Source organism: Pogoniulus pusillus, chromosome 14 (genome assembly GCF_015220805.1).
Source record: "Pogoniulus pusillus isolate bPogPus1 chromosome 14, bPogPus1.pri, whole genome shotgun sequence".
NCBI classification, from domain to species: Eukaryota; Metazoa; Chordata; class Aves; order Piciformes; family Lybiidae; genus Pogoniulus; species Pogoniulus pusillus.
In genome coordinates this window covers 25,102,256-25,244,207 of record NC_087277.1, presented here as the reverse complement: position 1 = coordinate 25,244,207, position 141,952 = coordinate 25,102,256, and the positions used below count along the sequence as shown (strand labels likewise).

Below are 141,952 nucleotides of genomic sequence, written 5' to 3'. Positions count from 1 at the left end.
CAGTTAGGCCTCAAGCCTTTTTTGAATATTGAATGTTTCAAACATAAACATTTTCATCTAGAATATTTTTTACTTTATTTCCAATCTAAATGTAACTCATCTTAAAGAACAACAACAACAAAGCAACCAAACAAACAAACAAAAAAAAAACCCAAACAAGAAAACTTGCACAAGAATAAGATCATAAAATCAGAAGGGATGCAGGAAATGATGACATTAAAACATAGTATCTCAAACTAAGAAAAGAATAACTAGAACTGACCTTATTCCTATGGATTTTAACTGAGCTGTTAGAAACACAGCGATCCAGCCACACTCACAGTGAAAAAGCAGTCGTGAGGGCTTCAGAGACAGGTAGTTCATAGAGTCACAGAATGCTTTAGGTTGGAAGGGACCTCAAAGCTCAGCCAGTTCCAACCCCCCACCACAGGCAGGGTCACCTCCCACTAGAACAGGTTGCTCAAGGACTCATCCAACCTGGCCATTAACACCGCCAGGGAAGGAGCAGCCACAACCTCCCTGGGCAACCTGTGCCAGTGTCTCACCACCCTCACTGGAAAGAACTTCTTCCTAGCATCTAGTTTAAATCTCCCCTCTATCAGTTTAAACCCATTGCTCCTCATCCTGTCATGACAAGACCTTGTCAATAGTCCCTCCCCAGCACTCCTGTAGGCCCCCTTCAGATACTGGAAGGCCACTACAAGGTCTCCTCGAAGCCTTCTCTGCTCCGCTCACTGTCCTGGAGATACAGGCAGAGAAAGCTTTTAACATCTACCATGCACCCAAGTGTCATTATGTTTGTCCCTGGTGAGAGCTCACCTAATCAGGAGCAAGCCAAATGATCTCTTTTTTCAAGCTGCTGTAAATAAAGGGGTCAGTGAAAGGGACAGGATCCTCCTGAAGTATCTGCATCCCTCCTTAGCTTCGATCCAGGCTGTTGGGAGGTTTACAGGAACTCTGGTTCTCCTTGCACTCAACTCAAGGAGCTGGATGCTCATCCTGTCCTTACTCAGACATGATTTTGTTGCAGCTGCACAGTTAAAACCAGGGAGATAAGACGGGAAATAATTGAGGATACAACAGCTGCAGCCTCTGCCAGGGTACTCAGATTTCTGGTAGCTAAGTCCCAGGGAAGACATTTTTCAGTCACTTGAAGATAACTGCTACAAAAGTGATCCTCCCATGTAATCTATTTGGAAGTCAAATGTTAACCTTTTGTTTAGAGAAAAGAGCTCTTTCTGACTCACTTCTTGTGTTCCCACTGAGGGGACAGGAAAGGTGAAGCTGCCTGTGGGAAACTCACATGAGCACTGGGAATTAGCTGAAGCTCATCCTTCCAGGAGATCTCTTTAGAGAAGGTACCAGCCCAAACTAGGAAACCATCAGTTTTCTTTCCAGCACTGCCAAGTGCAGTCCTTATACCCAAAGAAACATTCAGAGTTATGCCACGAATTAGACTATGCTGACTCTTGTTAATCATAGAATCAACCAGGCTGGAAGAGACCTCCAAGATCAGCCAGTCCAACCTAGCACCCAGCCCTAGCCAGTCAACCAGACCATGGCACTAAGTGCCTCATCCAGGCTTTGCTTCAACACTTCCAGGCACGGTGACTCCACCACCTCCCTGGGCAGCCCATTCCAATGCCAATCACTCTCTCTGGCAACAACTTCCTCCTAACATCCAGCCTAGACCTCCCCTGGCACAACTTGAGACTGTGTCCCCTTCTTCTGTTGCAGGTTGCCTGGCAGAAGAGACCAACCCCCACCTGGCTGCAGCCTCCCTTCAGGTAGCTGTAGACAGCAATGAGCTCTGCCCTGAGCATCCTCTTCTGCAGGTTGCACACCCCCAGCTCCCTCAGCCTCTCCTCATAGGGTTTGTGCTCCAGGCCCCTCACCAGCTTTGTTACCCTTCTCTGGACACCTTCCAGCACCTCAACATCTCTCTTGAATTGAGGGGCCCAGAACTGGACACAGTACTCAAGGTGTGGCTTGACCAGTGCTGAGTACAGGGGCAGAATAACCTCCCTTGTCCTGCTGGCCACACTGTTCCTGATCCATGCCAGGATGCCATTGGCTCTCCTGGACACACTCCTGGCTCATGTTCCCCAGGTCCCTTTCTTCCTGGCTGCTCTCAGCCACTCTGTCCCCAGCCTGTAGTGCTGCTTGGGGTTATTGTGCCCAAAGTGCAGAACCCTGCCCTTGGCCTTGTTCAGTCTCATCCCATTGGCCTCTGCCCACCCATCCAGCCTGTCCAGGTCCCTCTGCAGGGCTCTCCTACCCTCCAACAGATCCACACCTGTGCCTAGCTTGGTGTCATCTGCAAACTTACTGATGATTGATTCAATCCTCTCATCCAGATCATCAATTAAAATGTTGAACAGGACTGTGCCCAGCACTGATCCTTGGGGCACACCACTAGTGCCAGCTGCCAACTGGACATAGCACAATGCAGCACCACTCTCTGGGCCCAGTTCTCCAGCCAGTTCTTGACCCATATCAGAGTGAATCTGCCCAGGCCATGAGCTGCCAGCTTGGCCAGGAGCTTGTTGTGGCAGACAGTGTCAAAGGCTTTGCTGAAGTCCAGGTAGAGTATGTCCACAGCCTTCCCCACATTCACCAGGATGGTAACCTGATCATAAAAGGAGATCAGGTTGGTCAGGCAGGACCTGCCCTTCCTAAACCCATGCTGGCTGGGCCTGATCCCTTGGCCATCCTGTAGGTGCTTTGTGATGGCACCCAAGATTACCTGTTCCATGACCTTGCTTGGCACTGAGGTCAGGCTAACAGGCCTGGAATTTCCTGGTTCCTCCTTCTGGCCCTCCTTGTGGATGGGTATCACATTGGCAGCTTCCAGTCTTTGGGGAGCTCTGCAGTGAGCCAGGACAGTTGATAAATGATGGAGATTGGCTAGGCCAGCTCAGCTGCCAGCTCTCTCAGCACCCTAGGATGGATCCCATCTGGTCCCATGGACTTGTGAGGATCCAAGTGGCTCAGCAGGTCCCTTACTGCTTCCTCATGGATTACAGGGGACTGTACTGGTCTCTGACTCCATCTGCCAGCTCAGGAGGCCAGCTGTCCTGGAAACAACCTGTCCCACTATTGAAGATTGAGGCAAAGAAGGTGTTAAGCACCTCTGCCTTTTCCTCATCCTTTGTCACTATATTCCCCTCTGCATCTACTAAGGACTGGAGCTTCTCCTTGTCCCTTCTCTTGCCATTAATATATTTACAGAAACATATTTTATTCTCCTTAACAGCAGTGGCAGCCTAAGTTCTAAATGGGCTTTTGCCTCTCTAATTTTTTTCCTACATGACCTAGAAACAGCCTTGAACTCTTCCTGGGATACCTCCCCTTTTTTCCAGAGGTGATACACCCTCTTTTTTCCCCTTAATGCCTTCAGCAGCTCCTTGCCCATCCAGCCTGGCTGTCTCCCTCATCAGCTCAGCTTCCCGCACGCTGGCACAGCCTGCTCCTGTGCCTGCAAGAGTTCTTCCTTGAAGTAGGTCCAACCTTCCTGGACCCCTTTGTTTCTAAGGGATGTTTCCCAAGGAACTTCCCAAGTTAGTTCCTAAAATAAGCTGAAGTCTGCCCTTAGTTTACCTTGATGGTCAGCCACAGATTGCAGCATATCCATTACTTTTAGGTCTTGCTAGCAGCCATTTGATGCTGGCAGCTAAGCTGAGCCTGGCTGTTGAGAGTTGTCAGCACTGAGCCAAGCCAAGTCTCCATTCTTTTTTTAAAGGCTTTTTCTGTGGTCACTAAGTGAAAGGAGAAAATTAATTCTGTTCCCTAATGATTCAGCCACTCTAGGTCTATTTTTTTTGTTGTTGTTGTAGTCTTGCCCTCCCCAGGGGATTTTTCCTTGCCCACCTAGGTAATCTCATTGATACACAAGGGAGTCCCACAGATCTAAATGAATGATGTTTCCAATGCCACAGTCAGATAAGAGGTATGAGCAGTCACAACTGTCACTCTCAGATGAATGTTGCAATTCCAACCTTACTACAGCTGTTCATGGAGGTGGACTGTAAGGGCAGGGTTAATCTTTCCCAGTGGAGGTGTCTACAGGGCAAATGCAGACTCCTCTAGACTCCTGTTATAATTAACATCAAGAGGCTGGTTGAAAGAAGTGATTGTTCCACTATAGCCAGCACTTGATGCAGCCTCACCTGAACTATGGTCTGCAACTTAAGAAAGATCAAAGTGGGGGGAACAAAGGTGAAAGAACTAGAGGACATGATTTGTGAGGAGTGGCTGAGGATATTAGGTTTGTTCTTCTCAGATGAGGAAACTAAAGGGTGGCCTTGTTGCTGTCTACAACTTCCTCATGAGAGGGAGCAGAGAAAGATAGAAGTGCTGATCCCTACTCACTGGTGGCCATTGATGGCATAGAGAAAAAATGTTTCAAGCTGCTGCAGAGGAAGTTCAGATTGGTATTGGCAAAATACTGAGAGCAGTAAAGCAGTGGGACAGGCTTCCCAGGGAATTAGTCCAGAGTCCTAACCTTGTTGGTGTTTGGACAACAATCTTAGATAAATGCTTGAACTTGTAAGTTACCCTGCGTAGAGTCAGGAGTTGGACTGGATAATCCTCATGAGTCTCTTCCAACTCAGGGTAGGATTAACCATACTTCAGCCTGAAGTGGTTAAAGTAGGTGAGGTGCTGATGCCTGCTGCACTGAAGCACCGCAGAGTCCTAAGTTACAAGTTAGAGAGCTCTTCCTAAAGAGTAACAGCTAGTGCAAGCATCTTTGCTGCTCAGGTCAGCCCTCCAGAGTCCCTGACTTTGGAGGCAACAAAAAAGCCTGCAGGGAGGAAGACTTTCCCTTAGTTGAGAAGGATCAAAGCCACAACTACTGAATAAATATCCCCAGTCAGTCCAAAGCTGTTTCTTAGGACACAGATTGGCTGAGCTGTTCAGTTCTGTCCATCGTGTCTGGCAAGAGTCCTTAGCCTATGCTTAGCCAATAAATGAAGCATTCTAGTAAGGTAATACCTTCAGACAATCTTCCTGAGGACTCAAACTCACCAGTCAATAGGGTTAAAGTGCTAGAAAGATTTTGGGAATGGCTCTGGTCTGGACTAAAGAGTGGTGCCCCAAGACAAGTCCCTGGCACCAGCTGGGGGAACGCACAGGTCACAGACACTGCCAGGGACGTAACTGCAAAAGCCTGGTCTTTTTGGATGATGAGCTGGGTAGTATGGGCATAGGCTACTCTGTGCTAGTAAGCCTCAAAGACAGAGTTTTTCTGGGCAGGTTTAATTAAGATAAAGTCTTAGCAGATGTTAGTTACTCATATGCTGATGATGTGACAGACAGCTGGTGTCTCCAGCCAAGTGTCCATGCCAAGCAACTGCCCAGATCTCTCCTTTCATGTTCTTTGCACATCAAAATGCAGATGCATGCATCTCCCCACACAAAATTCAAACCACTCCTGGCCTCCTTGGCCAGCTCTTGGACTGCTGTCTGTCCAAGAGCCCACTTTCCCCTTCTTCATGAGGCTACAACTGAAGAGCCTCATGAGTTTTACTTATGCCTTGATACTTTAAAGGAGTTTTCCGCTACCTCTTGATGAAGGTTTCAGGGTGGCTGTCTGCCTGGGCTGCCCTCTGCCTGTACTGAGAAGATCCCTGGAAGTCCTTTCTTCCTGCAGTCTCTCAGTTGTTCCTGGCTTAGCTGCTCTAGGTCTCATTTCAAGCTAGTCTTTTCCCAGCTACTGTTTCCCAGGCTTCCTGCAGCTTCAGCAGCTGTTCACTTCTTTTGGACTCTCTTCTTTGAGTGAGATTTGTCCTTATTACCAGTTGCCCTTTCCCACACCCACCTCCTCCCCCCCCCCCCCCGCCCCAACTATTCAAATACTATCCCTGCTCTCTTATCTCTTCCCAGCTCCTCCTGCAGGCACTTATCAAGCTCTGCTGTCTTCCCACATCCAGCTAGGAGAGTGCTGACTCTGTCTTTGCACCTCTCACCACCCTTTGAACACCAGTCTCCCTTCAGCAGTAGAGAATGAGCCCAGTGTAGTCTCACAGGGTTTTGCCTGAGATTACACACTTGTCCAGAGTGTTTTGATTTTACAGAGAAAGCCAGCTATGCAGGGCATGTGGAAAAATAATTGCTCTCTTCTGCATGTACATTTAAGCTTAAAATGCAAATTTGCTTGTCCAGAACCTCTCAGGTAAAATGTAATATTCTGCTGTGATAAACAACCTACTTTTTTTTTTTTTTGCCTAGCATTATTCCACATCCCACCACACAGCTGGGCTGCACTTATCTTCATTTTATTTCTTTTACTGCTTAAAAATGACAGTGTAATTAGAGCAGATTCTGTGAAACTGTTGTGTTGCATTTAGGTATTTCCAGTGATCTCAGTCACAAATCCATCGAACTTAGTTTTGGAGTGCTGCTAGAGAAGCAGAGAGGTGAAGACTCTCTCAGAAAGTTGGTTCAGAAAAATGAGAGCATGGCATTTGAGGGGGGATTTCTTGTGGATTTTATTTGAGGAATTTGTGCACCTATTTTAAGGAATTCTTTCAGATTTCCTCTGAAACAACAGTTTTTAACATGACATGCCTGGCTTTACTTCACTTTGATTTCTTTGATTTTAAATGTTTGGCTCTGTCAGAATTGGCCCAATTTTAGGCCATTTTTTGCTGTAATTAGATGTATCTAATAAATGGATCATCTTAATGATCCATGGTCTAGTTGATTGGATAGGGCTGGGGGATAGGTTGGACTGGATGATCTTGGAGGTCTCTTCCAACCTGGTTGATTCTATGATTCTATGATTCATGAGCAGATCTGCAAGCACAACGTCTCAGGTTTCAGAATACTCTCTTTCAATCCTCATCATCATAGAATCACTGTCCTTCAAAGACTGTCTCAGCTCCAGCCGGCCTGGGCACCTTACTGAGACATCACATTGTAAAATCATTTTCTAAGTAGAAACCTCAAGAAAATTTGCACTGCAGATTTTGAATCCTTACCTGTCTCACGTATTTTGTGTGAGGATTAATCTGTCCATGCCTGAGAAGAAGTCTGTGATTCCTCACCAGGATCTACTGCGGTTTGCTGTCCTGGGTTTAGCTAGGAGGGACTATATTGCTGTGTTTGTAAATTGCTGCTCAGCTATTACTGTAATTCCTGTTGTTCATTCATTCTTTGCATTGCTCTATTAAAATCCCCTTACTACAACCTGTGACGAGTTCCCAGATTCTTCTATTTTGCTCCAGGTTTCTCCTTTCTATCCTACTAGGGGTGGGGAGTATTAAGGGGAGCAATTGTGTGAGTGGCAGTGTGGAGCTTGGCTGTGGCTGGGCCTGAACCCATAGCATTTGCTACACAAGCTAAGCTTCTTCTCACAAGTAGGTCTAGTGGTCCTCCTGAAACATCAAGTGTTGCAAAAAGCATGCTCTCGGGTTGTCCAGGGCACAAATGTAATAGCAACAGCTCCAACCAGCTGTTTTTATGTCTTTTCCCCCTGATGTTGCTTGAATGGGCTGCCCAGGGAGGTGGTGGAGTCACCGTCCCTGGAGGTGTTGAAGAAAAGCCTGGATGGGGCACTTAGTGCCATGGTCTGGTTGATTGGATAGGGCTGGGTGATAGGTTGGACTGGCTGAGCTTGGAGGTCTCTTCCTACCTGGTTGATTCTATGATATGGCTAGACTGTGCAAGTGCTCTCCTGGATCAGACCTAGTAACTGAAGTAAAGTTGCTCTAGCTCAGTATTTTTCTTGCCTCAGTATATGAAAGTGTTTTTCTAGGTAAGAGTGGAATGTCAGGATGATCATGTATAAAAAGCCTCTTCTCTGGAGAGAAGGTTAAAAAAAAGGAAGATACAGATTAATGCCAGCCTCATCTGTCTGTTGCCTTGCTCTACAGCCTCAGGGGTTAGGCTTCAAAAGTATGTTGAAGACACTGCGTGTTCTAGCTAAGATTTGTTGGACCTGGAGTGGCAAATACTTTCCTCTCTGCACAAAGGCTGTGAGTGCAACAACGTGCTTGGAAATTTGAGTTTTGTCTCCCTTGGGAAAACAGAGCCACCACAGCAAACAGCAGCTTCACATTTCTATCAAGTAGGTATCTCTTTGCTCCAGCCTGGCAGATGGGAGAACTGCTCCAGAAACAAGGTTAACACTCTCAAGGTGGAAGTATAGGAGCCAGTAGCATGGTTCTGCAGTCATTATTGTCATAAAGGCAGCAAACAGGAACACGCTCTGTTAGACCATACAAAGCAGTTTGATGTGATTGCACTATTCCAGCCCCACTGTTAATGCATTGAGGTTCTGACAGCACTGCAGCTTTCTCCATTTCCTCTCACCTAGGTGAAGGGTTATCACAGTATCACAGTATCATCAGGACTGGAAGAGACCTCACAGATCAAGTCCAACCCTTTACCACAGAGCTCAAGGCCAGACCATGGCACCAAGTGCCACGTCCAATCCTGCCTTGAACAGCTCCAGGGACGGCGACTCCACCACCTCCCCGGGCAGCCCATTCCAGTGCCCAATGACTCTCTCAGGGAAGAACTTTCTCCTCACCTCAAGCCTAAATTTCCCCTGGCGCAGCCTGAGGCTGTGTCCTCTTGTTCTGGTGCTGGCCACCTGAGAGAAGAGAGCAACCTCCTCCTGGCCACAACCACCCCTCAGGTAGTTGTAGACAGCAATAAGGTCACCCCTGAGCCTCCTCTTCTCCAGGCTAACCAACCCCAGCTCCCTCAGCCTCTCCTCGTAGGGCTGTGCTCAAGGCCTCTCCCCAGCCTCGTCGCCCTTCTCTGGACACGCTCAAGCATCTCAATGTCCCTCCTAAACTGGGGGGCCCAGAACTGAACACAGCACTCAAGGTGTGGTCTAACCAGTGCAGAGTACAGGGGCAGAATGACCTCCCTGCTTATGATCAGGTACAGGCTAGAATAAAACCACTTTAAAAGTCTGTCAGTTTGTTTCTCATATAGTGCTGCTAATGCTGCTAATATATCTGAAAGTTGTCCTGAGTTCATAGGGAAACTAGTCATATTGAAATGATTAAAGCAAGCCAGAGGGAGAATTATCTGAGAAATCCACAGTATTTTATGGATGAGCTGGCACATGCAGTAGTTACCATATCGTAACTCATCCAAGTCTTATCTGCTATCTTAAGGGATGATAATAGCATATCTGGAAAACATCTGCACTGGAAAAGGACAGATAAACTATTCTGCTTGAAATTTGTAGGTATAGGATTACTCTGTGTCAGCCATGCATGTCATATGTGGTATGAAGTGCCCTCAGTGGTAAAAGGAGTACAGGTTTCATTTCTAAATGCCCCAGACTAGACCCTGACATCCTTTCTCAGGACGAGTGCCCCAATGTAGTCTCCTGGAAAAAGGGGGACACATTTTCTACTCTGCAGGAGTTCAGGTTGCTCTATGAATCATTCTCATCAGGGTTACAGTAATTTTCCTGCAAGCTACTAAAAAAAAAAAGTTCTTTTTATTGAAAAAAACTTTCATTCATGAAGAGATTTGGATTAAGAAAAGGAGAGAAAAGCTCAAAGAAGGTGTTCCTTTTGCAGATGGAAATGAAATCACTTCGTTTACCAAGGCCATTTATATAGCTGCTCTCTTCCTTTTCAACTGCTATGCATGTTTTGGCTGGCATGATTACAGTATATTCCTAATCCCTAGAACAGTTTTTTTCCCATCAGAACCAGCAGCAGCTGCAGCTTGACCATGTTTATCAACATATCCACCTGTGTTTTTGTCAGGGACCGCCAGTGATGCCTTAACTCCTCCTGCTCTTTTCACTGTGGAGGTGTTTTTAATGTCCTTCCACAGAACTGCATTTTGAGAGCTGGGTTATTTCCCACTTGATGCAGTATTCTACTAAATTGCCATTTGCTTTGATTGAGGAAAAAAAAAATCAGAATGCTTAGACCTATAACAATACCACAACAAATGTGGTGCCCAGGCCTCAGCTGGAGCATCAGCAGAACTTTTCTCTGCTACCGTGGACACTTGTTTTTGTAAGCTGCTGAAATACTGAACCCAGCAGCATGTCTGGCTCAGGATGCAGATAAAGTAATGGGGAAAAAATTAGCTTTGTAGGCATCTTGAATGCTTGTGATAATTCTGTTTCATCAGTAGTTATACTTTGTCATTAGAGAGTGTGAACATTTTCATTTTCACCAACAGAGTGATCTTTAGCCAAGGAATTAGCTAATAGAACAGCTGGGGCACTTTGAACTGAGCTGTGAACTTAGTTTTTCACACTGCAGACAACTTTGCCTTGGTTTAGCTTTCTTTTCTTTTCTTTTCTTTTCTTTTCTTTTCTTTTCTTTTCTTTTCTTTTCTTTTCTTTTCTTTTCTTTTCTTTTCTTTTCTTTTCTTTTCTTTTCTTTTCTTTTCTTTTCTTTTCTTTTCTTTTCTTTTCTTCTCTTTTCTTCTCTTTTCTTCTCTTTTCTTCTCTTTTCTTCTCTTTTCTTCTCTTCTCTTTTCTTCTCTTCTCTTTTCTTCTCTTTTCTTCTCTTCTCTTTTCTTCTCTCTTTTCTTTTCTCTTCTCTCTTTTCTTTTTCCTTTCCTTTCCTTTCCTTTCCTTTCCTTTCCTTTCCTTTCCTTTCCTTTCCTTTCCTTTCCTTTCCTTTCCTTTCCTTTCCTTTCCTTTCCTTTCCTTTCCTTTCCTTTCCTTTCCTTTCCTTTCCTTTCCTTTCCTTTCCTTTCCTTTCCTTCTCTCTTCTCTCTTCTCTCTTCTCTCTTCTCTCTTCTCTCTTCTCTCTTCTCTCTTCTCTCTTCTCTCTTCTCTCTTCTCTCTTCTCTCTTTTCTCTTCTCTTTTCTTAATAATGTTTTTTACCACTCCCTGTCCTTATCAGGTATTCTTATATTAACTAAACTAAGGAACGTTAAGTGGAGATAAAGACCTGGCTGGCAGCTGTGATGCTAATGTTAAACTCAAGTTCCAGTTTATTTTGTTCACCAAATAAGGGTTTTCATGACTATCCCACATGCCTCTCGGTGCTATTTTTCATCTCTTTACAAAGATTTGTTCTTAGATAGAAAAGGATGAGGTCTAAACTAGAAATGTGAGAATAGTTGCATATATTATGTTGTTAGTTCCAGATGAGGAATCTAGCAGCACTTAACAGAAGACTAAGCAGAGTTTAATGGTAGTTTATGGGCCCTGTGCCTTAGCAGAGTCGTGTACTGTTTACAACTGTTTCCAAGACGTGCAGGTGCGTTGTGAGAAAACCAGCACCGCTGAAGTAATGCTATAGACACTTAGTTGCAAGCGTTTCAGCCACATAGCAAGAAATTAACAATGCTGCATTTGTTTTCTTTTTTAGCATTTCTCCTATTTCTTCCTCTCATTCTAAAGGAATGCATTCTAATCTAAGGACACATTCTCATACAGTCGTTAATCCTGCTGCTCCGAAACGTTTCACATGAAAACTCAAAATCGGGCGGCTTCATGCGTTCCAACCGGGCTTTTGTACAGCAGGGTCATCCTTGAACTTGTCATCTGCTGGGGTATTGAATTCCAGATTTCACTCAATTACACGAGCTGAAGAATGTGGCAAGCTGCCATTGCTTTCCCCACTTTGAACAAATGTCGTTGCGTCTAACTGTTTCGTTTCAGGAATCCCTCAATTCTAAGTGACCCTTAACAGGAAGCTCTGCAGCTTTAAGAAGGTCACCTATGGAGGGGATGCAAATGGTACTTACTGCCCACATTCTCTTCAGACTAAATGACTTATTTGTTAGTGTTTTTTAATCCAGGAGTTTAGCAAGCATGATTAATTAATGCTTACTTCAGAGCTATATGTAGAGTGGGGCTTTCCCCCTTCACATTGAGAAGGGCAACAAAGCTGGTGAGGGGCCTGGAACACAAATCCTATGAGGAGAGGTTGAGGGAGCTGGGCCTGTTTAGCTTGGAGAAGAGGAGGCTCAGGGGTGATCTTATTACTGTCTACAACTACCTGAAGGGGCATTGTAGCCAGGTGGGGGGTGGCCTCTTCTCCCAGGCAACCAGCAATAGAACAAGGGGACACAGTCTCAAGTTGTGCCAGGGTAGGTATAGGCTGGATATTAGGAAGAAGTTCTTCACAGAGAGAGTGATTGGCATTGGAATGGGCTGCCCAGGGAGGTGGTGGAGTCACCGTCCCTGGGGGTCTTCAAGAAAAGACTGGATGAGGCACTTAGTGCTATGGTCTAGTTGATTGGTTAGGGCTGGGTGATAGGTTGGGCTGGATGATCTTGGAGGTCTCTTCCAAACTGTTTGATTCTATGATTCTATGAAAAGGTTACAGTTAATATCTGCTCTTTATTTTTCACATCCACTTTGAGGAGTGTTGGGTGCTGTTGAACTTAGGTAACAGCTCTGCTTCCTGCAGCATCGCTAACGCATCCTCAGACAAAACACTAGATGGTGGAAAAGTCAGGTGCAGAACAGGAAGTGCTACAGGTGCCCAAGCACATTAGTATTTGCTCTTGACATTGTTTAATGATGGGTTTGGGTGGGGTTATATATATATATATATAAATTAAATAGTGATGATCATGGATTATGACTGCAGAATGACAGCCTGGCTCTTCGTGTTTCTCTCACAAATTCTCACTGCTGTTTTCATGCAGTTGGCAGTGTTCAGGATGCCACAGCGGAGCTGTATCGCTGGGTGGGGTTACATAATCCAGATGTAGCTTCTAGGCAATATGCTGCTGGCTTGTATTGAGCTTTGCATCACCCCAGATCCCAAGGTCCTTTTCCTCAGGGCTGCTCTCAGCCATTCACCACCCAGGCCTGGAGTGCTCGGGATTGCACTGACACAGGTGCAGGACCTTACACTTGGCCTTGTTGAATGTCATGAGGTTGGCCCAATACTTCTCCAGCCTGTCCAGGTGCCTCTGGATGGATCCCTACCCTCTAGCAAGTCGACTGTGCCACACAGCTTGGTGCCATCTGCAAACTTGCTGAGTGTGCACTTGATTCCTCTGCCCATGTTGCTGACAAAGATGTTAAACAGCACTGGTCCCAGCACTGACCCCTGAGGGACATGACTTGTCACTGCTCTCCAGGTGGACATTGTGCCCTTGATGACCACTCTCTGCTTGCGATCATCCAGCCAATTCCTTACCCAGCAGTGCTCCACCCATCAAGTCCGTGTTTTTCCAGTTTGGTGACCAAGATGTCATGTGGGACTGAGTAAAATGTCTTGCTCAGATCCAGGTAGATGATGTGAGTTGCCTTTCCCTTGTCCAGTCTTGCTGTGACTAGAGCGGGCTGTCTGGAGCCTCACCCAGCCTGGCCTTAAACACCTCCAGGGGTGTTCAGTGCTTTTAGCTGTTTACACCACCTCAAATGTACTGAAGCTCAGATGCACTGATGCTAAACATCAACCAAACAATTCCTGTTTTGCCAGAGAATGAAGTAGTTTTGGAGTGAAAACATCTCTTACTAGTGAATCTGGAAGCTAATGGTGCTGAAGTGACAGGTCACATATAATTAGGCTTTCTACCACACAGCACCAGTGACAAAACTTACACTGTACACATTTATGTCTATAGTCACTCTGTTATTGACATAGAAGAAATTCCCATGGAAGAGTTAACAACCTGCATTAACCTTGAAAAGGCTGTTTGTGTTTGACAGAACAGTGGGAGCTGTCTTAGGAACAGTCTGAGATAAAGATGCCTATATTTATAGCAGAAGAGCCTACTCCTTTCTTTTGCCAAGTTATCATTCCCTGAGCTGCTAGCACTTTTTTTTATCAATAGCTCCAGTTTGCTGGATGGTAACTCAGCAGATACCTCTAACTGACTCAGCAGATACCTCTAACTGACAGATCCTAGGTCTAACTATCTTAAACCTTCTGCTCTTCGTTGTCCTATAAGTTGTTGGTGTTCCAAGTCTTTCCTACTGGATCTACACCTACTGTGCAGGTTTTTATGCTAGTTGATGAACTTGTTCAGTAGCATTGTCATTTTGCTCTTCACAAGCATCCATTAAAGAGGCAAGGCGTGCCTCCAGCTTTGCAAGATTACCTTGATGGCTCTCTTTAATAGGTCTAAAAAGGTTCCTGTATGTTGCATACAGGTTACCTTTAGTAGCACAGGCTCATCCTTGCCAAGAACTCTGGTATTAATAGAACAGTAGTTTTTGTTTAGTAAAATGTAGGTAAATCCAGATGCAATGTATTTTCCAACTGCTGGCTTGGAGAAATCTGCTATGAAAGGAAGAAAGAAAAGTATCTTTTTTGGTGCTGGTTTGCTTCTGATAATTACTTGTTAACATAATTCAAATGGTAAAGTAAGGAAAGGTAAAGGGCAAAGTGGTAACCTGACCTGTCACCTGCTATGAACAGTGAACCATCAAAATGAAGAAAGAAAGGCTGTAGAGAGTAGAAAGAGCTCTCCAGTGCCAGTATCACTGGTTTAAGGGCTGATATTCTATTGCTAGAGATTCACAGACAACCTACAGAGCTCAGTCACCTGGGGCTTATCTCCTGTAAGTCTGACCATCATTACCTGAAAGATGAATGGCTTCTTCTAAAAACAAAGCTTGCCCCTGAATATAGGAATGAAAGACAGAAAACCCTCTCTAAGAGGTTCACCATTTCAGTTGTGAATACCACAATCAGTCAAGTCTGAGAAACTGCTGTTCCTGATGTGTATCTCCACACATCCAGTTTCATTTTCAGGAATTATTCCTTGCTAGATAATAGATGTTTTTTAAGGCCATGTATGTAAATGTGGCCATGATAACAAAATGAAAAAGGAAAACAGATGACAAAATAACTTGCAAAATAATTCAGCTTCAGCCATCAAGAAACATCTGCAAAAAGAATACTTTAGGATCATGACAGGAAGCAGCCTGGGAGACTCTGGAACATTTTAGCTACTTAAACTTTAAAGTATCATTAGAGTAATGAAGTGTTTTCTAACGTGGGAACACTTTGGAAGTACTGGGAAAAGAACAAAATTCCTGGTTTAATATTTTGTAGCACATGGAAACAAGCAGTCAGAAAGTGGGAAGACTGGTGTTAAAATGTCATAGCTGAATTCTTAGCCTAACACTTTAAGCTCTGTTTTTAAATAGAGACCTACCTATATACATCGAGACAGCATGCCAGAAAACCCATGGCTATTGCACTTAAAGGTCAGAGTTGAAATTATGTCACATCATACATCTCAGATTCAGGAATAACCCAATAGTGGCAGAATGTGGCTGCTTGCAATGTCACCAGCCTAAAACCTAGGTGCATTATATGCCCACCAATTTAGACAGCTGGGAAAGTGGATATTATCCTCAGATACACAATATTCTGCATGTAGGAACAGAGCAAAGCCAGAGTGATGCCATCCCTTACAAAAGAAGGAGCATCTATTCCACCACGGCTCACACTTGGCAGAGTATAACCACTGTGGAGGTAAGGTACTGCAAGGTGCTGGCCTGTCTGGTATTCAGGAGGCTGCCTGAGTACCTTCCACAGAAGTTTTTTTCCCCCTAGAGAAAATGAGGCATAGTTTCACCAGACAACCTAAGGTGAGGCTGCTGTGACTGCAGCCTGCATGTACTGTGTGCCCCTTGCAGCCTTCTCTCAACACAGCCAGTGATGGAGTCTTTGCCTCTGGGCAGCTCTGGGCAGTGACTTCCAGCCTGCTGACCACGAGGCTATCTCACCAGCTGTGTGCTCCTGTGGGAGAGCCCTCACTGCCTTCGCCAGTGGTTCCTAGGGAAGCCACCCTCCTCCCTCTGCTCTGCTGGAGCCCAGCCAAAGCCAGCCAGTGTGCTGGAGTGTTCAAATACAATAAAGAGCTGTGGTGGTGTTATCTCTCCTCATCTCTTCCGTTTTGCTCTGGTAGGCTTCCCTCTCAGAGCGAAACACAAGCAGGAGACTAACACAGGCTTTCCTCTTGCCTGGCGTTTGTCTGCTATTCCAGTTCATTTACTCCGAGAAACCAACTGCATTTTAATCTGCAGCTGTAATTCTGGTCCTCGTAGGTCAACGGCACATCTCCAGGTATCATTCAAAAAAAAATTATAGAATTAGTTAAAAAGACTTCCTTCTCCTTTGTTTTAATTAAAAGAAATCCTGGTCTCCTCCTCCTCAAGCCTCTCCACCCGGGCTGATTGACAAAACGAGCAAAATCCATGTTCTCACACCGGCGGGTATCTATTACATGAGAACTTTCTTCTGGCGCCAGGAGGTATTTAGAGAGTTTGCCCGGCTATTCCACAGGGAATTCCTGCTGAAAGTTGGGGATACCTGAGTAAAACTCGCTGCTGGCCAGGGAAAGCAGCAGTCCTCACGGTTGCAGTTTCTCCGTTCCAGGGACAATCTCCATGGCACTATTGCATTGGGGAGAAGGAGTAAACCGGGGGGAGTGATTTCTCTTCTCGTGGAAGATGTCACCTCCTTGCACTGCGGGGGGAGAGTCCCTCTGGGGCAGTTAGCGTCTCGAAGGACAGCGCCGTGGGCTGTGTTTTTGCTTTGCCTGTGGAATGCATGTTCTCGTGGCGCTCAGGAACACGACCCCTCCCCACAGCCCCGATGGTGTGACCAGTCCCCAGCCTCCCCCACGCTCCGCCGCCCCCCACTCGTGCCCAGGGGGTAACCAGGCAAAACACATTCTAGTAAATACTTGGGGTGGGGGGGTTGTGTGTTTGTTTGTTTTGTCAGTTTGTTTTTTTTTTCCTTCCAAGGGCTTCCAAGGCTGGGGTCGGAGTGGCTGGAGAGCAGCCAGATAGAGAGGGATCTGGGGTTGCTGATTGATACCCACCTGAACATGAGCCAGCAGTGTGCCCAGGTGGCCAAGAGAGCCAGTGGCATCCTGGCCTGCATCAGGAATGGTGTGGTCAGCAGGAGCAGGGAGGTCATTCTGCCCCTGTACTCTGCACTGGTTAGACCTCACCTTGAGTGCTGTGTTCAGTTCTGGGCCCCCCAGTTTAGGAAGGACATTGAGATGCTTGAGTGTGTCCAGAGAAGGGCGACAAGGCTGGGGAGAGGCCTTGAGCACAGCCCTACGAGGAGAGGCTGAGAGAGCTGGGATTGATTGGCCTGGAGGAGGCTCAGGGGTGACCTTATTGCTGTCTACAACTACCTGAGGGGTGGTTGTGGCCAGGAGGAGGTTGCTCTCTTCTCTCAGGTGGCCAGCACCAGAACGAGAGGACACAGCCTCAAGCCACATCAGGGGAAATTTAGGCTTGAGGTGAGGAGAAAGTTCTTCCCTGAGAGAGTCATTGGACACTGGAATGGGCTGCCCGGGGAGGTGGTGGAGTCGCCGTCCCTGGAGCTGTTCAAGGCAGGATTGGACGTGGCACTTGGTGCCATGGTCTGGCCTTGAGAATTGTGGTAAGGGGTTGGACTTGATGATCTCTGAGGTCTTTTCCAACCTTGTTGATACTGTGATACTGTGATACTGTGATTTATCCCCCGTTTGCTTTAACTGGCATGGCTTGAGCCTTGACCCACTGAGCAGTGTTCAGTTTTCTTACATGGTGGAAGTCACTCTTGAGAGGCTGCTCCAAGATACACACAGCCTCATTGTCAGTAACTAGTCACAATGGCGGTTCCTGCATTCACCTGTGATGCTTTCAGGATCCTCCCCAGCCCCGGAGGGTCTGGACTGGCTCACACAGAGTGTTTGCAGGTAGGTGGCTATCACGGGACCAAAACACAGGCACCATGATGTTGTCACCTTACAAAACAACAGTGGGAAAGGGCATCCTTCAGTGGTGTCTTGACCTCTGCCAGACTTCTGGCTGGGGACAGGGAACCCGTGGCGCAGGCAAAAGGCACTCCTAGAACAAGTGAGTTTAGCTGGGGGGGGAAGGAGTGCTGGGGGTATTAGAGACACTCCACACTCTTTCTTTCACTAGTTGACTTTACCAGGGAGACTGAGCTGTACAGGGACCTATTATCTCTAGGTGGCACTTGACAAGGGTTATCCATCCACCTGCTTCTCCTATCAAAGCAGCAATGCCAAGCATTCCTTCATGGTTGCAGCCTTGCACAACTTCCATGCAGTCCCTCTGTGCATGTGTGTGTGTTAGAGATGCTTGTGGAGGGATCCAGATTGAGACCTCTGCTAGACAGATGCTGCCATCCTCCCCTCCAGACATGTCTTTTTCATCACTGTGAGAAAACGACTACAAATGTCCTTGCTGCACCAGTGTCTTTCCATGGAAGTGCACATTAGGTTAGAGCGAAGTGACTTGGTAACACTGTTGAGTTCCAGGAAAGGACAAATGCCAAAGGAAAGCCTTTTTGAAGGCACTTTATCGAGAACAGATCATCTCCCTCCTCCACCCTTCTTTGCCATTGCCAACAGCTCAAAGGATGAATGCAGACGACACAGGGCTTTCAGCAATCCTCCCTTCTGTTCTTGGACATAATCTGTGTTTCACAGACCCAGCTTCTGGAAATTTGTTTCTCTTCTTGGTTTTGCTATCATCTACCTGAAACTTTAGGAAGACACTGAAAGGGCTATACCCTCTCTACCCCACCCCAGATACATGTTGGGCAATTAGTGCCACCCCGTGTTGCTGGAGGCTGCAACTTGCCTGGCCTTGAGTGCAGCATGGATCTGCTGCAAGGAAAAGAAATAAATTTTGAGGTTACACAGTCTTCTTTGCTTGGGTTTTGTTAGTTAAATTTATTTACCCAAATATCTTCTGGAAAAGTGCTGAAGAAAGTTGCTGCATCCCAGTGCACCTCCCCAAGTCAGGGATCTTCCCTCAACAGAGAACAGCTGCTTTTTGTGGCCTCGGGAGCAACAACGGTGGCAGAGGCAGCGGTCCCAAGAAATGCCCTCTCTCCAGCTCCTTACCATGCAGGAGTTGTGCTGCTCCTCTCCCTCCACCAGCATGCTGGACTCTGCAGACCCAGGCTGCCAGAGGTGGGCCCTGAAATGAGGGAAGAAGCTGGCCTTGAAGTGCAGGAAGAGGCTGTAGTTTTACCTTTTAACGAAGAAAAAGGAAAGAGGCTTCACCTGGTAGTGTGAGTAAAATGCAGCCCTGATGTACAAGGGACATTTTCCCTACTTAGCACCCAGCGAACATAAAAGATCCAAGCTCTGCCAAATAGAAGCAAGATGTAGCACCCTGGCCCACATCAAAGACTTTTATCCTGAAAATGATATCTTCACCAGGGTCACAGAAATTAGAATTCTGATGGATGTGAGAGGAGTCAGGTCTGTTCAGTTCCACTGAGTGCAAAACCAAACAGCTGAGGTTCACTCAATTTACTCCATTACGATTCTCACTTCTTTTACTAACCAAGAAGCAGGCAAAGACAATCTGAGGATTTGGGTATTCCCCTTGTCCCCAGTCCTTTGATCAAATGAGACAGAGTCTCCATTGTGCATCACCTTTAACCCACAGAGACAGAAGTAGGCACCAAAGATGAGATTTTCCATCGTGGCTTTTAAGATTGGGTACCATTTTCTATCTTTAAAGAAATTCAGCCTTTTCTCCTATTAATCTTTACCAGGGAAAGCCTTCAGCCCACACCTGTATAAACAACCCAGACAGAGGGAAAAGTAAACCTAGATCTCTTCCCCTGAAGTGTCTGTACATATGTGTGTGTATATGTATATGTGTGTATGTATATATATACACATATATGTCTATGAATATGGATGTGGATAATGTAGGCTAAGTGGGGAGACAGAGCAACACCATAGTCCAGCATGCTTCTCTTTCAGCACACACTGTGTGGGACCCAGACAGAAACCATCATAGTGTCAAACCAAGTTCAAGAGATCCAGTTGCAAGACTGGCTGCCTGTTTTGGTAGTTTGAAAAATGTCAAGTTTCACTTGAGAAGGTTGCAGCTAAAGCAGGCTCTGGTGTGGTTCAAGCCCCAGCGAGTGAAGCTGAGGTTCATCCAGCATGAAGTGGTCCTCAGGAAGACCACAGGGTTGCAAAGAGCTGTGCAAAAAAAGTGGCCAGAAAACTCATGAGGCAGGAGCTGGGAAGGTTCCACTTGGCCAGGAAGGAAATGGAAGGGAAAAACCGGGAGCAAAAATCACAGGACAAGATCTTTCCACCTGTGGTAGTAATTTGATTCTTTTCAGCGAACTCATTTCTTTATGCTGGTTAGCTGCATCCTGGGCAAGGCCGTGTGGGCCAGGAGGGTGAAAAATGCTAGTTATTAATCTTGGAAAGAAGTGGGGTTTTTTGGGACGTGGGAAATATACAAGTTGCCGCTTGTTCCGTGGGGTTTTTGAATGACTTATCCCCCTGCTGAATTTGTACATCCGCGTTTCCAGCGGCCGCTGGATCCCCAGCTCTCCCGTGGGCGCCGCACTAGCTGCAGTACTCGGGAATTCGCCCCGGGAGCACACGGACACCCGGAGACATCCCCACACGGCCCGGGCTTGGCTCCGCGCAGCGCCGCGGGCCAGCGGGCAGCGCGGGAGGCGCCGCCCCCGGCGTGGGGCTCAGCCGACACCCCCCCGTCGACGGTTCACTCGGCGGACACCGCTATATAGCCGAGGGGCGCTGCCCCCTCCCCGCCCCACACGGCCTCTCGGCGGCGGGCCGCTCCGTCCGCCCCCTCCTGCCTGCCCCGCTGCCTGCCTCCCCCGCGGGGCCATGTCCACGAGTTCCAGCAGCGACGTGGAGGAGCTGCCCGCGATGGCCCTGCGGGCGCTGCAGCTGCGATACCCACCGCCGGCCAAGCGCCGGGCCCGCGGCGAGCTCTACCCGCCGGGGGACGACTCCTCGGCGGCGGAGGAGGAGGAGGAGGAGGAAGAAGAAGAGGAGGAGGAAGAGGGAGTGGGCTGCTACGCGGCAGGGGCGGTGGGCAGCGGCTGCAAGAGGAAGCGGGCGCAAGGCGGCGGTCCCGGAGGCAAGAAAGCGGCTCCGGGACCGCGAGGGTCGCCGCCCGAGGGCAAGCAGTCGCAGCGTAACGCGGCCAACGCGCGGGAGCGGGCGCGGATGCGGGTGCTGAGCAAGGCGTTCTCCCGGCTGAAGACCAGCCTGCCCTGGGTGCCCCCCGACACCAAGCTCTCCAAGCTGGACACGCTGCGCCTGGCCTCCAGCTACATCGCGCACCTGCGGCAGCTGCTGCAGGAGGACCGCTACGAGACCGGCTACGCGCATCCCGTCAGCCTGGTACGGCGCGCTGCGGCGCGGGGGTGCGCCCGCGGGGGCAGTGGGGAGCCCCCGAGGCACGGCGCAGGGCAGCCCCGACGGCTCGGCCCCACGGGCGGGACCGGCAGCGCCCAAGCCGTTCCTGCCCTCGGGGGATGCACGAGGCGGCCCCGACCGCGTCCCAGGCCCCTGGTACCCCCTGCCCTGAGGGCGAGCCGAGTTGGGCCCGCGGTGCTGGCCGCCGTGCCTGCTCCGGGGAGCCCGGTACCCCCTAGGCATGCATTCCCCGGGCTTTGGGCCAGCTTAAAAGAGCGAAACAGGAGTCGTTTGCTCTACGGACCGGCGCAAGCGAGCCCTCGTTAGCTCAGCGGCACCAAACTAAATGCCCCATGCATGCCACGGGGGTGAAAGTCGCTTGCGTGTGATCACAGAGTGATCGCTCCTTTAGTCGTTGATGTGCTTTTCCTTTATAAAACGATGCAAACGGTTGCACAGCGTGAGAAAGGTTACATTCTTAAAGAGAACAAATCGCTGCTGGCCGTTGCAGGGCGTTCAGTTACAAGGGGAAAAGTAACGCAAAGATTTGTTCGAAGAACGCTGCTCTCCTGTGCTTCCCAGGGAGCCTCAAACGTGCTGACATGTTTGCAGCTGAACCAGAGCTAGGCAGCTATCAGTAATAAAGTGCCGGTTTCGTAGCAGGAGAAACTTTCTTTTTAATATGTAATACCTATTTTTGCTTACAGACGTGGCCATTTGTGGTTTCAGGAAGACCTGACTCTGACACCAAAGAAGTTTCTACTGCCAGCAGATTATGTGGAACTACTGCATAGTCAAAGCAAACTGCCTTTTTTGTTGTTGTTGTTGTTGTTGTTGTTTCCATTTTTGTTTGTTTTTAATGGGCTGGATATTTTTAAGAGCTGTAATTTATTGATTTAAGATCAGAAGATGGGGACAACCCTGATCTCTAACAGTGTTCTATATCTGTGTGCCCTGTCATTCTTGCCCCTTAGAGTTCTGAGGGAAGTATATTTAAAGCCATAAGAAAAAGAGATGGTGGAAATTAGTTTTTATGAACTGACTGCAGCAGCTGAAGTCTGAGATTTGGAAAGGCCTTTCTTTGGCTTCACCATTTGTATCACTGCTTGAGTACCTGTCCTGAGGTTTTTTTAACTAATGGAAGTGGAATATAATGGTATAGAATTAACAGCATGGACCAAAATACAACTCTACAGACTAACCCCAAACAGTGTTATATGAATTCTAAAGCAAAGCAGTATTTTAGAGTAGCTCTGAAACTGAGATAGATTTATAATATATTCTGGTGGCTTTTGTATTCACAGGTCTGGTTTACTGCAGCTATGCAAAAAGTTCTATCAGACTTCGTTTGTTTGGTTTGGGTTGGGTTATTTTGGTCTCTTTAACCATAGTTTTCTTAAAAAACATGTGAGTGGCTACAAATCTGCATTTAGGCTACCAGCCACTGGAATTGAACTAATTGCTTTGGTCTTGTGTTGAAGTGTCACACGTAAGAATGTTGCACTGTCCCTAGAATTGTGACAAGAGTTTCCATGCCTTAATCTGGAAGCCAGTTCTGCTTAGCAAAAGGCCAAAGTCAGGGAGCCTGTGTTGCAAAGAATGAGTTTGTATGATGCTGCAAAATAACAAGAATTTACAGTGGTTTAGACATTTTTTTTCCTGTGTTGTCATGCTTATCTTTGAAAAGTTTACCCTCCATTGACTCCTAGGGATGCTTCTTCACTGATTCTAATGCTGTAATAAAAGAGAATGCCATCAAATAAGTTGCAAATGTAAATAACTCTATTTTTGTATAAATTACATTAAAAGCTTGGTTACAGTGACTTACTGGTGCTGTGATAGTGTGTGGCTGCATCATTGTTGGAATGTCTGTGTAATGCACATTCTGAAATCTGCTTCTGTAAACACTGTTATCTTCCTCATCTCTTAAGAGCAGATACATCTCTACCAAAAGTCAGATAAGAACACTTTCACCCCTCAGAATCATGTGACATACAGTACTATATCAGGGGGAAAAGCAAATTCTAGCCACTGTCACAATCTTTTCTGTGTATCAGGAAAATAAATGTAGACTAGGAAATGAATGTCAGGAATTTGCTGTGCTTAACAATTAAGCATGAAAAGATAATGCAATAGCTCCTTTGGCAGTTCGCTGTTTCCATGTGCAGTCTGTTTTGCTTTTATTTGTACTTAGGCAATGGGAAAATCCTCTTGAGTTTTCCTTATTGGGAGTAGACTTTTCCTGTTTTAAGAGTAAAACTCCCAAGATAAGATTTTCTTTTTCTCTAAATGTGGCCAGCAGGTCGAGGGAGGTGATTTCTCCCCCTCTACTCCACTCTGCTGAGACCTCACCTGGAGTACAGTTCTGGAGCCCCCAGTACAAGAAGGATGTGGATGTGCTGGAGCGTGTCCAGAGAAGGGCCACAGGGATGATCAGAGGGATCACCTCTGCTGTGAGGACAGGCTGAAAGAGTTGGGGTTATTCAGTCTGGAGAAGAGGAGGCTCCCAGGTGACCTTATTGTGGCCTTCCAGTATCTGAAGGGGGCCTACAAAAAGGCTGGGGAGAGACTTTTTAGGTTATCAGGGAGTGACAGGACCAGGGGGAATGGAGCAAAGCTGGAGGTGGGGAAGTTCAGAGTGGAGGTGAGGAGGAAGTTGTTGAGCATGAGAGTGATGAGAGCCTGGAATGGGTTGCCCAGGGAGGTGGTTGAGGCCCCATCCCTGGAGGTGTTTAAGGCCAGGCTGGATGGGGCTCTGGGCAGCCTGATGTAGGGTAGAGTGTCCCTGGGCATGGCAGGGGGGTTGGAACTGGCTGATCCTTGTGGTCCCTTCCAACCCTGACTGATTCTGTGATTCTATTCTGTGATTCTATGAAAATACTTTATCAGTGTTTAGCTCTCAGAAAGAGAGAAGACTGATGTGCTTCAATGATGAAAAAAAAAACCCTCTCCTTCAGAAACACCAGGGAGGCATGGAGAACTTTAAAAACCAGTACAGAAAGGTCCACATGAAATTATGGGGATAAAAAAAGTTCAGGGTAAATTCTCAAGTGTGAAATATATACTATAGGTTAAAATTTGGGGCTGACAGGTCTGACATGATGAAAACAATAGCACTGCTTCCACCTATGCACATACTAGATGGTCTCAAATATTTTTTTCCTTATGGATACATGATCTATAAAAATACTTCCTTCATACAATAATGAATGCCCTTACTGTACTTGTTAATATAACAGACACATCCATGTGATGATGGTGCTTCAATAGGCTATCACTAATTTCACAACAGAAGCACATAATGGCCACAGGTGACATTTCAGGGTAAAATCTGGGGACGAAATGACAGCTTTTAGAGAGCAAATGTTGTATATGCCTCAATTCTTTGTTTCAAATGCTTCTATCCAGAGAGAGTTGTATTAGTCCATACTTAACTTGTCATAATAAGGCAATTAGTTATGTCTGGATTTCTCTAACAACAATGATTTTATTCCTTGGGTTTACAAATGCTATTTTTAAAAAGGAAATGAGTCTGTCTTCTTCTCTCTTCGAGGCAATTGAACAAGCTCTCTGAGGGTTTGTCCTGAGGTGAAGGCTGATGTCTTTGCCAGGGATGTACCAGGTAGGTCATACATTCTGCCATTCCTAACCTATAGAGACACACCAATAACACAGGCATGCAGTTTTGAATCGTATTTTTCAACTCATGACACTGACATTCAGATCAGTGCTTTATATGAATGAGGTGACCAAAGCATTTTAAATCACTATTTTTAAGCATTAACAGATTCCATAGGGAGATAATGTGGTTTGGTTTTTCAATTAGTATTAGGTTTTTATTAGTAAGTTTTGGATGATCTAATAGAGTATATTGATTTCATTTCTACTGTCTATTTTGTTTAACTGGGCATGAGTTACAGAGCAGGATGAAGGGAAGGCTTAAAAACTACCTTACATTTCTACAAGTCCACAAGCACAGCAGCTAAATACATTTTTATTAGATTTGGCAAGTATACACTTGACTATTTCCTTATTACATTAATGACATCTTTGCTCCTGGGCACAAGGTACAAGGCAAACCTATCTTGATCCCATAAAAGTATACAAATCTTGCTAAAGCTGTTTTACAAACAAAAACCATCTGCAACCTATATTCAGCTAAGACCTGTTTCATGTGAAATCTTAAAAGGCAGAATACCTGCATGGACTTTCCTGCCTGGCAGTACAGATATAGACAGATCCATTGAATGTTTTAGGTTGGAAGGGACCTTAAAGATCATGTAGCTTATAGAATCATAGAATCAACTAGGTTGGAAGAGACCTCCAAGATCATCCAGTCCAACCTAGCACCCAGTCCTATCCAATCAACCAGACCATGGCACTAAGTGCCCCCTCCAGGCTTTTTTTGAACACCTCCAGGGACAGTGACTCCACCACCTTCCTGGGCAGCCCATTCCAATGCCAATCACTCTCTCTGTGAAGAACTTCCTCCTAACATCCAGCCTAGACCTCCCCCAGCACAACTTGAGACTGTGTCCCCTTGTTCTATTGCTGGTTGCCTGGGATCTTCAACCTCTCTGGCTATAGGCAGGGACACCTTCCACTAGACCAGGTTGTTCAAGGCCTCATCCACCCTGGCATTGAAACACCTCCAGGGAGGGGGAATACATGACCTCCCTGGGCAACCTATTCAGTGTCCCACCACCCTCATTGGAAAGCATTTTTCCCTAATATCCAGTCTGGGTCTGATCCCAGAATATTTTTTTTTTTTATTTTAGATTCATAAATGTTGTGTAGAACTCTGTTTTGCCCTTGTGTTATGTGGGACTTAAACAGAAGAGATCGTTAGGCAGAAAGCTCACATCTCCATCATGAGATGTGTTTGCTTACAGAAGGAAAATACCTCTCGCACTGAAAATGTTAACAATGCTGATCTGAGCAAAAGAAACATAGCTTGCATAGAAGTAATACCTAAGCATTAGGTATTTCTTTCCCATTAGTGACTTTATATGTGTATTGTTTAAAGAATTCTCAGAAATACTCTGGGTTCTGGACAAAATGCAAGGTTCTTGGTTAAATAAAGCTGACTATGGAAGAAGTAAGGTTGCCACAGGGGCGAAAGAGGGGACTGAAGAAATTAATCTTAAGATCTCAGAAGCTATCTGAACATTACTCTGTCTCTCTTCATTGGCTCTGTAAGGATTCTAAGGTGACCAGCTGTGTGGTTCAGTTAAAAATCTAATGGTTTAGCTAACTAGGGATAAAGCCATGTTTAAATGATTGAATTTTGTATGAGTTGGTAAGATAAAAAGAAGAATTGGAGCTTAGAGCTACCCAGCACTACAAGCTTATAGTAACCTTCTATTATTAGCAAGTAATAATGACATTATTTCTAATACATTGCACACATGAACAGAAAGCTGTTCATTCTACTGGAGAAGAGTTACTTCGCCGTGGAGAGCTAATTCTGTATCACGGTGAATTTGCTTTGGGTCTGGCAGAGCAGATTCTCACCAAGGTTAAAGGCAGCTATAGAATCACAGAACATAGAAGTGTTCCTAAGAACTGACTTCCACCACTGAGCTCCATCATACTCCACTCCTGCTGAAAGGTGTGCACAGATGTTATCTGCAGTACACAGAGGAGGGATGCTGAGCTGCCCTCCAAATCCTAAATATCACCATTTCAATATACTCTGACAAGATTGGGATCGTTGCCACATTGCACAGAAACTTCTGTCCTTACAGTGCAGGCTGCTTAGATACAGGTGCTAAGAAGAAGCAGGTCTCAGTTTCTTCCTTAGCTTTGAAATATTTCTAAGTGGAAATTAGTGAAAAATAACTTTAAAAGTGCCTTGTTTGGAAAGCAGCACTTGAGAATCTCACTAGAGTTAAAATTTCTAGGAAGGGAACCCAGCTGAAAAGATTTATATAGGATCTATCTGATAAGACAGGCAAAAGTGAGAAAAACCTGTGGTTGTGTAGGGCAGAAGAATCACTTCTGTAATGTTGAGGTGCTGCCAGTCTGATAGGCTCTGGAGTGGTGACACTCAGAAGAACTGTAATTAACCCTGAGGGTATGATTGGAATTCAGCAAGTAAAGGAAATCACCCAATCTGCTCATGCTCATTAAATGGTTAATAATTCATATTTCCCAGGATTTGAAAGAATTAAAAATGTGGCAAATGCTCTGACAACAGAGCAGGCAGAGCTGTGAGTCAGCATATACACAGACACAACTCCAACCCAAGAAAATAGGCTGCTCAACATCTACGAGGCTCATGTAGCAAGTACAGCATGCATGAAGGGGAGGTCTTACAAGAATCTTTATAGGAACAAGCATGGGATAAATGAATGCTAATCCTAAAAAGAAATTGATTGCTTTTTAATTCCAAGTTGCTATGATGGCAGAAGCAACATCACTAGCCCTGTAAACCTGACAGCCAAGAAGTAAGTGTAGGCATGAATGTTTATGAAAGTCAAGATCATGGCAGCATGAGAACTATTGGTTTGCAGCTGACACCAAGCTGGGTGGTCAATCTAGAGGGCAGGAAGGCTCTGCAGAGGGACCTGGACAGGCTGGACAGATGGCCTGAGGCCAACAGTATGAGATTCAACAAGGCAAAGTACCAGGTCCTACACTTGGGCCACAACAACCTCATGCAATGTTACAGGCTTAGGGAAGACTGGCTGGAAAGCTGCCTGGTGGAGACAGACCTGAAAGTGTTGATTGACAGCTCTCTAACCATGAGCCAGCAGTCTGCTCAGGTGGTCAAGAAAGCCAACAGCATCCTGGCTTATATCAAGAGCAGTGTGATCAGCAGGTCTAGGGATGTGATCTAGGCTAGATACAGCCCTGATGTGAATGGAACATCTATGCAGATAAACGCACTTGGGCTTTTTGCCCTCTCTCACTGTAAGATTCCCCCAAAGCTGTACATACTGTGTCATCTAAGAACATCCTTACTTTGTAAGAAGAAAGTAGTTCCCATAAATGGACACCCCTGAAACTGCCAAAACTCTCACCACTTTGACCATGTCACATTTTTAACAGATGTCAAAGGCTTTGCTTGAGAGTCTCCACTCCACACTCCCTGGTCAGCTACTCATTCTAGGTTGAAACACAGTGTTTGCACACTCACTTCATGATTAATGCCTTAGCCTACACTAAACTTGCCCCGTAGTGATGGCAGAATCAAAAGAAAAGTAACCTCAAGGAGCATTATTGAGCACTGCAGCTTCAGTGTCTATGCTGATGTTGTTGTTGGATGGTTTCTGGTTTCAGCGTGGGCCACAGGCCATTCTTCCAAGCAATGCCAAAACATAGTTTTCAAGTCACCAATGGATGGGGATCATCCTCAACATACAGTCTGCACGAAGTCACCTTGTTATGGAGACTGGGAGTGCACAGGCATAAGCAGGATAGACACGCATTTGTCCAGGACAGTTGACCTTAAACCCAGAGGACAATCTTGGTAGTCAAGAACAGCAAGGCCTTCATGCTGCTTAGTGGTTTACACATAAACTCTGTGTATCAACTGAAGTCTCAAGTTCACAGAAGAACCTTCTGTGATTCATATTTCAGATTAGTCTTTAAGCTCTTCTAGGCAGAGAATATGTTTCCCTTGATCTTTGTGCATTGAGCACAAAGATGCCTTATATTTGATTACTATGTTAAATAACACCAGGAGCAAAATGAATGAAAACATTGACATTGCTCTGTCGATCTTATTTCTGGCATTGAATAGGGAAGTGATTTAAGATTCGTTTCCTGTCCCCTTGTAATATATGTTTCATCATTGCAAACCAATGGAAAGCCTGGCAGTGAAGAAGGCAGATCAGTTTTTCAGAGCACAGTTAAAACACTAGAAACATCATTATGCATGAGGCATCAAAGCAATGTAACAAAACCCATTTTCCTCTTTCAGGTTTTCAGTGCCTATATCAAGTAAAAAATACAAAATAAACCCTGGGGTTTTTTAACTTCTCAGATACACCTTTATACTGTTACTATTGTAAAGCCACAGGATTTCTTTCCTTCAGCATTTGAAAATGAATAATCAAGCTATGAGTTACAAGGGGTTCTTGTAATTGGCTGCTTTGCATACCTACAGACCCAAAAAGCCACCAGTTTCTGGATTTCTTCTATCCCACAAAGGATCCCCAGTGTGTCTATCACCCTGAACAACCATGCAGACTGGGGAATGGGGAGAAAGCCCCAGCTGCATTCTGCATCCCGAACGAGAACAAAAGCATTCCCTGAACTCCACCGAGCCTGTCCTCTGCCAGCTCTGCTCTTGTACCACCTCTTCCAAGGTGACTGCTGGTGAAGAAGTGGCAGCTGGATGGGAGAGGCGAACGAGAGAACGCAGTGCAGGTGGAAAAGGCAGCAGATCGCTGTCACGAAGCGGCTGCGGACGCCGCCAAAACGGTTAGCACAGGTCGCGCCACTTACTGCTGGACGCGGGCGCCACCGTGTGGCCACCGCCGCGATGTGCGGGTGAGCCGAAGCAGGAGCCGTGCTGGGAAGGACGACGAGAGGGCGCCCAGAGCATCTCCGCGGCGGCCCTGCCTTCTGCGAGCGGCCGGTGGAGTAGGACCCGCAGCACAGTTACGTAGCAAGGCGAGAGACAACAGCAGCGCACGGAGCTGGCAGCTTCCCTGCCCTGTGATTTTCGGTTTGGAGCACGAATAGAGCATACGAAGCTTAGTGGCTAAGGCAAAGGAGAGAGACAAAGGTCTGTGGGAGCTGTAACCAAACACTTGTAGTTTTGAAGGTGGACCTCTTCTGAGCGTGAATACAGCACACTGTGAAGGACAGTGGCTTATTAGCTAAAGTAGAGGTGGGAGCACCAAATTCCTTAGGGATATTAATGACATATTAATGTCAAGGGACTGTAAGTGTAAGGATGGACAACGGAATTCAGTGCTGGCATTTGTCCTGGTGGAGCCGCAGGTAGATAGTCAGAGAAAAGGTGGTGATTCCTCCCTTGTGGTTGAATTAGCAAGGCAAAAGCACCAAGAAACACACTGGGGAATTGACTCAATGTTCACTGGATTCCAGAAACATGTTGTAAGTGTAGGAACGATGGAAATAACTAAATCAGTAGTAGGGAAGTGTGAAATATGCCCACGAAACCACCCTCCAAATCTTAAAAGACCCCACCCCCTATGGGACACATCAGGCAAGGAAATTCAACAGGAGAGTATTGGCAGGTGGATTTTACTGAGCTACCTTGAAGGGAAGGGTGTAAATTCCTTTGCTGTTTTGGGGTGGCCAGAGGCTTTTCCTACTCACACCAATAAAGCTCGGGAAGTAAGTGAAATCTGTTGTGAAAGGGATGATACCTACCCTGCAGTCCCTCTAGGATTGGCATCAGACAGAGGACCTCATTTTATTGCTGAAATGGTACAGGAAATGTGTAGATTGCTAAGTGTTACATGGGATTTACATGCCTCGAGGAGTCCCCAATCTAGCAGAAAGGTGGAGAGAATTAATTGTATTTCAAAACAACAAATAAGTAAAATCTGTCACAAAGCTGGCCAAAGGCTTTGCCATTAGCTCTTCTGAGAGCTTCAACCTAAGTCTAAGCTAAAGCTTAGCCCATATGAAATTTTATATGGGAGACTTTATATGGGAGGCCTTATCAGGCAACAGTGGTGCCTGTGTCAGGGGAGGGAAGCTTGTGAGAGCAGGCTGAGGTCCCACGGACAGAGGTCCAATGGAATTGAAACAGCATCTTACTGAACTGTGTAAAACTCTACATGAGCCTAGAAAATACGTGCTGTCAACTACATCCCTGGGGTTAGATCACAGAGTTCATCCTTTTGAACCTGGGGATTGGGTGTGCATTAGAACATAGAATCAGGAACCCCTTCAGATAAAATGGAAAGGTCCATATCAAGTTCTGTTAACACAGGAACCCCTTCAACTAAAATGGAAAGATCCATATCGAGTTTTATTAACACAGGAACCCCTTCAACTAAAATGAAAAGGACCATATCAAGTTTTATTAACACAGGAACCCCTTCAACTAAAATGGAAAGATCCATATCGAGTTTTATTAACACAGGAACCCCTTCAACTAAAATGAAAAGGACCATATCAAGTTCTGTTAACACAGGAACCCCTTCAACTAAAATGAAAAGGACCATATCAAGTTCTATTAGCAACTTAACACTTCTTTGAAGGTAGCTAGACTTCCTACATGGATACATTACACGAGAATGAAGAAGACCCTGACAGGTCAGTGGGAGATGACTATGGAAGGACCCTTGAAGATGAAGATCAGACAGACTTTTTCATTTGTAGCTGGGATCTTATTATTGCACATTAGGATATGCTTTGCATTCAGAGCCCTGAATTGCTTTGTACTAGATTTCATGTAGGTTGTTCTTGCTCTTCATAAACTTTCAAGCCATTTTCTGTTCTAAAGCTTTCATAACCTCATTTGACAGCACTGGGCACCCAGACCTGTGTACAACTCCACACATGTTGGCTTTCCACCCATCTTTTTCTGGTTGGAACCTCAGCAAGCTGGCTCTGGTTTGGGTTAGTGGAAGGTTATGCTGTCTGTTCCCCTAAGTTTCCTAACTCCAAACGAACAAAACCCCTTTGTTCTTGACGCACCTCAATTCGTGTGCTCAGTATCTCTGCCCACACAGTCATGGGTATACCTCCAATATCTCTGCTGTGCAGGGCCTTTGATTTTTGGCGTCTCATGAAGCTGCTGAATTTTCAAGTGCCAGGTGTCCTCCTGTGCCAGTCAGACTGACAAGTGGCCACTCAGAAAGTTTGAAAATGAGCACCCAAGGAGTTACCTTCATCTCACATGCCTCTCTGCAGAAGAGAGATCCGCACTGATTTCATTCGTGTGCTCTTGGCACAGGTCTCCAGAGATTGGGTATTCATACACATTGTAAACTAAGTTGGAAATAGGACCCACTTCACCTGCTGAGAGAAGGGACACATACAAGGGACACATCACCTCATGTGATGCTGCCATCACTAGCTGGGGCACTGCTGGAGGATGCAGAGACCTGGGCTCTGAGCCCCTTCATCTCTTGGTGTTCCTCACTAAGGACATCAGTGGGTTCTGCTCATGCCTGTTAGAAATTTCTACCACAATAAAGCTGTTTTCTGGGCAGCCAAGGATTAGCAGAGGCAGAGGGTTGTGGGTCAGGGAGGGAAAAAGGGAGATGCCTCCTGACTCTGATTGTGGCTGCAGACACAGGCAGAACCTAACCATGGGCCTCCTAAAAACCATGTGGGATCATTTACTCTGTGTGAAGCAGGCAACAGAAGGATCTCCTAGGTCAAAATAGCTGTAAGAGATGTGCCAGAATATGAATGGAGCAGGGGAGAGCAGCAGGGCCTCAACATGCGTCCCAGCTTCTCTCTCACACACAGGCTGGACTTTCCAAGCTTCCAGCCCCTTCTGCCCCTCTTCAGGAGCCCTCACTTTTGGAGGCTCCCTGCTCACCTGAGTGCTAAGAATTAAGTGCGGGAAGCTCCTCTGGCGCTGAAGCAGGAGCTGGCCCCGGTGCTGGATCCTGCCTCCTAAAAACCATGCAAGATCTCGTACTCTGTGTGAAGCAGGCAACACAGGGATCACCTAGGTCAAAATAGCTGGGAGGCTGGCACAGCTGTAAGAGATGTGCCAGAATATGAATGGCGCAGGAGAGAGCAGCAGGGCCTCAACATGCTTCCCAGCTTCTCTCTCACACACAGGCTGCACTTCCCAAACTTGCGACCCCTCTCCCCCTTTCTAGTTGCCCTCGCTTTTGGAGGTCCCCTGCTCACCTGAGTGCTAAGAATTACGTGCGGAAAGCTCCCGTGGCGCGGAAGCAGGCGCCGGCCGCGGTGCTGGAGCCGGCCGCTGCTGGCCTCTCCGCGGAGCAGGCTCGCCCCGGTCCGCTGCTGGCCGTTACAGCCGGAGCCATGTTCAAACGGAGCAGCTGCAAGGGGCGCAGGGGCAGCCTGTGAAGGAACTGCTCTTGCAGCTTGCCCCCATTTCCCACCTGGGTGGCTCCTCACTCCACCGGCTGCTCCAAACATGCATTTCCTCTTCCGCACCACTCACGCCATCAGGGAGGTCTCTCTCTGTGCTTCGGGCTGCAATTGCACCGAGTTGGACTTCCCTGGTCCTCTGAGCGTGTTTTGGCTGGCGGAGAGCCCAAGTCTTTTGTCCTCGCTGGAGGCAGGTCCATGCAAGCAACCCGGTCCTTGGACACTGTGTACAAAGTCTGTTTCCCGGCAGGTGGAGCAGAGCCTCCTAGACCTCTCGCATAGGCTCTCGTGTTCTTCCCCACCCCAACAGAACTCCCCCTGGGCAGGGTTGAGGGCAGGGGTGCCCCTACAGGAGACTACTACAGGCGGGAAGTGGAAAAGCCTTTGGCTTGAGGCCTCAGTCTGCTACCACATCTGGGATGTATCTGGGGCTTGTGGCACTCGTACTGACTGCTGCGGAACTATTATCAACATTCCTTTATTATTTACTGGTAATAGGATAAGAAAAGAGGTCCATGATGCAGTGTCACTCTGCAGCCCTCCCGACAGCTCCAGACGGTTTAGGCTGGCAGAGAGCCCAAGTCTTTTGTCCTCGCTGGAGGCAGGTCCATGCAAGCAATCCGGTCCTTGGATACTGTGTGCAAAGTGTTTCCCGGCAGGTGGAGCAGAGCCTCCTACACCTCTCGCACAGGCTCCACGACGGACGCTGCAGTTCGTCAGGCGGCTGCTGCGGCTGCTGCCCTTAGGCAGGCCTTAGGTGCACAGGCCTGCGCCGTCCTCCCTCGGTGGGGGGCTTGGGGCTCGCTGGAGGGACCGGCTGTCTGGAAACCCGTGGGCGCGTCAAGGGAAGAGTGTCCTCAGAGGCACAGCTCTGCTTGCCACCTCCGAGTGGGGGCAGCCTCACAGCTTGCCTTCGGACAGCTCTCATCTCCGGGGACAGTGCGGGCGCAGCATGGCAGATCAGATCTAACACAGTGTCAGAGATCTGACTTGCCGTGGTCCTGGCAGCCAGAGCGCTTGCTAAGGCTGTCGCCTTCGCCTTCATTTCTCTCTCTGGCGCGCCAGTATCACGGGGTGCGTCTCTGGCACCCCAAGTCGGCTGTGCATGCTGCTGCTGAACTTGGGAGATGGTCTCCTTGGCAAGTGCACGACTCAGCCGCCGCATGTCAGCAGTGCTTTCCTCTGGGGACGGTGTCTGGGATGGGCACAGCTGCCTCTTGCTGAGGTTGTCCCTGGGAAGCCCCAGAATTTCCAAATAGTCGCTTCCTGGGGCTCCTCCAAACCGAGAAGGAGCCTCACGTTGCACACGGGAGGTCTGGGAGGAATCTGCTCTCCGCCCTGACCTCTCCCTCTCTGATTTTCCCACTTGGGGGAGTCCTCCAGCCGGTGGCTGCTCCAAAGCTGATTTTGCTCCTCTGTCTCGCTCCAGCACCACCTTGGTCTTTGTGCTCTTGGCTGGAGGTGGGCAAGCTGGCTTCCGTGGATGCGGTAGGCAAGGAGTGCCCACCACTGCCGGCAGTTTGACAGCATCCTTCCCTTTGTCCGCTTCTTGACCGAGCCTTTCCTGAAGTGACACAAGTTGGAGCTCACAGTTAGCTAGACATGTGCTTGTGCCCCTGTGTGCCGAGACCCACCAGAACACCTCTCACCTCTTGCTTCTTTCCTCCCCAGACACCCCTCTGCTCCCCACCCACCCACCACGGTGCAGCAAAAGTCAAGCCCCAGTGCTTTGCACCATGCTGCTGACACCTGTCAGTGTCTTTGGACTCTCACTGTTGCCTACCTCTTCCCTCCTGGACACCTTCTCTGCCTCCAGCTTGTGAGTGGTCAGATACTGCCGGTACTGATTGAACTCTGTCAGAGTGCAAGTCACCTAGGGAGAGAGGAGGGGAGAAATCAGCCAAGTGCTGCCAAGCCAGCTGTGCAGGCTGCCTTCCCCGGGACAGCACGACCCCAGAGGCAGGGAAGCTGCTGTTCCGCACACACTCCCTGCCTCCCCCGCTCTGTGCAGGGCACCTCGCTTGCAAGCTTCCAAACCTACCTTGCCGTTGCTGGTGACATGTCCCAGGGTTTTCAGCCTCTCCATGTTGTCTTTGCGGCTGTGGTAGTCCCGCAGATATGGGTCGTGCAGGCTGTTGTACTCGGTGGGCAGCAGGCGACAGTAGGGATCGCCCAAGTCGAAATAGCCAGAGGGCCGGTGGAGCTGTAAGAGATGTGCCAGAGCATGAATGGGGCAGCAGAGTGCAGCAGGGCCTGAACGTGCTGCCCAGCTTCTCTCTCGCACACAGGCTGCACTTCCCAAGCCTCCCAAGTAGGGACTAATCCCAGCATACTTCCCAGCCGGAGAAAAGAGCTCTCTGCTTCAGAGACTGCCCGGGGGTGCCGAGCTGTCCCTGTGGAACGGTCAAGGCAGTTTGGGTGGAAGGAGCTGATACCAACACAAGATCTTCTCCCACCCAGCTCTGGACAGCCAGGGGCACTGCTGTGGGCAAGTCCTCCTCTCTCTTGGCACCACGGAGCCAGGAGCTTGCCTGGGCTCCCCAGGCCTGTCTGACTGAAGAGCAGCAGCTGCTGCTGCTCGAGAGCAGGTGTCCACAAGGACCTTCTCTATAGGGTGGGGATGATGGGGACCCTGTAAAAGAAGAGAGCATTTCTACCCCTTTCCTAATTCCTTTACCTTTTCCCCCAGCTTTGTCCTGACAAAGACAGGCTTGGAGTTGGGTGGCACAGAGATCTTGACCCCGAGGGGGAGGTCCAGGAACTCCTTTGGGTCCATCAGCCTACTTGCTCCTTTCCCCAAGGGCTGTCTTCTGTAGCCAGCCTAGGAAGAAAGAGATGCTCAGGTGTCAGCTCAGTAAGCCTGCTGCTGTGTGCTGGTTCCAAGGAAGGGCAGGCACGTCCCACGTGGCCAAGCCTTCTCCATAGGCCTGCTGCTCACCTCTCTCCTCTCTCCTGGCGTGCTCATCGCTGCAGCTTCCTTCCGGACACCAGCAGTGAGATGCTTCTCCAAGGCTCCTTAGAAGAGCTCTTCTCCAAGTGCAACCGTGTGCTGACTCCTCTTGCTCCAGAGGCACTCAGCTGTGGTCACTGCAGTGGTCTCCCAGCCAGTGCCTTTTATAGAGCAGTCGCCCATTGTTGCGTCATCGTGCTGCCACGCCCCTGCACTGTGACATCACTGCCTTGCCGTGACGCCACTTGTGCAGGTGTCCATTCCCCCCTGCTTCTTGGGTCACCTCCCTCTGCTAGGGGGGTCTGCAGAGCCTGCTGCCACACATCTAACTCCCCTTCATATGCCCTTATAGTCCTTAGTCTTTCTGCTTCGCCCTTCAGTTCAACCTCTAGGCTAAGCAGAGCATTGATGTGCTCACACCTAACGCAGGCGCTGGCTCTGCCACCCTCAAGTGCCTGCCTCCAGCACTCACTGCAGCCAGCTGCCTGGGCGCCTGCATGCCTGCGTGTGGGCTCGGTTTGGGAGGACAGCACCTCCAGGCCGCTGCGCTCGTCTGCTGAGGGCCGGGAATACACCGCCCGAATGCCTCTTGGCTGTCCCTGTGCCACTCGTGACGCTCTGGCACGCTGTGGGGCATGCTGGCAAGCAGCAGTGCGCAGGCTCCGCACAGTTCCCTCAACTGCCAGGCCGGCAGCGCAGGGGCAGCATCCCAGCGCGCTGCTGGGCAGCACCCATTGTCCGGCGGTGCCGTATGTCAGGTACCATCTCTCCAGCAGTGCTCGGTGCTGCCGCCCAGTGGTTCTGTCTCGGTACTGCAGCCCTGCACTTCATGCCTCTTCGCTGTCCCTTCTTTCCCGTGCTCTGCCTGTCCTGCAGCCAATTACTGCTTTTTGTCTCTCTCCATATATCTGCCTTTCTACCCGATTTTTAGAATGTCTTTTCATCTGACCTTCACAGTTCTGTCTCTCTGCTTCTCTCTCTGTCGCTCCATGTCCCTGTTTTTAAATTCTTCTTTCTCTGGCCTCTCTTCTTGATATATTTTTTGTTTCATAGATTCCTCTGTTCCAGTCCCATGTCTTTATGTTTTCATTTCTTTACTCTCTGTCCCATTGCCCATTTTGCTCTTTACATGTCTGTTGTGCTGGACACAGAGAGCTCCAAGGCAGATCGGAGTTCAGTGAAAGCTGAGCTTGTGGGCATGCTGATGCCACCTCTGTGGGCTAGAAAATGCTATGCAGAAACTTTGATAGCAAAAATATTGTTGTGAAACAGCCCTGCAGACAGCAAGATCAGTGAAGAAAGAGGAGGAGCAGCTCCAGGCACGGGAGCAGACTGTGGTGAAGAGCACAGTGGCACAGGTTGTCCTCCTGCAGCATGCTGAGGATTACACACCAGAGCAGATAGATGCATTCTTAGGAAGCTGGGACCCCAGGGAGAGACCGCACTGCAGGAGGCTCCTGTCAACACTTTCGACCTCGATGCCAGGATCAAAAAACTTCTTAGACAAGAAGCAGCATTTCCATTTATTTAGCACTAAAGGCATCCTGGCTGGATCACTCCTGAAAGTCCAAGGGCCCTGAGGTGAAGTTTTTTGCAGTTTTTTATACAGGAGCACTCACAGTCACACCTACCTAATACAGTTATTCCCCCTACGTATTACATACTCAGGGAGTATGACTCATCCTGCATATGTGATGGATCTTCTGTGAGAGAATTGTATCGATTATTTATAAATTCAATACTTTTAAGACCATTTCAACATGTAGCAGTGCTACAATCATCTCCACCTTCTATTCAGTAGGAGACTTTATTCATATAATCATAGAATCATAGAATCAACCAGGTTGGAAGAGACCTCCAAGATCATCCAGTCCAACCTATCACACCACCCTATCCAATCAACTAGACCATGGCACTAAGTGCCTCATCCAGGCTTTTCTTGAAGACCTCCAGGTCTTGTGAGCGAAAGGGGCCTTAGACCTATCCAGACAGGTGTGCCTGTGTTTGGTCATCCACACCTGTCTGGATAGGTCTAAGGCCCCTTTCGCTCACAAGGCTATTCTCATACACTTAAGATCATATAGACTTGTTCTTATTTCTCCCTATCCTAATCTATGTGATTTTTATTGACAGTACATTACACTGATTAGCCCAAGCTGAGTCTGCTTTGCCAGTGACTATAACTGGTGAGTGATCTCTTCGTCCTTATCTCAGCCTGCAATCTTTTTGTTGTATCTTTCACATTTTGCCAAGGAGGGTGAGCGATAGAGCACCTCGGTGGGTATTCAGCAGTAAGCCAAGGTCAAGCCACCACAGTTTCCTTTCCTCAAGCTTGCTGTCTTCTTGCTTGCATTTGTTGTGTCCCATTGCTTTGGATTTTTTTTCTAATTCTCCATCCCTATTTTTAAAATCACTGCACGTGTTTCTTGTACCCCATCACTCTTCACATTTCATTTCCATGACTTCCTCTGGGCAGCTCTGTGTACCTAGTTTTTAAATCTCATCTCAGATTCTGATATCCTGGCACTTCCAACATTTCCTAATTCACCATCCAGCTCCTTGTCACTAATTATTCTTTCCCCTTTTTGCTGCATCCTGCCACTTTTTAGATTTTCTTTCTACAACTCTATCTCCTTGTCCCTATTTGTTAGTTCTTGCCTATGTGTCTTTTTTGCTACCACTTTAAAATTTTCTTCCATGCCCCTTGTCTTGTCTGTCTTCCCATCCTGCTTGTCCCTTCCATGTCTCTCCTCTGCTCTGGACCTCTCTCATTTATTCCTCCATATCTATCCCTGGGTTTTTTTGTTTGTTTCATATGACTACTCTCCTCTCTGCACCATTGTCCTGTTACCCATTCCCCTCTCATTCATAGCAGCCTATTTTCTGGCTTGCAGTCCCCCATCTCTTCCCTATGCCGCTGTGTCATTCCTGTTTTTTCTCTTCCCTTTGCTCCCTCTGTCCTGCTGCATTTGGGCACTGAGCTTTGGAGCCAAACCACCACCAGTCGTTCTTCTGTGCATTAATGAATATTTATTTTCTTCTATCTCTGTGTCTTTGCAGCTGCTGCATGCAGAGCTGGTGGCTGTAGGAATGTGCAGGAGTGATGTGCTGTGGGTTTTGATGTGCTGTGGGTTTTGATGTGCTGTAGGTTTTGATGTGCTGTGGCTTAAGCACTCCACATGTAGCCAGTAAGGCCAAGGATGAGCTGGCCCAGTGGAAATGGCTCTAGCTTTCAAAGGGGATGCCTGGGCACATCCTCCCAAGGAAGCTGATTAGTTCCTGCAGCAAGTATCCCTGTGAGCCCTCTCTGACAGAGCAGATGCCAGCATCTGGTGCTGGGAGCTGTGGCAGGTACAGCCACCCTGATAAACACAGAAAGACTGACAGACACCAGACAAAGGGCCAAGGCTTGCTGGGAACTGGTAAAGATCTGCTTGACATTGCACAGACATTGATTGGCACCTCCAGGCCCAGAAGATCCAACCTTGCTTGAATGACTCAGCCCTTCACCAGATTAAGAAATTGACCACAGTGCACCCTCAGCAGGCTATAAATGAAGTCCTGCTAGGGAGACATTGGAGAGAGTTGGTTCCCATGCACAAGCAGCCTGGCAGTCAGATCCTCTCCCCTTAGACTGGGACCTTGCCTAAGTAGTCCTCACCCTCCATGTTGATGAGTGTACATGAGTACCCATAGGAAGGTTTTTCCTTTCTGAGTGCACATTTTGGATTCTCTCTCTCCAAATGCTTTAACTGTTTGTGTGGCAACATATTTCCAACTGACATCTGAATCTGGAATTTTACTGTGCTGGTAGGAGTACAGAGTAATTGCTATCAAGAGTTTTCAGGTGGCTGTTGCTGTTCTGTGGGCTTAGGGTCTCCATAGACTATGTGCATGAGTCTCCATGTCTTCAGGAAGCCCCAGGGCTGAGGAGCATGGTGATATCTTCCACTGTGTTCTGCTGAGTGGGCAAGAGTCAGGCAGCTGGTACCATGGAATAGGAATGGGCAGACACAGAGAGAGAAGTGTTAGGGTGGTGAAGGTTTCCTGCCTGTGATGAGTTGAATGTTCTCTCATGTGTGGCCTGGTTCATCTCTGCTGTCCTGCCTGGGCATTTTTAACTCCTCTGCCTTGTACCATTTTGCTTTTTAAGTTTCTTTCTGTGTCTACTTTTTATCAAGCTGTACCTATTTTATAGTTCTTTCTGGGCTGCCACATACTTTGTTGCTTTTTAAGGCATAGAATCATACAATGGTTTGGGTTGGAAGAGACCCTAAAGATCATCTAGTTCCCCAACTCCCCACCATGGTCTGGGACACCTTCCACTACACCACGTTGCTTAGGGTCCTGTCCAGCCTCACCCAGAACACAACAAGGGAAGGGACATCCACGACTTCCCTGGGCAACCTGTTGCAGTGTCTCACCATCCTCACTGCAAAGAATGTCTTCCTAATCTCCAGGCTAAATCTCCCCTCTTCCAGCTCAAAGCCATTGTCCCTTGTCCTGTTACTACAAGCCCTTGTGAAAAAGTCCCTCCCCAGCCTTCATGTAGGCCGCTTCAGGTACTGGAGGGCCAATATAAGGTCTCCCCACAGCCTTCTCTTCTCCAGGCTGAACAGTTCCAGCTCTGGCATAGAGAGTTTTTTCCACTTTTGAGCATTGGGTTACATTTCCCCTTTTCCAGACTTCACCAGACTGCCATGAGTGTTCAAGTATGATGGACAGCAGTTTGGCAACTTCATCTGCCAGTGCCCTCAGCACCTTCAGGTGGATCTTGCGGACTTGTGCACCTTCCACATCTTAAGATGGTCTTGAACCTGATTTTTGCTTACAGTGGGTGGATGTTCCTTTTCTCAATCCCTACCCCAGCCTGCTGGAGCTTGGGTGGTGCAGCTAGAGACTTGCTGGTGGAGCCTGAGGCAAAGCAGTTATTGAGTACCTCAACCTTCTCCATATCCCTCTACACCAGGTCTCCATTTTCCTTCCAGAGAGGCCTCACATCTTCCCTAGCTTTCTTTGGATCACTGAAGAAATTCTTGCTCCTCTTTCTGTTGCCAGTCAAATTTAACTCAGTCTGAGCTTTTGCTGTCCTAACCTGATCCCTGGCTGCTCGGACAACTTCTTTGTAATCAGTCCTTCCACATGGCCCATTCTTGCTTTCCCTCCCTACAGACTCTCTTTTTGTGCCCAAGCATTTGGAAATGGATGATCTTTCATGTCCCTTCCAAGCCAAACCATTCTATGATTACTAAGCTGAAGATTATATTCTCCAAGCAGAACAGCCTCTCTGAATGTTGTTACATCATGCACATCTGTAAGTTGGATTTTTTGCCCCCCCATGGGTCTGAGGGTGCCCTGAGAAGGGCTGGGTAGGGGGTCACTTTCTCTGATCTGTTTTTTGGGGCTCCTCCACCTGCCTCCATGCTCTTGAGCTCCTCTGTGTATGTGGAGACAAAACTTTAATCACCTAACACACTGTAAAAGAAAGTAAATATCACCATTGAAATTAGGCCAGTGTTGCACTCTGAGGTCTGCAGTGCTGATCTATAGGCAACCAGCAATAGAACAAGAGGACACAGTCTCAAGTTGTGCCAGGGTAGGTATAGGCTGGATGTTAGGAGGAAGTTCTTCACAGAGAGAGTGATTTCCCATTGGAATGGGCTGCCCAGGGAGGTGGTGGAGGCACCGTCCCTGGGGGTCTTCAAGAAAAGACTGGATGGGGCACCTAGTGCCATGGTCTAGTTGATTGGATAGGGCTGGGTGATAGGTTGGACTGGATGATCTTGGAGGTCTCTTTCAACCTGGTGATTCTATGATTCTAAGAGAAGAGGTTCAAGGCAGAGAGCAAACAGGTATGGAGAGTCAAAGCAGACACTGGCACAGTTCAAAAGCTTAGCGTACCCACTATAGGAACAAATACAATGAATTTCCAGAGAGAACTCAGGATCAGAGCTTTTATCTTTCATCTAGGAGACAAAGATTAAAATATTTACATTAACGAGATAACCTCCCTCTCTCACTTTCTCCTTTCCTCTACCACTACAGACAACCTTTGGGTCTATACCCAGGCAGCTGAAGCAGCTCTTACGTTTCAGACCTCCCTGTCATGAGAAACATCAGCAGTTCCAACTGGAGTCTACTCCAACACCTTGCTGAGGCAGCATTGGCTACCAAGTCACTAGAGCAGGTGCAGCAACTTGGAAACATCCATACTCAACATCCGTGGTGTTTTTCTGGAGGTCCTCCAGCAGGACTTGTGTCCAGAGAAGGGCAACAAGGCTGGGGAGAGGCCTTGAGCACAGCCCTACGAGGAGAGGCTGAGGGAGCTGGGATTGGTTAGCCTGGAGAAGAGGAGGCTCAGGGGTGACCTTACTGCTGTCTACAACTACCTGAGGGGTGGTTGTGGCCAGGAGGAGGTTGCTCTCTTCTCTCAGGTGGTCAGCGCCAGAATGAGAGGACACAGCCTCAGGCTGCGCCAGGGGAAATTTAGGCTGGAGGTGAGGAGAAAGTTCTTCCCTGAGAGAGTCATTGGACACTGGAATGGGCTGCCCGGGGAGGTGGTGGAGTCGCCGTCCCTGGAGCTGTTCAAGGCAGGATTGGACGTGGCACTTGGTGCCATGGTCTGGCCTTGAGCTCTGTGGTAAAGGGCTGGACTTGATGATCTGTGAGGTCTCTTCCAACCCTGATGATACTGTGATACTGTGATACTGTGACCCAATGATGATTTGGTGACATGGATCTGAACCAGAATGCATCATGCTATTTATGCAGCAACATAGCCATGGTTGTCCTGCACACAGGATGTGTTCGTTGGGTGAGGGAAGACTACAACTGCAGCTCTCTGAAAGGAGGTTGGAGTGAGGTGGAGGGTTAGTCTCTTCTTCCTAGTAACAAGTGAGAAGATGAGGTAAAATGGCCTTAAGTTGCATGAGGGGAGGTGTAGGGTGGGTATGAGACAAAACTTCTTCACTGGAAGGGTTCTCAAACAGGCTCCCCAGGGAGCTGGTCGGATCAGCATCCCTAGAGGTGTTTAAAAGAGGCAGAGATATGGTGCTAAGGGATGTGGTTCAGCACCAGAGTTGATAAGAAATAGATAGTGATTGAACTCAACAAACTTCAAGGTCTTTTCCAACCAAAATGACTCTATGCTTCATTCTATGTTCCCAGCCTCCTTTATGAGTCTGTCCGTTACCCAGGGCATGCACAGCGCTCTCTAACAGCAACAAAAATAGACGCGCTGCCTCTTGGGGGCTCTTAAAACATCAAGGTCGCCCATGATAAGGGAGAAGGATGTCCTGGTGACCTTGAGCGCTGTGCCTTTGCTCTGCTTCTCCCTGCCAGGCACAAAGCAGGAGCCGCTGGCAAACAAACCTCCCTTCCGGGAGAGGCTCTCCCCTGGCGCCGGCCTCGCAGCGCTGCGGCAGTCTGCGCTCCTGTTTCTTGCCGTTTCGGCCGGTACTCCCGGGCAGGGCGGGCAGGCCCCGGTGCCCGACACTAGGAAGGCGGCTCTTGCTGGCCGAGCGGCTTGCAGCACCGGCCCTTGCCGCCGCGCTCGCCGCAGCCCGCGGACGAGACTCCCGAGAGGCGAAAACGGTTGGAGCGGAGCGGAGCGGCCCGGCCCGGCCCATCCTACTGCTGTGCCCGGGGAGGGACCCCCGACCAACCACCGCGCCGCCGGGACCCCTGCCGGCCCTCACAGCCTCCCAGGCAGTGCGGTGAGTGTCGTACCCTAGGAGTGCCTGCTCCTTGAGGGAGAATGGAGCAGCGAGGCCCGGCGGGGCTCGGGGGGCGGCTCAGCGTTGCGACCGGCTCCCCTGTTCGCGGCGGGAGCGGAGTGCGGCGGCCCAGGGAGGGGGCGGGGAGGATGACTTCATGCCGGCGGAGCGCCGTGAATCTTGGAGCAGCTGTTGCCGTTGCCGCCGCCGGGATGTGGGGGTGAAGTGACAGAGGGAGCTGCCGCCGGTTGAGGGAGGGACAGTACCGTGCACTCCGCTCCGCCCAGCCCAGGGCCCTGGGGCCGCTAGGAGCAGCCGCTGCGGAAGGGAGAAAGATGCGCTGAGCCGGTCGCTGGAAAGGTGAGCGGGCGCGGGCGTAGAGCCTTGCGGTGCTGCCCGGCCCGGGGGGCTGCGACGCTGCTGCTGCGGGCCGCCCGCCCCGCTTCGCCCAGCTGCGGACGTGGGGAAAGCCAGGCTGGTGGCCCGGGAAGGAGCCGCCGTGCCTGCGAGCGGGCAGGCAGCGTCTGGAGCTTGTGTTTTAGGGATGCCGCTTCCCTTCCTTCCCTTCCTCCTCCCGTGGTTTCCTCCGAAAGCAGAAACGCAGCTCTCTCCCAAGCGCCGCGGTGTTGCGTTTTATCTCCCATTGCCAGGATGTGCGCTGGCTCCGTGCCCGCTCTCCGCTCGGCAGCCCGGACGCCTTTTCTCTAGTCAGGATTTGCTGTCTTGGAATGGGGGCATTTTGTCTTTGGCTTGGCACGGAGGGGTGTGGAGTCCTGCGACAGGTGCAGGGCTCGGCGCCGGGTCCCTGCGGCCCGATGCGCGTTCCTTAAGTGACAGGGAAGACATCTTAGGGCAGAAGGTTTCAGGAGAGCAGAAGCAAAAACCGATGTCGCGTTTACATCCCTGGATTTTGAAGGCGCTGCGCTGGAAACTAAAGGGAGTGCAGAAGTTGAAGAGCCAACCCTTGCACCAAAATGGATTCTGTTGACTTTTGGGGGGACTTATTTCTGTGGTTGTTTTTGTTTGTTTGTTTGCTTGTTTTCCCTTTATGACATTTTTTATAACTTAGCACAAGGTTTGGGACAACCAAAATAGCAAAATTTGGAAGCCTTTGTTTGCTAAGTGGAAGAATTAGTGAGATGCTTCTCCTTCATATCTGCTGTGGAAGTGGAAAAGCGAATACCTGCGGTGTCGTTGCTTGTCCGCTGGCATTGCATGTGGGTTGTGGTATGTACATGGGTCATAACATCAGATAAATGGTCTTTTGGAATTGGGAAGAAGGGGGAAATCTTGAGTTTGTTCTTCTTTGCTCTCAAACCAGGTTGGTTTAAGGCAGGCATGTCAACACGGGAGGCTAGAGTCGTCATAAAGGGGGCGATCATTAGGATGAGCACTGTCTTTGGTGTTGCTTGATGACTCTTGGTGGTTTGGTTTGGAAGCAGAAATGCTTGTGCCTCTGGGAGGAAACTGATGGGATGTTAAGCTGTTCTTAATGAAAAAAAAAGAAGGAAGATACTGGAGCTGAAAGTTACTTTTTTTCAATGTCTACTTTTATGTTCATCTTAAAGGACTTGGTTATCTTTCCGTGCTTGCAGTCATGATATCCTCAGTTGTGGTCAGAGCCTCTGGTCATGGTGCTAGAGTGATAGAAATAATACTTGGGGAGTAAATGGGCAGTTATTTGATCTGTTGTCAGTATTTCTGAGAAGATGTTTTAAGTACCTCAGTACTGCTGCTGGGTATGGAGGAGGTGACTAATGGCTACAGAGACAAACCTGTAGAGAATACAGCTGAGGCTTCACAAGGCTGAAACAGTGTGACTGGTCAGTTGCAGTGTCAGAAACCAGTTCAGCAGACAAATGTTTGCTCTGAATAACAGACATTGACTATAAGCACAATTATCATAGAATCATAGAATTGTCAAGGCTGGAAAGGACCTCAAGGATCATCTAGATGCATTTCAAGCTAGAGAAAAATTGTCATTCCATCAGACCCACATCTTTCTCTACTAAACATTTAGTTCATAACCATAAAACCCTTAGGATTCTGAGTTATGACAACATTGCTGGTTTTTACTTTCTACAAGCAAGCGTGGCTGGCTGTCTCAGCAGTTGCCATGTTGTACTTGCTGATTTCTAGTCTTAGTTATCTTTGGCTGGAAAAAGAAGTTGTTTATCAGATACTTCTCATTATTTTGCCCATTCTATATAAAGTAAATTTCTTCAACGAAGACAGCATCAAATAACTCTCCCATTCCATAGTTGCAAATACAGGGTGGTAGAGTACTTGCTAATGTTGACACAACCTTAGCACAGTGAGTGTAGCTGTTTGTGCTTCCTGGCAAACCTAAATAATGTGTCAAAAGGCTGTTATTTAACATGTGTATAAAATATGGTGTTGGCAGGGATGAAAGAGTAGTTGACCAGGAGCCATACATTGTCATAATGTGAATTCACATCATAGAAGCAAATGTGCTTCTGCTTTGTTTGAAACTGAAAACTTGGATTGCTTTTGATGTTTGTCTTGTGCGTACCCCAAAGACAGATGGCCAATGTAAGGGAGCACGTGTCCATGGGAAAAAAACTTACATCCTAATTATCAGTCTGAATTGTTCAGTTGTATAATGGATGTAAAGCTAATCTACTTCTTAAAGAGTTCTCTCACAGAACTTTTCCTCCTTCCATACCCTTGCCAAGCAAAGAAAAGCATCTCTGTTAATGTTAATCTGGGGCAACAGCCCCACTGAGTGGAAGAACATCCTAGTTGGTTGGCTGGGTGATGGCAGAGAGACAAGGTAGCAGCTGAGATTTAGCTGCCTTTTCCTCAGAGGGTCTGCTATTTTGGAACTCTTCATCTGGGTTAGCTCTTCGAATTTGTAAGAGCTTAATTATCTTTGAGATTTCTAGGGCGCAGTCAGCCTTTGAAGCAGCAGGTTCATTTGACCAAACTGATGTGTGGGGGCCCGTTGGGTATGTCTGCATAAGGCATATTTATCTAGCAGAACAAACTGGAAAACCCAGTAACCTTAAATGCACTTGAAGTTGCAGACATTTGATTTCACTTGAGATCCTTTCCAAGGGCTAAAATGAAGCAGTTCAGTTAAAACATTTTATGGTTTTGTGTGCAAATGTTTAAAGCTGATGTTTCCAAATGATTTTTGAGAGGGCTGAAATGACTACATCCCAGAGCAAACGTGATTTTTAAGTTATCTTGTTCCTAGATTTTTGAATTGAATTCTTTAAAGGAAGGCTTGACCAGGGTGTAAGTGGACAGGTATGACACAGTGTGCTTAAAATTGTGTTCTTCAGTGTGTGGGAGCAATCAAGAGAGGTTTTTATAGCGGTAATACCATCTCCTGTCTGAAGAACAAATACATTGTCACTTTCCAAATGCATGCCCTTTATGTTTCTCACCATTGATTGGTGAGAAGAAATTTCTGTTTGAGAAATAAAGAGCAAGCATAAACTTTAGCTTCCTCTCCTGAAATGGGTTTTGTGTTGGACTCTTTAGTTGCTGTCAGTAGAAGATGTTTTTGTGAGCAGCCGTCCAACTGGAAATGCAGCGATTGTTAAGGAGAACTAAGAGTTTTATCCATTTATATGAGAACAAGGAGGCATTAAATATAGTTTTATCTTGAATTCAACCTAATCGAGTGAGTCAGCACTTCAGAACCTGGGTATCAAGCCCCTGAGTTTAGTATCTAAAATATGGAGACAGATCTGCAGAGTTTATGCATGCTTCTTGCAAAAACAAACTGATGTAAGGCTTCTTCCTGAAGGGAGCTGCATGTGACAGCAACACAAGCATTAATCCATTTGCATGTATTAGTTTTGTGATGCATTGAGAGACTAGTTGTGAGAAAGCCTGCATATTGTGTACCTATGACTCTATAAAACAGCATTATAAAAGGAAAGAATCTGATTGTACAAGAACTGTATGATTACACCGTGTCCCCATCTTTAAATATAGACATATCAGAGGAGAAAGTAACACAAAATGTACTCTCTTGCAAGAAAGTTGGTGCAAAAGTCCCAGCCAAATGCCAGATCAAATAACTTCACTTTTTTCCCCTTTAACTCCTATGGTAGAATCAATAAGATTAACATACTGAAGATAAGCTGCATTTCTGTGGTGGTAAAATGATTCCAGGATATCTGCCTTTCTTCTTTGGGTAAACCGAGTATAAAGCAAGAGCATTGCAGGAGAGCTGCAGTGAAAGAATGTCCATGTCAGTCAGGGTGTAGTTCTCTCTGGTAGGATTCATTTTGTCTTGTCCTGTATTGAAATTAATTTTAAAACTGCCAAAAGTGCTCTTCTTTGGCTTTATAGACTCAGGGGCAATTTAGCCTGCCCTGCATTCAGGAGTCCCTTAAAGCAACTGGCTGATCTCTGCACAGGTTTGCATCCCTTCTGCTCTAACGCTCCAGTAATGCATCAGATACAGTAGACACATAGGTCTAACTCCAGCATACTTTGGCTACCTTTCTTCTTGTGTCTTTGTTCTAGCAACTATTCCAAAGGTAGATCAAAGTTATCTTGGCAGCTGTTAGCTTGCCTGTAAAATGTGCTGCAGCTTTAATGAGATCATATACATCTTAATATATCTATATAATTATATATTATATAATATATATATTTGCTAGCTCTTCACTCATTTGCTTTCTACCTCCTACAGAATTTTCACTTACACATATGGTAGGCACAGAACTGTAGTGAAACAATCTCACCACCTGTTGTTTTAAAATAGCACAGAGGCATATTAATGGTCCTTCCATGATGCTGTTTATAGTACATGTTAAACCTCACTTAAAATACTGTGGATCAGATTGGTAAGGGATATTACTACTTCAGCAGCCTTAAATTGGTTCCTATCCAGCATCTCAGCTTGTAGATTGTTAGCAGGTAGGAAAGAGGTGGACTTCACAGGAGAGTCAGACTTCATTCTCAACTTTACTTGCTAAGGATTCCCGGAGCTCTGCCTTACAGTTCTGGTCTGTAACTCTCTAGATTCGTCTTTGAGATTTTTTTTTTTCATGTTTCTAGCCTAGTCAAAGTAGAAATTAAAAATATATTTCTGCTTTGGAATCATCTATCCAGAATTGAACCAAGGTAATTTTTTGATGTTAAGTGACAGTCCCCTATCATTCTTGCTTCGCTGAGATGTCAATTTAAAAGGGCAATCAGGACAGAATCATTTTGGTTGGAAGACCCTTTTTAAAGAGATAATCTAGTCCAAGCATTAAATAATGTTAGACTGCCAGTTTCAAACTTCACAAAGTGCTTGTTTGAGTCACAGAAGGTTCGTGACATCTGCATGCTGCTGCTGTGTTACCAGAAAACATGATACGTTGGAAAAAAAGGAGCAAAAGATGTCTCTTATGGAAGTTTAGCAAAAGCTCTTTGAAACTCTTAGAGTAAGTGTCTCTCTGTTTTGTGTGTGGTTCTGTGCCTGTAATGAAATCCATATGGAGACTTTTTGTTCCTCTGGTGCGTGACAGATGGCACTGATTGGTTTGCTTTAGTATAGCTACTAAACTGAAAAGTAGTTGTTAACACTAGAACAGTGACTGTCGGATGCCTGTGCAAACTCATCCATAGAATCCTAGAATGGTTTGGGTTGGAAGAGGCCTTAAAGATTGTCTAGTTCCAAGTCCATGCCTCCTACTAGACCAGGTTGCTCAAAGCCCCACCCAGCCTGACCTTGAGCACTTCCATGCTTGAGGCCTCTACAACTTCTTTGAGCAACCTGATCTAGTATCTCGCCACCCTCATGGTGAAAATCTGTTGTGGAGACTTAGCCTGTAAGAATATGAATCTGCTATTAAAATATGCCTGCTGGCACTATGCCAGTAAAGGATGCTTAGAGAATCCAGGTATGAATTAAGTGCAGAAATCACCCTTTGATACAGTGTTTGGTGCTCAGCATTGATCAGGAGTTCTGTCAGTATATTTGCACTGCTGAGTTTCATCTCAGAGGACATCATGTCTTCCCTGGGAGTGTTTGTTTCGTCTGATTTACATTTTCAGCCTCCTCAGTGTCCTTTGGCAGTTACATGATTCAGTGCATGAGGAGTGTAAGAAGTCTCATTGTTTATCTGAAAAAGTGTTGCCCAACGATTTAGTTAGAGGCACTTTTAACTGTCACATTGTGAGACGTGTTAAACAACCCTTTCCTTTTCATTTTCACACCAGTCGTGATACCACATCATCTTTTGCCTCAGGGATGGTCATCTGGGTCAGTTTGCTCTGTCTGCACATACAGACTCTCTTCCACCTCTGATTCCTTCTTTGTCATTTTTCTGTATCCTTCCTGCAACCAGCAACAGAACAAGGTGACACAGTCTCAAGTTGTGCCGGAGGAGGTCTAGACTGGATGTTAGGAGGAAGTTCTTCCCAGAGAGAGTGATTTGCCATTGGAATGGGCTGCCCAGGGAGGTGGTGGAGTCACCATTCCTGGAGGTGTTCAAGAAAAGCCTGGCTGAGGCACTTAGTGCCATGGTCTAGATGATTGGACAGGGCTAGGTGATAGGTTGGCCTGGATGATCTTGGAGGTCTCTTCCAACCTGGTTGATTCTGTGATTCTATTCTATGATTCTATGATTTCTTTCTGATATGCAACGGTCAGAGCTTAGGAGCTCTGTTTAGTAAATGATGATTTCTGTTCCATTCCTTTCTCAGTTTTTTTACTCTTCATATGTTGTTTTCAAGTTCATTGCAGGTTTCATTTGGAGTGACCTCTTGTGTTACTGTTAGGTTATTTTTTCATTGTAGTATAGGTACAATAATAAGTTTATAACTGGAAAGTACTAATGCCATTAGTAGGAGACATAAAAAAATGAGAGCTGGGTATAAAAAATGTGTATTTTAAATGTCAGAGAGAACAAACTGTAGTGTATAGCCTTACAGAGCAAGAGAGATTCAATCCCAACTCCTCTGTTTTGTGTTCTCTTGTTTTTAAATAGTGGGATGATAGCAGCTTTAGTGATTTGGGCTAACGTTTGTGTGCTCAGACAGGCAAGCAGAAAATGAAAGAGAATGGGATTCATTAATTCATGTAAGAATTGGAGCATGTGAAGAACTATCAGGCTCTAAAAGGCAGGCATGATGTGAAAGACTTTATTTAAAAGAAGAAAAAGCAAACTAAAAATAGACTGCTGCATTTTAAGGAACTGTTATTTGTAAGGTCTCAGGGAATCAAAGCATGATAAGAGATGTGAATGGAGTCTGCATAAAGCTGTATGTCTTGTATGGCTTATCAAAATCGATTGTAGCATGCCCTAAAAGCCCAAGGAAGCCACAGCTTTTTGGTGGTGAGATAAGTCCATTTTATCATCTCTTCTTTAACATACAGACTACTAATATTTGCCTGCAGTTCTTAACCAAGCACCAAAAGCTTCTCCATGAAGAGTATTTTTTCTGAGCAGGGAGTCCTTTGGGTTGTCCTGGATAGCTAGCAGATTGCTGAGCACTTTGGGTCTTTTTTAATGAGTTTATGTGCCTGCAGGGAGTTCAGGTGTTGATCTATTGAATGGCAGCACTAATATTATGAAGGTAGTAAGGAGCTGTATAATGCCTCAGTTATTAACTCAGAGAGACAGCGTGCAAAAAATAATACCATCATTGCTACAGGTACTTTCGGAGTGTAACTGTTGTATCTGTGCTTAATGTGGTGCTGCTGGGGACTGTTACTGTGGCCAAGGATTTCGGTGCTTTTTTAGGCTTGTGTTCACTTGTACTTCCAAAGGAGTCCAAAACTTGGTCTGGAATTTGTCATGGTTTAAGTACTCTGCACTGGTTAGACCACACCTTGAGTACTGTGTCCAGTTCTGGGCCCCCCAGTTTAGGAGGGACACTGAGATGCTTGAGCGTGTCCAGAGAAGGGCAACAAGGCTGGGGAGAGACCTTGAGCACAGCCCTACGAGGAGAGGCTGAGGGAGCTGGGATTGGTTAGCCTGGAGAAGAGGAGGCTCAGGGGTGACCTTATTGCTGTCTACAACTACCTGAGGGGTGGTTGTGGCCAGGAGGAGGTTGCTCTCTTCTCTCAGGTGGCCAGCACCAGAACGAGAGGACACAGCCTCAGGCTGCGCCAGGGGAAATTTAGGCTGGAGGTGAGGAGAAAGTTCTTCACTGAGAGAGTCATTGGACACTGGAATGGGCTGCCCGGGGAGGTGGTGGAGTCGCCGTCCCTGGAGCTGTTCAAGGCAGGACTGGACGTGGCACTTGGTGCCATGGTCTGGCCTTGAGCTCTGTGGTAAAGGGTTGGACTTGATGATCTGTGAGGTCTCTTCCAACCCTGATAATACTGTGATACTGTGATACTGTGATTTCCCAGGAAGTAATTTCAGTGTTGTTTAGAAAACAAATTATCCTATTAGAAGCCTTTTAGTGTATCTGACTTTCCTTTGATGTGGTTGCTGTTGAGGCAGGTCTGATTTTCAGCTAATTGCTCTGGCTTTTCTCTGCTGAAACTGCTGGAAGCTTTCTATGAATGCTGTGAGATCTGTCTTTCAGCTGATGTTCATTCTGTGACACCCTTCCTGAGCACTTACATAATCCTATCTGCCATATGTTCTGTGTCAACTTCCTATCCCCCTTGCTGTCTTATACCTGCTCTGCTCGGAGCAGTATCTCCAGTCAAGTGTTCTAAATGACCACTATTCTCTGAACACATCCAAAGCCCTTGTCAGGGAATGCAGATAGACAGAAATAATTTGCAGTGTCATGCCTTTCATAGTAGCAGTTGTAGAGGCTTTCAGTAGTTTTACTCTCTGTGTGTGTCAATTTTGCATTAAGGTGGGATGTGAAAATCCAAGAGAAGTCTTAGAATGAGGAAATAGCGAGGCAGTGATTGCCCCCTGTAGTCAGCACTGGTGAAGCCACACCTTGAGGCCTTCACTACAAGAACGACATTGAGGTGCTGAAGCAGTTTCAGAGAAGGGCAGCAAAGTTGGTGAAGGGTCTGGAGAACAGGGCTGGTGAGGAGCAGCTGAGGAAACTGGAGAAGAGGAGGCTGAGGGGAGACATCACTACAATTCCCTAATTCCCTGAAAGGTTGTAGAGAGGCAGATGTTGGTCTCTTCTCCCTAGTAACAAGAGAAAGTGGCCTTAAGTTGTGCTAGGAGGGTTTAGGTTGGCTATTAGAAGAAATTTCTTCACTAAAAGGGTTCTCAAAGACTGGAGCATGCTCCCCAGGGAGGTGGTTGATATTCCATCCCTGGAGACATTGAAAAGAGGTGAGATGAGGTGCTGAGGGACATGATTTAGCACCAGCCTTGGTAGACTTATGTAATAGTTGTACTCAGTGATCTTGGAGGTCTCCTATGACTCTTTGTAGTAGTAATTTATTAAACTAATTGACTTCTCATAACAGTGGCCAGAACACAAAGCTTAGCTTTTCTTCAAGGAAAGTTCTTAGAGATGTCAGTGTAAGTAAGGACATAGATGTGGACAGGTTGGAAAGACTAACAGAAATGGGTAGGTCTTAGCAGAAGCATAAGAGAGTGTGAGATCTAGTGAGGGTGCTTCTGGAGAAGTTAAAAGCGTTTTGTTGTACATGCATGCTAATATTGACATGTCAGTTTTGCTCCACTGGGTGAGTTTTTCCCTCTTCCTCTCAGCTTTATAGGATTAGTGAGTGTGAGGCCAATGTGAGGGAGGAAGCTACCTTTATTTTTAGGTATTAGTAACAGCAAAGCTTGAGTAACCAAAAGTAAAGGTAGCTGTGATCTCTGAAGTTTTCCTCTCCTTTTTCTCCTCTGCATTTGGGTGGGAGTCAGTCAGGCATTTCTATCTTTCAGTTTGGGCATAAAGACTTCTCACAGACTGAGGAACAAAGGCTTCTGTGTTGCATTCTTAGTTTTGTTTTGTTTTTCTTTTAGCTTCCTACTTTTCTTTCCAACCAGGCAGCTGATTTAAAGCTGAAATCTTATAGCTGATGTGGAGGCTGTTTATATTCAACCCAGCTGATGTATCGTAAATGAAAATGCATTCAGCAGGATTAAATAGCAGAGAGTGAATTTACTCCATGGAGGAGCAGCTTTTGAAAGGTAAAAGCAAGATACATAAAGAGGCATTAATTGTGGGAAGTTACTGTGTAAAACGGTAACCAGAAGAGTCTTCAAATCCTTTCAGCTACTGAAACAATTGAAGCATAGGTCTTCAGTCTACAAGTGGTCAAGTCATTTGCTACAGTTTGAAGCCATTACTCCTCATCCTGTCACTCAGTGCCCTTGTAAAAAGTCCCTTTTCAGCTCTCCTCTAGCCCCCTTCAAATACTGGAAGGTTGCTGTGACATCCCCACAGCCTTCTGTTCTCCAGGCCTGTCATCACAGGAGGGGTGCTCCAATGTTGGTTGCCCTCCTCTGGAGCCATTCCAACAGTTCCATGTCCTTCTTGTCTTGGGGAATCCAGAACTGGACGCAGTAACCCAGGTGGGGTCTCGTCAGGACAGAGTCTGTATTTACAGACATCTTGGAGGGCTTCTGATAAATCTTAATGAAAACACATCTCTGATTTATGTAGGCATTGGCTTGGTTTCACCTGGGAAATCTGCACACAGTTGTGTGTGACAGGAACCAGGTACTCCTGAAGGATCCTTTGTCATCCTCTGAAAATCCTTTTGTCTCTGAACATGAGAGGAATAAACCAAGTCTAGACTAAACTCTAAAATACAAAGCCAAGGGCTTCACCATCTGCACATGGAACATCCACAGCACACCTGCCTGGGTTGTGCACAAGTACATGTCCTTTCCATGGAAACTGGAATGATGATGCAGAGAATGGGAACGCTCAGGTCTTATCCTGACATTTAACTGTGACAAGCCTGCAGAGTACTTGTAGAACACTCGCCTGTAATGTAACTGGGATCTCTTGTTGGTCCCAGTTTCTGGCATGGTTTTTTTTCCTTTTCAACAGGCAGGCTTGCTTTTTATCAGTTGATTTATTTATTGATAGAGTTTAATCTCAAAATCATAGAAGATGTTACTTGCACTAAGCAAACCTGCAGCCCTTCTATTTGCTGGAGCAACTCCAACATGATCTATCAGGCAGCATTGCTTTAGCCTTCTGGTGAAAGTACCTGGTTTTGCCATGTAATTCCTGCTTCCACAGTTTTTGGAAGAGGATGTTCTTGGTGCTTTCTCATCTCTGTGAAGCAGAAGGCAAAACACATACTTACACATGTGAGTGTCAACATGCAAATGTTCTACTGGGTGCTTTAGGGAGCTAAATTTACTTGCCTCTTTCAAGGGCTAGGGCTGGACTGACCATGAGATGAATGACAGATACTCTTTTTTAACCCCTTTCCTACCCATGAGGGCAAAAGGAAGGGAATAAGGGAGAGAGACTTGTGGATTGGAAAACTAAACCAGCTTTAATAAATAAAGTAATTAGGTGTATATGAGTAAATACAAAATGTATATCAAACCCAGCCCCCTGTGGCTGTCATGTTACCACTGATGCTGTGGCAGATGTTGGCCTCAGAGGCAGGTGGGAAAGTGATTTAGGAGCTGGTTTCTGGAACTGGATTCAGGAATGTTCAGATTGGGATCAAAGGCAGGATGGACAGAGTCCTCCTCAGACTCCAGCCAAGAAGAGACTTCTGTGATCCCTCAGCTTTATACCAAGTATGGTGTCCATTGGATCCTTGTTCATCAGAACTGTCTGCCCGTCCTCACAGGTGCAGCCTTGTACTCTGCACCCCAACATGGCACACAAGATTCAGCTATGACCTTGGTCTGCAGCCCACTCTCAGTGCTAATTCACTGTCATGTACTCACTGCTAGCAGCAGCCACCCTCTGTGCAAACTGGCCCTGAGCTGCACAAAGTGTTGACATGGAACAGAGACTGGGCTGGAAAGGAACAGCACTGACCAGAAACAGTTTTGGTCTAACTCAAACATGGCATCAGAGGTCTAACTCAAACATGGCATCAGAGGAAGAATTCAAGCCAGCAGCCACTGATAGTTAATGAAGAACAGATCTTGTCAAAGCCCCTGATGTGCTGGCTTTGGATACTTTGGAGGTCACAAGTCTGGCTAAAAGAAGTAGGCTTAACAGTGAAAACTGAAGTTAATGCTATTTCATGTCTACCAACTTGGTCACCTCTCATGTGTTACCTGCCAGGTTTGCAAGTTAGTTCCAGATGCCAGGTAATGTGGTGGTAAGTAGTGATAGCAGAACACATGATGTGTTGTGTTCATGCTTATGTTTTACCTGCTGGAACTTCTCTGTACCAGTAACATAGATTTGATAAATCTCTTCCCAAAATGTTTGTGGTGATGTTTAGATCAGTACTGGCCTAGATTGTTAAGAAGCTGCTTCTGGGTTCACTGTGAAAAGATGGAGTAGTTACAAGAGTCTAACCTGCTCAGAAACTGTGTGATGACAGCTGCAGAAATTACCTTCCATGCTCCCCATCTCTTAGTATTAGAGTGGCCGTTCCAAGAATTTGCTGCACCCTCTCTAGTATCATCCCTGGAGGTGGCACTTTGGGACGTAGTTTAATGGCCATAGAATCAACCAGGTTGGAAGAGACCTCCAAGATCATCCAGTCCAACCTATCCCCCAGCCCTATCCAGTCAACTAGGCCATGGTGGTTGACAGTTGGACTTGATGTTAGAGGTCTTTTCCAACCCGGTTAATTCTGTGATTCTCTGAAACCATGTCCATGATTTTATGGAAGTACCACTGGGTGTCTGTCTGGTGATGCCTATCTGGTTGTTCTGTTCTTGCTCACTCTGCAGTGGTCTGCAGCAGTGTTTGCAGACTAGAGTGGATGATCTTTAACAACCTTTCCCACCTAAACCATTCCATGATTCTGTGATTTGTGGCTGTGCCATTGCCCTTTTTTTTCTCCCTAACCTCCCCTCACACCAAGAAGGAAAAGCAAGGGGAAGTTGCTTCCTACAGTAGACAGAGAATTCAGAAGTGCTTTGGAAAGCAATATCTGGAGAGCTATGTGGTTTTATACAGCTTCTAGATTTTACTAGTGGAAAAAATGGTTTCAAATGGATAACTTACCCTGGCATACAAACATTCAGTCTTTCCCTTAAAATAAAGCTTTGAAACCGAAGACAGGCAAATTGGGTTTCCTTGCTCCAAAGGGTTTGTAGGCAGCATGTTGTTTAAATGGAGTAAATCTGTCCACAGTGCACTAAAACACTCCTTCATAAAGCTCACTGAGCATATTTGTTAGATGGATTCAAAGCATAAGAAAGATTGAAGAGCTCTCCCAGGCAGTCTTAAAAGACTGGTGTAACTAGAACTGTTTTGTTGTTGTTAATACATAATGCAGCTGCCTCTATCTGTTGCAGATTTATGTATTAAATCCCCCTGAATGATCACTTTCTTGCTGGAAAACTATGAAGCTTTTGAAACACTGAAACTGGGCATTTCTGTTTCTTTCCATATGACTCATCACTTTGTTTGCCTCGTTTTAAATGTTTTACACTTCATTAATTCCTTGTGATTACATTGTGTGTCTTTGTTCTTTCTACATTGTAGTGGACAATGGGAACTTTGTGCTATTTATCTTTCTGCATTTTGAAGTTTGGTACAGACTATTCTCCAGTGCAGCTCCTTGTTTTGTCTACAACAGGGTAAGATTCTTCCAGGCATCAGCATGTTAGGGCCCTCACTACAAGGGAGACTTTGAGGTGCTGGAGCTTGTCCAAAGAAGGGCAATAAAGCTGGCGAAGGGTCTTGTGAGAAGCAGCTGAGGGACCTGGGGTTGTTCAGTCTGCAGGAAAAGGAGGCTGAAAGGAGACTTCTCTCTCTATAACTCTCTGAGAGGAGATTGTAGCAAGGCAGGGGGTCAGTCTTTTCTCCCTACGAACAAATGATAGGACAAGAAAAAATGGCCTTAAGTTGCACCAGGGGAGGTTTAAGTTGGATATTAAAAGAAACTTCTTCACCAATAGGTTCTCAAAGACTAGAACAAGCTCCCCAGGGAAGTGGTTGAGCACCTAATTTTATGGTAGAGCTAGAGAATGCTTGAACTTGACCTTAAAAGTCTTTTCCAACCAGAATTCTTCTGTGGCTCTGTGTTGCCTAAAAACCAAGAGAGGGGCTTACGGTCACATTATCTTCCCTATTTCTCTTGTAGTATCACAAAGGCCTGACTGCTGTGAGTAACAGAAGACTGCCAGCTGTGCCATATGCACATTAGCTAGTAGCATGAAGAGAACCTCTTGTGTATGTTGCAGTCAGAGAATGCTGACTGTGTCTTTCAAATTAATTATTAAAAAGGGCATGAGGAACACAACATGAATAAACCTGGGGGCAAAAAAGGTCACCAGTTACTGAGATCTTTTCAGGCGTCTCTGAGATGCAGCTTTTAAAAACACAAACCGAAAAGATTCAACACCCTAGCACTGAAATGATTTGTTTTTCAGAGTTGTGGCCAGAACTCCACAGGAGAGTTGCTTTTGTAGAATCTTTTGTCCCCAGCCTCTAGCAGTTCCAGCTCGCTCTGTTCTTGTACCCATTCCCTTTCTTAATGTTTTCTCCCAAAGCACAGAGGTGAAGGTCAGCTCTGTGCTCTCGACCATATGTCCGAGTGATTGCTTAGTCCATTGCTTTTCCTTCCCAGCTTCTTTTATACATCCATAGTTTATAGCAGATTTACTCAAAAGGTTTTAACTGTTCATAACTGCAATATGCTGGTAAAGAAACCTCACTGGAAAAATGTGTTATGATGTTGGCTTTTCCAGATGCTGCCAACAGATGGAATTTCTTACTACTTTTTACCACTTCAAAATCTGATTTTGCCATATGATCTGATTTCAATGCTTTCTTGTCCTGGGCATTCATAGAAAAGTTTGGGTTGGAAGGGACTGTAAAGATCATCTAGTTAAAATCCCCCTACCAGGGGCAAGGACACTTCCTACTGATCCGTGTTACTCAAGACCCCATCCATTCTAGCTTTGAACAGTTCAGGCTTGGAGCCACCAGAGCTGCTCCGCGCAGCCTGTGTCATTGCCTTACCACCCTCAAAGGGAAGAATGTCTTCCCAATGTCTGATCTCAGTTATGCTTTTCTCAGTTTGAAGCCATTACCCCTCATCCTGTCACTCCATGCCTTTGTAAGAAGTCCCTCCTCGGCTCTCCTGTAGCCTCCGTCAAGTACTAAAAGGCTGCTCTGTGGTCTCCCTCAAGGCTTCTCTTCTCCAGGCTGGGCAACCTCAACTCACTCTTCACAGGAGAGGTGCTCCAGACATTGGATCGTCTTTGTGGCTCCTCTGGACCTGCTCTAACAGTTTTCATACTTCTTGTGTTGGGATCTCCAGAGCTGGTTACAAGAATCCAGGTGAAGTCTGAGCAGAGCAGAGCAGAGGGGGAGAATTCCCTCCCTTGAACTGCTGGCCATGCTGCTTGTGATGCAGCTGCCTTCTGGGCTGCTTTTCTCTATCCATTCTCTGTCCAGCCTGTATTTGTGCTGGGGATTCCCCTGAATCATGTCCAGGACCTTGTGCTTGCCTTTGTTGAACTTCATGAGCTGGCATTGGCCCACCTGTCAATCTTTCTGCTGTGTGCTGGTTTCTAATGGAGATCATCATTCTGCCTCCTGTAATGTGCTGCCCAGTTTGTAGATAAGATGTAGATGGATGACTTTGTTGGATAGAATATGTACTGTATTCACAGGGAAATCCATAGCATTGTTTCAGCTGTCATCAAGCACAAGGCCAAAGAATGTGTTCTTGCAAATTTTGATGTTAACTATGCAAATCTTCATCTTCTCTTGAGAAATGAAATGTTTTTGACTGTCTGGGTAGAATCTGATGAGAATTCACCAGTGAAAAGTCTTTGGTAAAGTTAATTAAAGCTAGTATCCTGAGAATGTGCTACATTCATTTTATATCAGGTTATACTTCTGCAACTAATTAATCAAATCTTAATGGTTATTCTACATGTAGCATGGCTTTGGGCTTTAAAAAACACCAAGGAGCAGGTTCCTAATTGAATGTTGGTATCTGGGAAGGGGAGGAGTAGACATTATTCCCCTTTTCCAAAGGGCAAGTAGGCTGAAGTTTGAGCCAGGGGAGAAGGAGGTAAAGGACAGCTTGTCCTTCAGGACAAGAAATGGCAGCAGAAGGCAAACAGCAAAGTAATTAACAGGTCTTTCTCCAGAAGAGAATGTGTCCTTTAGTGCCTAATTACTTGGACTACTTTGAAACATGCCTCTTGCTCTCACAGTTGGATCTGTCAGTGCAGGGTTCGTACAGGCAGTCTACTTAAATTTTAGGCCTGTGAGCAGTTATCTAGGTAGTGCCTGCCTGAGATCACAAGCAGAGAGGACAGATTGCCTGGTGGAGTTACAACTCTCAGCCTTTATGCATCAGTGGTGTACATTAATACTTTGCAAATGAACAGCTTTGGCCTGCAGTGTTTTGAGTTGTACTAGGATACAGTGGAGTATTAACTTCAGTCTAAACCTGGTCTGTTATCTTCCAGCAAGTGGAGAGCTAAAATTTGACTTTATAGAAGTCTATGCAGATAGAATCATAGCATCAACCAGGTTGGAAGAGACCTCCAAGATCATCCAGTCCAACCTATCCCCCAGCCCTAGCCAGTCAACTAGACCATGGCACTAAGTGCCTCATCCAGTCCCTTCTTGAACACCTCCAGGGACGGTGACTCCACCACCTCCCCGGGTAGCCCATTCCAATGGGATGTGTCATTTAAAAGAAGAAAATACTTGCTTGTATTAGAGGAACAGGGAAGTTTAGAGTAGGCCAAACTGGTATCAAGCAATCAAAGAATAATAGAACTATTCTGATTGGAAAGGACCTTTAGGGACATTGAGTCCAACCGTTGAGTCCAGCGTCTTGCCAAGACTCAGTTGTGTGTTTACCTTGAGGGCTGTATTTCACCTATGACCTGGTGACAGTGGCAACTTTAACCTCACTGATCATGGATTAAATAATGTCAACCAGTACCCTTGGCTTTTACAGTGCTTTTAACGAGACTGGGCTCTTGAGCCAGGAAAATATCTGGGAACTACACCTGCCTTTTAGGAGACTGAATTCATGAATGCACTCTTTCTTATTTTACTTAACATCTAAAAGCATCTAGAACTGCTGGGCAGACTTTTTCTGTGTGTATATTATCTATCTCTCACCAAAGAGCATATAGGATTTGGTAACCAGGACTCTGTGACCCTAAACTCACTAAGAAGGAGGCTGGGCTGCTGAGTGCAATCAGGGTATAGACTTACCACCTCCAGTTTAGTGAGGGCTACCAAAACCGTTATGAAGCTGGAGCTTGTGATATATGAGCAAGGACTGAAGGAACTGGGTTTGTTGTGCCAGGAGGTGTTATGGAGATGACACAGACTTTCCTTGGAAGTGTACGACAAAAGGGTAGGTGGCAGTGGTCACAAGTTGCAAGGAGAGAAATTTGAACTCTGCAAGAATGATTTAACACTGGCACAGGTCATCCAAAGTGCCTGGGGAACTTCCAGGCTTGAACATACTTAAAATTCACCTGGAGTCCCTGAGCAGACAGACTGAAGGTGGAAGTAAGCCTAGCTTTGAGCTTGGTTGTTGGACTCAATGGTCTCCAGATGGCACTTCCAGCAAAAGTTTTTCTGTGAGGCAAAGAAATCTGTTGATTTCCAGGGTGTGTACATGCAGACCTATCAGTCCTGACTCGGGATCTGATTTTTAAGTTAATCTCTTCACTGTGGAGATAGGGAAGAAGAGATTTTCATTGCACATCTTCCATGTAATAGCCTCACGTCAAGGAAGGAGGAGACCTGTACTCTAGTCTGTCCTTGGCCCCAAGGAACCCGAACCTATGTCCAAACAGAGCACAGAACCACCAGTATGTTGAAACTGATTTGTTGTGTAGAAGCACAGTGGCTTTCCTTCAGGTCCTGTGTCTTTTTGCAGACAAGAGGATGCCTTGCTGTAATGGTATTTGTATACTGAAAACTGGGAAGTCTCCACTTCGTAGATTGTGCTCTTGAGGTTCTTTTTGTTGTTTTCAACTGTAAAATATGTCACTGGTTCTGGAAGACCTTCTAGCTGTCAGTGTTACGCACAAGACAAGCTTAGTGCATATTTGACATTAATAAAGTGATCAAAGATCATGCAAAAGCCAGAATTTCAGTTAAATCTGCCCCCCAGAAAATGTCCAAAGGCAGCAGAACAACAGTGGAGTGCCAAGGCAATAGAGTTCTCAGACTTCTACATGAGGAACAGAGCTATGGCAAGCTGGTGTTCTGAACCTGTGAGATAGGACCACAGTGTTCCTGGTGAAAAGATTGCTTCTGTTTCCCTTGTGCTGCCACATGAAGTGAAATTCTCACTAAGATAATAAGATGCAAACCAAATAATAATTCTATATTTAGGTGTTAATGAGTGTGTCATTGTTTAATGTACCTTACTCTGGTGCAGAAAAACACAGATATGTGACAGCAGGCACTGCAAACTAAACTTACCCTTCTATCAAATCCACCCACATAGAAGATACTCAAGAAAAGCTCCATCACATGCTGAGGTCTGTGAAATCCAAAGCAACTCTGGGAAGTAAATTAATTTAAATTAATACTTTTGTATCATTCAAACCATACAGAGGTGGGACAGGAAACAACACAAGTCAAGCAAAGAGTGGAGAAGTTCATGACTTGGAGGTTTTTCTTCTTGTTGTTTTTTTTGTTGATGATTTTTATGAATGTTGCCAGCACTGTTCTAGAAGACCTCGTAGCCTCCTCTCTAAGAGTGTTTTCCCTTTAAACAACTTCCAAAGTCTTTGTCCACAAGCTTGTTTAGGAAACCTAGTAAAAAAATGCATCTTTTGCATGGAGAAAACACCTTCTCCTCCCTTCTCCGTTTCCTATGAGAAACAGAAAGTATACTTTCTGGAATCAGAAAGTTGGAAGTGTCCTCAAAGACCATCTAGTTCCTACCTCCCTGCCATGGGCAAGGAAACTTTCCACTACATCAGGTTGCTCAACCTGCCTTTGAACAGTTCCAAACTTGGAATCTCTTTCTCAGGAGACTTTCAAAACTCATTTGGGTGTGTGCCTGCCCTGGGTGAACCTGCTTTGACAGGGGGAGCTGGACTAGATGAGCTCTAGAGATCTTTTCCAGTCCAAACCATTCTGTGGTTGTGAGTTGTAGAGAGTGAGAAGGTCTCCTCTCAGCCTCCTTTTCTCCATTTCCCTCTGCCATTCATGCACCTCATCAGCTTTTTGTTTCTAAGAAGGAACATTTTTCTTACCTATTACCAGACACAGTTCTGTTTCTGGAGTGCACATGTCCTGTTATTGCTTTATTGTGCCCATGATTAACAGGAAGAATGCAGAAGAAAGTAGCTCATCTGATTCTGAACAGGGCAAAAATTGACTGAGTCAGGAGGCTTAGCTCTGAAATAATTCATGGTTATGGTTGTAACATCTGAAAGACAAAACACTGCAACTTTCTGCAGTCACATTAGAACTCAGGGAGATATTTGAATGAAGCCTTAATCCAGGCTTAATCAATTTGCCTTTGACAGTGTGATCATCATCTGTATTGAATCATGTTAGAGGTGGTGCTTTGTTTTGTTCAGCTGACATGGGTGGGGTGGTTTGCGTGGTGGTCTCTTGTTTTTCTTCAAGTTATTGTTTGACTGGAAAGCTGACTGAAAATAGGTGAAAAGAACTTGGCTGGAAAAGAAGCATTCGTCCAGCATTGTGTGTGATGGGTGGGAGAGGTGTGGCTGTGTTTTCCCTGGGTCTGAGGAGGTTTGGGTTGTTTGCTTTTTAAAAATGAACCCTTTTTCTGCTTCCCTGCTTCAGAGGAATATGGCATAGGCCTCTTTCTGTCTTCCTGACTTTGTCAGGAGGATTGCATAGCTCTTCATTTCAGAGAATAAATCTGATGAGGAATGGCTGAGGGAGCAGGAGATGGTTAGTTGAAGGAAGAGGAAACCTCATGGCTGTCTACAGCTACCTGAAAGGATGTTGTGGAAAGGCTCTTGCTGGTCTCTTCTCACAGGTAATTACAGTATCACAGTATCACCAAGGTTGGAAGAGACCTCGTAGATCATCAAGTCCAACCTGTTAACCACAGAGCTCAAGGCTAGACCATGGCACCACGTCCTGCCTTGAACAGCTCCAGGGACAGCGACTCCACCACCTCCCCGGGCAGCCCATTCCAGTGTCCAATGACTCTCTCAGGGAAGAACTTTCTCCTCACCTCAAGCCTAAATTTTCCCTGGCGTAGCTTGGGGGGACAAGAGGGAATGGCCTCAAGCTGTGACTGGGTAGATTTAGACTGGATATTAGTGGGGGGGAGGGAATCACAACAGGAGTGGTCAGGCATTGGAATGGGCTGCCCAGGGAGGTGGTGTTTAAAAGTCGTTTGGATGCAGTGCCTGGGGATATGGTTTAGGGTGCACCTTGTAGAGTAGGGTAGTCAGCTGGACGTAGTGATCCTGAAGGTCTTTTCCAACCTAAATGTTTCTGTGATTTTAATCCTGCCTTCAAATAAAATCTCCTTTCAAGTGCCAGACCTGGAACATCTGCACACCTTTACAGACTCTCTCTGCAGTTGGGTTGTATGTTTTCTAAGACAATGAAACACCCTTCCACCTTTTTTTGGAGGGGAGGGAAGAAAAATGGAGTAGCTTCATTTTTTTTTTTTACTTTGTTGAACTTCCAGGCTTTGGTAGTCTCTTAAATGGTATACCAAGATATGTTAAACAGGAGAATCATTTACTTTTAAATAGCTTTAATGGACCTAAAACTCATCATGTTATGTAATGTAATGGAGTTTTGGGCAAGTAGCCAAATTCACAGATGAAGTTTGCCTCATTTGGTATACAAGTCAAATGGCTATGAGAGTTATAGAGATTGCCCTGAAACCATCTTGTCACATGTTGATCACTGCTGGATGCAGATGTGTCATTCCAGTAGTGACATCAAACAGAATAGCTCTGGAAAGGAGGGGATGCTTGTCAAGGCATGAATTCAGCAAGTGCTTTAGACAGAAGTGGAGTCAGTATAGCATGAATCTTCAGCCAAAGGTCAGCTTTGGGGGAATAGTTTCTTTCAGTCAGCCCTTCAGTGTTTTATATGTTTCAGCTGTTAAAAAAGTTTAAATAATATAATGGCATATTTAAATTCTTCATTGTTTTAACACGTGGTTAATCCCTGTAGGAGGATGAGGAAGAAGAGTGGCAAAGTGTAGCAATGTGAAAATTCAGAATGAGAATTTTCAGAGAATCAGAAAGTCACACTTCAAAGATACTCCGTGGCAAAAGAGTTAACAAGCAAATTGCTGAGGGAAATCAACACCCACAGGTCTTTTTTCTCCTGGACAGTTTTCAGCTACTCTACCTCAACCCTGGGGCATTGCAGGGGGTTATTGTGACCCCAGTGCAGGACCCAGAGTTGGCCTTGTTGAATCTCACCCAGCTGGCCTTGGCCCGTTGATAGAGCCTGTCCAGGTCTCTCACACACACAGTATCACACACAGTATCACCAAGGTTGGAAGAGACCTCACAGATCATCAAGTCCAACCCTTTACCACAGAGCTCAAGGCCAGACCATGGCACCAAGTGCCACGTCCAATCCTGCCTTGAACAGCTCCAGGGACGGCGACTCCACCACCTCCCCGGGCAGCCCATTCCAGTGCCCAATGACTCTCTCAGTGAAGAACTTTCTCCTCACCTCCAGCCTAAATCTCCCCTGGCATAGCTTGAGGCTGTGTCCTCTCGTTCTGGTGCTGGCCACCTGAGAGAAGAGAGCAACCTCCTCCTGGCCACAACCACCCCTCAGGTAGTTGTAGACAGCAATAAGGTCTCCCCTGAGCCTCCTCCAGGCTAACCAATCCCAGCTCCCTCAGCCTCTCCTCGTAGGGCTGTGCTCAAGGCCTCTCCCCAGCCTCGTCGCCCTTCTCTGGACACGCTCAAGCATCTCAATGTCCCTTCTAAACTGGGGGCCCAGAACTGAACACAGCACTTAAGGTGTGGTCTACCCAGTGCAGAGTACAGGGGCAGAATGACCTCCCTGCTCCTGCTGACCACACCATTCCTGATGCAGGCCAGGATGCCACTGGCTCTCTTGGCCACCTGGGCACACTGCTGGCTCATGTTCAGGCAGGTATCAATCAGCACCCCCAGATCCCTTTCTGTTTGGCTGCTCTCCAGCCACTGCGACCCTGCCTGAAAGTCTCTCTGCAGAGCCTTACTACCCTCAAGCAGATCAACAGCTTGATGGTCCTGGACCATCTCATTTAAGCTATTCTTACTCTGGAAGGTTGGACTACATGGTTCTTGAGGTTACTTCCAATCTAGTGTCCTATGAAGCTATAAAACATTCCCTCCCAACTTAGGGCATAGTTAAGATCTCTCTCCTCTAAGTGTTACTCCACTGAAATTGTGCTGAAAAGCTTTTTTCAAAGAGAAGATGCAACTTGTCTTTCAATTTCTAGTTCAACTCTGATTTTACTGGAATCTAGGCTGAAAACAAACAAGGAATACATTCTTTTATGCAAACATCAGTCCTGCTTGTTTGAAAATAAGGGCAGTGTTTCTCTCCGGTCATGAGGAGCAACAACAGAAGATTGTGTTCAAGGGAAGGCTCCAAAAGATTTTTGGTGGTTGGGATGGCAGATCTCAGCGACGTTGCACTGAAAGTTTACGTTTACAACCTGAAGGTTGCTAATGAAGGAAATGGTCAGTGAAGCTTTTAACGAAGTGTAAATAGCCATGTTAGAAAATGTGGGCATTAATTGCTTAGGCATAGAAAAACCTCTTTGTCTTTCCCAGCTCTCTCTTCCCTTTGTGTTTTTTACAGTATGGGTGAATTTCTGGCTCAGCTGAAATCAGGTTTTTCATCAACTTCAGGTCTTGAGGTTTGCACTCGACCTTCAAATTTCATAGTGGTGTGCTACATTTCAGCATCACATTTTCAGAAGTGCTAAGAGGCTTGGCTTTGCCAGTTTGTCTCACTACTTATCCCAAGACACTTTGGGGGAAATGGTTCATTATTACTGATTTCTAGAGCATGATGTCCTTTGTAGCATCTCTCTATTTGTCACCTGAAACTGAAAATACATACTGTGTTCTTTCACCCCAACTTGACTTGTTACTTGCACATGAGCAAGTATCTTCTTTTACCTGTTGTTGTTTACTTTTTAAACGAGCTAATCAGTGCTTACAGTAGTACCCACAGACAAACATGTCACCACTTACAGTGTGCTTTCGTCTTTGGCAATTCCTGCTCTTCTGAGAGGCATTAATTCTACTGAATAAAGTGGTGTGATCTCGAAAGCACTCGTTTCTGTAGTGAATGCTTTCTTGGGACTAGCATATTGGCTTGCAAAGCTGCCGTGTAACTCCTCCTCTGGCTTTCTTGGTACAGAAACCTGAAAATGTCAAGGCACATCTCCTGTTTGAGGTATTTAAAATAAGAAAGAAAAGATTCCTTGTCCTTTCTCATGTAAAACAAGGCCTTCTGGTTTGGGGAAAGCCACATTGCTTCTGGTGTGTTAATAAATGTCACTGCTACAGTGATTTCTGAGGACACTGAGATTTTCTTGGTAAAGACTGGTGAGAACAGTGCCTTATGTCAATAGCCTGAGAGATAAGAGTTGCTACAGCTTTTGCTTGGAAAGAGACTGCTTCCTATCAGCTGTGAGATACCAGAGATGTGGAATGGATGAGATCATTGTATGCCTGGGATTTCCCGGTCTGAAGAGAAAGAAAGAGACAGAAGGGCAGTCTCAGCAATTAGTGAAGTTTAAGGCAGGCCTTGGAAAGCAAAGTTAAGTGCTTCTCAAAGGCTTTATATCCGCTTAGGGTCTTGTCATGAATGTGAATGGTACTGGTGGGTACACTGGGTACTGGGGGGTATGTGTTGGCAGTGAAGTGTCAGCCCCATGCTGGACACAGCAGGTTCCAGGTGGCTCAAACTACCTAGCCATGGGTAGCTGGGCTTAAATGATCTCCAGAGGTGACTTCCAACCCCTACCATTCTGTGATTCTGAGTTGCAGAGAGTGAGAAGGTCTCTCCTCAGCCTTGTTTTCCCCAAACTAAACCTAGAGGGCAGAGGGGCTCAGAGGCAAGCAGGTGTCACCTCTTGGGGCAAAGAAACGTATTTGAGAGAAAGGAAAGAAGTCCCTCGCACAGACAGAGGAGGAACAAAGAGAGAGAGACACACAAAGGTTGAAGGAGGAGGAGGGAGAAGTGATGCTCCAGGTACAAGAGCAGAGATTCCCCTGCAATCTGTGCAGGAGAGCAGAGTGGAGCAAATATTTGTCTGCCAGCATGTGCCACACTGACTCTGCCTGATGTTTCCTGAGAGAACTGCAGCCTGGGGACAACTCTCGCTGGAGCCTGTAAGAAATGCTCACAGGAAAGGCTAACATAGGAGCAGGGTAAGAGCGTGAAGAGGAAGAAGCAGTTCTGAACTGACCTGACTGCACCCTCCCAAGTGCTTGGTCCAGCACTTGGCCTTGGTGTACCTCAAACAACTGGCCTTGACCTACCTATCCAGTCTGTCCAAGTCCCTCTGTATACCCTCCCTACCCTTAAGCAGATAACCTCCCCTGCATTCATGCTGCAGGCAGACGCCTCCTTTCTTCACCCATAGTGCACCACCAGGTATGGAATAAAGGGATTCTCTACTTTGCACAGCCTCTGAAGGGTCAGGTCAGCTAGTCAAGTCAGATATGAAAGCACTTGTGTAGTTCCATGCCTTCTCAGGAGCTTTGTTCAGTTGTAAGGGTTTCCATAAGTGCTTCTGGTTTTGCTCATAGCTGTGTGTTTGTGCTTATATTCAGAACACAGGGCATGTACTTTATTTTGGTTCTATGCATGTGGGAAGAACTGCACCTCCAGATTCCTCATGGGCTCTTCTAGTATGTCTTAATACTCAATAACTGCTGTGTAAAGGGAGAGCTGCAAGCTGGAATGAAGAACCTCAGCTGCAGAAGATGTGTTAGTTTGGTTGGAGAGCTTTTCTTGGCATGACTACAAATTGTCTGTCTGTTTTTTATTATTTTTGATAGTAGTCTTAAAGACCTTGAGTGGTTTGTTATGGTTGGCTGAAATCAGTGAGCTCTGAGAGTGTCAAGGTAACTCTGCTCTGTCTATATGCTTCCCTCTTGCACATTCTCCACTCATATCTTTTCCTTTTTGGACCTTTTTTCAGGTGAGAAACCAAGACATTAGTGGGATAAGAATTAGGTATTTGAGCTTTATTTTAGCTTGAAGTTGAGAACACAAGCAATATCTGATCCTCACATTCAAAGCACTGATTGTAAGTAGATGTGGTCTGCAGAGCTTGTATCTTCCCCCATTTGCTGTTGGGCATCATATTTAGGAGAGAATCATAGAATCTTTTAAGGTGGAAAAGACCTTTAAGATAATTGAGCGCAACCATTATCTAACTAACTGTGAAGTCTGGTACTAAACCACATCTTTCAGCACCTCATCTCTGCCTCTTTGAAATACCTTTGGGATGTGGATTCAACCATCTCCCCGGGGAGCCTGTTCCAGTAGTTGAGAACCCTTTCAGTGAAGACTGTTTCATAAACTATCCAACTGAGACCTCCCCTGGTGCAGCTTGGAGCCATTTCCTCTCACCCTGTCACATCTCACTAGGGAGAAGAATCAGTGTGTGGATTTTTGTCTAGAAATGCATCTTAAACCCACATGTTACGGGCAGATTATGGATTGCAGCACAATTGTTAATCTGCTATTAGTATATGTAAGCCACGGTTTCAGTCCTGTCTGGTACCAGCACATGGAAACTGTACTGGTTGTTAAGGACAACTCCCTACAGCGTGGATTTTTCAGTCTCGTGTGTTCAAAGTGATCCTAGATCACAAGGGATTATTCAGGGAGAAGGTGGTTGTTTGGTTTGATTTTTTTTTTGTCTCTGCTTAATTAGATTGTTTTTTAGTATGGATATACAAAATAGGTCAGTAAGGTTCTTAGCCTTCAAATTTATCACAGCAAATGTGAGGACTTTTCCTTGTGTCTTCTTATGTCAGAAATTGACTTGTCTTTTAAATACCCATAGATACTGCAAAGCATAAAATGCAGACCTAACATTCCAAAAGGATTTTCTTCAGTATAAAAGATCTCCTTATTAATTCTTTCCTCTCCTCTAGCTAACAGTAGATCGTTTTCAGAATCCTTCTAAGTACTGCTGCAGGACCAGGGAAGTGACTGGCTGCTTGTACTCAGCACCAGTGAGACCACACTTTGAGGACTGGGTTCAGTTTTGGAGCCTTGTCTACAAGAAGGACATTGAGGTGCTGGCAGATAAGGGCAATAACGCTGGTGAAGGGTCTGGAGAACAGGTCTTGTGATGAGTGGCTGAGGGAACTGAGGTTGTTCAGTCTGGTGAAAAGAAGGCTGTGGTGACCTTCTCACTCTCTACTTTTCCCTGAAAGGAGGTTGGAGTAGGGTGGGTGATGGTTTCTTCTCCCTAACAACAAGTGGCAGGATCAGAAGAAATGGCCTGAAGTTGCACCACAGGAGGTTTTCATTGGGTGTGAGAAAAGTCTTCACTGAAATGGTTCTCAATCACTGGAACAGGCTCCCCGGGGAGGTGTTCAAATCCCCATCCTTGGGAGTGTTTAAAACATGTGGAGATGTGGTGCTGGCAGACATGATTTAGCTTCAGACTTGGTACAATTAGGGAACGGTCATACTTGATAATCTTGGAGGTCTTTTCCTGCCAAAACAATCCTATCATTCTGATTCAGGTCTTGGATCTCTTTGCTTTCAAACCAGTATTGATACCGATTTGTGTCTGAGCTGTAGTTTTTATGTGATTTAAAACTATAGATCCTTGAAATGCCTCACTCTGGGAGAGTCATACTGACTAAACCTTGCTGAATCATATTCTTGGATAGCTTGGCTACAATGCTTGTATGTAGCTATGCAGGTGGATATGGAAGATTATTCCTTTATACCACCTCTCATACCTTCTGCTTTTAATAAGCTTGTTCTTTTCACTGCCACAGTATATTCTGTTGTAGCAGTGGTCATCTTGCAATGAATATTAAATGCAGCTGTATTCCCCCTTTTTCCTTTAGAAGGCTTCAGATAGACTTGCCTCTGCAAGGACCTTAGTTTAAACCTTGTTGGTATTTCCCCTGGTTCTGGGAAACATCCTTCTTGCTGCCTGATAGACAGCTCTTCATAGTGAGAACTGCTGCTGAGCATGCAGGGAAGGAAAAGGAAGGACAAAGAAGAGATAATGAAGTAAAATATTTCCATTCACTAGAATGCCTTCTGCACTCTTAGACCTCCTTCCTTGACTCTGCAGCCTGGTATAGAGTAAAGGCATTTGGCCCTTTGGAGTTGATTGATGCCTTAACAAGATGCCTGTGTTGATATTGCTCTACATATCATTGCAGCAATTAGTTAACTGAAGATTTCCAGATAAGCCATCAAGAGGAAAACCAACACACATTAGAAATCTGTAAGAAGGAAAATGCTGTTAGAGGCTGGAAAGATTGAATGGTTTATGGGACAGTTTCTCAAGGCCTGCTCAGAGTTTCCCTCAAAAAGCAAATGCAGCCTCAGTTCATCTGTAATGTGATTTTAAACGTGGAACTTCAGCTTAGAATTCTGAAATCAGTGCATTTGATGATGAATGGCAACATGGAGTGTTTGCATACGTGTTCCTTAGGCTGAGCTGACTGCATTTATGCTAGACTTTGCATAGAGATGTGTCTCTTCCTGACTGGTGTCATACTCTCCATTAAATAGAGCTCTTTTCCCCTTGAAATAAAGTAAGACAAAGAACAATTAAGATTTGACTTGTTCTCCTTTATAAACATATGGCTTTTAAATACGTGGAGCACATCTGGCAACCATCTAGCAGTAACAGATCTCTACCTCCCTGTGCTAATGCAGAAGGCACATCCCTGTGAATTTTGAAGCAGTAACGTTGTGGGGGTTTTGTCAACCTTAGGTGGCTACCAAAACTTGCCTTGTGACCACCGTCTAACACTGTGGCAATAATATCAGCAGGCCATTCTCTAAAGACCAGCAAAATATTCCAGCTGGAAAGGAGTCTAAAAAAAGGCACATTTGGGACAATTATTTCAGGAAGCCCTAAGTAGGCTACACTGTTGCATAGCAACAGAGCCAGGCAGCACTTAGACTCTCAAGTAGTCCGTGTGCACATGGGAACAGAACACAGAACTGGTAAAAAGCTTGAAAGGTGGAAGGCTCAGACTAAGAGAAACCAAGGTGAAATGAGATGCAATATTAAATAGGAATGAATTGAGGTAGAATAAACCAAATTGCTTTTTACATTTCAATGTAAATTAAATGCTGTCAGCCAAATCACATGCCTTGGGTTTTTTTTTTTCTTTTGTAGCTTCTAGATAAGAATTAAAAGAAGCAGAATATCTGGTGGCTGGGATAGCTAATTAAAATGTAAAATAGATGTGAAATGCCTGCCTCAGGAGAAAGAAATGGTATGGAAAAGTGGATTTATTACTGACGAGACAAAATGTCAACCAAATATACCACAAATAAGATAGTGATTAATGTTGTGGCACAAAGAGGTTCAAATACTTCTTAAGAAGCTTCTTATCTCCTGTTCACATGTCTCCAGGCTAGCCCAGGGGTATTTATCTTTGCAAAGTCTGACACCTGGGGTGTCTCTGGGTGTATTCTTGGCAAACTCCAGTCTTGCCAGCGAGATGCGAGATCTTAACAGGGTCATAGAATCATTTAGGCTGGAATAGACCTCTAAGATGATTCAGTCCAACTGTGCTCTAACTCTACCAAAGCTGGTGCTAAACCGTGTTAGTCAGCACCACATCTCTGCCTCTTTTCAACACCTGCAGGAGTCAGGATTCAAGCACCTTCCTGGGGAGCCTATTCCAGTGGCTGAGAACCGTTTCAGTGAAGAAGTTTATTCTAATGTCCATCTTAGACCTCTCCTAGCACAGCTTAAGGCCACTTTCTTTTGTTACTAGGTAGAAGAGACCAACATGCACCTCCTTTTTGGGAGTTGTAGAGAGCAAGAAAGTCTCCCCTCAGCCTCCTTTTCTCCAGACTAAACAACCCCAGTCCCTCAGCTGCTCCTCACCAGATGTCTTCTCCAGACCCTTCATCAGCTTTGTCACTCTTCTCTGGATTCAACTCCAGCACCTCAAGGTCTTGTAGTCAGGGCCCCAAAACTGAAAGCCAGCATTTGAGGTGTGGCTTCACTGCTGCTGTGTACATGAGGACAATCACTGCCCTGGTCCTGCTGGTCACACTAGTGCTGATCCAGGCCAGAATGCTGTTGGCCTTCTTGGCTACCTGGGCACAGTGCTAGCTAAGAAAGAGGTTCACAAGGTTGTGTGTCATACTGCAGCAGCTTTAGTTTTGCTGGAGGTGGAATAAGCTCCCTCCTGCCTTGTTGGGGGGGAGTGTTCAAGGCCAGGCTGGATGAGGACTTAAGCAGCTGAGTCTAGATGAGAAGTGTCCCTGCCCATGGTGGGGAGGTTGGAGAAGATGAGCTCTGAGGTTCCTTGAGGAACCTTTAGGGTTTTTAGCAGTAGCAAGCAATTGTTACCTAAATAATTGTTTCCCTTCTCCTCAGCTTCTTATTCCTAACTATATGAGAATTGCCATGGAGGAAAATACCTGGAGGTAACATTTGCCTTTGTCAGTCCATTTATGGAAAAGCAAGCACCAGAAAGCAGTTTAATGCAGTATGTTGAGTGCAGTGCAAGATCAGTTACAAGAAGGAGGTCAGGAAGAAGAGCAGTGCCATAGAATCACTTAGGTTGGAGGGAACCTTAGACATCATCTAAAGACATATTGTAAAAGAGAAAGGCTGAGCAGTGATGGATCAGCCTCTGATGGGATCAGGAAAGGAGCAGTAAGTCCTGCAGAAGCCATGGGATGTGGAGCACAACTGAGAGAAGCCATTTAGAGAAGTCTCACTGCACCCAGCACTGCCTGTCCTGCCCAACAGGCCCTGCAAAGCCAGCGGGGCTGTGAGGCCCTTCCTGGGCTAGGCTCTGAGGTGTTATGTTTAGCCAGCAGAAGCCTCAACTTCAGCAGTTATTTTACAAACTAGCCCCAAAAGTGCTGTTGTCCTGATCAAGCCTAGTCCTGCCTAACCGGGGGGCCACCAGGCCCCCCGGCCTTTGATGCCGTCCACCACTCACCCAGTGCACACCATGGGCACTCACCAGTGATGATGGGAGGAGGATCCCTCTGCCCAGTTGGGCAAGCTTGGGGCTGCTGCCTTTCCTGGGGCTCATTATAAAGGGGAGTGGGCAGGGAGGGCAAAGTGGTCACACCTGGGCTGGGAGGAGACTCCAAGAGCACCCAGGTGCTCTGGGTTTGGGTGGAGGGAAGGGGGAATGCAGTGTGGGGTGGGAAAGGGGCAGATAGGGTGGAAGAGGGGAGGTGGTGCTGAAAGGATGGAGATGGAGCGGTAAAGGTTGGAGATGAAAAGAGGAAGATGGGAGAACAGAAGAAGATGGAGAGGAGAGGACAGGAAGGAGATGGAAAGGAAAGGAAGGGGATGGAGAGGAAAGCAGAGAGATGGGGGAGAAAGGAGATTAAAAACAAAATAGAAGTGTCCTGTAGTGTTTGCATTGAAACTGGCCTGGCCATGGCCAGCCCTCTCTCATTTCTGCTTGGAGTAGTAACCAGACATCTTCCTCGTCTCACTATATTGGCTGAAGAAAAGCAAATCACACCTAAAAGCCAAAAATGAGGAAATAAAGAGGAAAACTGAGAAATCAAAATGAAAAGTAAAAACAAATACAAAGTATAAAAAGCGTGAGGTGTTTCAGCAAGGTCTCCATGGGATGTGTATGACCTGAGCTAGATTCTGTGGTCCTCTTCTGGCAGGGAGCTTGGACTAGATGATCTATGAAGGTCCCTTCCAACCCCTACCATCCTGTGATCCTGTAATTGATTAAAAGCAAATGTAAGAACTGATATTTAATATTTGGTAGCATACAGTTGTGGACAGTAAGGTAAATCCTTTTCTTCCAGTACTGCTTTTGCTGCTGCCCAAGAAGAAACAGCAGTGAGCTGAGGCTCTTCTGTTCTGTATGCTGCAACACATATTTTCATGATGAGTCATGACTGCATGATTTTAAAAGGTAGTCACATGCAGACAGTTGAGCTATTCCAGTACAAACTGCTGAAAGGAGAGGTAATACTACCAATGTTGCCTTGCTCTAGTAGCTTCCAGCGCCCTAAAGATTGGAAGGAAGTGTCTGGGAGGGGGACAGTTGTTTTTTAAGTATTAGGGGAGAATGGATGTGTGAATAGCTAAACTATGAAGCGTTTAGATCTCTGGAATACTTGGTGCCTAGGCTACAGATTGTACTGACTGAAGAGTCACAGCAAATGGATCTGGAAGAAACCACACAAAGGTGCTGGTGCACGCTGCGGGCCACGCAGGATAATGTATAGCCTAAGTTTGGAATGCTGTCACAATCCTCTTGTCTAGAGGCTTTTTGGGGCCCATTATAATGGCCCCATTTTTAATCTGTTTTGCTGCACTAACTGCAGGCTTTCCTTTGGAATGCTTTTGTTACCCACAGACTACTGCAGATGCTGTAAACATATCAATCAGGGTGTCAGAATGCAGAGCATCACATAATGCAAACTTCAGTTAACCTCGGGAGTGAGAGCAGCGTAACACGAAGGATAACTCTATTAAACCAAATGTTTTGCAGTGAGATTGGAGGAAAGGTTGTGTGCTGAAACCACCTCCTGCATTGCAGTTTCAGAGGAAGATGGGTATTGTAATGATGGGAGTATTGCCTAGAAACAAAGGATGCACCGTGACTGCATTAGATCTTGGTTCAGCAGTAAGGGATGGAAATACTCTGTTCCAAGCATGGAAAATTAAAATATTTAAGATGGAATCCTCCAGGAGGAGGAAATAGATACCTGCTTTTTTAGTAAGTAGGCTCCACAATGTTAAAAGCATTCTTTTTAGTGGCTAGCAATTACAGAGATGCTGTACAAAAAATGAATTAAAAAGTACCCTTAAGCACCTGAGCAGGTTATCGGTTTGAAGCCGTTGCTCCTCATCCTGTCACTCCATGCTTTTGTCAAAGGTTCCTCTCCAGCTCTCCTGGAGCCCCTTTCAAATACTAAAAAAGCTGCTCTGTAGTCTCCCTCGAGGCTTCTGTTCTCCAGACTGGATAACCCCAACTCTCTAAGCCTGTCTTCGCAGGAGAGGTGCTCCAGCCATTAGATCATCTTTGTGGCCCTCCTCTGGATCTGCTCTAACAGTTTCATGTCCTTCTTGTGTTGGAGTCTCCAGAGCTGGACACAAGACTCCAGGTGAGGTCTGAGCAGAGCAGAGGAAGAGAATTCCCTCCCTTGAACTGCTGGTCACACTGCTTTTGCTGCAGCCCAGGACACAGTTTGCTTTCTGGGTTGTGAGAACACATTGCTGGCTCACCTTGAGCTTCTCATCAACCAGCACCCCAAGTCCCTTTCCTCAGCTCTGCTTTTTATCCATTCTCTGCCTAGCCTGTATTTATACTCATGATTGCCCCAACTCATGTGCTAGGGCCTTGCCCTTGACTTTGTTGAACTCCACAAAGCTGCCATTGGTTTACCTCTCCAGCCTGTCTGGGTCTCTCTGAATGGATCCCTTCCCTCCAGTGAGTCAACCGCTTCACACAGCTTGGTGTGGGTCAGCAGACTTGCCGAGGGAGCCCCAGTCCCACTGTCCCTGTTAACAACAAAGATGTTAAGCAGCTCTGGTGCCAGTATCAACCCCTGAGGAGCACCACTAGGAATGAGGAATTGCAGCAGCTAGAAGAAATTCCTTAGGGATCTTTAGCCATTCAAGTCTATAGATCAGCTGAGTATTTGAGCTCTTAAAGCTGAATAAAGGTTGCCTTGCACCGTGGAGCTATTTCCTAAACACAGCAGGTTCCCATTTAACTGGGAAAGTGTACAGTGAAGTACTTTGTGCTGTCTGTGTATCTTTTTTGGTTTAATGTTGGGGTTTTTTTCTTATGAGAGTGAGATGGAGTTCTTTTTCACTAGTAAAGTAATAGCTAGTAAAATGTCTGTCTGCAGGGGAAATTTGTATTGAAGGGAATAGGTGGATGTGGGTAGACATTTTATATATGCTCAAGTAAATTCAGTGCACTGAAAGGTCATCTAGATTAGGATTCGTGTCACCTAATTTAATGCATAATAAAGATCTCTGCTCACCTTCTATGATGAGAGTAATTGCTCCAAACTGGAAGAAGCCAGATATACATTAGATATTATGAAGAGATTTTTCCCCGTGAGAGCGATGAGGCACTAGAACAGGTTGCCCAGGCTCAAGCCTGGAAGTGTTCCAAGCTAGCATGGATAGGATCTTGAACAACTGGTCTAGTAGGAGGTGTCCATGACAGGGCGGGGGGGAAGCAGATTATCTTTAAGGACCCTTCCAACCCAATCCATTCAGTGATTCCATGGTTGCAGAGGTGGGAATCAAGGTTGCTGTGGGATAGAGCTTTCTCCTCAGTGGAAAGAGTCCTGTCTCTAAGCTAAGGCTAGATTTGGAACCAGAATTTATTTGAAAGGCATAATTATACACCTTCTTTCAAACAGACATGCCATTGAATGACAGTTCTCTTTTAGTTTTACCTTCCCTTATGAAAGCTGAACATAGATAATTATATTTAAATAACCAGCTGATCATGTTGGAACATTTAGCAGCCAAAGCCTGGGAGAATTTCATTTTAAAACCCCTTCTCCAATGCCATCAGTGAGATGATCTGGAGAAAGAGGGGGAGTAAACACTGAAGGATCATACCTCTCAGTCTTACACTGCAGGTTTGCCAAGGAAATGGCAACTCTTCTGTGCTAGCCACCAATGTAAGCCAAGGCCCACAGGCAAGTGGCCATTCTTACCTTGTTATGCTCTTAAAATCATAATAAACACCAATTAGTGAAGGTGCTTGTGATTCTTTTAGGTAGCTAGGCTCTTTAGACAGGCCAAATTCAACCACACTAGGTACTTGTAGTTCATGCTGGTGTGTCACACAGTTTCTGTACTTCCAAACTCTTGAGAGCACCAGCACTGTGTAAGACTCTGTTTCACTGAATGACTGCGGAGTGCAGTCAGATTGGGATTTTGTTTGTGAAGCCATCACTGACTTCAGGGCATTTTGATTAAAGCTGAAGTATATAGAAGAAGGAAAAGAGTTGCAGAAATGTTGACAGCTCCCTTCAAAATTTTGTGGGGTAAGATTTGTTATATAGAGCATGGAGATGCAAAATTGAACACAGACATTGGATTGTGGAGATCAAGGAGTATTCTGGGAACTTTCTGCAAACAAAAATACTGATTCTTTCTGTAGCTGTTAAATTACAGAAACACAGAATCGCTTTGGTTGGAAAAGATCTTTAAGATCATTGAGTCCAACCATTCTCTAACTCCACCAAGTCCCCAGAAGCACATCTCTTCCTCTTTTAAACACCTCCAGGGATGGGGAGTCAGCCACCTCCATTGGCAGCCTGTTCCAGTGGTTGAGGACCCTTTCAGTGAAGAAATTTCTTCTTAAACTCAACCTAAACCTTCCCTGGTGCAACTCAGAATCATAGAATCAACCAGGTTGGAAGAGACCTCCAAGATCAGCCAGTCCAACCTATCATCCAGCCCTACCCAGTCAACTAGACCGGGCAGTAAGTGCCTCATCCAGGCTTTTCTTGAACACCTCCAGGGACAGCAACTCCACCACCTCCCTGGGCAGCCCATTCCAATGCCAATCACTCTCTCTGCCAACAACTTCCTCCTAACATCCAGCCTAGACCTCCCCCGGCACAACTTGAGACTGTGTCCCCTTGTTCTGTTGCTGGTTGCCTGGCAGAAGAGACCAACCCCCAGCTGGCTATAGCCTCCCTTCAGGTAGTAGTAGCTGGCAATGAGGTCTGCCCTGAGCCTCCTCTTCTCCAGGCTGCACACCCCCAGCTCCCTCAGCCTCTCCTCACAGGGTTTGTGTTCCAGACCTCTCACCGGCTTTGTCGCCCTTTCCTCTCATCCTGCCACTTGTTACTAGGGAGAAGAGACCAACACCCACCTCCCTCCAACGTCTCTTCAGGGAGTTTTAGAGAGGAGGGAGATCTCCCCTCACCCTCCTTTTCTCTCCTTTTCTATGTACTGTACTTTTTACCCTTCCCTTCCTGTATTCTCTGGACACTAATTCTACCCCTTAAAAATACTTATCCATTACATTTCTTCATTTGCACAGCATCTAGAAACTGTGTCTGCCTTTTGCAGGTGTAGCAGCATGCTTTATCCAGAGTGTTCATTAATAAGAGAGATGCCTTCTTTTGCTGGCCAAAATCCAAGATAGCAGCTATGCCTATTCTACTTTCCTCATCCTCCCTAATTCTTTTAAGTGCTTTCAACTAATTTTCAGCATAACCTTCTTTGTGAGGAAGGAGCTGGGAGAGGAAAGAGGCAGGAGGTCATAGACTCTTTTTCTATTGGAAAATACCTTTTAACATCATCCACATTTGTATAAGTTTTGTGAAACTAAGAAGCTGAGGAAAGGAAAGGAAAGATACCATGGGAAGTCCTCAGGGCTGTACTGCTAATTCCACCTCATTATCAGGAAGAGTGACTTTACACTGGGGGAAAAACTTCAGATGTGCAAGAAAAGCCTGGATGAGGCACTTGGTGCCATGGTCTAGTTGACTGGATAGGGCTGGGGGATAGGTTGGACTGAATGATCTTGGAGGTCTCTTCCAACCTGCTTGATTCTATGATTCTATGATGAAGTGGTATCTTGCCAGTTACCAAGGAGTCCAGTCCTGTGACAGCAGAGTTGAGTAGCTGTCGTGCTCACAAAGCTGCTTTCCTTGGTTTGCTGCTTCAGTTGGCAGAAGCAGGGAGGTTTACAGCCTTCTTGTTTCAGTTAAATACCATCCAGTAGAGTAATAACAAAATCAATTAGTAGAACTAGAGGGACCATGACCACAGTCCTTAACACAGGAATATTTGTTAATGCAATTAGTTAGGAATTTTAAAATAGGTTTCACAACATTATCAGCAAATTCCCTTCCTTCCACAGAGACTGAAGGGGGGAAAAAGGGAGGCTTGGAGTGAGTGGTAATTCCTCAATGACCACTTCAGTGAATAAGCACAGGTTGCTGGGCACTGAGCCATTCACTGGAAGGGGAGCTCTTGAGTGATGTCAGTGGAGTTCCATCTTTATGCAGTAATGTCTCAAGATAATGCCAGTAGCAAGCAGAGTGGTGCCTGACATTTAGGAGAAGGTGCAGGCAGAAAAACTTGGAAGTGTTAATGAATTTATGTTCGGTAACGTTGCTTTGTTTTGTTTTAAATCAGAATGTTGTCAGTAATGCCATATTGAGCCTATAGAAAGAGAACATTTAAAGTTCTCTCCAAGCACTTTTTCCTATGGGTTTGTAGCTTGTTGCATAAGTTTAAATTAAATAAGCCTGAGATTTCCACTGGCCCTGTCCCATGTTTTGTGGAATGTTTCAAGAACAGTCTTGCAGAAGAGTGTTCTGTGCACTGCAGTTTCTACAGTCCAGGGAATTCCTCATGGAGTACAGCACTGCTCGTTGATTACTTTTAGGGCTTGCACTTTATTCTCTCCAGGCCAGTTGCAATAGCTGGCATGGAGAAAAGTTACTCATGTAAGTGTCACTTAAGATCTGCTAACCTCCTGATCTTGCTGGGTGATGCTCTTCAGTGAGCAAGTCACACACCTGAAAATGTGTGCTGTTTCCTTATCATGACTGTCCTCATTGTTGCCCTCCAGCTTTGCTTCAGTACTACATGGTTGATATATTTGGCATTGTGCTGGCTGCACTGTGGGCAGGGAACAAATGGTAGTTTTCTTATTTGCTTCAGTATTCTTTCAGGGCTTCAAGAAGAGGGCATTTGACAGGCAGAAATGCACACAATCTCATGCTCATGAGGCACTGCACTGTTCTGTGTGTCAGGCAGGCTTTCAGTCAATGCCAGCCAACTTTCCACTCCTTGAGTGTTTGTTGTTAGGTTTTGTGGGTTGGTTTTGTTTGTTGCATGAACTTCAGTATTTTTTAAAGCAGTTTCTGTTTCGTGATGGTTGTTCATAGGAGTAAATTTATCCTCCCAGCCATTCAGTGTTTGGCATGGGACACCAAAGCTTGATAGCAATGAACTTCTTTTAAGTCAGTCTGTCTTGGCAATGATACTCAGTGTATTTAGAGTGAATAAAAGATGGCATAGACCCCTTTCCTCAGCTTCTCAGACACATCAGATGTATGGCCTCAAACAGCTGACTGAAGCTGGGGAGGACCAGAACAATGATGAAGAATGGACAGAATGTGTGAAGGTATTTGGAGCTGAGGGTGGGGAAAGCTCTGCTATTGTCTTTTCTGTATCTGTTTTTAAATGAAGTATTTGTAACAACAATGAGAATTGTTTATTCATAGAGAGAAAGCTAAAATCCTTTGCTGCTGTTTGTGCTTGTGATGGACTTCCTCAGTGTTCAACAGCTGCCATAGAAACTGTGCACCCTATGCTAATACATAGTTTCAGCTACTTCAGTCCTAACAGACAAAGCTTCTCATTGTATTCCCTTATGGAATCATGGAATCATTGAATTGTTAAGGCTGGAAACAGCCTTTAAGGTTCACCAACTTCAACTGCAATACAGCACTGCCAGCTCACCACTAAGCCGTGACCCTCAGCACTACACTTAGGTGGCTTTTCAATACCTCCAGAGTTGGGTGTTCAACCACTTCCATGGAGAGCCTCTTCCAAGGCTTGACAACCCTTTCAGTGAAGAAATGTTTCCTACTGTCCAAACTAAACCTTCCCTGGTACAGCTTGAGGCTATTCCTCTTGTCCTGTGACTTGTTACTAGGGAGAAGAAACTCGCCACTACCACACTACAGCCTCCTTTTTGGGAGCTGGAGAGAGTGAGAAGGTCTCCCCTCAGCCTCCTTTTCTCCAGACTAAACACCCCCAGTTCCCTCAGATGCTCCTCACCAGACCTGTTCCCCAGTCCTTTCACCAGCTTCGTTGTCCTCTGGATCTACTTCAGCACCTCAGCGTCTTTCTTGTAGTGAGGACCCCAAAACTGAACCCAGTGCTCAAGGTGCGGCCTCACTGCTGCTGAGTACAGGGGAACAATCACTGCCTTGGTCCTGTTGGTCACACTGTTGCTGATCCAGGCCAGGATGCTGGTGGCCTTGTTGGCCTCCAGGTCTTTTTCTGCAGGGCAGCTTTCAGCCACTCTGCCACAAGCCTGGAGCATTCATGGGGTGGTTGTGACCCAGGCGCAGGACCCAACCACGTCCTTTCTCTGCAGTGTGCAAAGCCACAGAAACACTGCTTGGAAATGAAGGAAGCATACAGCTGTGGGTGTGCAGGGTTTGGGTGCTGCTTCCCCAGTGATCTTTTCTTTTTGAGTACTGCTTGAGGAGAAGGCTCCAATCCCTTTACTACCTCCAGACTTAAAATGTGAGGGAAGCTACATTTGAAGTGTGGTAGGAAACCGTAGGTGAGTACAAATGGAACTACAGTAAAAGCAATGTGACCAGCAAGATATTAGACCTCTCCCTTCCCCTTATTTGATTGTAATTCTATAAACTAAGAGAAGAAAATTAAAGTCTCAAAGTGTTATCTCTGGAGCAGATAGAGCAGATACAAACTTTCCCCTTGCTGAGGTCGAGATAGGAGTTTCTTCATGTGTTTGTCAGATCTTACATTAATGCATGCCCCACTGTGCCATAAAACATGAGAAATAATGGTTTTCTAGTGAAAACGAGTTCTGGATGTATGTCTAGGTTTCAGAGGTCTGCTTGCTAACCTCTGCATTATCATTGAGCAATGCTGTTTGCTCTGTTAGGATGTCTCCACTCATTTCAGTGACTTTATGGGAATGCATTGCTTCCCTGCAACTGCTACAGCGAAATTGCACAACCACAGCATAGTAGGGGTCAGAAGGGACCTCTGGAGATCATCTGGTACAAGGCCAGATCGATTAACAGTTGAGTCTGAAGCGTTCTCTATGCAATGCAGAAACTAACTCACCATTAGAAAGGAAACTTCCCAGACCATAGCTGTGCCTGAGCAGAGTGTTCCTCAAGCAGAAACATTACCAGTTTGTACTTTCTCACTCCTTACACTCTGCTTTTTGTGCAGAAAAGAACTTTGTTCCACCCCCTACCTAACTCCTACTTCCCAGCTAATATTAAAAGCAGAGACAGCTCTGTAAAGAAATTATGTTGCTGAGGTCATTGCTGTTATAAAGTACTCACTAGCACTTTGTGAAGTATGCAAAATGGAGTTGTTTAAAATACTTTTGGACACAGATTGCACACAATCCACACACCTTTTTTTGCTTTCTAGGCTATTTCTTCTTATTTCCCCGGATTTTGAGACTGAGGCATAGTAGAATCATAGAAGCGTAAAATCATTTTGGTTGAAAAAGACCTTTAAGATCAAGTCCAACCGTTACCTAGCTCTACCAAGGCTTGTGCTTTGAAACACCTCCATGGGGAGGCTGTTTCAGTGGTTGAGAACCCTTTCAATAAAGACATTTCTTCTAATATCCAGCTTAAACCTCTTGTGGTACAACTTGAGGCCATTTCCTCTCATCCTATCACATATTGCTAGGGAGAAGAGACCTCAGCTCACTACAGCCTCCTTTTAGGGAATTGTCAAGAGCAAAAGAGATCTCCTCTCAGCCTCCCTTTCTTCAGTCTCAACAACCCCAGTCTCCTCAGCTGCTCCTCACCTGACCTCTTCTCCTGACCCTTCAGCAGCTTTGTTGTCCTGCCCTGGACCAGCTCCAGCACTTCAGTGTCTTGTTGCTTGTCTGCTTTTGTTGCCTACTGATTACCCAATCTACTCCACAATGAGAACCCTCTAATTCAATGCCTATTCCTGTTTTTCTGGTGGTCTGAGCAACACTCTTTGTTTTTCCTCCCATCCAGGTACTGCTATGTGGATATTTGTTAGCAATGACTGATGTGGAATCTACATATGCAGACTTCATTGCCTCAGGAAGAACGGGTAGAAGAAATGCTTTACATGACATACTTGTGTCCTCTCCGGGTGGGAATTCCAGTGAACTGGCCTTAAAGTTATCAGAACTTGATATAAACAAAGCAGGTGAGTGACATTTTTGACCTTTTATTGCATTTATTTAAAACTAAAAGGAAAAGTAGTGCACAAAACATGGTTTACTCACAGGCATCGTTGCCTTGTGCCTGAGCAAGAAAAAGAGGGTTTTTTTCTGGTCAGCAGGGGTTGTCTGCAATAAGAAGCCCAGATGTCATAACTAGGAAGGGTGGTTATTTGGAAATGGAACATATGAATGAAAAATGAAAAGTCATTCTGCATGAAGTGCCTTGTGGCTGGGTCCATAGCAGCTTAAACTTCTAGAAAATTAGGTATAAGGAAGGAAGGGAGGAAGTCTTTATTAAGACCCAGCTTTTCATAGTATCCTTTAAAGAAGCTGGCTGGTTTGAAGCCTGCAGGAGAAGCCATCAACACTGGTCAGGCCACACCATGAGTACTGTGTCCAGTTCTGGGCTCCTCAATTCAAGAGAGATGTTGAGGTGCTGGAACATGTCCAGAGAAGGGCAACAAAGCTGGTGAGGGGCCTGGAGCACAAACCCTGTGAGGAGAGGCTGAGGGAGCTGGGGGTGTGCAGCCTGGAAAGGAGGAGGCTCAGGGCAGACCTCATTGCTGGCTACAGCTACCTGAAGGGAGGCTGTAGCCAGGTGGGGGTTGGTCTCTTCTGCCAGGCAACCAGCAACAGAACAAGGAGGGACAGTCTCAAGTTGTGCCAGGGGAAGTATAGGCTGGATGTTAGGAGGAAGTTGTTGGCAGAGAGAGTGATTGGCATTGGAATGGGCTGCCCAGGGAGGTGGTGGAGTCACCATCCCTTGAGGTGTTCAAGCAAAGCCTGTCTGAGGCACTTAGTGCCATGGTCTAGTTGACTGGCTAGGGCTGGGTGCTAGGTCGGACTGGATGATCTTGGAGGTCTCTTCCAGCCTGGTTGATTCTATGATTCTATGTGTCTGTTTAGAAAGATCATTGTGGAGCTCAATTTTGTTTTCAGCTGCAGGAGGACAGAACAATAGCAGTGCATTGTTGTTTGTCTTACCTGGATCTTTGTTTCTGGGTACATTGTCCCCTCTCTCTGCTAATACTTTGTCTTTTAAGGTGATTAACACAGTTCCACATCTCACTTTACCTCTAATCTTACCAAAATCTTTAGCTGATTGTAGCTGATACCTACAGGCTGGGGGAGGAGTGGATGGAGATTTGCCTGACAGAAAGGGACCTGGGGGTGTTGGTGGCCAGCAGTGTGCTCAAGTGGCCGAGAAGGCAAACAGCATCCTGACTTCTATCAGCAATAGTGTGACCAGCAGGAGTAGGGAGGCGATCGTGCCCCTGTACTCAGCACTCATGAGACCACACCTCGAGTACTGTGTCCAGTTTTGGTCACCACAGTGTAGGAGGGACACTGAAGTGCTGGAGTGGGTACAGAGAAGGGTGACAAGGCTGGGGAGAGGTGTGGCAAACATGACCTATGAGGAGCGGCTGAGGGAGCTGGGGGTGTTTAGTCTGGAGACGAGGAGGCTGAGATGGGACCTTATTGCCCTCTACAACTACCTAAAAGGAGGCTGTAGTGAGGCTGGAGCTGGTCTCTTCTCCTAAATTACTAATGACAGGACAAGAGGAAATGGCCTCAAGTTGTGTCAGGGGAGGTTTAGGTTGGATGTTGGGAGGAAGTTCTTTCCTGAGCGGGTGGTCAGGCACTGGAACAGGCTGCCCAGGGAGGTGGTGGAGTCGCATCCCTGGAGGTGTTTAAAAGCAGAGTGGATGTGGTGCTTGAGACTATGGTCTGGTGATGAAGGATGCTGGGATGAAGGTTGGACTGGCTGATCCTGGTGGTCCTTTCCAACCATAGCGATTCACAGTGATGAGATGTTGTGCTGAGGGATCTGGTTTGGTCAGGGACTTGTCAGTGTGAAACTAATGTTTGGACTCGATGAGCTTGAAGGGCTTTTCCAGTCTAAATTCTGTGATTCTCTGATTGTGCACCTTCACTTGAGAGGACAGTGTATGTTGAAGGGCTTACTTGAAATAGAGCTGGTAATAGGGCTGGGCAATTATTTTCATGTTACATGGGTGAGAGTTCATGAATGGACCTTACAGGTTTTTGAAAGCTCTTTTCAAACTTAGGAGAGGTTTTACACTTGTTTTAGCATCAGCAGGGGAAAACAAACACAACCAAGAATAAACTGTCAATAAATAGCTGCCCTCTTTGTGTGTGTGTTTTGCTGAGACAGCAGCAAGAGTTCTGAAACACAGCCTCATCACTGGGCAATCAGATGTGGGCAGTCTGACATTTGGGTGTTTGCAGTGCTGCTTGAAGGCAAAAATTCTTTTTCTTGGCTTTTGGGCTAATGTACATTCTAAGCCATTCCTTCTGCACCTATCAGTTGGAGATCTGTATCTTCTAGAGAGAGACTGGGAGCTCCTGGAGAGTCCAATGGAGGGCCACAAAGACCCTGAAGAGACTGGGGCTTTTCCCTGATGAGGAGAGGCAGAAAGACCTGGGGCTGTTTAGCCTGGAGAAGAACAGAGTGAGAGAGCATCTGATCAATGCTCAGCAATAGCTAAAGGGCAGGGAACAAGGGGATAGGGTCAGACTGTCTTCAGTGGTGACCAGTAACAGGACAAGAGGCAGTGAGCACAATCTTGAAAGCAGGAGGTTTCACTTAAACACAAGGAAAAACATTTCTGTGAGAGTGCTAGAGCCCTGGGGCAGGCTGCACAGAGAGGTTGTGGAGTCTCCTTCTCTGGAGACTTTCCAAACCTGCCTGGACGCATTCCTGTGCAACCTGATCTAGGTGACCCTGCTTTAGCAGGGGGGAGGTTGGACTAGATGATCTCTAGATGTCTCTCTCCTGACCCCCACCGTTCTGTGATTGCAGCTGGGCAGAGCTTTTAAATTTCTTCCTGCTGAAAAGGCAAAGAAAACCTGTATTAGTATGCGTGTAGGTGTGTCTATTTATTGTAATGTGATGAGACATGTAAGATGTTGGAAAAATACCAAGTAGGTGGCATTTGAAATGCATACCAACCTTCCTTCTCACTTACATTCTCTTCAGCCCCATAGAATCACAGAATCAACCAGGTTGGAAGAGACCTCCAAGATCATCCAGTCCAACCTAGCACCCAGCCCTGTCCAGTCATCTGGACCATGGCACTAAGTGCCTCATCCAGGCTTTTCTGGAACACCTCCAGGGATAGTGACTCCACCACCTCCCTGGGCAGCCCATTCCAATGGCAAGGTTCAAAGCTGATTTTGGTCTTGTCCATTTAGGAAAAGTTAAACAATCCCAATGTTTAAGTCAAGCTGTTGGAATGATTGCAAGGCAGAGCTGTCATCTTCTGCCAGCTCTAGGAAGAATTTGGCTTTATGCCTGTGATGTGTGTTGGGATGTGCTTTTTATGTGTAGTCAGCTCTGTAGTGATGAGAGTGGTTTCAATAACTGTTAGCATAATTTTCAATACACGATTCAGGAGTCTATTCAGTGTTTCTTGGGACCTTCTTTTGCAATTTGGGTGCCTTAATCTTTGCAGAAAATTGTAGAGAGTTGCTTATAAAATTTCCTTAGGTAGTAGCTATGCTGCACACTCCTTCAGGAGGCTATGCATTTGGGACTAGATGCAAGGACAATATACTTAGATTTTGTATTATTAGTACACCTAGGTGATGGATAAAAGCCTCCAAACCAGAAATACTTGAATATGCATTGTACTGTCATTCCTCTGAGTATTAGTGTGTTATCTCAAACTAAAGAGAGGCTAAAAAGCACTTTGCATCCCAAATTCCAGTTCAGAATTGTTTCCATTTAGCTGATATCTGGGGCTAAACTCCAGCAGTTGCTCTATCACCCACTGACCTCTCCCCAGCAGAGAAGAGGAATCAGGAAAAGGAGGGAAGACCCACAGGTTGAAAAGAAAACTGATTTAATGCAATAGCCAAACAGGTCCCAGCATCAGTACAAAGTGTATAAAGTTACACTCAGCCCAGCAAAGATCCAGCAGTCAGAACTAACAGGAAGGTGGCCCTCAGGAGCAGGAAAAGGAGCAGGGTTGGGAGAAGCTAAAGCAGGAAACTAGCAGAAGGTTTCCTTCTCTTCAGCAAACTTCCTCCTTTACCCTGAGTGTGATGCTCATGGTGTGGGACACACTTGTAGCCAGCTGGAGTCAGCTGTCTTGGCCTGGCATTCCAGCCCAGCAATACCAAGACAAAAATATAGTAGTGCTTAGGGGTTGCAGGTATGCATCACACCTGGCAAGACTAAATCAAAAACATGTTTTGGGGGTTATGTCTTAGTTCTTTCAAGGTGTATGTCACAGTAGACACCGAGTTTCATTTCTTTCTGATCTAAATTGATTTAGTATGAGGTGTCCCTGCCCGTGGCAGGAAGGTTAGAACTGGATGCTCTTTGAGGTCCCTTTCAACCTTGACAGTTCTGTGATCCTGTGATTTGATTCTTACTACAGCTACATGCAGCAAAGTGCAAGAACATTTGCTTTCAACTGCAGAAAGTAATGGCAGAGAGGGCTAATGCCAAAGGGGGGGAAAAAAGAGGTTATTATAAAACTAACTTAAATGAATATGCCCAAGCACACTGACTACCTTCACTTGGAAAAGCCTGAAGGTGCATTTCTTGTAAAGAACAAGAACAGCTTTGAAAGCATCAGAGTCATAGAATCAACCAGTTTGGAAGAGACCTCCAAGATCATCCAGTCCAACCTGGTACCCAGCCCTATCCAGTAAACTAGACCATGGCACTAAGTGCCTCAGACAGGCTTTTCTTGAACACCTCCAGGGACAGCAACTCCACCACCTCCCTGGGCAGCCCATTCCAATGCCAATCACTCTCTCTGCCAACAACTTCCTCCTAACATCCAGCCTAGACCTCCCCCGGCACAACTTGAGACTGTGTCCCCTTGTTCTACTGCTGGTTGCCTGGCAGAAGAGAACAACCCCACCTGGCTACAGCCTCCCTTCAGGTAGTTGTAGACAGCAATGTGGTCACCCCTGAGCCTCCTCCTTTCCAGGCTAAACACCCCCAGCTCCCTCAGCCTCTCCTCATAGGGTTTGTGTTCCAGGCCTTTCACCAGCTTTGTTGCCCTTCTCTGGACACATTCCAGCATCTCAACATCTCTCTTGAATTGAGGAGCCCAGAACTAGACACAGTACTCAAGGTGTGGCCTGACCAGTGCTGAGTACAGGGGAAGAATAACCTCCCTTGTCCTACTGGCCACACTGTTCCTGATGCAGGCCAGGATGCCATTGGCTCTCTTGGCCACCTGGGCACACTGCTGCCTCATCTTCAGCTACTATCTATCAGTACCCCCAGGTCCCTTTCCTCCTGGCTGCTTTCCAGCCACATCATTTCCATCATGTGCTATTTGACCCCTGCAGTGATTGCTGGTTATCTCCTCATTGATAAGCCAACAACAGATAATGAGGAGCTTACTAAATAATTGTGTGCAATACCTGAAATTCCTGTGCAATACTCTCCCTTCAAAATAGCTCTTCCAGTCTTCTTTGTGGTAAGCTAACAACCTGTTAACATCTATGCAATGGACTTAGAGAACTTCAAAATGCAGGTTGCACGTAGAATCATAGACCAGAATCATAGAATCATTTTGGTAGGAAAAGACCTTTAAGCTCATCAAGTCAAAGTACTACCTAACTTGACCAAGTCTGGTGTTAAACCATGTCCCTCACCACATCTGTGTCCCTAGGAATGGAGTTTCAACTATCTCCATGGGGAGCTTGCTCCAGTGCTTGAGAACCTTTTCAGTGAAGAAGTTGCTTCTCACATCCAACCTAAACCAACCAACTTGAGGCCATTTCCTTTCACTTGTTACTAGGGAGAAAAGACCATCACCCACCTGGCTCCAACCTCATTTCAGGGAGCTATAGAGAGACAGAAGGGTCTCCCCTCGGTCTCTAGACTTAACTCTGTAGCAGTGCACTTTATCTAACTTTAGTAAAAGCCACACCATGTATATTTGATAAGTAGAAAACTGCAACAAATCTTGAGACAGAAGGCAAAAGAAAGCATTACAGGGCAAAGAGTGTATAGCTCACCTGCTCAGCTCTCTCTGAAAATAATCAATGCCATTCCAAGAAACTTTACATTCACACCAAGGGCAAGGTCCTGCCCCTGAATTGGGGTAATCCCAAACACAAATACAGGCTGGGCAGAGAGTGGGTTTCTATCCAACAGTGCTGAGGAGAAGGACTTGGGGATCCTGGTTGATGAGAAGCTCAACATGAGCCATCAATGTGTGCTTGCAGCCCAGAAAGCCAACCATGTCCTGGGCTGTATCAAAAGAATTGTAGGCAGTAGATGGAGAAAGAGGATTCTGCCCCTCTGCTTTGGTGAGACCGTGCCTGGAGCTGCCTGTCCAGCTCTGGAGCTCCCAACACAAGAAGGATATGGAACTGTTAAGAGTGGGTTCACAGTAGGGCCACATTCTCCTGCTTGTGGAAGAGTGTCTGGAAGGCTTCCCAGCAGAGAAAGACCTGGGAGTGTTGACTGCCATGGTTTAGCACCAGACTTGCTAGAGTTATAGTGTTGGATTCTGAGATCTTAAAGGTCTTTTCCAACCAGAATGATTCCATGATTCTACTGCCTCTACTGCCTCTGCTTTGACCTCTTTGCAGTTTAATTCATGGATTTTTCTTCTTTTAACTACTGTGTCAAGCCAGTTCAATACAAGTTACTTAGCATCTTTGCAAGACACAAGAGACAATGGTGTATTAACATTACTCCTCACCTAACATTATTCATTATTGGCCCAATATTCAGGAACTTGTGTCTTATATGCTCTTAGCTTCCAGCTGCCTCAACCTGTTAAGCCTGTAGTTATGAGGTGAAGTACAATACTTTGCACATAGGTAATAACAGACCATTGTCAAGGCACTCCTCAGCTATCTTTAGCCAGGCTTCGAGGTGCCTGCTCACTGTGCTTTCTGTTCCTCAGGTGGTTCTGTGGTTTGCAGTGTGACAGCTGGAATGAGTGCCCGCCGGGCATGGTACTGAGAAGGGACAACACAACAAACAGCTTTAACAACCTGCTGCTTTTATTGACATTGCCTCTCACAGATTGCACTGAGTTGGAAGGGACTCTCGGAGGTCATCATGTCCCGCCTCCCTGCAGTAAACAGGGACACCTCCAGCTAGATCAGGGTGCCCAGGGACACATCAAGTCTGATCTTGAATGTCTCCAGGCATGGGACTTTAACCACATCCCTGGGCAACCTGTTTCAGTATTTTACCACTCTCATTGTGAAGAACTTTCTTCTTATGTCCAGTCTGCTCTCCCCTGCTTCAGTTTCAAACCACAGTCACTCTTCCTTGGTATAATGAGGGTTTTTTCTCTTATTGTCACAATATCACAGTGAATCAAGTCCTGTGAATGAATTTCATAGTGAAAATTTCATTTTGATGAAATTCTTAACTCTTTAGCTGCTTTCAGCCTGAAATGAAAGTGATAGTGGGGACTGCAGCCAGAGGTGCAGTTCTGAAGGTGTCTCTTGAGATGCAAATACGACTGCCTTAGTAGTAAAAGGTTTTGTATTTAATGCACTGTTTCAGTTTCAATTTCGTTTTGCTTTGTTTTTGAGACTGGTACTGGAACAGCTGGGGTTGTGGGAGAAAGGTCTTTGCTTTAAGGTGGATCACTTGTCCTTTTCTTTGTTGTAGAAGGAGAAGGAGATGCCCAGAGAAATCCAAGTGAGCAAACAGGGGAGGCCCAAGGGGAGGCAGCAAAGCAAGAAAGCTGACATCCAACTTTGACTGACTGGAGCAGCTGCTGGATGTTTTCAGACTACAAGAGCATGCTGGAATAAATTTGTTTCCATGAGCAAGCTGGTGGAAAAGAAAGTGCATGTGTCTTCATTGCTGGAACCCACTCAACACAACACTAAAAATGGGGGTACAAGCTGTGGCAGAAGACAGAATTTTCTCTACCTCTGTCATTAGCAATGGTTGAATGTGTTACTGGTTTCTTGGGATAGTGTCATCAGATGGATCCCTTCGTAATGACTACTTGATGGGAACACTTTTAAGAAGTAGAGCAGGTAAATCTTGTAGCAAATGGCCTTTGTAACGTCAGAGGATCTAATTGTGTATCTTAAGCGAAGGCTTGTGTGATCCTCAGAGCTTAAAATTCTCTGGCCAGAGTGTTCACCCATTAAAGGACTGTAAAGAAAGCACCATTTTTAGAACTCTCTCTCTCTGTTTTACAGCCCTGTTCTTTACAATGGGTTTTGTACCGTGCGACTTAGATGCTCCACACTGCCCCTTCTCGACTGCTGACGAAGGACATTTCTGTTACTGTGAATTTTTCTACCACGCGTTTTGAAAGGGCTGGGGTTTGGTTTTGTTTCTTTTGCATAATGTGGTGATGTGCACATGAGAGATTTACAAAGCCAACTGCTCGATTCCACTCTGCTTAACCTAAACCACTTGGCAGCATTTGGTACTAGATGAGCCTCCAAAGCGAGTTGTTAATGTGAATACTTGAGCGTGTTTCGTGTCCTTGGTACGTTTTTGCCACTTGCCTGTAGTTAGTTGCATATCAGAGACTCAGATTGAATCTTTTGCGTTCTTATTCCCCCTTTTTTTTCTAATTTTACTCCCAATTTCTTAATCTTTCTCTGAAGTATTTTTTAGAGACGTTACTCCAGGTATTTTATTGCTATGGTAGTTTCAAGAATACATTTATAGCCTTGTTTAGGTTACAATTCAAGCTGATTCCGTGGTGCTAGAGGTTTTCCTGGTTCACGTTGTTCAAGGTGGGCCTTGTTTACACATGAGGAAAGTAACTGGCACAGATCATTGCCAATTACATGTTCTGGTAGAAGTCTTTTTGTTTGCAGGGTAGTCCAACCCGTGGATCTGCCAGGGGGACTATGCTTTCTGTTCCTTGCCTTTGCCTCAGTGGATCAGGCTGTTGAGTTTGCACAGCTAGTAGCCTGTTACTGATGCATCAGATACGTCTGAGTGCTCAAAGCTGCTACAGCAGCCTTTTGGCTCAGAGGGGGAAAGGGAAGGGGGCGACTTGGTATCTAGCACCCAAAAGACTGGACTTCTTGCTTCTCAGCTGTTCCAACATGACACTTCAAACTGGACCTCCACTGACATACCAGGATAGTTTGTCCATCCAGGGGATCACCTAAAGTACCTACGACTTAAAAACCTATTCTGCAGTAGCTGTGCTGATTGATTTTCTTCCCCTGATGCTGTCCCAACAGATAAGGCCAGATGTGGTGCTAAGGGACGTGGCTTAGCACTAGACTTGGTAGTTAGATAATAGTTGGACTTTAATGATCTTAAAGGTCTTCTCCAACCAAAATAATTCTGCGATTCTCTGATTCTCTGAGGCTGAATGCTGCAGAACAGCACAGCCACCCCTCGGTGTGACTACGGTGAGTGATGAGAGGGACTGACGAGTAAACCATGGCAATCACATCAACACCAATCACTGAGTCAGATTTGTTTTCTTTTATTAACAGGAGGTGATGTCACTTTATATATAGTATATATATATATATTATATCTATTTTTGTGTTGTTGTTGGTTTCAGGTGTTCTGCACTTTTTAATGTTTGTAAACTTTTACTAATATGAATAGTGTGATTGCTTCCTGAATATACTAATCATCAGTTACCAAATCACCTTTGTGGCCACAGCTGTTTGTTTCTACCATGATGTATCATAGTACTTGTCACCTGAAATTCTTTTGTGAGATGTGTGGAGAAAAAAAAAACAAACCAAACCCAAACCAACAAAACCAACAACCCACAACACTTCGAATCAGTATTATGAGCTCGTTTATTAGTGTTAAAAGAAACAGACCAAGCCAGCAGTGTGCTTGTGGCTCATTAGTGTAATATTAACTCTCACCTTTTCTGGTTTGGAAGCTGAATGCCTTGCTGTCTTATTAGCTGTCGAATGCCCTGTCTTCTTGGTAACACAAGTAGTTCATTTGCTTTGAAAACCTTCTTACCCTTCAACTAATTATTTATCCCTTTGTGTCACTTGGTGTTCCTTTCAGAGTTAACACATAATGATTATTGATTTCTTGTTATTCTTTTTTAATCATTTCCCCCATTTTGCTCTTGCATCCAAGTTCTTCAAGCTGAATTGGTTGCCCTTTTATCATGGTCTAGCTACTGTCAACCTAGCACAAACACCAGAAGGAAATGAGATTCCAGGGGGTTTTTTATAGTGTTATTTTATTGACAGTCCATGAGACATCATCAATATAATGTTGCAGACAAGGGCAATAGTGGAATAAGTAATAATAATAGTGCATTAAAGAGTTGACTTCACTTATTTTCCTTCAGTGTTCTTATTTGGCTACACTTTCCTTCTTAACTCTTCTGTGTTGTGAAATAAAATGAATTTCATCCTTTCCTCTCTATTTGGTACCTGTTTCTTCAATTCCTCCTCTGGTTTTGTTTTGATTTACAAAACAATTGTGGAGACCTTTGCTGGTTTTTGAAATGCACCTGGGTTGTTTTTCCCTTTTCTAACTGTGTTTGGAAGTAAGCTTGCCACTCTGGCTTCTGTTCCCTGTGTTTTGAAGTAAGCTTGCCACTCTGGCTTCTGTTCCCTGTGTTTTGAAGTAAGCTTGCCACTCTGGCTTCTGATCCAGCCTTGTCTTTCTTACGCCAGGTAAAACATTAAAATGTTTGTTTAACAACTAAGACCTCTCCATAAGCTCTGCCATAAGAACTGCCAGCTTAATAGAACGCTCCTTAATGATTTGGTTTGGTGGGAATACTGTGGGGGGGGGGTTGTTTTACTGCCTCTTTTTAGTTGTATGTTTTGAGTGCTTCCTTCACCCTGACATCACCTCAAAAGACAACCTCTGTGCTCATGTTCTTGCTGCCTGTAATAAAATTGATGGCTGTTTGCAAGCTGCCTGCTTGCAGGGTTTGGCTGCTCCATCCACCTGAAACAGAAAGAATGCAGAACTAGAATTAAGACAGAGATACTGGCATTTCTTTCTCCTCTTTATTTCTGTTTGTGTTGTCCGTGTGCTTCAGAAAGCTTTGATGAAAAGACAGCAGCAAACAAACACACACCATGATTTCCTCAAATGGCCAGTTAAAGCCAGAACATCACCATGACCTTCATCTCAGAAGTCACCCAAAGACATTTAAAAAGGTGAGTGTACCTGCTGCTCATCCCTGCTGTTTCCCTTGCCATGGTTTCTTCCCACAACTTCAAAGTGTATCCCTCTATGAGTGACAAGACCTGAGGAGTCATAGTTCCTGCAAATGAAGCATGTTATCTGGTGTCCAGAAGGAGATGAGCAGCTGCTGAAGTGGTTCAGCTGGAACTGCTGCAGTGTGAAAACTTTCCTCAGCTAAGCAATTTCTCCTCAATACAGACCACATGCACCTTACCATAACACACATTAACTGCAAGATGCATGTGAAGGCAGAAACACTCACTCTGAATGCACAGGCACTGGAAAAGCACCGCTACTGCATGTTGCCCATGCAGCTCTCTGCAGGTAGAGCTGCAACAGACTGCACCTTAATTTGGTTGGTATAAGATTTTCAAGAGATCTCATGGAATCACAGGTCAGGGCTGATCAGATTTGATCAACTATTTCTTCTATCTGATGTTTCAAATTCAGTCAGATTTGCTGTTCATGCTAATGTGTGCTTCTGCATACCTGTGTAGTAATAAGGAGGGCCCTGGTTTAGGCAGTGACATGTAACAGGGTGTCTAGTAGTCATGCGTGAGGTCCTGTGGGTCACTGTGGATCTATACAGATGTTACACCTACACTGACACTGAAACTGTGCTACATATTCAGATATCACAGACCAAATGGGAGGACACAGCACAAAAAAATGCTGTGTGATACTTGGCTTTCTGTGGCATACACTCATCTCTGGATACACAAGTGCCAAGAGGGCACAAATCAGTGACTCAGCAAGAGATCTTAGTTTCCACAGCACCATCTTTGATCCTGCAATGCAGGCAAAATGTAGGGTGTGTAACATCTGATTATAAGTCATCATTTCCCTAGCAACAGACTGATATCCTCAATACATTATAGAGTATACTTCAGAGAAGAGGGCATGCTGGAAGGGAAGAAGACAGATGACTTAGCAGGTCTTTTTTGTCTGGAGCTCTTCTCATCTGGGAAAAGAATTAACTCTAGACACAAACACGACATCCACACTCGGTTGGAAGTGCTCACTCCAATGCTACAAAATAATAATCAGGATCTAGAAACTGCTACCACCGTGGTCTTAGGGAACCTTCCCCCACCCCTACGTGGGAAGCAAAAAAAAAGCCAGGAAAAAAAAAAGAGGCAAACACTCGAGAAAGTAACCAGTAAATAGCACATGGACACCTCCTGCTGGCACTGGGAAGAAATTGAAAAGAAAGGATGGTGATAGAAACAAAGATCCAAGCAGCCACGGTTAAGGTGTTGTGCCAGTTATCTGAGAGTCAGGATAGCAAAGGATTGCAGATGCTAGGCTTGGCTTTTCTTCTTCTAAAACACACACTGTTTCCCAGAGCTTCTCCAGCATCTGCATCCCCACAAATAGGATCCCCATAGCTGCTGGAATTAAAAGCAGGCCATTAAAGTAGGCTTTGCCACTGATTCCAGCAGCAGAACTGGAATCAGAAATGCCTTATTCTTTGCTCTTCATACAAACTCTGGAGTGCTAAGAAGACAGCCAGCCCACAGAATCCCAGTCTGCATTCACCAACCTCACCAGTGTGTCTTCCTGATGATCTTTACTATCAGGAAGTGAAGAACCTCAGTATGTTTTAATGTAAAGCCTATTTGGTAAGTCATAGAATCATAGAATAGAATTAACCAGGTTGGAAGAGACCTCCAAGATCATCCAGGCCAACATAGCACCCAGCCCTATCCAATCAACTAGACCATGGCACTAAGTGCCTCATCCAGGCTTTTCTTGAAGACCAAACAACAAATCTGAGACAGCAATAAACCCCCAAGCCTTCAAATAAATCTTTGATCATTTTTACTCCCATCATGTTTACTTGCCAATCAGCTTGGAGGCTGAGCCATGAGGGAAGCTGAGGATCACTACTATTACACATAAACCCACACTGGTCATCTGTACCACAGCAGCATAAAGTTCATCCTCGTTGATGATTCCATAGTGTTTCTTTAATCATAGAATGGGTTGGGTTAGACTTTATAGATCACCTAGTTCCAACCCCCTGCCATGGGCACAGACACCTCCCATTAGACCAGGTTGCTCAAGGCCCCATTCAATCTGGCCTGGAACATTTATACACTTGAGACATCTACAACAGCTCTGGACAACCTGTTCCTGTGCATCACCACCCTCATAGGGAAAACTTTCTTCCTAGTGTTTAACCTTAGTTCAACTTCTTACAGTTTGAAGCTATTACCCTTCACCTTGTCACTCCATGCCTTTGTCAGAAATCTCTCTCCAGCCCCCCTTGTAGCCCCCTTCACAAACTAAAAGGCTGATGGGTCTTCTCTGGGCTGAACAAGCCCAACTCTCAGTCTGTCTTCACAGCAGAGGTGCTCCAGACTCTGATCATCTTTGTAGTCTTCTGTGGACCATAGGATCCATAGAGTAATGTGGGTGTTTCCTAACTAAACAATGCTTTCTGTTGAAATGTCATTTCATGGAACTGGGAAGGGCTGGAGTTTCAGAGCTGCAAACACAAGCCTTGGGACCTGGAAAGAAATACATTCCCTTAAAGAAAAGCAGAAGGATTTGTCTGGCAGGGCGTAGATAGGATGCCTGGATAGCAAGTATGAGTATCCAAACTCAGAGTGCAAACTGGAGGAATGCAAAGCTCCTGGAAATCACTGTCTCGAGTAGAGACCTGGCACTGATCTCTCTCTCCATTCACAGGGAACAGGGATCTGAGTCTTCCTGCTAGAACTGAGAAATCTGCTACAGCAAAAACAGCTACACAGTAATTGTACATCATTGGCAAGAAAAGCATCAATTATCTCAAAGAGTGTCAGTGGCAGCATTTGCTCCTGGTTTGTTTCTGTTCCTGGCAAAAAACAATAATCATTTTGTTAGCAATTACTGGATGTTTCTGTCTTGGGCAGATTAAGTCAACTGGCATATACACAACTGCAGAATGAAACACACAAAAGATGACTGATTAAGATAATGGATGATTAAAGACATCAGCTGGTGGAAATGGCAGTTGAGATTTCAGAGGAGGAATTACAGGGAAGCACAGAACTAGGAAGAGCTAAGTTGCTAGTTCGAATCCGAGGCCTTGGGGCCTGAATGCAGAGAAACAGAAAGATCTAAAAGGAATCTACTCTTCTTCACAGAGAGAGTGATTTCCCACTGGAATGGGCTGCCCAGGGAGGTGGTGGAGGCACCGTCCATTGAGGTGTTCAAGAAAAGCCTGGATGAGGCACATGGTACCATGGTCTAGTTGACTGGATAGGGCTGGGTGATAGGTTGGACTGGATGATCTTGGAGGTCTCTTCCAACCTGCTTGATTCTATGATTCTATGATTCTATGATCCATGATACACTGTAGTTCTAAGACACAAATATGAGTGCCAGGAGATGCTCAGGCTCTGCCACAACCGTGCTGGACTCGGACGTTTGGAATCAATTAGAATCACAGAACTGGCTTGGCTGGAAAAGACCTTTAAAGTCATCAAGTACAGCCATTAACCTTCCAAACTACAGACACCAAATGGCTGAGGTCAGAAGGGACCTCTGGGGTCCAGCTCCCCTGCTCAAGAAGGGCCACCTAGAGCTGGTTGCCCAGCAGCATGTCCATGTGGCCTTTGAGCATCTCCAAGAACTGAGACTCCACAACCTCTCCGGGCAACCTGTGCCATTGCACAGCCATCCTCACAGTAGAGAAAGGTTTTCTGATGTTCAGAGGGAAGCTTCTGTGTTTGCTTGTCCCCATTGCTTCTAGGTCTCTCACGGGGCACCACTGAGAAGAGCCTAGCTCTATCCTCTTTGCCCCCTCCTCTCATAAGTATAGAGGGATCTTACATTTGTAAGATTCCCTATGCCCTCGCTTCTTCAGGTTGGGCAGTCCCAGCTCTCAGCCTTTCCTCAAAGGAGAGATCACAGAATCACAGAATGTTAGGGGCTGGAAGGGACTTCAAAAGATCATCCAGTCCAAACCCCCTGCCAGAGCAGGATCACCTCCTTTTTTACAGTCCATTATTTATTTATTTATTTATTTATTTATTTATTTATTTATTTATTTATTTCTCCCACTTCTCCCCCATCTCTTTCCTTTCCTCTCCATCTCCTCCTCCCTCCCATCTTCCTCCTTTCCTCTCTATCTCCATCCTTTCAGCACCACCTCCCCTCTTCCACACTATCTGCCCCTTTCCCACCCCACATTGCCTTTTCCCCTTTCCCCCCTGCCCAAACCAAGAGCACCTGGGTGCTGTTGGAGTCACCTCCCACCCCAGGTGTGACCACTTTGCTCTCCCTGCCCACTCCCCTTTATAATGGGCCCCAGGAAAGGCAGCAGTCTGAAGCTGTGCCCAACTGGGCAGAGGGATCCTCCTCATCACTGGTGAGTTTCCATGGTGTGCACTGGGTGGGTGGGAGTGGGCTCTAAAGGTCTGGTGGCTCCTCTGGTTATGCAGGATAGAAGATTGATGGTTGTTCTAATGTTGTCTATGGGTGTTGGCTGGGCCTCCTTGCTTAGGCTGAGCTCCTCTAGGTTTAGCTGCTTTGTTCTGCTCACTGACGATGAGCTGAAGTACTTGGCAGAACTGGAAGCTCAGGGATGAGTAGTATTGTAGTGTCATAGAATTGTTTGGGTTGGAAAAGCTCTCCATGATCATCAATCCTAACCTTCAACCCAACACCAGCACAGCCATTAAACCATGTCCCAAAGTGCCATGTTCACACATTGCTTAATCAGATGTGTTCTGTCTGATGCATGCATGCCAGATACCATTTCCATGAGCCTTCATTTTTTAGGCATTTTCCCCTACCTAAATTAACCAGGTTGGAAAGGACCTTTGAGTTCAAGTCCAACCCTTCTAATCAACTAAACTATGACACAGAGTGCCTCATCCATCCTCCTCTTGAACACCTCCAGGGATGGTGACTGCATCTCCCTGGGCAGCCCATTCCGATGCCAATCATCCTCTGTGTGAGGAATTTCTTCCTAGCATCCAGCCTAAACCTGCCCTGGCACAGCTTGAGGCTGTGTCCTCTTGTTCTGTCACTGGGTGCCTGGGAGAAGAGACCAACTCCTACCTGCCTACAACCTCATTTCAGGTAGATATAGACAGTATTAATTCTCCCCTGAGCCTCTTCTTCTCCAGGCTGAATAATCCCAGCTCCCTCAGCTGCTCCTCACAGAGCTGTGCTCCAGTCACCTCACCAGCTTTGGTGCCCTTCTCTGGACACAGTCAAACACCTCAGTATGCTCCAGTTCCTTCATCTTCATAGGCTTTCACTCAAAGAACCAGTATGTCCATGTCTGTCTTGTAGTGAGATGTCCAGAAAGAGAACCGGCACCCCAGGCATGGCCTCACTGGTACTGACTAGACCAGCTGGATCCCTCTCCTTGAACTGCTGGCAATGCTTTGTTTAGTGCAGCCCAGGAGACCATTTGCCTCCTTTGCCATAAGGGCAGATGCACCAGTCCTTGAGGTAACTTAATAGCACAGGAGTGGGCAGTAGAGAAGGGTGTGTCTGGTTAAATACAGGCTAAAGGCTAAATTTGGCAGGGTGCTGACCTGTAAGACACAACTGGGGCTTGCTGTGCAGTGACACAGCCCCAGTGCTCCAAGAAAAGCTTTGTGTTCTGCTGCCTATGCTTTATGTGAAGAGCAGATGGCCCTGCCTCCCAAAGCCTGGCTCAGCAGCTGCCCACCTGCAATACAGCATAATAGGGGCTGGAAGGACCCTCTGGAGACCATCTACACTGATGCCCTTTGCTAAAGCATGGTCACTCAGAGCAGGTTGCCCAGGTTTGTAACATCCAGGCAGGTTTGGAATCTGTGCAGAAAAAGATTCCATAGCCTCTCTGGGAAGTTTAGTCCAGTGCTCCACCATGCTCACATGAAATAAGCTCTGCCTTATGTTTAGGTAGAACTTCCTGCATTCTGATTTGTGCCTGTTGCCCCTTGTCCTCTCTCTGGGCACCACTGAGAAGTGGCTGCAGCCTAAGATGAAGTTAATTTGCAGGGAAAATAGGCACAAGTAGTCAAGTCCTGGCTGACTCTACTCTCTCAAATTGTGTTTGTGGTGTATAAATTGCATGCCAGAAGTAACACAGACATAGTCATCCAAGCTAGATCAGAGATGCAAACGAGGAGCTGGCCTCATCTGGTTCTGCTTCCAACACAGAAATCAGTGAGGGAACTAATAGCCAGAGGGAAGCTACAGCCAGACAGAAACCGAAGTGGCAAGAGAAGTTCTTGTCAGCAAAGCTTTAGAAGAACACCTTCAAAATGTGGAGAGAGCATAGGAAACACCACAAACTGACTGATCCAGTGAAAGTCAAGCCAGGAAAACCCACTACTGATGGAGTGGGTTGTCCTTGACTAATTATGCTAATGTGTAGGCATGTGCCTTGTGGCCCTGGAGCTGTTCAAGGCAGGATTGGACATGGCACTTGGTGCCATGGTCTAGCCTTGAGCTCTGTGGTAAAGGGTTGGACTTGATGATCTATGAGGTCTCTTCTAATCTTCGTGATACTGTGATTTAGTGAGAGCTGAATGATCAATAAAGGTCTCTGGCATAATTCACATTGAATTGTCTTTGATCACACTGATCTGTGAGGGCCTTGACCATGTTTCCTGCAGTAAGCTAATCAGGGCTCTGCAACACCTGAATTAAAAACAGGTGTGCTGCAACAGTGCTCCAAGCCTGGAAGTGTTCTAAGCCAGACTGGATGGCACTTTGAGAAACCTGGCCTAGGAGCAGGTGGCAATGCCCATGGCAGGGGGTTGGAACTAGATGATCTTTAAGGCACTGTCCCACCCAATCTATGCTATGATACTATTGATACACAAAGCTATCTTTCCATAGATGTGTTTTTTCCAGACCAGAAAAGCAAGACAGGTCACACAGCAAATTCAAGCTATCTCCCATGTATGAGCTGTTTGTCATGCAGCTCCTCATGTGATGGAGGCATGCAAATTTTGATCATCTGAAAGGCATGTATTGATCACAGGAGACAGTTAAGGAAATGAAATAGGAACAGGTTTCTGGAATTTAGAAATATTCATGTGGCCAACAGTCGCCCAAGGTAAGGACAGCTGCTGGGGGAAATGGTCTATGAGTCTTGCCAACAGGGGCTGTGGAATAACTCTGTTTTGCTGTGTATATCATGCAGGAAAAAAATAGACTGAGGGTCTCCAAATCATTAACCACTTTAGAAAGCAGCTTGGGAATCCTGAGTTGAGGTGCTGGAATGTGCCCAGAGAAGGGTGACAAAGCTGGTGAGGGGCCTGGAACACAAACCCTATGAGGAGAGGTTGAGGGAGCTGGGGGTGTGCAGCCTGCAGAAGAGGAGGCTCAGGGCAGACCTCATTGCTGGCTATAACTACCTGAAGGGAGGCTGTAGGCAGGTGGGGTTGGTCGCTTCTCAAAGACAACCAGCAACAGAACAAGGGGACACAGTCTCAAGTTGTGCCAGGGGAAGTATAGGCTGAATGTCAGGAAGAAGTTGTTGGCAGAGAGAGTGATTGGCATTGGGATGGGCTGACCAGGGAGGTGGCAGAATCACCATCCCTGGAGGTGTTGAAGCAAAGCCTGCATGAGGCACTTAGTGCCATGGTCTGGTTGACTGGACAGGGCTGGGTGCTAGGTTGGACTGGCTGATCTTGGGGGTCTCTTCCAACCTGGTTGATTCTATGACAACACATTGCCCTGGATCTTTGCAGAGCTGTGCAAATCCTTCATTTGGGGCAGAAGTGTCATAAAAGGACTGAGTCCTGTAAAATGATCAGAATTCCATTAGCATCTCAAGTGCTGCTCCTTACCATTTGAGTCCCTGTCACAATGACTAAACCCTTCATGAAAAATAAAAACCTGTTTGCTGTCTTCCATGATAATGAACACTGAACAAAGAAAGATTTCCCAGAGTGGCTTTTTAATTAATACACTTTGCACTCCACCTTCTGGGAATTCAGATATGCTTGTGTAGGGGGGACTTGAAAATTTAAATATTCCTAATACGCTTTTCCTTACAATTAGCACTAATTGAGGACTGCAGGCAAAAATGACTGCTCTCCTGCTAAAACAATCCCTCAGTTGAATTACTACAAGAGTGCCTTTTGCTCTTATAGCCAGAGTTAACATCCAGGATTCAAGAAACCCTTTTTCCACTCCTCAAAGCATCCCATACATCTCAGAGCAGAGGGGAGAAACCAAGGCTCCAGAAGAGAGTGAGAACAAATCCTTCTTGTTCAGGATGTGGTGTTAGTCTCTAACTAGGATAACAGTTTTCCTCTGTAAGCTGAGTGTGCTAGCTTGAAGCAGGCTAGAAAGTTTTGGTGAGAAGAACTAGATTACAGGCTGTGAAAGGAAAACAATGGTGATGTCTGCTGCACTCATAGGCTTGCTGAGAGGTATAAAAGCAAAGTAAAACATGGATAAGGCAATCTCTCACTCAGGCTGCTGGCTGAGCTGCATCTTGCTCTCTAACCTCACCCTCCATTTTGGGGTAACCCACTTTGCTTCCTAACCCCCCCTGGCCAAACCTTCATTCTTCCTTGGGACTGGGGTAAGATTGAGAGGGGTAGGGGGAAGGTGAGGGGGCAGTTGGGAGCCCCTCCTGGGGACTCAGGTTTCTGGGAGGGCTGCTGTGTTTCTGTATTACCTTTTCACCTTATATATTTCTGTATATACTCTAAATACCTGCTTGTATATTGTGTTAGCTGTAAATAGAAGCTTCATTCATATTTCCAGAGCTGGCTGAGCCTAGTCTGGGTGACTTTCAAAGTATGGGGGGGCAGGGAACACCCAAACCATCATACTGAGGTATGCTTGTAGTATTTGCAAAGCTGAAGTTTAAAGACTGAAGGAACACAAATGATGTGTTTCTTGCTTATATATTACTTACAGTTTACATATCTGCTTGTATTTTTTTTTTCCTTTCAAAGCAGCTTTGCTTTCATCCCAGCACCTCACTGCCCCAGCTGCACTTTTCCATCTGAAGGACACTTACTGACTTGGCAAGGTGCAGGGTGCCAAAAACTCAGTAATTCCAGAGTTTTGCATTAATAATGAGATTCTGGCATCTTATGACTCTACACTTTGATGCTGAGCTCTTGAATTGCATAATGCATACAGCTTCTCTCTAAATCTGCTTCTGCATCCTGATGGCAGCCAGAGTCAGAGTTTCAGTATATAGGCATGCACAGCCTGTGTGGCAGTCCTCTCGTGTTAGGGAGTTACTTTTCACAGTCCTATCAGCAAGCTAGCTCTTAAAGATCAAAAAAATGGGGGAAATCAGAGTCTAGAGCATGCAAATCAAACAGACTGACTTTCAGGAAATCCTCTCCACTGTTTGTGTTCCGTTTCCAACACCCTTCCCACTCTTCAGCTTGTTGCTTTAGGACACCATCTTCTTTTCTAAGGCACAGCACAGCTGAAGCTGAGAGATTACTGAGAAACAAAGCAATGCTATAAAGATGATTTTTGCAGAGCCACGTTATAGGAGAGTTTCATGAAGCCCATCAGGTGTTTCTCTTCCCTATGTGCTCACTTAAAAACTGAATTTTGCTGGGTAGGCCTTTAAGAAGTGAATGCATCTCTGCATTGTACGAATTGATCACACAGCTGGTGAAATATTCTGCTCTCTAGGAATCTCCAAATGCCCTGTATAGCAATTAAAATTATCCTTGTGGTCCTGTGGATGGGGTGAGGTGGTCTCACCCTTTTCAGGAGGTTTTCCTTCTGGCTGAGGAAATTAAAATTGCAGTTAAATCTACATTTGTACTGTGATTCTGTAGTGGTTTTCTTTGCTATGTAGAGGGAAAGGTCATAGGAATTAATAGTAAGAGTAGAATTTTTTGGCCAAACTTAAATTTTGCCTCAGAATAAAATATTTTGATATATTGGCTTCCCCTCATCCTGCCACTCTGTGCCTTTGTAAGAAGTTCCTCCCCAGTAGCCCCCTTCAGCTACTGGAAGGCTGCTCTAAGGTCTCAAGAGCTTTCTCTTCTTCAGGCTGAGCAATGTACCTGGAACCTGTGAATACAGTTGTCCAGCTCCCCTGCAAAAGGCCTTAGCAGAAAGATTTGGTATCACTGCTTCCCTGTGTTTTGAAAGTCAGGACCCTTTCAGACCTTTGCTTAGAAGGGCAGAATCTTGCTCTCTTCTGAAGATGCTGACTCGCATAACCAAAGATCCAGACTCAGCTATAACTTACCTATGCTGATGAGCAGTAGAGAAAAGTGGTCCTTGTAATTTAGCAACCTCATGATGTGTGTGTGGGCAGATTCCTCCTTTTTGCCAACTAAAGCCAAAACTCCTTCTCTTTAGTGGCCAGCAAAAGAGACCTGAGGTCTTTTGAAAGCTGTCTGACTAAGGTGACTTGTCTATGCTCCCACTTAAGATCAGAGTTTATTGCAGACTACTTGTTCTCTTTGGAATCCCTTCTGGAATTTGGTCACAGGTAGTTGTTCTGCACTCATTTTGTATTTCAACCCTTCAAAACAAGTGTGAGCAAGGAAGATGTGGCTTCTGCTTTTAGGGTCATCTTTACTTGGCCCTTCTCAAAGATGCTGAAGATTCTGAACAGATGTTCCAACTGTGTTACTCTTCGGAGGCAAAAATTCCTATCATCATTGCTGCCACTGGAGGACAACTGATATGGAAAAGAGCTAAATATATACATGGTGCCTACAAACTTACCACATGTAACCTAATGCAGTAGCAGAAATATGCCCAGCAAAGAAATCCAAGCAATGCTGTAACATCACCTCTCAAGGACAGTTTAAGGCACTGATCATGTACGAACTGACACAGAATAGGTGCAAGTGATGACTACAGAGTGGAAAATTTAGAGATACTTGGTTTTGTTCCTTTTAGGATAAGAAAGTCAACTTCTACTTGCCTATATATTCACGTAAGAGGGAAGCAGTAAGGAAAACAGTGAAGACAGAAAAATGACTGTTGGCACAGATACAGTGCAAAGGAGTTAGTGAATGCAGCATAGGATTTGAAATCAGTCTTGAGGGTGAGAAGGCTCAGCAGAGGGACCAGGGCAGGTTGTATCAATGGGCCAAGGCCAACTGTACCAGATTCAACCAGGGCAAGTTGTATCAATGGGCCAAGGCAAACTGTACCAGGTTCAACCAGGGCAGGTTGTATTGATAGGCCAAGGCAAACTGTACCAGATTCAACCAGGGCAGGTTGTATCAACGGACCAGGGCAAGTTGTATCAATGGGCCAAGGCAAACTGTACCAGGTTCAACCAGGGCAGGTTGTATCGATGGGCCAAGGCAAACTGTACCAGGTTCAACCAGGGCAAGTTGTATCGATGGGCCAAGGCAAACTGTACCAGATTCAACCAGGGCAGGTTGTATCAATGGGCCAAGGCAAACTGTACCAGGTTCAACCAGGGCAAGTTGTATCAATGGGCCAAGGCAAACTGTACCAGGTTCAACCAGGGCAAGTTGTATCAATGGGCCAAGGCAAACTGTACCAGGTTCAACCAGGGCAGGTTGTATCAATGGGCCAAGGCAAACTGTACCAGGTTCAACCAGGGCAGGTTGTATCAATGGGCCAAGGCAAACTGTACCAGGTTCAACCAGGGCAGGTTGTATCGATGGGCCAAGGCAAACTGTACCAGGTTCAACCAGATCGAGGGCTGGGCCCTGCAGTTGGGTCACAGTAACCGCATGCAAAGCTCCGAGCTCTGGGCAGCGTGTCTGGAAACTGCCCAGCAGAGAAAGCTCTGGAGCTGTGGTTCGGTTAGGGCACCTCAATGCGAGAAGGACACTGCGGTGCTGGAGCAAAACGTAACCGAAGCTGGTGAAGGGTCTGGAGAGCAGGTCTGCTAAAGAGCACCTAAAGAACTGGGGTTTAGTCTGGACCAAAGGAGGTTGAGGCGAGGCCACCTCGCTCTCGACAACTCCCTGAAAGGAGGCTGAAGCGAGATGGGTGTTGGTCACCTCTTCCAGGTAACACGGGACAGGACGCGAGGAAACGGCCCCAGGCTGCTGCAGGCGATGCTGAGGACTGCCTGCCAGACGAGACGGCAGAAGCACAGCGGCTGCCGACCAGAGGCCGCTCCGCAGGGGCAGGGCAGGCTGCAAGGCAGACTGGGAGGCAGCGGAGCTGCGCCGGGGGCTGCGCCCGCGGGGTGGGCCGGCCCGCCCGGCGCCCGGCCAATGGGAGCGGCGCTTGTTAGCGGGCCGGGAGGTGGCGGCGTTGCCACAGCAGCAGCGGCGGCAGCGCCGGGGCCGGTGGCGGCGGTAGGGGTGCGCCATGGAGGCTCTGGAAGGTGAGGGGCAGCGGCTCCCTTCCTCTCGCCGAGGACGGCCGTTGTGCTGTGGCAGGGCGTGCTTGGTGGGCGGCGGTAGCGGCAGCTGCGGCCCGGCCGCCGCCTCTCCTCGCTCTTGGAGCCTCCTGAGGTGGGGCGGCGGCGGCCTCAGCTCGCTCCGCGGCCAGGGGCGCTGGGGGAGAAACGGAGGCTGAGGGTGCGGGGAGTGCCGCAGCTTGCTTTTGGGGTGACGAAGAGCGACGGGAGGCAGCGGGCCGGCGAGGGCGGGCTGGCCGCGCTGCGCTTTGTCTCGGGCGCTGCTGAGCTCTCGCTGCGGGCTGTGGCCGTTCCCCGCCGGCCCCTTCCTGCCGCGGCGAGCTCGGAGCGAGGTCAGCCTCTTGGTGTCTGGGGTGGGGGCCGGCCTCTTTGCCAAGCATTCTGGGTTTTCTTCGCAGACAGATGGCTAAGCCGTGTGTTAGCATACGCTTAAAGCGCTCGGGAAGTGGTGGGTGCTGTTAAGACTAGGTGTGTGCTGGCAGAGTCTTAGCAACTTCACCCTGTGGCGCTTGTGTTAATGAAGACGTCGTCGCCCTCCAGAGGCATAGATGAGAGCATTGGTATCAGTTTGGGATTGCTGAAGTTACAGCTTGCTATGTGAGCACTTCGGTAGGCCTGTCATTACCGTGTTTCGCAAGCTACTTTCGCCGTGTTACTTGAAAGAAACGCAGCCTTGTGCTGAGTAACATCAGAAAGCAGTCATTAGGTCTTCTGTGATCTGCTTCAGTACAGGCAGCTGAGTGCTTCAACAGGGACGTGCACAGCGTAGCCTTTGTTCTTCACACTTTCTAGTACAGTTGGAGAAGCAAAGTGATTCTAAATGATACCTGTTTTCGGTCTTTGATCGATTTTAGAGCCATTGGAGTCTGCTTTTGTGCCTAGCGACTTCATCAGGGCTGTATGACTCAACAGCATGATTTGGCATTAAAATCCCAGGGGATTCTCTTCTATTTGATTGACTCTATATGATTTACTGACTCTTAATTCCTTTTAAATTTGGATGGTGATGTCCAGTGGCTTATCCAAATAGCGCTGTATCAGGTACTCAGGTGACAGTCCTGTGACAGTTGTATTGCTTGTGCAGAAGGGGAAACCTGCTTTAATTTTGAGTGAACTCAGTTTTGTGTGTGACTGCAGTGGGGACTGCATGTCATCTGCAGCCTGCCCATCAATTGATTTGGCTGTGAGCAGACAGCAAGGCCAGCTCCACCAGCTGTGTTGTATGACACAGCACCTCCAGAACAGAGAACAGGTCTACAGATAGAAGCAGAAGCATAAAAAAAGTGTCATTTTTGCAGCAGAATTTGTCCAGCCTCTGGCTTTGCTGGAAATGGTTTACACTTCAGTTGTATTTTTGTAGATATTGGGGGGTGGTGGGTGGAAGAGCTGCTAAATCATGGGTGAAATCTGTTTCCTCTGTGAGCCTTTTCTGGAAAGTACTTTGATAAGGTGTAGCTTTTGAAAGTATGTTTCCATGCTGTGAAGTGTTCCTTTGCCCAGGGAGGTGGTTGATTTGTCATCCATGGAAGTATTTTGAAGATGTGTAGACTTGGTGCTACAGGACCTGGATTAGCAGTGTACTTGGTGTAGTGTTGGATTAGTGGTTAGACCTGATGATCTTTTTATCCAGCCTAAGTGATTATATGATGTTGAACATTTAAGTTGGAGAACAGCACAGATAAGTAAGCCATATCTAACATTTTTAATGTCCTTGTATTGTGAGCACTCATATCTCACACTGGTATCTATCATCCTTGAATGCTAATCAAGTTCTTGGAACTGAAGCATTTTTGTTTCATGGGTCATCTGTTTTTTTCTTGAAGCAAATTCCTGCAAGTATATATATAGTACTACTTATTTTTTTTCCTTCAAAATACTTGAAGCAAGTGGTTTTACTTTTATTTGCAGACTTTTGGTTTCAGCTGCCTCTTTTGGTGCATGTTTAGTTAGGCTCAGGTGAAATCTCTGTAGAAAGGCAACCACAAGATAGGAAAAAATACAGGCAAACCCAGTAACAACAGCCATAGCGGCACTTGGGTTGGAAAAGATCCTTCAGATCCTCGAGTCCACCCATTACCTAACTCTGCCAAGTCAGGTGCTAAACCATGTTCCTCAGCATCACATCTCAACGTCTTCTAAACACCTCCAGGGATGTGGATTTAAGCGCCTCCCTGTTTCAGTGGTTAAGAACGTTTTCAGTGACAGTTTCTTCTAATATCCAGCTGAAACCCCTGGTGAAACTTGAGGCCATTTCCTCTTGTCCTGTCACTTGTTAGGAAGGAGAAGGGGCAAACACCCAGCTCACTACAACCTGCCTTCAGGTAGTTGTAGAGAGGAAGGTCTTTGCTCAGCCTCATTTTCTCCAGGCTAAACAACTCCAATTCCCTCATCTGCTCCTCACCAAACCTGTTTTCCAGGTCCTTCAGCAGCTTTATTGCCCTTCTCTGGACCCACTCCTGCACCTCCATGCCTTTGTAGCGAGTGCCCCCAAACTGAATGCAGTATTGAAGCTGTGGTCTCACCAGTGCTGAGTGCAGGGAGGATGAAATAATAAATTATAAACTACTAATGATACGTGAAATTATTTGTGATGAATAAACTGTGTATTACAGATTCTTCCAGTCGTTGCTCCACCTCCAGCTCAGGAGAATGTTGCTTGTTCCGTTTCAGATTGTGTTTAGAAGCACAGTTATACATATCTGACATGGGCTGCCTCTGAAATCTCTCTGGGGCTGCTCGCTCTTTGTGTTCATGCTTAGCAAAATCAATTTCCAGCAGCTCCTGGCAGTTGTGCGTGTGAGGGACACGGTCACAGTGGAGGGCAGGACTTTGTCACTGGCAGCAGTCAGCTGATGTATCCCTATGGCAGTGGAAGACCCTTCAAGCTGAGGATGCTTGGCATGGACTCTTCCCCCTCTGTAGCTCGTGTTTTGTTTATCTGAAGCTCAGCATTATAAATGGAAGCTCTGCTCTTATTTCTGCTAAGAGAACTCAGCAGTCTCTAATGATTCCCTCTGCAATGCACAGAGTCCATTATCTGTTAGTTGGCTCATGGAGCTGCATTAGTGTCATCAAAACCAGCTAAATAACGTATCCATGCAGTTGCATTTTCTCACTACATGCAAGTGTTCAATGAAATGACAAAGCACGTTTCTGTTCCAGAGTTTCTTCTAAGACTTACTTTTGTGGCTTTTTTTGAGGTCTATTGCTTTGCTCTTTGCATCAGTACTGTTCTGTACTAGATTGGCACCGAAAACCGAGTTTCTAATGTTAAAGTTCTGTGGCAGGAATTGGTCGTTACAGGGGACAAATCTAACTCAACATTTGCTACTGTGCAGCCTTGTTTGTCAGGTTTTCAATTTTCATGGGGTTTACTGGTGAAAAAACTTCGAGCAGTAGACTGAATGTGCCTGAAAATGCAGCGTTTAAAGCTCGGATGCCTGAGTAGTCCATGAGCTGAATCTCAGGACTGTATGTGGTGGCTTAACATGCCCTTGTTTCTTTCACTGACGGGCGGCTTGCTGGCATGTTTGTTGCTCTCTGTTTTGCTTGAAGAGGAGATGGAGGAGGGGATCCAAGCACTGCATTCCTGACTTCCTTTAAGCCGGAGCAATCCAATGGTGGCGTTTGATCGGCTTCTCTCCAGGCTGTTGTTTTTTCTGGGTGGATGCCGGCAACAGCTGCTTGAGCCGACTAAATGCTGCTTCCCACACTTGTTCGCAGCCCATCTCAGCAGATCTGCCCTGTGTCCGAGGGCAGAAGTCCAGCTCTCTGTGGTAGGTAATGGCAGGGCTTACCCAGTCCCAGCCGTTCTTCTTCAGCCTGCTGCTCTCTAGCAGCCGGGAGAGGCTGGTTGTGGTTGGAAAGGGATGGGTGACTGCTCAGGAAAACAGCCTGCAGCCTCTAAGCCAGACCTTTTGCTTGCAGATGCCGAGCAGGGACTCCTATGATTAAGCATTTCGGCTTTGAGCAGGCTGGGTGTGTCCTTGAGGTTTCTTAAGTCTTGCTGCCTAGCATCCTCTGCTTAGAGCTGAGATCTGTGTTCTAATAGCATTTGTCCCTCGGCCCTTCACTGGCACTCAATGTCTGAGACACCCCAGTCTAACCCAAAACAGTCCAAGCATTCCTGTTTGGGGTTTTATATGCTTAACATGACTGTTGAGAGCAAGTGCTCCTGCTTTCTTTGACACAGTTCCTCAATAACCTAGAGCCCAATCGTCATTGTCTTCCCCACCCTTCCCTTACAGTATAGAAAACCTTGGTTTGAAAAGAAAACTGAATATTACTGCCAGACTTCCTTTCTCTTCTCTCTCTTCTCTCTTGTCTTGCCTCTCACTAGATGCTTCCTTCTTTTGGCAGCCATTTTCTTAAGCTCCATTTGACAAAGGTTCCTGCCTTTTTGGAACACTTCAGCTTTTATTTCATATATATATGTGTGTGTGTATGTATATATATGTAATTTTTCCCCCTAAGATATCTTGTCTATGCAATGGAAGGACAATGTAATCTTACAATGCTCTTCATAAGTCATCAAATTGGAAGCTGTTAAAAGTGGAAATGCAAAAGTAGTATTATTGTATATATGTATTTAAGTTGTTCCTGATAGCCATTAAAACAACAGTAAATAGGACTTTGCATTCAGTTACTGTTTCATTAGGTGATCTAATTTTGATGCTGTAATTGTGGTCAATCTATTTATTTTTCTAAGGCCAGTATGTTTTTGGCTGGTTGGTTTGTTTGTTTTATTTAGTATTTATGTTTTGGGGCAGAAATGGAGATGTTTCTTTTAAAGGAGACATACTGCAAGCTAAGTGTAAGCTGATGGGATAGGGGAAGTGCACTATCAAGAATGTTCCACCTTTAAAGGAAAATCCCTGTGTAGGCAGGAGTTGTTGCAGATTAATTTCTTCAACATTTAACCATAGATATGACAGATTTTTCCTACAGTTTTTCTAGAATTACCACATTTTTAACTTGAATTGCAGAAATAAAGTTGGCCAGGCAATTGAATTTAATTGGTTGATTATAGTGGGGAAGGTGAATGTATTTTAACTGCACGCACACACGGTGTGGTTATTCTCAAAAGCAGTTGTTGCAGTTCAGTCAAATGGAGTTCCACTAGGAATGGGCTTGCTTTGCTCCCTTCCATGGAAGGAAGCAAACTAGAAATCAATCAAGTTTGTCATGTTACTGTTTGCCAAGCAGTATTCTGCTAAGCAAGCAGGGTTAGACTGCAGTTGCTCTGTTCCACTTCTATTTGGGTGGTAGGCTAGGTAAATCCAGAATGGTTTTGGGGGTCACTGATGCAAAGCAGTGTTGATTGAAGGTTGGTCATGGGCAGACTGCCTGCTTACATTCATCATGGGGATTGTAGCCTCCTATAGGAAAATAGTGTGTTTATGGTGCCAGTTGTGTAACACTTAATGTAGATTTGACAGGTCATGTGCTTTCTAGTGGCTTTAATTGATCTTAAAGCTCATTAATAGAAGACCAGATAATGTATCTGAAGTCAGGTTGATCAAATAGTGCTGCTAATTTGCCTTTTTTTCTGTTGTGCTTCCAAATGCATTACAAGAGAAGCTCTGATAGATTTTTCTCGATGATCGTCACGGCTGAGTGCCTCTGACATGGCTGTGCGTTAACACCGGCAGGGTGGGAGGAACTGGAGGTCTGCATGCAGTTGCAGGGCTGACATCTTGTGTAGGTGGCAGGACAGCTCGCAGGACTGCAGTGTTGTGGTGGATAAATACAGGCTCTTCAGGAAGAACAAGCTGGATGGCAAGGGGGAAAGTTGCCTTCTATGTGAGAGAGCAGGGAGAACACATGGAGCTTTGCTATGGAGCCACCTGGATGCTTATGGATGAGAGTTTGCAGGCAGACTAGTGTGAGAAGTTTTCTGAGTGTCTGCTACAAGCCACCTGATCAGGAAGAGGCCTCCTTCAGATGACTGAAAGGAGTCTTGCATTTAGAGATCCCTGTCCTCATGAGACACTTTAACCACCAGAAACCTGCTGTAGGGACAGATCAGCGAGGCACAAACAATTCAGGAATCTTCTGGTGTGTGCTGATGATAGATTTCTGATCTAGGTGACTAAGGAGCTGACAAGGGGAGGTAGAATCATAGAACAGTTTAGGTTGGAAGAAACTTTTAAAGGCCATCTAGTCCAACCTGCCTCCCACAGTGAGCAGGGACATCTTTAACTAGATGATGTTGCTTAGAACCCATCCAACGTGACCTGGAGTGTATCAAAGGATGGAGCTTCTACCATATCTCTGGGCAACCAGGGCCAGTGTCTTACCACCCTCATGGTAGAAAATTTCTTCTTGTATCCAGTTTGAAACCATTGCCTGTTTTCTTGTTGCAACAGACCCTGCTAAAAAGTCTGTCCCAGCCTACTAACAGCAATTGTCCCTCGACAGCCTTCTCTGGGCTGAAAATCCCCAACTCTCTGAGCCTGTCATTAGAGTAGAGATGCTCTATCCCTCTTGTCATTTTTGTGGCCTCCTGGAATTGCTTCAAAAGCAATTCAAAAGGTTCTTATGCTGAGGGCTCTAGAGCTGGATATAGTACTCTGGGCAAAATCTCACTAGGTCAGAGCAGAGACAGAATCCCTTCCTTTGACTTGCTGCCCACGCTGCTGAGGGTGCAGCCCAGGACACTGTTGGCTTCTGGTCTGCAAGCACACAATGCCAGTTCATGTCTGGCTTTTCATCCACCAACACCACCAAGTCCTCTCTGCAGGGCTACTCTCTATTGCTTCACTGCTCAGCATGTATTGATACAAGGGATTGCCCCAACCCAGATATGGAACCTGGTATTTGGCTTTGTGGAATCTCATGAGGTTCATATGTGCCCACTTGACAAGCTGGTTCAAGTCCCTCTGGATGGCATCCGGTCCCACAGGCCTGTAAGCTGCGCCAGTCAGCTTTCTGTCATTGGCAGATTTGCTGAGGATGCCTCAATACTGCTCTGTCATTTATGAAGATAATGGAACAGCACTGGTCCCAGTACTGTTATGGGCCAGCAGGTACTCATGCTGGGCTTCCTACCTACAGACATGGGAGATATGAAGGTCAGGGGCAGCCTTACCCACAGTATCTGTGGGATGATTTGATTCAGGATCCTGAGAATTGAGCACCTAGGAAGATCTCAGACCTGGACTGCAGGGGAGCAGACTTTGACTTGTTTAGGGATTTGCTTGGAAGAATCCCATGAAGTATGGTCCTAGAGAAGAGTCCAAGAGAGCTGGTTATTTTAAAGTGTGGTTAGTGTGGCCCTGGTGTGTTTTCACATTTGTACACTTCAAACCAGGAGGGAGGGAAAGGACAGGCAGAGAAAAGGGGAGCACACTATGGTGCGAGCTTTGTGTATGCTGATATTACCACCGTTCTTGACTGCATACATGTTTTTCAGGCACAAAACCACCTCCTTCACAGAATCCTCCTCCAGGCTGTCACTTTGAGGTGATGGAACTCTCCTTATTTTTGAGGAAACGACACCAAACTCAACCACTGTCAGACTCAGGCTCAATGCAAAACCAGTAATTATGACAACTGCAATGCACTTGCATTGTCAGGCTGAAAAACTGATATGAAAAATGTGCAGGGGTGCTGGGAAAGTCTTACTCAGGTTTTCAGCTTGAGGGGATGGAAGTGATGCTGCTTTGTGTGATCTTTTGGAAGCAGAAATGACAGGTTTATACCAGATTAGTCTACATTGTCAATGCAGAAGTAGAAGAGAATTCATGAGGTTTTCCTCTAAAATTAGGGTAGATAGATGGAAGTAGATTGGTTCAGCATTTGTCAGACAGTTATGAAGAACCTAATTGCACAAGAATTGCACAGTAGAGGAATGATTGAATGGTAAGAGACAGAGCTTACTATGATTTGCTTTTCTTTTGACTCTTTCTGCAGGTTGCTGAATAGCACAGGCAAGAAGGAATTTGCTTGGTGGGGTAAATCGTGCATGTTTTCAGTTACAGAATCATAGAACCATTTTGGTTGGAAAAGACCATTAAGATCATCAAGTCCAGCCAAGGCTGGTGCTGAACCATGTCCCTCAGCACCACATCTCTGCCTCTTTCCAACACCTCCAGGGAGGAGGATTCAAGTACCTGTTCCAGTGTTTGAGATTCTTTTCAGCAAGAAATTCTCTTCTAGTACCCAATCTAAGCCTCTACTGGTGCAACCTGTCTTATCACTTGTAAGGAGAGAGAAGAGACTAACAACCACCCAGTTCCAGCCTCCTTTCAGGCAGCTGGAGACAGCAAGCAGGTTTCTCCTCAGCCTCCTTTTCTCTGGAGTAAACAACCCCAGTTTCCTCAGTTGCTCCTCACCAGACCTGTTCTCTAGACCCTTCACCAGCTTCATTGCTCCTCCCTGGACCTGCTCAAGCACCTTGGTGTTTTTTTTTTTGTAGTGAAGGCCCCAGGATTGAAAGTGTGACCTCACCAGTGCTGAACACGGGCAGACAGTTCACTTTCCTGTTCCTGCAGGTCACACAGACAAGCAGACTCCACCAAAGAAGGGCAAGTCCTGCCTGTTATTAAGCAGTGTGGTGTATTTGTTTGGCTTCCATTTGCATTTGAGAATTACTTTTTGCTAAATAAGAAGAATCTGCAAACCTTGCACTGCCAGTGGTATAAGTTTGTCCCTATTTTTGTACATTCATTGGCTTGATGATTGCACTCAAAGAGTGATGCCCAATATCTTGAAGTCTAAGTTCAGACCAGTAGTGAGGGATGCTCCTCACAGTTTGGTAATGAGATTGGAGATGTTTAACGTCTTTACTGGAAACATGGGCAGTGGGTTTGGGCTCCTTCAAGTTTGCTGTCAACACCAAGCTGTGTGGAACAGGTAGGACACTGGAAGGAAGGGATCCATTCAGAGGCACCTGGCAAAGCTGTAGAGTTGGGCCAGTGCCAGCCTCATTAAGTTCAGCAAATCCAAGGTCAAGGTCCTGCACCTGGCCCAAAGCAATTCCAAGCACAAATCTAGGTTGGGCAGTGAATGGATGGAGAGCAATGCTGAGGTGAGTGACTTCTTGGGGTGCTGGTTGATGAGAAGCTCACCATGAGCCAGCAGTGTGTGTGTGCTCCTGGGCTGCATAGAAGGAAGTGTAGACAGCATTTCTGTTAACTGTTCAGGAAAATTCATTCACTCTCTGACTACTTTAGATATCATGTGTGAAAGCAGTTCTAAAAGCTATTCTAGTGTTGCTGGGCCAGAATGCTAGGCTAGCTGTGGGCTATCAGCAGTGCTGAGTCAGCCAGGACAGCTGACTCCAGTTGACTCGGGTGCATCCCAGACCATTAGCATCACACTCAGGATAAAGAGGGAAGTTTGCTAGGGAGAGGAGGGAAGAGCTTTCTGCTAGAGCCTCTTGCTTGGGTTCTTCTTGACCCTGCTTTTGCTTAGGTTCTTCTTGACTCTGCTCTTGCTTATCCTGAGGGCATACTTACTGGTTGCTGTGACTGCTGGGCCTTTACTGGACTGGGCATAACTTTATGCGATCAATTTGGCTATTGCATTAAACCCATTTGAGTTTTAATCTGTGTGTCTTCTCTCCTTTTCCTGATTTCCTCCTCTCTGTTAGGGAGGAGTCCTCAAGTGATAGATAAACTGTGGGAATTTAGCCCCAGATACATGCTAAAAATAGAGAAAACAAACAGAGCAACTCAACTCTTCCAGCTTCCACCGTTTTATTCCCTTGTTTTGTTTGTAAATGATCAGATATTCTGTTGATGGCATTGTTTCTATGGAGACATGTTTTAAGGGTTTGAGGGGTTTCATTGCTTGTTTTGGTATCTGGTTTGTTTCTTTTTTTACTTAAAGGTAAGGAAAATCACAGAGGAATCATAAAATCTTTTTGATTGGGAAAGGCTTTTTGATTATGGAATGATTCCCATTTTCAACAGACCTTAAGGAACTTCCATTTTGTAAAATAACTTCCTTTTGTGTTTTGTTTCAGTGATTGGCATGCTAAGGAGGAGATGTTAGAAGTAGCAATAGTTCATGAGGAGTGTGAGTGAATACCTCGGCAGCAGAAGAGGGCAGGAATGCTGTGAGGAAAGCTATCTCTGGAACTAACCTTGAGTGCTAACTGACTGACTGGTATGTTGTGTGTAAACAGTGCTGGGTCAGGTGAGCATCTATCAAGCCTCCTCCTTGTAACAGTCCATTTAACCACGAGCTACAATTCCAGAGTTCATAGAATAGAAGAAAGTGATGGAAAATGTTTCTTTTGCTAAATCAGATCATAGAATCAGCCAGATTGGAAGAGACCTCCAAGATCATCCAGTCCAACCTAGCACCCAGCCCTAGCCAGTCAACTAGACCATGGCACTAAGTGCCTCATCCAGGCTTTGCTTGAACATCTCCAGGGACGGTGACTCCACCACCTCCCTGGGCAGCCCATTCCAATGCCAATCACTCCCTCTGTGAAGATCTTCCTCCTAACATCCAGCCTATACTTCCCCTGGCATAACTTGAGGCTGTGTCCCCTTGTTCTGTTGCTGGTTGCCTGGCAGAAGAGACCAACCCCCACCAGGCTACAGCCTCCCTTCAGGTAGTTGTAGACAGTAGTGAGGTTACCCCTGAACTTCCTCTTCTGCAGGCTGCACACCCCTAGCTCCATCAGCCTCTCCTCACAGGGTTTGTGCTCCAGGCCCCTCACCAGCTTTGTTGCCCTTCACTGGACATGTTCCAGCACCTCAACATCTCCCTTGAATTGAGGAGCCCAGAACTGGACACAGTACTCATGGTGTGGCCTGACCAGTGCTGAATACAGGGGAAGAATAACCTCCCTTGTCCTACTGGGCATGAAATGGTTCTTCCTTGTTTCTGCAGAGATGAGGGTTGTGGCAGCATAATGTGCTAAAAAAGAGTCAGACTCTGTAGCAGAAGTAAGCTTGCAGTGATGTCTATTAAGACTAATGAGAGTAAGAATTAAACTAATGAAAGAAAACAAATCTGTGCAAATCTAGTATGAGAAAATGGCCTAAAGTTGTGCTAGGGGAGGTTTAGGTCAGATATCAGAAGAAACTTCTTCACTGAAAGGGATCTCAACCACTGGAATTCTTTCCCCAGAGAAGTGGTTGAATCTCCATCCCTGGAGGTGTTTTAAAGAGGCAGAAGTGTGGTGCTGAGGGCCATGGTTTAGGACCAGAGTCAGTAGTATTAGAGAATGGTTGGACTTTATCTTAAGGTCTTTTCCAACCAGCAGGCTTCTGTGACTCCAAGTATACCACTTAGTGTTTTTGTTACCAATGCTGGAAGATCAATACCAGACATACTTTTGTAAATGGGCAGTATTAATCTGAATAGAATGTGTAGGAAAAATAGCATGAACTGTTTATTTTTTATAAGAGAAATCCAAACAGTTTGACTTAATAGAGAAAAATAAGTGATGAGGTGTGATGTAACAGGTGATTCTCTCCCAAAGACAGACAGACACTCACTAAATAGCATTTAGAATATGTTTGGGCTGTTGCTGTGACTTACGCTGAACCTGTTGTTCATAGAGAGATCCTTTTGAGGGTGCAGAGTCTGGTACTGAAAATCAGGAGAATCAATGACATGTCATGGGCCAGACTGCTTCCAGAATGACATTAAGGACATTGAGGTGTCATGTTTTCCTTTCTGATCTGCAGTCTCTGCACAGTTCAGTGAATGTGTACTTGTTAAGTAACAGCTGTTCTTACTGCTTAGCAAATGAGAGAGAAACTGCTATCACAGATTCTAACTGATTTTCTTACAGAAGTATGTTGCTGATTATTCACTTTTTTCTTCTTTGTTCAAAGGTGAGGTTACTGTGCAAGCTGGAGATTTGTTGCCATGCAGGATTTGTGGAAGGACTTTCTTTCCCGCAGCACTGGTAAGCTGACATGAGATTGGATTTGAGGTATTTGGTGTGGGGCTTTTTCCCAAATAATTACCAGTTCAAGTTCTCTTGTTTTGAAGTTCCATAGAGGGATGTATAGAGTTAACCCTCCAGGGGGAGTAACTTTGAACATGACCCTAGGTGGTCTTGACCCCTCTCCAGGGGTGGGTCTGAACACTACCAGGTGATGGTTAGCCCACTCCGCCTTCCTCTCTAAAGATCCATAAAAGCAGGGGGATCTCCTGTTTCTCTCTCTCTGTGCTCCCTGCCTTCCTGATTACCAGCATCACCATCCTGTTCCTGGTTCTCTTTTTTTTACCGTGTGGCCATCACCAGCAAAATCAGGATGTATTTATACCTTTTGTATTTGCTTTCCCTTCCCTATGCCCTTTGTAACTTCCCTGCCTCAGATACCTTTTTAAGTTATTGTTAAACTTTCGATTTGGAAGTTAAAAAGAAATGAGATTCATTTATTTGAGTGTGCTTACTTCTCTCTCTCTCTCTCTCCATCTAATCCCATTCTTTTGGGAAAGAAGGGGGAAGAGGGAAGGGCACTCTATAAAAATTTTATTGGTTCTATCAAGTTTATTTCAGTCTCTGGAAATTAAAATTAGAACCGAGACAAGGGAGGTTAATTTTATTTCAGCATCCTAGCAATTTCTGGAGATAGATGCTTCTAAAAGCATTTTCTCTTCAGTCAGAGGATCTTTCCTTGCCTCTGCACTGTGCAGTCTCAGCTAGTAAGTGAAATGTTTTGTTGGCTGTCTCTAAAACAGTGTTCTTCAGTCTTAAGAGGAATTGGTCTGTCCTTAAATATTCACATGGATTTCAGACACCTCTGACTTGTTTTGCCTCTCAGTACAAATGCTGCCCTCCTACCACCAACTTATTTGCAAGAAGCAAATACAGATGCCTCTTTGTTTTTCTTCACTGCTCAAGTTTTTGTGAGCATATATATGCATAGGTGAATTCCTGAAGCTCTGTTCTAAAGGTAATTGTGGCATAAACGTTTGAGAGAAAACAGTCAGATCTTACTCATCCAGTGCTGAGTCTGCTTTGCTGATGGGTATAGTGAGGGAGAGGGAAATAACATCTTCATAACTGGTGTCTTCAAAACTCAGTGCTATCATCTTTCATTTTTATTTTGCCTGTAGAAAAAGCATGGACCCATTTGCCAAAAAACTTCTGCCAAGAAAAGGAAAACGTTTGATTCCAGCCGTCAGAGAGCAGAAGGAACTGACATTCCAACAGTGAAACCTCTTAAGCCACGGGTATGTTCTGATCTCACAGAATCCATCAGGTTGGAAAAGACCTTTTTGATCATCAAGTCCAACCTATTACCCAACATTATCTAATCAACCAAATCATGGCACACGGTGCCACATTCAGTCCCTTTTCCTCCTTTTCTGCTGACAGCCACTGTGCCCCAGTCCTGGAGCATTGGTCACACCCGAGTTGGTGTGACTTAAATGCAGGACCCAACATGTGGCCTCATATAATTGGCCCCAGGCCTCCAATCCAGCCTGTGCAGGTCCCTTTGTAGTCTTCCTACCTTCATAGAATCAAGCAGGCTGGAAGAGACCTCCAAGCTCAGCCAGCCCAACCCATCTCCCAGCCCTAGCCAACCAACCAGACCATGGCACCAAGTACCCCAGCCAGGCTCGGCTCCAACACCGCCAGGCACAGCAACTCCACCACCTCCCTGGGCAGCCCATTCCAATGCCAATCACTCTCTCTGCCAACAACTTCCTCCCAACATCCAGCCCGAACCCGCCCCGGCACAGCCCAAGACTGTGTCCCCCTGCTCTGCTGCTGTTTCCTCCCTGTCTGAATGTTTGGGCAAGCTGTGGGTTCGTTGCAGTAAGGCTCATTTCTGCTGGCCCTTTGTGATAATTGCGTCGACTAGGATCTTGGAAAAAAGAATCTCACTACAGTCTTGTGTACTAAAATAGGGCACATAGCTTGAAGTAAGAGCTTCAGACTTGAAAAAGCTCACTCTTTTTTTTTTTGACTTCTCAGCCAGAACCACCAAAGAAACCTTCTAACTGGAGACGAAAGCATGAGGAGTTTATAGCAACTATACGGGCAGCCAAAGGACTTAACCTTAAAGATGGTGGAAAACTCCCTCCGCCCCCTCCACCATCATATGACCCTGGTATGTAGCAAAACCAACTTACTTGGAGGTTTTGTTTTACTGTTTTTAACTTAATTGGAAAGGAATTTGGAATACAGTATTCACAAGCTCCCGGGGCTGACTGTCTGAATACACCTGTGCAGGTGCTGGCATGTGAATGCATGTCTGGCTGGCTAGCAGCCTGTATAGCTTTCAAAGCCACAGAATCTCAGAATGGCAGGGGTTGGAAAAGACCTCTGGAGACTGGGTCCAACCCTCTTGCAGATACACCTAGAAAAGGTCACACAGGAGCACATCCAGGTGAGTTTTGATGTCTCCTGGGATGGAGCCGTTGCTACCTCTCCAGGCAGCCCATTGCAGTGCTGTCGCTATGGCATTTCTGCAGTGGAACTTCCAATGTTCAAGTTTGTGCCTGTTACCTTTGTCCTGTCACTGGGCACCACTGAAAAAACACTGGTTCCATCCTCCTGACACCCACCCTTTAAGTATTTCTAAGCATTTATGAGATCCCTCTTCAATCTTCTCTTCTCTAGTATTAAGAGACTCGATTCTTTGTCTTTCCATGACTTTGCTTTTAGTGTAGCAAAAGGTAGTTGTGGCCAGCTTGCTATCATCTTTTAAACTGTGGGCTGGGCAAGTTATTTCAATGCTTTGGAAGCAGCAGCTATTGGAATCTTTCCTTGTTTTCTCTGCATTTCTAAAATCGCCTAGGAATGAACTAATTTAACCTCCTTTGCCAGCACCCAGCTCTTCTGAAGTTGATGTTTACATGGTTCAGTATAGTGCAATGTGTGGAATTCAGCATCTGTATCTGTAAATACTAAAGTATCTGTCTGAAACTGCAGTTCAAACACTTTACTTTGCAAGGGCAGTTTATTTTAAGGGGTGTATTTCCAGCACACATGTGAGAGCTCTGTCCACAACAGTGGAACTGTTTGGAAAAAGCAGACCAATTCCCACAGTTACTTCTCTGAAGGATTCATGTGCTCCTTCTGTATCCTTTGTTCACAGTTTTAGGCTAAAAGTTCGTGGTTTGTTACCTCATTTCCTCATTCCATGGACCACTTTGCTCAGAGAAGTTGTGGAGGCTCCAAGCCTGGTGTTCCAAGCCAGGTTGGATGGGGCCTTGAGCAACCTGATCTAGAAGGTGATGTTCCTTGGGATGGCCAAGAGGCTGGAACCTTTAACTTCCAGCCCAAACCATTCTGTGATTCTTTGATTTAACCAAAATCTGTTATTTTAAAGGGGTAACTACATAAGCCAAATCTGCTGCATTTAAAATAAAAATCTCACTGTATGATCTGTCTCCTTTGGAGGCAGCAGCTGTTGGAATCTCTCCTCATTTTCCTTGATGCATTTCTAAAATCAGCTAGGAAAGAACTAATTTAACCTGCTTTGCCAGTGCCCAGTTCTTCTGAAGTTGATGTTTACATGGTTTTGAGTAACATAATGTGTGGAATTCAGCATCCATGTCTCTAGATAGTAAAGTATCTGTCTGAAACCACAGTCCAAACACCTTACTTTGCAAGGGACAGTTTATTTTAGGGGGTGTGTTTCCAGCATACAGATGAGGGATCTTTCAGTATTTTAAACGTTTACACAGACTTCCTGGGGTTTGGTTTTGTGTGGTAGTATTTGGTTTTTTGTTGCTGTTTTCTGTTCCACTCTACCCCTCTCAGTATTAGCAGTAGTATTTCCTTCAAGTAGTCCTGTTTGCATTGTGAATAAACCAGTTACCCTGGATTGCATGTGCCTATAGATATCTCCTAATTTTGACTGAATCTCCTGATTTAATTTTTTCTTTTAGTTACATCTCTGATATTATTTTTTAAAGCTCATTTCCAGTACTGCAGTTAATATTTCCTGGCTCTTACAAAACTGACACACAGACCAGATTTTTTTTTAAAAGTCATTTTATTCTTTAGGGTTTTTTTTTATTTGAAAACGTTTTTAATGTTTAAAAACATTTAAAAATATTTTTATTAATTTATCTTATTTTAATTTTGTTTATTTCAAATAAACCACTTCCTTCCAGCTGATACCTCCCTGCCATATCCATAGACCAGGTCCTTGGCTGAACAGCATCTCTCAGACTGTTTTTGATTTTGCTTAGACCTTCAACCACTCCTCTCATCCATCAAACAAGAAACATCTTTTGTGTCACATGTAGATAATATTCTTTTCTGCAGCAATTTGGATTTCATTTTCAGATTCAAGAGGCCTTCATTTTCTCTGAGGGCAGGTCTGGGGCTGATCTTTAAAAGACTTTAAAATGCTTTATCATTTAGAAGATGTTTTTAATGTTAAGGTTTTCTGTTTTCAAGATTACATTCAGTGTCCTTATTGCCAGAGGAGATTCAATGAAAATGCAGCTGACAGACACATCAATTTCTGTAAGGAGCAAGCAGCACGGATTACAAACAAAGGGAAACTGGCAGCTGATCCCAAAGGGAAGCTTCCTACTCGAACACAGGTGAGCAATAGCATATTTCCTAACTTGTAGCTTACAGATCAAGCTTTTCAAATAGTTTATTGCTCTTAACTGGATTAGCTGCTTTGTCCTGTAGTTCTATTATTTGGGCTGGACTGAAATCAGATATTAAGCACAGAGGTGGCGTTTGCTTTCCTAAGAGAATTGCAGAAATCCATGAGGCAGAAGCTGCAAAGACAAAACCAGTTATAAATGTGCCAGGTGAAGGTGGCAGCAGCAGCATTTGTTTAAAAAACTAAAGGAATTTCTCTTGTTTCAGTCTTCTGAATACAATTCAAATTGTCCCTGAATTGGACAACTGGCAGCAGTGCTTTGCTTACCTAGAGGCTTAGAGAAATTCAGAGAGCTGCAGTAGTTACCTTATGATGCAAATAAGTGAAGGATTGAAGTGCATGCTTGTTCTCATTTTGTGGTAATGCTCTTTTCTCTGGAAGCTGTGAGGAGTTAGACACAGAGTTACTTGGTGATTCTTGCACATTTTTCTGAATCATTGTTGGGGCTGGCCCAGAGCACACAGGTGAAAATAAGATTTGATAGACAAAAATGATCCTGCCCTTCAGTATCCTTTTTTAAATTAGCTGGTAATGAGGTGAGTGTGTTGATCTCATGAGACAGCTCTGGGAAAAAGATTAGAAAAGCAGGAAACACACAAAGATGTAGAGTTAAATGTAGAAACAACACCGCTGAGTTAGAGAATCTTTCCTACTGCTTGTTGCCTGTGTATATATAAGGGAACGGAAACTACTTGGATGATCCCCACTGCAGAAGCAGTTTACTCAGTAGCTAATCAACATCAGTTTTCCCACAGTGCCTAGATAACTACCTATCACATTATATAGATAGTTTGATTTAATTGCTTAAATTTCTAGGTTGTATTTTGTTACAGTACAAACCTGCTGCAGTTAAGAAGATGCCTTCTGTAGGATCAACACCACCATCATCATCATCACGCTTACCACAGCCAAGTGGTGTTGGCAAAAGCAGTGGAGGTATGAAATGAATGTTGTGAATTTCTCCATTTCCTTTCTAAAAATCAGTTCACAAACTCTGCAGTAAGAATTGTAGGGTTTTACAAGCTGGGTGTTTTTTAACAGCATTGCCCACTTACTGAAGTTGATCAAGTAAAGAAATTCCTAGGAGGGCTTCAGTGTTACATGAGTGGATAAGGTAGTGTCACTCTGTCATAATGTAAGTTTTCAATCATTGGTTATGTGACCTGGTTTTTTTTTAGTTTTTACTTACCAATATGATAGCTATGTACTTTATCCTTGATACTGATCTAGTGGTTTGTAAAAGCTCATTTAAAGTGAAGCTGGAAGAGGCATTGATTGACATCTATCCCACAAGACTCTTGAGTGTATAAGGTTCACTTCTATTTTATATATCAGGTTAAATTAGTGTTTTTCTGAACTGAACCTGCAAAATGATTCTGTGTGGAAATACATAAATGTATCAAATACCAATCCCTCATCTCAGATTTCTCTGTTGCCTAATTCTGTAATTAATTTGTATGCTGAGAATGATCAGGAATTGGTGAAAATCTGTAGTCAAGCAGCATGTATTATACTCATGCAAATGCTGGTCTTAATCTGATTTCAGATATTGTCAGGTATGAAGATGCTTTGTTTCTACAGACTTTGACACTCCAGACTTCCTTCCTTTTTTCTTTCTTTCTGAAGAAAGGAACTGAGATCCAATGTTTTTTGTTAGGATTGAACATTGTCTCAGTTGCCTGTTTTCTGTACATTTCTGAAGACATACTTGCTGTTATCTTGACATTTGTTCCCATCTTGCTGTTTCTCAAACTTCTGGTTTGAATTTACAGTTATAAAAGCTAGAAAGTATGTAATGAACTGCATCCTTCCAGCACCAAAATCTTACCTTCTCTTATATTTCCATACTTGTTTTCAACTGCAAGGTGCCTCTTCAAATAAAGCCCTGTCTTCGTCTGGATCCAGTGGGAGCAAAATTCAAACATTATCCCCAGCTCATAAAAACTCAGTGGGAATGGTGAACCCCCAAGCAGGGTAAGTTTCCATTTAATGTTGTCATTTATGGTTTAGTTTATATTTTGCTAGTTCTGGAAGTCTCTGTGGTCCATTTCATTTGCAGTTATCCTCCCAATGAGCATCAAAAGTGTAGTGTTTTGCATTTATCTTTAATGTATAAATGCAATTCATGTTTAAGGAACATTGGAGTAGGCAGAGATGCATTTTCTGATATTACAGTAACAGCAAAGGAGTTCAAGTGACAGGAACAGATGTAAAATAGATTAAAAAGTCATAGAAGTGTTTTGAGCTGTAGCTTTTTTTTTCCTTAGTGAAAGTGAAAAGGCTTAGAAAGAGAAGAAAATATTATGCATAATATCTTTCCACAAATTTCAGGATAAGAAAAGATCCTCAGCCCCAGACCACAAGCCATTTGTGACAAGATCTTCCCTCTTGGCACAGAAGGATAGATATTTTCTTCTTCTCTTTCCTGTCTGGATTGTTTGCACTCAGTCTCTTATTTCCAATGGAAACCATCACTGCATAACAGCAACAAGTAGTTGCTATTCTAGTAATCTACTGTATTACCAGAGTTCAAGGAATGGGCTGGTGTGGTCATAGCTGTTACTGGTATTTTTGCATTTGTATTAGTCTGTGCACAGCAGCTCAGAGGAGGAATGTGTGGAAGGGATTGAGAATTGTGGAATTTTACAGAAATTTGAGGAGCACCAAAGAGCACTGAGAGAAAACAATTATTTCAGTTAGACCATTAGTGATTGGAATGACTTACTCCTTCACTATCAGATTGGTGAAGGCTGTCTGAAGTGGAGAAAAAGAGCAGCTTGAGGTTGTGAGGAAGAAAAGAAAGGACATTGTGAAAGAATTTATGGGAATAGCTTTATAAATCACACAGAACTAGTGATATTTAGATTATTGCTCCTAAGTCTTACAAGCTACACACAGACATGAGTTGCAGCTCTGTCATACCCCACTCCTGACACCATGCAGCAGGAGGATGCAGTTCTGACCCTCCTTGCTGTACCCATGTGTACAAAGCCTTTCAGGCACAGATCAGAGGTTGAGTCCATCAGTTGGTCAGAATTAGATTTGATTTTATTATTTCCCTTTCCCCCTCACACTGTCCTATTAGTCTTTGAACTACAGGTCATCTTCACTACTGCTTGTGGCCACCTGTGCTTTGTCAGAAAATCCTGACTTTTATATTACTTTTCTCCATTTTCAGAGGCTATATTAACACCTGCTGATGAGTGGCAAATAAACAGGTCTGCAAGCCATAGTTTAAAAAGGAAAAAAGAAGTCAGCTGATAATTTAAAGGCTTGTTTCTGACCCCTGCAGTGGTGAATCCTAGCTGTCCGGGCTTTTTCTTGCATTGGTTTGCCAGGGGGCATGGATTTTGGTCTTCTCTTCATACAAGGAAGTTCTATTTAATTTTACCAGTTACTTTGTATTCTGTAGTCTTCTACTTCTGAAGCCTGTAGAAAGAAATATGACATGACCTAGACAGATAGCAGTTAATATTGAGAGGTGTTCTCTCTGTTCACATATGCAGTCAGCTACAAATAGATGACTTCTGGTTGGTGTAGCTCTCTGTGATCTTGGCTTATCTCCTCAATTGCCTGCACAATTTTTAGTCTTTAACTGTAGAGATGTGATGATTCTGTTCCTGCCTGCTATCATTCTCACTTCTCTGCTCTCAAAATTTTATATTCTCTTCTTGTATTTGCCAACCAGTACTTAAGGTTTCTTCTTGATCATATGAATCTGTCTTCTTACAGGTGACTGTTGAATGTCTTTGTTTGCTTAAATGGTATACCTGAGAACTAGCAATTCTTTATTTTACCTGCTTTGCTTTCACTTCTGAGATAAGTCTGTCAGGACTTACATTGTAGCAAAGAGGTGTAGGAGCAGTTAGAAGAGTTGGATGCCTTACATTAATCACTTATGATAGCTTTGGCCTTAACCAACTCGGTATTGGGGTGTAAGTGGTGAAATATGTAGGATTCTATTGAAATATGTCCAAAATTTAACTAGAAACTGGGGCACTGCTGTCAACATCCTAAGTCAGAGTGTGAGAACAGTTAATGCTGTAGTGACAGACTTTAAACATTGTGATGGTTTGGGGTTTACCCCGCCCCTCCCACACTTTGTATTTGCCCCAGCTAACTCAGACGGACCCTGGGAATATAGATGAAGCAGTTTATTTACAGCTAGCAGAATTTACAAGCAGCTATTTACAATATATACACTTATATACAGTTATATACAGAAATATACAAAGGATAAACAATACAAAAGCACAACTCCCCTCCCAGAAACCTGAGTCCCCAGGAGGGGCTCTCAAACCACCCCAACACCTCCCCCCGGCCCTCTCAACCTTACCCCAGTTCTCAGGAAGAAAAGAGGTGCAGCCAAGAGGTTAGGGAGCAAGGTTAGTCGGAGCAGGGTTAATGAGATGTGACCAGGTCTAAGGCCAAAGCAAGAGTGAGAGACAAAATGGAGAATGTTTTCTTCTTCTTCCCAGAGTTCTCAGCGTGACTGTGAGAGAAGTAGACACAATTGTTTTTCATTTCACTGCCTGTTATCTAGTTCTTTTACCAAAACATTCCAGCTTGCTTCAAACTAGCACAAACATCAAAACATCTTAAGAATTGAGTGATAGCTAATTGCAGCTGGAATTACTTTTCAAAACAAAAGTGCTTTCAAAATGTTATCAACCTTCATGAGAATGACAAGATGTGCTGCTTTTGTTGTATTTACAATTGAACTAGCAAAATCTGAAGCCATAGTCATGAGATTTGGGATTCTGTTGTGCCTAAGTCAGGCAGAGCTCATGCTATGTCATCTGAGGTCAGATTCCAGGTTTTGGTGTGAAAAAACAACCTGCTGCAGTTTCCCCAGTTACAGTCAGCCCTTTATTTCGATTTCTGCATGCTAAGTAAGTAAAACCTTCCAATTTTGCCTAGATGTCTGCAATTCCAGATTTAGTAGTGAGGTTTAATAGTAGAATTGCCATTATGTGTGAAATATGAAGAATCAATGATGCGTGTGGTGGAGGGGCACAAATGAATCAGACACTGCTTATCTATGTAGAACAATGGTACCTGTGCATCATTCTGTAGAATCAAGGTACATGTTCTCTGCAGAACCATGGTTTGTGATGGATAAGCAGGAGGGCAAGAAATGACTGTGCTGGCTGTTAGACCAGCCAGAAGGGATTAAGACACAGGCGTGCAGTGCCCCTTCTTGCTCTTTAGGTGGCACTCTTGAGCCGCTGCCTGCAACTGTTGTGGGACTGATACAATCGAGTCGTTTGATTAAGACCTTTAAGATCATTGAGTCCAACCATTATCTAACTCTCCTCTTTAAAAGTAAGAAAACCTTCATGATCTCTTTTTCCTCTGACAACTCGCTCACTTGATGGATCACTAAAGTCTGACTCCTTCATTTCTTTAGTAAGTGGGAGTTCTTTGGGAATAAAAGCATTGAATTGCGTGTAGTTTAGCGTGAGTTTTTTGTGGTAACTTGAGTAACAGTCTAGCAATCTCCTTATGAGTACACCCTTTGTGTATTTTAGTAGTAAGATGGACAAGTTAGGCCCACCACCGCGAGCTGGAAGAGACGTGCCAAAATTCTATTACACTGATACAAAACCAGACAGTACCATCCAAAGACCAAATGAGTTGTTGCTTGTGAAGAAGTAAGTATTGCACATCAGCATAGTTTCTGTCTTACTGAAATGTTCCAGTAGAGGTGTGACCTTGACAACTATCTACTGCTCACTGTGTCTTCAGGATAAATGCTGAGAGGAAAGTATAGAATGTAATTTGACTCCAAGCCTGGAGGTATTCCAAGCAGAGCAACGTGGTCTAGTAGGAGGGGGCAAGGGGGTTGGAACTAGATGATCTTTAAAGTCCTTTCCAACCCAAATAGTTTTAAGATTCTATGCTAAGTGTCTGTTTCATGGTTGGACAGGAAAGGTGAAGACTGACTTCTCTTGTGTTTGATTTGTTCTATCACTGATTAATTAGGGATTAAGACTAATGAACTTGTCTCTTTGTAAATCCGAGATAAATCTGATGTAAAGCAGAAGTAAGCATTTAGCCTGATAGCTGCACAAATATCTGCCTTACAGGCAAATGTCTTATGACATAGCAATTTTATTTTCTTAGCCAAATATGGGAGGTGATTCTGACAAAGCAATTTTATTTTCTAAGTCAGATAAGAGAAGTGATTATCCCTAGTTACTTGGCTGTCATGAGACCTCATCTAGACTACTCTGTCCAGCTTTGGAGACCCCAACACAGCAAGGACACAGAACTATTAGAGTGGGTCCAGAGGAGACAACTAAGATGATCTGAGAGCTGGAACACCTTCCCTGTGAGGGCAGACTTAGGGAGTTGGGTCTTTTCAGCCTGGAGAAGGCTGTGAGGACACGTTTGAGTATCCATTTAGTAGTTGAAGGGGGCTGCAGAGAACCAGAGAGGGATATTTTTGTGAAGTCATGAAGTGACTGGGCTCCAGGGTTAATGGCTTCCAAGTGTAAGAAGCTGGACTGATTTTAGACATTAGGAATAATTCTTCCCCATGAAGATGATGAGACACTGGACCAGGTTGCCCAGAGAAGCTGTGGAGGTTCCAAGCCTGGAAGTGCCATAAGCTGGGTTGGATGGTGCCATGAGCAACCTGGACTAATAGGAGGTGTCTGCACCCATGGCAGGAGGGTTTGAACTAGATGATCTTCAAGGTCCTTTCCACCCCAGATCATTCTGGTATTATGTATGTCTCCTCCTGAAAGACTGTGGTGGTCCAACAATGTAAGCAAGGCAAACTTTGTCATGAGAGATAGAGGTTTTTTTTATTAAGTCTAACTTATATAAAGGCTTCTAAATATCCAGCAAGTTCAGATCAAAGTGTGGAGAAAAGGATATGCCAATCTTTTGTAAAAGAAATAGGAGCTAGATTGTAGTTCACCCTTAGATGAAGCCAGAGTGGATGAAGCCTTGAGCAATCTGACCTAGTAGAGGGTGCCCCTGTCAGTGCCAGGGGGATTGAAAAGAAATGATTCTTCAAGGTCCCTTCCAACCCATTCTGTGATAAAATTTGGAAGATGCCAAAGGCAAATGAACTGAAATTCATAATAGATTATGTGACACTAGAGATGTGTCTTAAATCTCTTTCTGCTGTTTTAGTGTTGTAATCAAAGCTGAAGTGTCTTTGAGATAGAGCCAGAATAGAAGAAACTGGGTTTGAAGAAGCAAAAGGAATGAAGAGAGTTCTTTCTAGACAAATAGAATTTTACTCTTTTTTGGGTTTGCTTTGCATGTTTGGTTCCAGCTTTAAATCCCGTGACCCATCAAAAATTAGGTCAGATTTTTGTTTTCTATAACTGTTGTATCATAATTTAATATTATAATAATAACCATGATGGTCAGAGTTTGGCTTAGTGCATTACTGAACACAGTTATGGTAGCCCCTATCCATTAAGCAGTGATTTGGATTGCCTTCTGAAGAAAAGTTCTTTAAGAGTATAGACACTTGCTGTGCCCTTCATAATATAACTGCTGTTCCCATTCAGAGAGCTACAGAGCTGCTGAATGAAACCTGCCTTCCTTGCAGGAGCTTATTCAGTGTGGTAGGTGCTGGCAGCAGTTGGTAAGTGTGAGTAGCCACAAGTTGTTGTCAAATGCAGCCTGGCAGTGGTGCAGTTGGGGCAAAGGTTTCTGGACTTTGGCATGTGTGCCATTAGTTATGGGGAGCTCATATATGATCTTGCACAGAGCTATGAGCCATTGTGGGTGACCGTAACAGCTGTCAGGAAGAGCTGAAAATGCCCTGTCTAGGAAGCAAGCTTGAGATGTCACTCTTCTATGGCAAAGTCCAACCAAGTTGTAGATGCTTAAACAGACAAACTTCCTCAACCAATTTCTTTCATTTTTTTTTATTTTGCAAGCAGCAGGAATTAAGGGAGTACACAAAATAACCAACTTCAGGAAGGCAAAGACACCTTCATCCTTAGTTCCTTTGAAAAATTGAGAATGGGTAATGAATGTCTTCAAACATATGGCCAAATTTGAAGAATACAGGGTGCATTGGTACACAGCCTTATCTGTTTCAGGCTCCATGAATACTGGCCCGATACAATGTTAGACCAGGGAGTGATACAGCTTTGCAAAAACAACACAGAAAACCCCAGCCACACATTAAAAACAACACAACTGGACAAGAAGGTAGAAGTGGCAGAGGTCAGACAGATGAGGAAAGACCAAGCTGTGGTGGCAAAAGTTGAGACTGTCAGGGATGTGTGACTTTGTTGGAAGACATCCATCTCTAGAGATCAGATTGCAACTTAAGGATGCAATTTCAAAATTAGATTCAAGTGTACATGGAACCTGATGTTAATTATATCATAGAATCAACCAGGTTGGAAGAGACCTCCAGGATCATCCAGGCCAACCTAGCACCCAGCTCTATCCAATCAACTAGACCATGGCACTAAGTGCCCCTCCAGTCTTTTCTTGAATACCTCCAGGGATGGTGACTCCACCACCTCCCTGAGCAGCCCATTCCAATGCCAATCACTCTCTCTGTCAAGAACTTCCTCCTAACATCCAGCCTAGTCCTCCCCCGGCACAGCTTGCGACTGTGTCTCCTTATTCTGTGGCTGGTTGCCTGGTAGAAGAGACCAACGTCCACTTGGCTGCAGCCTTCCTTCAGGTACTTGTATACAGCAATGAGGTTATGCCTGAGCCTCCTCTTCTCCAGGCTAAACAACCCCAGGATATGTCTAGAACTGGGATGAATGAAGTTATGACAAGAGGAAATGGCCTTCAGTTGTATCAGGGGAGATTTAGGTCAGGTATTGGAAGAAACTACTTTACTGAAGGGGTTGTCCAGCCCTGGAACTAGCCACCCATGGAACCTCATCCCTGAAGGTGTTTCAAGGAAGCAGACATGTGGTGTAGGGGGATGTGGTTCAGTACCAGCCTTGGCAGAGTTGAAGAATGGTTGGGCTTGATCTTTTCCAACCAGATTGATTCGATAACTAAGTGGTGGAGCAGTGGTAACCTGCAACTTCTGCTGATCTACTCATAAGAAGTGGCAGAAATATTCCAGTTAATTCCAAGATTTGTATTGAAGATTCTAGTCTGAAAATAACTTTGGGGTTGTTTAGTTGTTTGGTTTTTTTAATTCAAAACTGGAGGAAGCTAGATTGAGATTAGACATCAGGAAGAAATTCTTTTCCATGAGGGTGCTGAGGCTCTGGAACAAGTTGCCCGGAGAAGCTGTGGGGGCTCCAAGCCTGGAAGTGTTCCAAGCGAGATTGGATGGTGCCTTGAACAGCCTGGTCTAGGAGGTGGTGACCCTGTCCCATGGCAGGAGGATTGAAATGATGTGGTTTTTAAAGTCCCTTCCAACCCAAACCATTCCATGATTTGATAAAAACTAATTGGGGAAAAAAATCTACTGGAAGCTGTCTTTAAACATTTCAATCAAGATGTCCTAATAAACCTTTACTGAGCAGTGTTTCACCTATTCAAGGGACTCTGTCTCCCTCAACAGACAGAGATGATATTGCACTTTCAGTGTGGCTTTTTAATGTTTTGTTTTCCTTGAACTAGGGGAAATGGAGCAAAGCTGGAGATGGGGAGGTTCAGACTGGACGTGAGGAGGAAGTTGTTGAGCATGAGAGTGGTGAGAGCCTGGAATGGGTTGCCCAGGAAGGTGGTTGAGGCCCCATGCCTGGAGGTGTTTAAGGCCAGGCTGGATGAGGCTGTGGGCAGCCTGATCTAGGGTAGGGTGTTCCTGCCTGTGGTAGGGGGGTTGGAACTAGATGATCCTTGTGGTCCCTTCCAACCCTGACTGATTCTATGATTCCTTACACTGGACACCATATAAGTCATGTTTTTAAGTCACTAGAAAACTTCTGTAGTATGCACCTAGTGTGAAAGCATCAAGTGAGTATTCAGTGTACCTAGTGAGAGGGTACATTATAGATAATGTAGAGAACTGAACAGTTGAAATACAGAAACGATTATTAATGGCCAATTTTTTTGTGTTGATGCATTTCAAGTATCAAGAACTCCTAAGATTGTGTTCAACGATGATTGATTTTAAGTGCACCCTGAAGAGACTTTGGTTTAAGGAATTAATGCTGTTAGTTTAGAAGAAATAGACTGTGGGTCCCAATCAGAAAACAGATTCAATAATGCTTCTGAAAATTTCATTTAGATTACTTGGAGCTGTCTGAACAGTTGAGTCAGTTCTGGTTCTTGCATCCTTGTCTGATCATCCCTGATCCACAGTTCCTATATCTACAGCTGAAGGACCGACATGACAACTGCTAATAAGTTTGAATTCTGATGTAACTTCAGTAGTGTTTTTCACTCTGCACAGTATAAAACCATCTTTGGAATCTCCTTGCTAGATAAGAAAACAGACAGGAAGACTTAGCAGTGGAGGCTGGTGTTCTGACCAGTCAGCCAGATTCTTTGGTGGTTCCTCTTTACCTGTTGCATGTAGAAGCCATCCTTCCCCATCTGCTTTGTCCTTCTCTGGACCTGCTCAGTGAAAGCAAATGTTAGAACACACTGAACAACCTGTAGCAGCAGGATCTACCAGTGTGTTGATGTGCTAACAAGTTGAAATACATGAACAAGAAGGAACTTGCTGTTCTGTTTAGTTGACCTTGGTAAGAGTCATCATGCCTAGTCCAAACCACACAGGTTCACAGCACAGCTCTTCTGTCTGCTCTTGGAAATAGGGCATATTTTTCATGCAACTAATAACTGTGTAGATTGTTGAACTAATGTTTTTTTTAATGTCATCTGTAAATAACATGTTCTTGTGTATAGTTCTGTGTGCATAGAAATCATCAGATGTTTATTCTGTTTTAGAGGCACAACAAAACCACGGACATCAAACCCTCCTAGTGTGGCAAGAACCATGAGCACAGGTGCTCTAACAAACAAAAGGAAAACCAGCAATTCAGACAGTTACTCAAGGTAGCTTTTAACTGTGTGGACTTTGTCAGTAGCAGATCCTTAATTAAAGGAGAGTACTTTAAGTACAAATCATAAGTATGAAAGAAGTTGGGGGAAATTCTGCTCCTTGCAGTTTGTAGAGAACTGATGGTCAGTATTATTTGACATGTTTAAGATACTCAACATACTTATTTATCTGCTAACAGAGCACCTTTGTCATCAGCTGTCTCAGATGTGCACAGAAGAGTGGCAGAAATGTCAAAAAACCTGGGTGAATAGTCTTTTAAATGGGAGGTGTATAGTTGATGTGAAATGGAATGAACTTTGCATGCTGAGCACAGAAATTGTCTGTTTTCTGCGCTATCAGTGGGTAGGGTAAAAAGTGCTATTGTTTTAGCCTTTCTTGTTTCAACAAGCTAAGTTGGAAGTTTTCAGACATTCCAGTTAGGTTAACTAATCAAATATTTGATCTTGCTCCTAAAATGTTGGCATTCTGTGTTGTCATGCAGGGAAGGTGGGTACCTGGAGAAAGGAAGGGGGGCTGGGTAGAGTTACAAGGTATGTTACTGTATTATCCTACTACTGTAAGTAAATAGGAAGGCTGAGCATGGAGTTGACAGCTGAAATAGCAAAACTCACTGCAAGGATTAGAATGATTTTGCATCAAGCTGTAAACGGAGTTACAGGCAATGTTCTTTTTCCTGGGGATTTTCAGGTCTGATAGTAAAACTGTGCATGACAGTGGAGACCACCCATCTTCAGTCAATGGAGGAAGTTCCAAAAGCAGTGAAGGAAATTTACCTGTACAGTTCTCAAAGTTCTGCCATGAATGTGGAACGAGGTATCCGGTGGAATGGGCCAAGTTCTGCTGTGAGTGTGGAATTCGCAGGATGGCTGTGTAAACAGGCTCTGAACAGCAGAAAGAACAGAAGAAGTCAGAAGGATCTGCCATGTCCTGCTGCATGGAAAGCTAGAGCACTCCTCCTTCCACTTCAGACTTCATGAAACATCACATTGTAATTCTCTGAGTGCAATCTTCTGGTTACACAGTTATTTATGACCAAATACACAGAGTGTATATAAAAAGAGCAGACACTTAAAGCTGTGCCATTCGAGGAAATACTCTATAATAGCTCTTGGAAATCTGTAAAATTAAGGTAAAAATGTGTTAGGTAACTTAGGTAGCAGAAGTGGGTTATTGTTACTTCTCTTGTCAATTATACTAGCTAAAGCATTATTCAGTCACTTATGTAGGACAGTGCTGATCCACAGGGAACTATCCATGAAGAACTTGGGCTTCAGAAGTTTCCCTGTGGAAGAGTTTCCTTCATACGTGACAGTAATTTAGGTGCTGTGTTCTAAGTGAAAACAACACAAGCAACTCCTTAGAAATTCCCTGTTAAAAGTGCAAAAAGTCTTGGATCTCTTTAAACTGTTGAACAGTAATATCCTAACTGGACTTTCCAGTTGCTTCTTAGGATGCTTTTTAAAGAGTCCAATGGGAAGAACTGAGAATGCCGTTCACATGTACGAAAAAAAGAAGTGAGGTTTTTATTTGTGCTTCTCTTTTTCCAACAAGAACATGTTCATATTTTTAATGTATTTATAAGGAAAAATATGATACTGTCATTTTATTAAGTTCCTTTTGCTCAGAAATGCTTGTCTTCCTCCTCCTGTGCTCTACCATGACTAGCGTATCTAAAGGGTTTGTGCTTCAAAGGTCTCCAAAGGTCCTGCTCCTTTATTTTCCCCTCTTCCCTCATTTCCTGAAAGAGAGACAATCTCTGCCTAGCCTACTTTAATGTTGAACTCCTATTTTGAGAACAGCCTTCTTGATGGATCCAATACAAAAAAGAAGTTTGATATAAATGTGTTATTAGAGCAATAGACCTTGAGGTAAGTAGCAACTGGTTTTTATTCTTCCTCCTGTTCAAATAGCACAGCTTACATATGAGTGCATCATGGAGTAACTGTGTTCCACAGCTCAGGTGTTAATACCTTGTGTGGTGGTCTTGCAGTTCTCTGCGTTCTTTGGTTCTGCACAGCAGCCTCTTGGTCAGTACCAGGCTTGACATTAATTTGTTGGGAAGAAAGGTCAAGCCCTGGAAGCTAGGATTATATTGATGACTTTTACAGGAGATTAAAACCATTCATAAGCCAAATCCTTTGTAGCTGAATGCAGGAATTTGTTTTGCAAAGTTTTGCTTTGGAGCACTGGCACCATCGTAGCTATGCATGCAAGAACAATCTGGAAGAACTTAATTGTGCCTTTCCCACAACAAATGCACTCTGTGTCAGGAGTGGTTACTGTCAGCACACAGGCACCACTAATAGTAATTAATGTGTTCCTTAATAGCATTGTGGTCATTGTTTGGATCTCAGAACTTGTGATCACCACCCATAGGTACAATTTTGATGAAAGCATGATTGAAGTAAAGCATCTCCAAAGCAGGGACCAAGCTGGGAGGGTGAGAAATTTAAGAGACTTTGACATAGCCAAGTCACAGGCCACAAACTATTGATGTGTTAGAATCAGTGTGGAATTCTTGTGTGCTTCTATGAAGTTATTTTTTACCATTATCCTTTAGATGTGATCTTGTTCTACTATAATTTGTGTAAACTGGTTACTGAGCATGGTGGGGTGGCTGGCTGGTGGTGAGAGAACTGACAAATCTCACCCAAGTTGTCTTGTAGGTGGTTTAGGTTTATTTTGGCACATTCATCTCTGTACTTGGACAAGTAGGAATCCTCTGCCCTTTGCATAGATAAGCCTGCTTTAGAAAATTTGCCCTGGACTTGGACCACAGAGGACTGCAGACTGAATTATTGCAAGCTGGGTGTCCCTCAGCAAAGACAGAAGTCCAGAATAGGTTTGATTAGTTGGTAAACTTACTGAGGCATCCATCCCTTGGCCTGACTTGATGAATTTCCAATCGTTTCTGCTGGAAAAAAGGCATTTTACATTTTATTGGCAATGCTTTCTACAAAGGGAAAGTTGAGTAAAGAAATGAAAAACCTCTCAGGCTTTCCAAGATGGCTGTAGCTGGAGAAGACACACAGTGACTGTTTCACCTTTGAATTGCAGGTGGCAGGCTTCCTAGTTTCAGATCAATCCACATACAGTTACCATAATTTTGGAGCTCTTGGTGGTTAATTCTTTACATCCAATGCAGCATTCAGTAAGCTGCCTGAGCGACACATTGTTATTTCATTGACATTCTGTGGTCTGAAGCAAGGATGAGACAGGGGATTGACCTGAGCTGACAGAAGAACTTCAGAAAGATTTCCTGGACTTTGATTTGGTCTTATGAAAAGGTCTAGTGAAACACAAACGACAGCTACACTGATAGTTACGTTGGATAATGTGTGTGTGAATCCATGGTAAAGGCAAGCAGACAGTGGAGCTGTAATTGGCTGTGCGGTTTACTCCTGTATAGTGAGGCCTGTCAGAGGCCTCATGTTTTCTCTTTAGCATCTGCTTTTGTTACTAAATGACTTGACTTTCTCCAGTCTGTGACAGGCTCTAGGCTGTATTACACAGGTTACCAGCACAGGTTGCTGGAATTTCATCTCAATGGAATGGGAAACCAACTTGATTTATTTAGAAGAAAAAAAACCCAACAGTCAAGGGAGATGGACTCTGCATTTTGAATCTTTAGGTCCATTACAGGTATCAGGAAGTTCCCAAATGTAGTTTATTAATGACCTAGATCCAAAGCTACTTGCTGTAGCCCTTGCCCTGGTTTTCATGGATGAAAAGCCATGGAAGCATACACAGAAAGGGAAGTGTTCCAAAATGTTTCAAGACACATACTGGTAATTGTGTCTGGAGAGAAGCCCCAGTTTGCGAGAACTCTGAAGTTACACAGATGTAAAAGGTTGTTTTACTAAAGCAGGGTTGACAGAAAGCAGGACTGAAGGCTACTGAAAGAGTGTAAACCTTCAGACTAATGTAAGTACTGTCCATTGAAAGGGAACTTTACTGATGTGATGGTTTCCATGATTTCTCTGACCTTATAACAGACTTCTTTTACTGTCTGCCACTGTATCTTCCTCATGTGTTTAGTAAGGTTGTTCCACTTGATTTTAAAAAGGGAAAAAAGTCAAAGCTAAAACTGCATATAAAGAAACAAGGAGAAGGCTGGGTTTGAGGCCTGGCATGAGAGTGTTTGCATTCCCGTTCTGCCAGTGTGAATGGTTGTGCAAGGGACATCCCTGTGCCAGGAAGGCGTGCAGGGGCATTGCTGACCTAAGTGCAGTGGAATTATGGACAATTCCAACTTTGATAGTAAATGCAACACAGCATAAGGCTTCCTCTTTTTACCATGTATCTTACACAGGTTTAAATTTATGCATGAGACTCATACCCTAGCTAGTTTCAGAACTGGAATCTCTAAATATGTAGCAGCTTAAGCGTATTGTTATATGGATAATTATACCTTCAGTCTTACACACCACTGCAGGAGGGTGGGCATGGGAAGGTTGCTCCACCACCATTTCAGCTTGTGAATCATTAGTGAGGAACAGTGAGGCAGAGCTTTATGAATTTGAACCAAAGAGGCTGGAAGAGGAAATCCACTCTCCTGCTGGAGCCTGAAAAGGCCACCCTGAGGGGTGCCGTTGGAGGGAAGGAGAAGAGGTTCCCAGGTTTCTCTCCACAGTGGTCTGGTTACTGAACCTCTTTAAACTGCTCAAGCTCTTCCATATATGCCACAGGTAGTGAGGTTCACAGGCCCTATAGGAGCTTTTAAGATCTAAATGATGACCCATTCTTCAGGCACTGTGGAAGTTCTCTGCTATCTGAGAGTGACTAGCTCCCAATTCACCCATCACAGCTGAGAATTAGTGCCTAAAATGAGGTGTGCAGAGAATAACTTTGTGATGCACCCTTTCCAAATGGGTGGGAAGAGGTACAGCTGCAGTAGTTTGAAGGCTGATAATCAAGGCATGTAACAGTGCACACTGATGTAGGCTGTGTTGTTGGTCTTGAGTACAAAATGAAATGGCACCGTCTAGGTACCACAAAGTTCTCAAGAAGTGCTGCTTTCTGTGAGACAGACTTTGTATGTGTGCAAAGAACAAACTTGGTACAACAAGTTTCTTTTAGCTGATAAACTTTGTGGATTTTAAAAAGCACTTTTTGCAAATGTAAGTCCTTTCAGTTTGATGGAGCTATCAGTAATTATGAGGTGTACGATGGGGTTCAGCTTTAATTTCTGGTGAAGTTGAGTTTGAGTGGTGAAGATAGTTTTATTGCCTTTGGAGTGCAGCTGGTTACAACTTGTGATGATTTTGTTGCTGGGCTTTTGGTTCGTGTTCTCATCTACTCATTGAGTAAGGTCTGAGTTACACAGTTGTGTTCTTGGAAGAAATGTGAGGTGAAAGATTTTCTAGATGTATTTACCTATTAGTTGATGCTTTCTTTCCAGGGTTCACAACAGAAGAGATTATTCTTATAAACTAGTTTGGTGGGGCGGTTGTTGTTGTGTCATTCCAGGATACACATTTCTGGAGAGCCCTACTTATTCCCCTTTCATGTTGCCAGAAACCAGCTTGTTTAGATTTTCTGTTAATCAGTTTTGGTTGTTTTTATAAACAATCAACAGGGAAATCGCATTTCTCTGATGTGAACATTAGCTTTTGAGTCAGCAAATCGAATATTCAGCTTACCAGAGCTGAAGACTGGAATTCGGTTCCAAAAGAGCACTGCATGGTTTGCCATTGCTCTCAATTTGAATTTGGATTTCTAGTAGAAGCCTGAGTGAATTTGGATCTGATCAGTAGAAGCCTGAATGGATTTGGATCTGATGTGTGAAGTGCTGAGTATTCTCCATGACTGTTACAACCTCTACTTTCTGTGACTGCTGTAACTCTTAGTGTTCATCCTCCATACTATGTCTCTTCCTCTGTTTATTTATTGCTGTTCCACGTTTTAAAGTGAAGTGTTCATTCATGAGTTTGAGGTGATTAATTTTGTCAGCACTACATTTATTATGTTTGCCTTGCCTCACAGTACATTGACTATTTGTGTTTGTGGCCATCCAGTGGGGTTTTTTTTGGCAGAACTCCTGAGTTTGTCTGCATCTTATTTGGTACATTTATGTTTATTTTAAAGTGTCTGTTGTGTTTTAACTAGGAAATGTAAATCACCTAATGCTAATTTGCCACTTGTTAACAATAAAGTCAATATGCCAATAAAACTTGGTGTGGTGTGTGCACTTTTGTAGCCAAGTGTGAAATTGCCTCAAAGAAAATAGGACAGGGATGGGTAACATCCTTTCAGCCTTAGCAATGTTGTAATGCCTTTGGTCTCCAGGATACCACACATGAAGTGAGGATGAGCCAGTGTCTGCTGTTGCTTGAGAGAGAACCACCAACTTACTCTTTCCAAAGGATAATTTCTTTTGACTTGAGAGGTGAGATTTGGATTCCTCAGTCGCTTTGAAAATACTCTTACATGATCTCCTTAACCAGGTGTGGTCTGCTTACATATTAACTGTGTCTTTTCTTTTTACCAGCTGTATGGAGAGTTTATGGAAAGCCTATTACTGTGTTTCCTGTTTTAACTATAAAGAAGGGGGTTAATTGTAAAGAAGACTGTAAACTACAATACATCATCTAAGCTTGAGCTGTATTTGTTCTCCTTCATGAGGTTTTGTTGATGAAAAGATTAAGCAGGGAAAAAATCAGAAAATTGTATTTTTCCTGTCAAGTGTGAGCAAAAATCGTAATAAGGTTTTAGGTTCCTTCTTTTTTGGGGCCTAAACACAGATGATGCTTTTTTGTGGCATAGTTCCTCATTGAGCTCTTTCTATTTCACCAAACTCTCTTCAGAAGAAGAGAATCACAGAATTGTTTTGATTGAAGAAGACTGCCTTTAGCAATTAGTTTAGAATCGTAGAATCATTATGGTTGGAAAAGGCCTTTAAAATCATAGAGTTCAACCATTACTTATCTACCAAGGCTGGTGCTAAGCCATGTCCTTCAGCACCACAACTATTACCTCCCTAGTTGAGACTTCTTTTTCAGTGATTTTTCCTAATGTCCAACCTAAACCTCCCATGGTGCAACTTAAGGCCATCTCCTCTTCTTCTGTCACTTGTTACCAGGGAGAACAGACCAACACACATTTCAATCTTCCTTCAAGGA

General features: G+C 45.2%; 4 protein-coding genes across 7 annotated transcripts; 3 read left to right on the top strand and 1 right to left on the bottom strand.

Annotated features, from left to right (window-relative positions):
* Window positions 1-20,361: 20,361 nt before the first annotated feature.
* On the top strand, window positions 20,362-21,927 carry MSC (musculin). The gene is made up of 2 exons (XM_064153983.1): window positions 20,362-21,085; window positions 21,808-21,927. The coding sequence occupies exons 1-2, from the start codon at window positions 20,564-20,566 to the stop codon at window positions 21,892-21,894; spliced, it is 609 nt and encodes a 202-aa protein (XP_064010053.1). The 5' UTR covers window positions 20,362-20,563; the 3' UTR covers window positions 21,895-21,927.
* Window positions 21,928-33,606: 11,679 nt separating this feature from the next.
* On the bottom strand, window positions 33,607-36,696 carry FSIP2 (fibrous sheath interacting protein 2). Its single transcript, XM_064153943.1, has 5 exons — window positions 36,532-36,696; window positions 35,787-35,930; window positions 35,151-35,312; window positions 34,893-34,982; window positions 33,607-34,673 (listed from the first exon to the last, which is right to left on the bottom strand). Exons 1-5 carry the CDS (start codon window positions 36,694-36,696, stop codon window positions 33,852-33,854), a joined length of 1,383 nt encoding a protein of 460 aa, XP_064010013.1. The 3' UTR covers window positions 33,607-33,851.
* Window positions 36,697-43,409: 6,713 nt separating this feature from the next.
* PKIA (cAMP-dependent protein kinase inhibitor alpha) lies at window positions 43,410-94,228 on the top strand. Of its 2 annotated transcripts, none has more exons than XM_064154627.1 (3): window positions 43,410-43,774; window positions 83,681-83,858; window positions 91,505-94,228. In XM_064154627.1, the coding sequence occupies exons 2-3, from the start codon at window positions 83,708-83,710 to the stop codon at window positions 91,582-91,584; spliced, it is 231 nt and encodes a 76-aa protein (XP_064010697.1). In that variant the 5' UTR covers window positions 43,410-43,774; window positions 83,681-83,707; the 3' UTR covers window positions 91,585-94,228. The 2 variants fall into 2 exon arrangements, with proteins under 2 accessions (XP_064010697.1, XP_064010698.1); XM_064154628.1 differs by lacking the exon at window positions 43,410-43,774 and adding an exon at window positions 43,929-44,134.
* Window positions 94,229-107,197: 12,969 nt separating this feature from the next.
* On the top strand, window positions 107,198-141,003 carry ZC2HC1A (zinc finger C2HC-type containing 1A). Of its 3 annotated transcripts, XM_064154626.1 has the most exons (11): window positions 107,198-107,270; window positions 117,277-117,449; window positions 119,108-119,181; window positions 120,342-120,458; window positions 121,207-121,342; window positions 123,646-123,794; window positions 124,699-124,801; window positions 125,731-125,839; window positions 129,397-129,519; window positions 134,717-134,824; window positions 135,519-141,003. In XM_064154626.1, exons 2-11 carry the CDS (start codon window positions 117,422-117,424, stop codon window positions 135,703-135,705), a joined length of 1,134 nt encoding a protein of 377 aa, XP_064010696.1. In that variant the 5' UTR covers window positions 107,198-107,270; window positions 117,277-117,421; the 3' UTR covers window positions 135,706-141,003. The 3 variants fall into 3 exon arrangements, with proteins under 3 accessions (XP_064010696.1, XP_064010694.1, XP_064010695.1); XM_064154624.1 differs by lacking the exon at window positions 129,397-129,519; XM_064154625.1 differs by lacking the exons at window positions 117,277-117,449; window positions 129,397-129,519 and having other exon boundaries at window positions 107,200-107,270.
* The last annotated feature ends 949 nt before the right edge of the window (window positions 141,004-141,952 follow it).

Bases quoted from the DNA above. Each gene is read 5' to 3' on its own strand.
- FSIP2 (XM_064153943.1), bottom strand. From the start codon at position 36,696: ATGCCCCACAGCGTGCCAGAGCGTCACGAGTGGCACAGGGACAGCCAA. The intron at 35,931-36,531 runs GTGAGTGCTGGA...CTTTCTTCCTAG, and splicing joins CGCCCAGGCAGCTGGCTGCA to GCTGGCTACAGAAGACAGCC. The intron at 35,313-35,786 runs GTAAAGGAATTA...CATCTCTTACAG, and splicing joins GGACAAAGCTGGGGGAAAAG to CTCCACCGGCCCTCTGGCTA.
- ZC2HC1A (XM_064154626.1), top strand. From the start codon at position 117,422: ATGTTGTGTGTAAACAGTGCTGGGTCAG. The intron at 123,795-124,698 runs GTGAGCAATAGC...ATTTTGTTACAG, and splicing joins AGCTTCCTACTCGAACACAG to TACAAACCTGCTGCAGTTAA. The intron at 124,802-125,730 runs GTATGAAATGAA...TTCAACTGCAAG, and splicing joins TGTTGGCAAAAGCAGTGGAG to GTGCCTCTTCAAATAAAGCC.
- PKIA (XM_064154627.1), top strand. From the start codon at position 83,708: ATGACTGATGTGGAATCTACATATGCAGACTTCATTGCCTCAGGAAGA. The intron at 83,859-91,504 runs GTGAGTGACATT...TCTTTGTTGTAG, and splicing joins ACTTGATATAAACAAAGCAG to AAGGAGAAGGAGATGCCCAG.
- MSC (XM_064153983.1), top strand. From the start codon at position 20,564: ATGTCCACGAGTTCCAGCAGCGACGTGGAGGAGCTGCCCGCGATGGCC. The intron at 21,086-21,807 runs GTACGGCGCGCT...TTTTGCTTACAG, and splicing joins ACGCGCATCCCGTCAGCCTG to ACGTGGCCATTTGTGGTTTC.